This window comes from Lytechinus pictus, chromosome 5 (genome assembly GCF_037042905.1).
Source record: "Lytechinus pictus isolate F3 Inbred chromosome 5, Lp3.0, whole genome shotgun sequence".
Lineage (NCBI taxonomy): Eukaryota > Metazoa > Echinodermata > Echinoidea > Temnopleuroida > Toxopneustidae > Lytechinus > Lytechinus pictus.
Genome location: NC_087249.1, coordinates 17,629,346 through 17,773,524, shown reverse-complemented (window position 1 = coordinate 17,773,524; position 144,179 = coordinate 17,629,346). Strand labels below are relative to the sequence as shown.

At 36.7% G+C, this 144,179-nt stretch overlaps 3 protein-coding genes across 3 annotated transcripts; all 3 read right to left on the bottom strand.

Moving 5' to 3' along the window:
• Positions 1-48,818: 48,818 nt before the first annotated feature.
• Positions 48,819-64,829, bottom strand: LOC129260440 (SHC-transforming protein 3-like). The gene is made up of 3 exons (XM_054898417.2): positions 64,620-64,829; positions 56,172-56,479; positions 48,819-55,092 (listed from the first exon to the last, which is right to left on the bottom strand). The coding sequence occupies exons 1-3, from the start codon at positions 64,813-64,815 to the stop codon at positions 54,958-54,960; spliced, it is 639 nt and encodes a 212-aa protein (XP_054754392.1). The 5' UTR covers positions 64,816-64,829; the 3' UTR covers positions 48,819-54,957.
• Positions 64,830-79,138: 14,309 nt separating this feature from the next.
• On the bottom strand, positions 79,139-86,998 carry LOC135154107 (uncharacterized). Its single transcript, XM_064099352.1, has 5 exons — positions 86,878-86,998; positions 84,910-85,036; positions 84,391-84,538; positions 83,153-83,459; positions 79,139-81,648 (listed from the first exon to the last, which is right to left on the bottom strand). The coding sequence occupies exons 1-5, from the start codon at positions 86,996-86,998 to the stop codon at positions 80,993-80,995; spliced, it is 1,359 nt and encodes a 452-aa protein (XP_063955422.1). The 3' UTR covers positions 79,139-80,992.
• Positions 86,999-95,400: 8,402 nt separating this feature from the next.
• On the bottom strand, positions 95,401-137,452 carry LOC129262335 (SHC-transforming protein 1-like). Its single transcript, XM_064099351.1, has 7 exons — positions 137,312-137,452; positions 130,074-130,400; positions 122,485-122,555; positions 107,141-107,198; positions 100,944-101,063; positions 99,738-99,791; positions 95,401-95,559 (listed from the first exon to the last, which is right to left on the bottom strand). The coding sequence occupies exons 2-7, from the start codon at positions 130,248-130,250 to the stop codon at positions 95,401-95,403; spliced, it is 639 nt and encodes a 212-aa protein (XP_063955421.1). The 5' UTR covers positions 130,251-130,400; positions 137,312-137,452.
• Positions 137,453-144,179: the final 6,727 nt, after the last annotated feature.

Here is a 144,179-nt window from a genome sequence, read left to right as displayed (position 1 = left end):
GCATGTCCGTCCAAGCTTGTGAAATAAAAAAAAAGAAAATGCGGAAGTAATCCCCAGACACACCAACGTTACCGAATCCATACCGATCGATGGTCTGTCATAATAAATAGTATAGTATCTCTTTTTGTAGGTATGTATTCGGTTTCCCTAGTGGGAATGTTGCTTGGGTTTGTACACACCAGCAATTCTCTACATAATCTCTTGTTGATGATGCTGGGAGCTAATTTTTTTTCTGACTAATCTGCAGGCACATACCTTGATTTGATCAATAGGTGTGTCTCCACGCAAAGACTAGAACATACAAAACTTGCTGTTTAGGCTGCACATTCAGACCCTTAACTCGAGTGAAGGGTTTGCCCAGCAGACTACCTTCTGACACGCTCATAACTGTCCAACCTAGTAGGCTCGTTGGTGTCCATTGGACAGGAGCGAGTTTTTGCAATTGCAACGGGGACGGATTCTAGGACATAGTAAATACATTGAAAATGCCCGTCAAATCACGATGGCCAGCTTAGATTTCTTTGTAAAAAATTGGTGAACTGGGTCATTTGTCGAGAGTCCATGACGACGCTCTGTTTTGATTCACCGATTTTCGACAAAGACTACCCTGTCATGAAGGGCTTTTGAAAATAGACTCTAAACGGTTCAGAAAGCGTCTATGCAGTGGCTGCAAAAACTCCTCAATAAGTGCATCTATAGTTTATCGTCAATTTCGTTTTCTTCTTGTTTCGGTAAGGCTTTTCAAACATAAACATCATCCAAATTTTGGCATCTATACCCACCTGTCAGTATGATAAATGTCCATCTCGATATCCGATAATATCAGAAAATCAAAGAAATAATTTCTTCAAAATAAATTGATTGAATCGACACACCGGATGTATCACTAAAGGAGGAACCCAACTTTGGTATCATTCCCTGAGGAAAACATGAAACCTAAACAAATATTATACTCTATATCGTAGAAATACATTCAGTTAGCGTTTCACATGTTCAAGTTATACCTTGATCACGTTTTTACAACCACGCATCAGTTAATAGCATTGAGTTGAAAATATTACACACAATTCTACTTGGTTCACTTGCATGCTCGACTCAAATTAGATTTTAACATTTTAGTGTCTGAAATAAGAGTAATAGTAAATTTTCAAAATCCTTTGGCATAGTAGCCACCCCACCACTTTGTAATTGTTCCTTTTCCAAGGTGGGTTAAAGCGTTTACCAACAAAAGAAAAACAAACACATGACCCAAGATTTACGAGTAAGCACTTACATGTACATGGGCTGATTAACAGAAATTCATTAACATGATTAAGTTGAAAATATTTGTTCACGGCTTGTACTTCGATGTGTCCTTTTTGGCTTGGCACGATGTTCTAATTCAAAACATAGCTTTAAATATTAGAAAATCATCCTGGCCTTAGCAACAACCAGCGATAATGATCGCTTCACTCCTCTCGGACTCGTAGAAGTTCAATACAATGAGTAAAGACATATTCGGATGAAATAAAATCCACTGTTATCATTATTCTCCGGAGTGACCAAACAATACTTCATAATTATCCTGCTCCAAGAAAATCGCAATCGATGCAAGTATCGTAGTTATCATAACAAAGAGGTAAAAGCAATTGTCAAATTGTCGTGGAGATAATTACAGTGATTAATATCAAGTCATGACCAACAAAACGTGTCCTTTATATTGCAACCGCAATTAACATAGTACAATAGCGTGTCGTCGTATAGGAGGCAAATAGCAGCTATTTTGTTTCTGGAGGAGTCACTTTACACTAGTTATATTTTTTGTGTGAATCTTCCACCCCCACCTCATTTCCAAACAAATAAAACAAATACAGAATAAGAATAATCTATGTACGACAAATTGATATTTGCTCATTCTAAAAAAATATTTGTAATGGTTTTGTATTATATTTTCTGTTGGAAATGAATGGGGCTTAAATGCGAACATTAATATGAATTTGAATGGTAGAAAAATTACACTTTTTAAGTAGACGTTCAAGAATTTCGCATTGATTATATGAGTCAGCTGATGAAGTCATACATCCACATATTTTGCAACTTATTATACTAAATATTATTTCCCCCACGTATATCAAAATAGCATTGACTACCGATTTAAGTTGTAAAATCATCATTGCTGAAACTTATTTTTTGTGTACAATTGAGAGATGTTTGCACGCATGTATGAAAATATGAAATAATTATATCATAATGCAATAATAAAGGAAAAGGAAAGGGGAGACATAACTGCATCAGCTCACCTAATTCATGAGGACATGTAACTTTTTTTTCACGAAAATTTGTTAAAATTCAAAATTTGACATCTTCACTATTTCGTCCTCAGATTTTAGTGAAATATATTTTTAATTGCATTAATTTTAATTATTTAGGAAATATCATTTTCAGCAGGGGTGTAGCTATGGGGGAGGGGCACGTGCCCCCCCCCCCCCGGAAAAAAATTGGCGGAGAAAAAAAGATAAAAGAAAACAGGGAGAAAGAAAGAAAAAAAAAGAAGAGGAAAATTAGAGGAAGAAGACGAGTGAATAAGATAAGGCGAGGGGAGACTTGCGACAACAAAAAAACTTTCATGTCACTATAAAAAAAAATTCACTCGCGCTTCCCGCTTGCATTGCCGATGAGATTCATATCTTGCGTAATAGGCTGTATAGAGCTTAAAATATCAATATTTGAAGTCAACATACAAAACACATTCAGCTCGGACATCAAGCTTTCATTATTGTTTTTTTAATTTACAAATTTATTTTTAAGTGCTCTGTAAAATGTCCGTTTTATGGTCTAAATATCAATATTTTCAGCCCTCGCTGCGCGGTCGCATTATATGATTTTCCAAGTTCCTATTGTCTTTGTGTATTCCATGTAAAGTTATCAAAATATTCATTTTCAGATGTGACTTTGATTGGCATCTCCTATTTTCATTACAGTTTATAAAGAAAAAAACGGCCAGCGATTTGCTCGCATTAATTGTTGAAAATGTATTAACTCATGCGTCCTATTCATAATTACAAAGTGCTTAAAATGTCCAGTTTTCAATCCTTAATATCAACAAATTCCACGCTCTCATTAAGCATATTAGGTTAATAAAATAAGAAAATAAGATTTTCATAAATTCCTAATAACTAAATTTGCCCTTTCTCAGAATGGAATATCGACAAGTTTTATCTCGCGCTTATAGGAGTGATAGGAAGTCATTTTCATATGATAACAAAATGTCCTTAGAATGTCCCGGTCCTAGGTCAAAATGATTGAAAAAATATCAGCTCGCGCTTCAAGCTCGCATCATTTATTAAGTGTGATCCACATCCACATTTAGAAATTTTCTGGAAATAGTGCTTAAATCTATTCTTTTGCAGATCGGAATATCGAATGTTTTCAGCTCGCGATTCGAGCTCGCATCGTTGATCTTCATGATTACAAAAAATGTATTCAGAATGCCCAGATTCTAGGGCTAAATCTAAAACACGAGCACGCATGTTTATTGAGATAGACAGCTTATTCTTTATTAAAACGTGTTAAAATTAGCCAGTTTCAGATAAAAATAGGAAGATACCCATTCCAATCCATGATTTAATAACATGAATAGAGTGTCCCGTTTTTAAGGTGTAAATCTGAATTTTCTTCAGCTCGCGCTTTGCGCATCAATTGTTTAGTTACATACCTATCCCTTTCAAGTTTACAAAAAGTGCTTAGAATAAACTTTTTTCAGGTCGGAATGTCAAAAATTTTCAGCTCGTGCTTCGCGCTCGCATTATTTAAATGTCGAAATATGTATAGTTTTCATGGCTTACTGCGAAAAGTTCTTATCAGGCCAGAACGTTTATTAACACTTTCTGCTCGCACTTGGCGTTCGCAGTAATTATGTTGTTACATACGCATCTTGTTCAGGATCACAAACATTGCCCAGAATGTTAAATTTTTAGGACAAACTACATGAAAGTTCCAAAAAAAAATTAGCTTGCGCTTCACGCTCGCACTCGCCTATACCTTATTCGCCAAGTAACGATTGTAAATGAACTCATTCCTATATAATATTTTTTTAACAGATTAGGTTAAACCATTAACACATCAAACCATTTCTACTCATATCATTATTCCTGCAATAAGTAGAAAGTTTAGAGTCTATCATCTAAAATTCGACTTACCCCTAACTCCTCAGAGAGTCACCAATGGATCAGATGAGACGGAGAGAACAAATGTCTGAATCACCTTTTATCTATACCGCTTTTGGAAAATTAAGAGTAATCATAAACCCCTATGGTTTATCAAAGACCGACATCCATGTTCGTATCATCCGTAATTGTCGAAGGAAAGAGAGAGAGAGGGAGCCCAAAAAAATATCACCATCAACTATTTCACAGATCTGGAAAGAATTATCCAACACTTTATCACGAATGTGCCGCTAAGAAGTCCGGTCTCCAAATGAGTGGTAACACCATGGACCTCGGTAAACACTGATGCGCGCTTAGAAGAAGGACGATGAAAAAAAATTGGTGAGAAAACGGAGAGCGGGGCCCTCTTCAATGAGAAGTCTGGCGTGCTAGTGAGATCGGTCCGCGGTGGACGACAAGTCACGCAATACTCCCAGAGCACACATGGGCTGACGAGTATGAAAGGAAACGTATCAAACCAAACAGTGGCCGAGCAAAACTCTGGTTGCCCCCATTTTCCTCATCTGTTTTAACCCCCCTCTGCGATCTCTCTCTCTCTCTTTTCCTCCCCTCTTTCCCCATCTACTCCATTTGAGAGTGTGTGTGTGGGTGTGTGTGTGTATCTCTCTCTGCCTCTTCTGTCCCTTTTCTTTTTCATTTCTCGTTTATTCAATCTTCTCGTTCGACCTCTATTGCCCTCTTTTTTTCTGCCAATGATTGTTAGCTTGAAATATCATACAATATTTGTACGAACAAACAAAACTCATCAGATCCACTCGCCTTCCCTCCCACTCCCCCCCCCCCTCTCTCTCTCTCTCTCTCTCTCTTACTCACTCTCCTTAACTATATAGGCTTACAACTTATACAGAGAATGGGATGGAAAGGGAACAGCTTCGGCAGCTTTATTCCGTCAATGTGCAGAGGTGAAGTGAAAAGCAGTACTTGAAAGAAAAATGAAACAAGTGCATGCATGCTAAACAAAATAGCTACAATTGTCACTTATCGAAATGCAAGACCCACCTCACCCTCCCCACAAGTGGCAAGTGTTTGTGTCTGTTGTTGGGTTGTTTTGTCAATATGTATTGTTCAGTCAAGAATTATCATATAACAGAGTCTTAAATACTTTTTTTTCTTCATTTTCAACAGATTATACCTTTTTTCAAATTCCCCTCCTAAATATTAGGATACCTAGAATAACTTTAGATCCTCCTATTTTGGTAGAAATGAAAGCTTTGTATGTGGGAGGGTGTATGGTTGTGCGTGTGTGCGTTGGGGTGAGCGCGCGAGTGTGTGTTAGGGGGTTAGGGTTATGTGTGTGTGTAACTTCGAGAGAAGGAATCCATTCCTACTCTAAGGGTGTGTAAGGTATAGACATGCGCCTACAGCCATGAAAGCGTGGTTTAAAATAAAAAGCCCCTCTGGTGACTTAAAAACTCTCAAGTCTCTCCGCTAAAAAAAGGCATCTCGGCAAATACAGTCTAAAATTAACTATGAAGTGAGAACAGTTTGAGACATTCTAAAGTTTGCCTTAAATACTTAAACTATCCTGACCTGAAAAAATTAACCCTTTCATTAAAGGGGAAGCTAAACAGGTATCTTAATAAAAGCAGAAAAAATGAAGAAAAATACCGATCTGTTAGAAAATTTATCCTTAAAATAAAAGAAGTTCCTGCAGCAGAGTCTCGAGAACACCTGTAATCTTTCCATATTGCGTAATCTTACAGGAAATTGGTATTTGGTGTATGGAACCTTACAAATTTCCTTTAAGAAAACACCCTTTTCTCATTTTTTAAACAAACCCGTTCTGTTAAATTGCAGAAAAATTCCTGTTTTATGAACTTACAGAATGATTCTGTTATTGCTTTCTGCAAAATCTTCTTTTTTCTGTAAAATCAGGGTTTTTTTTAACAGTGCGGGAGAGATTTTCGAAAATCAAATAAAGAATATGATAGTTTTAAAGAATTGAATTTAAGACGTCAAATGCGAGTAGCCGTTCGACAATGTCATATGAAATCATTTCAATAAATTCACATTTTTCATTTTTTTTTACTGACTGAAAATAATTTCTTATAAAAGCGGTTATGAAAAAAATCAATGATGTGTCCATCAATATAAATGAATGCACAAGACACATCATTCTTAATTTTCAGAGAAAAGGTTTTTTTTTTTCAAATTTATGTCACATGACCAATGAGGGGGCTGCTTTCACGTGACGTAACAAATCCAATACTTTGGAATTCATTACTATTATTCTTTGATCAGATGGATTTTCGCTGACTCCCCGCCAATATCTCCCTTTCATTTTTGTTTGCTTGTATTGAAACCAACTTCACGCAAGTAAAAATTTCACCTTTAAGGTTGTCGAGGGCGAGTATTCGTTCATTGCCAGTTACAATCGCAAGATTTTCTTTCCAGCTAATCAGAGTTAGTAATGATATCACGGATATCTTCAGTGAATAACCACTCTATGATAACCTTCGTGGTAGTCATCACGTGTTCTGTTGAAAAATTGTCAAGAACATGATTTTAGTTTGTGATTTTCTGAATAAGGACCTAGAATATGAAACGACCACGCAGGGGAGGTACTGCGGGCGGCAAGGGTGATCGGCATAATTAATGAAAGAAAGAAGGGGTAAGGCAGGATGATTAAAAAAGAAGGGGGAAATGCTATTAAAAAGTGGCGTACATGCAACTCATGCCACTCATAAGAAGAAAGATTCACTCTTACACTCTAAGAAAAGGTTTACCCAATATTGGGTAAAATGGGAGCATGCACATCGATTGGGTAAAACGCAATGTTGCGTTGAAATAGCCCAATATGGGGTTAAAAAATACCAAGCAAACATGCATGTTCCCTTTCAACCCAATATTGGGTAAGATTTTACTCAGCGATTTTAGAGTGTAAGAAGATTTTACTCAACAGTTTAAAAAATTGTGTACCTACGCCTTACGAGTCATTTGCAACCGTATTAAAAACGCCAGAAGTCGTTGATAAGAGCGCCGTTTGAATGTCCGATCGTTAGGCGTTCTGCGAAGAGAGGTTTTCGTTCGACTTTTGTTTAATCTTTGAAAAGACCATCCACCTAGCTACCGAAGGTTCTACAAATTCTCGATTCATTTGGCATTCTTGAGAACATACGAATTGGACCAGAAATGGTTTTAATTCGTAAGCCTTTCGAATCAGTTCTTAATGATATTTGTAATCAAATAATGATACCCATATTATTCAATATAACCTCTTACCAGAAGAATATTTCCTCAGTCAGTATTTCAAATTTGACTTATAATGTGCCAGTAATCAAAAGGGTTGACTGTATCAAGCGATGTAATAATTACCATCCAATTGTCACTCATGTCTGACTCTTGAAAGAATAACTTGTTTTACCTTTAAAATTATCTTACTTCCCTAGTGATATGATTTGATATATGATCTGGCTATCTTTAACTGTTAGACATTCATGAAATATTTACATCTGCCATCGCTCATAGGAGATTTACCATGTGTCATGTAGCTCGTAACGCATTCGATACCGTAAAGAAACAAAATAACAAGGATTTTTGCTTTCGTCAGTTTAGATTGCCTTGTAAAGAAAAATCCCTTGAGAGTGAGAAATGAGATGACAATATTCTTGATCTTAAGACAAATCGGATCATGCAAAGTCGACTGCAGCCGAGATTATAAGTGATATCCCCTTTTCTGAGATTAACCGATATTCTGACACCTACAAGCTGACGAAGATTGGATTACGAACGCACTGGGATCTAGATATATGACAAGAATATGGGAGACTAGCTGGGAGCTGTTACAGTTTGTATGATTGTTTATTATTCTTTTATTCTGTAAATCCATAATCTCACATTATCACATCACCCAACGCATACGTTGACGTGCCATTAACTATTTGAATTCTAGCAAGACCTCACACAAGTTTCTTCGTAATGTATCAATCAAGCGCAAATAAATGAAACACCCTTCCCAAATGATATTCTGTGGCACATTATATGCCTTATGGCTGGTCATGCAAGATCTTAAGAAGGAGCGCTAAAAGCATTTACCGAAGACAAGTTACTTTCTATTTACAGGCGATATGTTTTCCAAGACCCATTAATTTCGGGGGAGTTATTGAGTGTCAATAATAGCCATCATGATCGTCTATATGCATGTAGGTGTTGCATGGATCATGTTTGGGAAATCGGGTTAGGAGTACAAACTCTCGCCCCACCACAGCGAAGTCCATCCCGTGTCGAATTGCCGTCTGCCCAAAAAGGGTGATCTGTCACGTAGAGGAGACCAAGATGGATTAAGAGAGATCATCTTTAAACGGGGAAACATTGTAGCCGGGTACCTGCTTACCTGGCCATCCCAGAAAACATCATGCGATTCGAGGAAAAGATTGGCAAATGTGAAGAGTGAGAGAGGGACTAGATGAAAGATGTGGGTAAAGGCAGAGTCACACACGACTCCAAACCGGCCGATGGCATGTAATTGGAAATGAACGTAATAACCTCGGATTCAGTGTGACTGCGACATTATGCTACAGCAGTCGCAGCAACGAAACCGACCCCAAACAGACCGATAGTATGTCATCGGAATAGCGTGAAAGCTCTGATTGGTCTGGAGTCGGTAACATTGGTGTGTGTGTGACTGTAACATGTGAAAGAGGGAATGAGGCCATTGATTGGGAGAGTTTATTTCCGATTCGTCTAATGCCAAATCGTCCAATTGCCAACTCGTCTACTATCATTTGGTATACCATCAGTTCGTCCGCTCACCACATGGTCTACTTTCATTTAGTCTAATGTCATTCCGTCTAATAACCAGTTGGTCCATTTACCATTTGGTATACTTGGACTAATACAGTATTAAATTGTGAAAAATAAATGAAAATGAAATGGTTATTAGACGAAACAATCATAGACGAAATAGCGATTAGACGTAGTGATAATTGGACCAAATGGTTGTTAGACGAAATGTAGATGGACGAATGGCATTAGACTAAATGAAAGTAGACCATGTGGTGAGTGGACGAGTTGGTAGTAGACGAATTGGCAGATTACCATTGGGAGGCAGTTATTCGTGATTATATCCTACATAGAGTAAATCCTGTATAGTGATTGGTTCAAGTAGCATCATGTGACCGAATATATTTCAACTATGATGTTGCGTGACGTCAGACCTCGATATATTTTTGGATATACCAATATTCTGACGTCATTATTTCACAAAACTGGATATCTCGGCGCACCGGCTTGTGCGCTCTCTCTCTCCCGGGCGCGCAAGTCCAGCGCGATGCGTCAGCGCAGACACTCGGCTCGGAGAAAAGTAGGTAATTCAACAGGACTTTGCATGCTCAGCGCATAGATTTTGGTTATAAATTATTAAAAGTAGGATATAAAGCAAATATATCAGGCGTTTCATTCGAAAGCATAGTGGGAATTATTAATCCTCGGTTGGACTGGCAAAACTACTATATTTCCCTCGGGGCTTCGCCCCTCGGGAAAAAATAGTAATTGCCAGACCAACCTCGGATAAATAATTCCACTATACTTTATTTATTTATTTATTTATTTTGTTTTATTTACCCAGGGTAACCCCATCAGTGGACTACGCACTGTTTTTCTTGGGGGCCCTGCATACAAGTAACAAATACATACATATATTAACAAGTACAAACAATGAAAAGGTATTAAACAAGGAAGAAAATATATTAAAGAGACAAGCAACCTGCAGGACATACACACGGACATACTGAAATACATGTGTGTATGTAGAACAAAAGTCAACATATATATTGTGTATAAATAAGTATATTCCCTATGATTATATGATTATTGATTAATTTTGTGTTTACTTTTGTATACTTTCTAACTTTGTGTTTACTTGTGTATACTTTCTCAAAGCCCGATATATTTGTTTATTTTACAACGCCTACTTAGCTTAATAGATGATACTCACTTAGATAATTGAAGCGAGGGCTACTACACTGAAAGAAAAATCAAATGATATAAATCCTGCATTACAAGACAGTGTCACCAGTGTTTGTAAAGCAACACACCGAGCATTTGACGTCAGTGCTAAAATTCATGGTGTTAGTTAATCTACATGCAAGTGTTATTTGGTGTTATGTTAAAAGTGCTTAGTGCGTTTAAAACACCCGGGCTTGTGTATTGGAGTGATTCCATGCTAGAAAAATCAGCTATTTTCGCAACATTTTTCAACCTATTGTCCAAACAAACGAAGAACTTCAATTTGTTTTGTGGTAATAATAGAGTACTACTGGGTAGACATAATTATGAAAAAATGACAACCAACAAAAATATGCTGTCCATGGGTGAATTAGAGGTGAAAATCCCGACCTTTCGTTGGAGAACGCGTACGCTTATTTACGACGTTAATTGATTTTGGAAGAGACTTTTGGGCCCGTCGTCATGGTCGTAAAACTCTGTCCTGCAATGCAAATTGGGTGACATGAGATTTTTTTTCGTTTCGCATCTGCAACGGAAACATTCAACATGCGTTTCGTGTGCAAAATTCTGGTTGCTACTATGGTAACAGCGATATATCCGATCTAGGACGACTTTCCAAAGCCACATTTGGTTCCTCCCAGAGCTCGAGAGGCCTCCCGGGGGGCCCACTTCCAGTGAAGAGTGGATACCAGGCGCGACCACGCGTAAAAAGGGAAAGAGTGGGCAAGTACGTTACGTATAGGCCTATGTAACGTTATAAGGGTGTAAAAAACGATGTTTAAAATACTGAAAAGGAGGATATGTTTTCAATACTTGTAGGGTTTTACAAGCTAAATACTTGTTAAGAGATGCATTTTCCGGCATTTTCATAATCTGGAAAAGCCTTGCTTACCTTGTTAAGGGTGCTTTTCGAAACCGCATGGTCGTGCCTGGTATCCACTCATCAATGGAAGTGGCCCCCCCCCCCCGGGAATTCGAATCTAATCCCCCATTTCTGGGGAAAGTAAAACATAATGCCCATTACATTGTGTGCTAGAGGCATATCGTTTGTGCCGGAGTAAACAAAAGAAAAGAAAAAAAATCAGTGTTGAGACGTATACAGCTGTGTACATAATCAACGCATGCGAAATGGTTTCGGCTGGAGAGGTGATTTGACCCAAGGAATCAATTGCCAGAGATCCACCAATAATCCACATTAAATGCAATATCGATTCGATGGACTGTAATGATCTATATCTAAGCCTTAATTCAGTAACTTTTTCCTCACTCAATATGTACTCGATTTGTTTGAAAAACCACTTTCTTATCCATGTCATAATCTATTGTAGGTCCTGCATTTCGAATATCTCCAGCCATCAGTCGTAATGTACTTGCATGTAATGTGCGGGTGTCGCGGGCCCGGGGGGGGGGGCACTCAGTATATAATGCATAGTGGGTATGTGCCGCGGAGGGGACCCCCATTTTCACACTCAAATTTTCGTTCCGAGGCATAGCATTTTTGTCTTATCGAGACAAAAAACAAAGAAAGCCGCTCCAAGGCATAGCACTTTGTTCTTATCGAGAAAAAAAAAAGAAATCCGCTCCAAAGCTTCGCATATTTTTCGATACGCCGTTCCGGTCGCATTGATCTGCTGCAATTTTGGTGAAAGGCGGCCGCCGAGCGCTGTCCCGACCATCGTCTCTGCGCTAGCGCACCCAGCGGAGGCCGTGTATAGCTGCATCATAGATCATGCACGCATGCCCGTTCCATAGGGGTACATACGCACGTACTCGCACGCTGGCGATCCGTTCCAAGGACCCCCGTTTTCACAAAATTGTAGTTCCGAAGCCCGTTCCGAGGACCCTCCTTTTTACAATAAGCCCGCTCCAAGGCCCCCGTTTTTTGTCTCGCCCGCGGCACACCCCTACCACTTTTTTGGTCGAGTGCCCCCCCCCCCCCCCCCCGGGGTCGCGGGAAAGAATTTTGCACACGAAAAGCAGATCTGTAGGGCCTGTAACCCCCCCTGTAACACAAAGCTTACCATTGATTGTAGAGCAGTTTTCTACTATTGACAGACTATAATGTACAATCAATCTTAAAAATCAAGTGTATGGTTGAGCGTTAACTTTTGTGTTATAGGGGACCCTAATATTAGTGTCCGTGATGATTGAGAAAGGTCCCAATTGTTGCGTGTCGTACGGAACCTTTCTGAGTCCCGTACGACACATAACATTTTCGCCCTTAATTCAGCCATAATCAAATATTTTTTGTTGGTAGTCAGTTTTTAACATGACCACCCACTATAACTTTATTATTGACCAAAGATAATTTAATTGCTTATACGACACGTATGGAATCACCCAATGACGGGTGAGGGATAGTTGCCGTGAAGCACCACGAGCTGATAACCTGCATGATATTGACAATTTCGACCCCTGGTGAACATAATTATCACATTCAAAGCTGGCTTCTTTACATATAATGCTTATCTAATACTTAAAACAAATTACTGTAGACGACCAAAATGGATATATCATGTAGAAAAAGCAAACATGTCTTAGATTTGTATCGAAAATACTTTTTCCAGCAAAATATTGTCAACATTTTCGGGGGTGGGGATTGTGTGTGTGTGTGCGTGCGCGCGCGCGTGAGGGTTTGTATTGATATTCAGCCTCAAACGTGTACACTAATCTGAAATAGACTGTATGCGTGTGTATATCCCCGAAGAAGTCCCAAGAAGAATAGACTTCTATTTTTTTATTTTTTATTATTTTTATAAATGATGCCCCCACCCCACAATCATATTTTCCTCATTATAATTGTTACCGAGGGAAAATCTTACAAAAGAGAGTAAGAGTTATCATCGCAATATTTTTTTAAGATATTATTATTACTATTGATATTATTAATATTATTATCATCATTCTTACCTTCAATATTTGCCCGCAGGGAGATCCAATTCTTGGTATATTTATAAATCAAATGTCTCACAGGGTGAAATTCTGGATTATTATATTATTAGCTTTTTATTATATATAAAAGCAGGCCTACCTTTATCCGCAATACTTAGCCTAATTTTTTTTCTTATGATGTAGCCGAAAGGAAATTCAATTTTCGGTAATAGTTTAAAAGCGAACGCGAATTTCTCCAGACACAGACAAAATCATAAGCTGGCCTCATTCGAGAATCATGTTCCACTTGGACCAACATTAGCAAATAAATGTGAAGAATCAGAACTGTTCGAGGGAACTCTTCGGGCACTTACGTACCTACCGGGGAGGGGAAAGGGGGTATTCAAAGGGTACAAAGGGAACACATGTTGAGGGGGACATATTCAAACAGCTTTCATAGAGTAAAAGGCTCACACAGCAGATAGATTCTAATTATTTCCAAGCGAAAGAAACGATTAGATGTTTTGTTTTAATATATAATTTGGAGTTAGATTGCATCGCAATACCCAGCATATAAATTAATATTTTACCCATCCTGTTTCATGCCCCCCCCCCCCTTCCCCATTAACTTACGTCAATCAATGGAACCAATAGACGTTCTCCTCTCCTGAAAAGAAATTGATACATAACTTTTGATACAGTATGTATGATACAATAAGTGAATAAAGGAGCTCAACGGGACGGATATTCAAACTCAATGATACGTCCCTATATATATTCACAGAACGTTCTACAGTATAATGATATTTCGAACGCAAAAATGTTCTATACCTTTCCGTTCTAGACACGTACTCCCTATGTTCATTAAGTCCTATATCCATACTTTGTATATCCATACGTCCCGTATCAATACGTACATCAATAAGTCACACATCAATACGTCGTATATTCATGCGTCCTATAGCAATACGTCTATACGTCCCATATTTAATAATACGACATATATCTATAATTCTACACAATCGTTTCCATATACATACATCCCTTATTCATACGTCATGTATCCTACGTAATATATTTAATAAGTGAATATCTGACTATTCAAACAGGAGATGGTCATATAGGAGCATTCAAGCTCAATGATTCGTCTTTTTATCCACAGAAAGTAAAAATAAAAAGCTTTCGGACGCAAAAACTCCGATACCTATATATCCATAATTACATGATTTATCGATACGTCTCATATCAATAAGTCGTGTATTTATGCATGCTATATCCATTCTTCCTATATCCATACGTCCCATATCAATACGTCGTTTATTTATGCATGCTATATCCCTTCTTCCTATATCCATACGTTCCATATCAATAAGTCGTGTATTTATGCATGCTATATCAATTCTTCCTATATCCATACGTCCCATATCAATAAGTCGTGTATATATGCATGCTATATCCATTCTTCTTATATCCATACGTCCCATATCAATAAGTCGTGTATTTATGCATGCATGCTATATCCATTCTTCCTATATCTATACGTTCCATATCAATACGTCGTGTATTTATGCATGCTTTATCAATTCTTCCTATATCCATACGTCCCATATCAATAAGTCGTGTATTTATGCATGCTATATCCATTCTTCCTATATCCATACGTCCCATATCAATACGTCGTGTATTTATGCATGCTATATTAATACTTCCTATACCCATAAGCCCCATGTCAATACGACGTATATCCATACATCCTACATCCACTGTTCTAATACGTCCCATCTCAGTACGCATATCCATGCGTCCTATTTCCATAAATCCCCCTCCCCCCCCCCCCCGTGTTAAAGCTACGAGAAAGAAGAGGACTTAACTGGATACGAAAGAGATGTCCCCATGCAACACCCCTTCCCCCAATAACGGCACCCTTACGTGGTTTTCCACGTACTTAGCTTGCGGCTATGCAACCAAAAGATGGATAAGCAAATTAACCCATATCTTGATGTTTAATGATCAGATGACATTGTTATTGGACTGCCACAGAAGAGAGAATAATATGTCAGTTTATCCACCGAGCTTTATGGACTATCTTCGGACATGGAGAGGTGTAACAAGATGTTGCATTCATAATAGATGAGAACCGAGGCAGGTTTGTTTGTTATATACCTTTCGATTCTTTTTAGTTGTCTGAGCACATGAATAAGAGATGGGAAAAATAGACTGTGGTTTTCTGGCTGTCATACGCTTTTTTATTCCGGCTGGCTCTTAAAGGCAATGTGTCGCAGCCTTTTTGAACAGCATCAGTTGACAACATCAGTATGACAACTGACAAGCATGTAAAACAGTTCCCAATTCATACGCATTCCTATTTACATGTATTATTTTAACAAATACCCAGTAAGAGACGAAATTCCTCCACATTTGCAAGTATCCCGATACACAAAAATCACTTTTTAAGGGATTTTGTCCTGAGTTAGGAACATAATTAAAGAACAGAAAAAATGTAAAGTTCTTGTACTTCAAATTATGAGTAGTCTATATCATTTTCCCGGGGGGGGGGGGGGCACTTCCATTGCACGAGTGGATACCATGCGTGACCATGGGGTTTCGAAAAGCACCTGAAACAAGTATTTTCCATGTTCTGAAAATGCACCCCTTATAATATGGGCGTGTGAAACCTTACCCTTAACAAGTACTGGAAACAAAACGGTACCCTTGACAATTATTCTGTGAATTGACTCCCTAAACAAGTACAACGATATCTTAATTATTGTGTCACGGACGTGATCACGGACGTCGGTGTCGCCTTAACTTTAATTGGGTTTATTACCACCCCACTCACCTCACTCAAATCGGACCCTAAACACGTAGTGTTAGGGCACAAAGTACATCCTTTATAAATTATTTTAGTCTTATATACCCTCGCAAGTTGGACCGTAATCACGTAGTTTTCCTAGCGAAATATATATACCCTTTTTTCATTATTTTAGTGTTTTTGACAGCCTAATTACGTTACGTACGTAACGTGCCCTATCTTCGAAAAAAATCCCTTTTACGTGTTTTTTTTTTGTCACGCATGGTATCCACTCATCAATGGAAGTGCTCCCATCGCCCGGGTTATTTGACCACTGCATGAGTGCCAATTTTCCCCTTTAATTTACTCTTCCATCATTTGCTTTCCAATCATGTGTGTATGTCATTTGAGCAACTGCATGGATGGCCGATATGTTTCTTTTCTCTCTCCATTAGTTATATGAGCTGTCTAGATTTTAAAATGGGAACTCCAATTTATATACGAACATGTAATATAATATTTCTAATAACCAGACACTCGCTGTCGATTAATACTTTCGCCCGCAGACTGTAATCAGTAATAATAGCCAGGTGTGGCGCCAAGGGAGGGGGCAGGACCGTCTCCCATCCCCACCATATTTTAAAGTATTGCGAAAAGGGGAGAGAAACGGGAGGGTAGAATGAAAAAGACTGTAGAACTAAGAATTTTTGGTCAGTGTCACTTTTTGTTTATTTCAACTGAACGGCCATTCTTCCGAAGGGTCCAGATATCGGCATAGTATTATAGTTATAGTATTATAGTTATTCAACTGAGGAAGAATACGACGTCATACTTAGTTCATCTTATCCCCCTTTTAAAATCCTGTCGTCGCCCCTGATGATAGTTCATTGGCTGCTCTCGAATCCCAACAGAAATCATTCTCTATAAGATTCTTTAAAAACGAGCAAACAACCGATACTAACTTCCTTTTAATCTTATTTAAAGCCATCAAAATATACTGTATACACTAAGCGAATGATCATGCATGTCAAAGTAGCACCGATACCAATCCCTGGTTTCATCCCATACAATGATACAATGATACTTATCAGGGGCTGCGGAACGGTTTTCAAAGTGGGGGGGGGGGCTGACCATGCTAAAAATCACAATCATATGGTCAATTTTACGTTTTTGTACACGGTTTTGGGAAAAAGTGGGGGGGGGGGGCTTCAGCCCCCCCCCCACCCCCCGGTTCCGCGGCCCCTGCTTATCACACCTATAAAACAGTGACCCTTATATTTTCCCGACATAGAAAATAAATGTATCTACCCCAAAATGCCGAAGGGGGCGCCACATGGAGGGGTGTACTTATTTATGTTTTCCTAGGTGTGAGAAAAAAACGAGGGGAAAAGGGGAGAAGATGAAGATGGAAGAGAGAAGAAGAAACAGTGGCGGAACAGGGCGGTCTTGCGTTGGGAAAGGTCGTGTAACTCCATTAATACCTCTAGGACAACCCTCTATTTACCCCCTCCCCTGTGATAGAAATTTCATCATACCTTACTTGACATATATGCTGCAGATGCAGTAGAGATTAAAATATATATAAAAAACATACTTTTCGTATAGAGATAGGAATAAACATAATAATAATAATAATAATAATATTAATATGATTAAGGAGGAGAATGATGATGATGATGATGATGTTAATAATAGTAATATTAATAACAATTATAATAATAATAACGATAGTTTAGATTTGTAAAGCCCAATCAGTGTCCAAAGACGCCCGTTCCTCTAGTTGAGCAGCTGCATTTCTAAATTTATATTAAAAATAAATAAATAACAAGCTACATCTACGATTTAACCCTAAAACCTGAAAATAACACAATGCAAAAGTTACAAACATTCGCTAGCATACACAATTCTTAATCAAGAATTCTTATTCAAAAAGTGAGTGTTTATAAACGGGTCTGTATGTTCAATAGATGCATGTAACTAAACATTAAGTGGCAACGTGTTTCCGTAAGAGTTTACTGGGCAGCAAAAGGAGATGAAGAGGCTCAAAGTCACGGGCGTGGTATTGTCAGCTATACCCTCGGGGGATTGTAGTTAATTCGACGTTACAGATACATAATGATCGGGACTGAGGCGGGGAGCAGGTGGTTTTCCTCTCGGAATTCATTCATTTTACAGTTTTCTTAGAATCAGTAGTAGTTTGTTACTTGCACTGCAACATAAGCTACAGGAGGACATCGTCCGAAATGTCCCACACCTGTGAATATATACTCTTGTAGAAAGAAATAGTCATGAAAAATGTACAATGACAAATGGAGACACGGGGTATTCAGAAGATTTGATTTTTTAAGTTATATGAATAGCAAAAATATACAAAAATAATATTGATATTAATCAATTAATTCATATAATCATCGAATACCATTAATATCAAGATTTGCGGTGTTTTCATATAAGTTTCATGATACTGTAGGGTCTATATAATGCAAGGTTGATATACTGCAGGGGCGAATCATATTATTCATGGATTTGCAAGGTCTAATCCTTGCGGATGTCATATGAATCATGACAGTAAAGTTGATGACCGATGGATGTTATATTGGCAATTAACTTTATGTTTGTTTAACGTGCATTTAACCCGAAAACAACACGTGACGGGAGCAAAGAAATGAATGCAAAAGAAAATAATCCTATAACAGCATCTGCAGCTCTGACTGGCCTTGTTTACAATATTTCAAGCAATTGTTATCCTTTTGACAGTAAAGGGATTGACATTTCTTTGAATAATGAAAGGAAACGTTTAATTTGCCATGTCGTCTCATAACGTCCTACTTTTAGAAAGAGCACTGAATATGAAGCAGTACTCCAAAAGGCCGTGTCTGAAAAGTCAAGTGTCCCAAACGATTTGAAAAATCAATGAAGGAACGACATATGAATGCTCCTTTTTAAAGGCTGAACAGAACGAAAACGCAACTGTGATGAATAGTTCAACTAGTTGAATGACCGACATTAAAAATGCGTCAGCTCTTCGTAAACAAGATCTATTTCAAACTCAATCAGGAAAAGCGTACTTTAGAATCAGAACCAGTTATCTTATTTTCGATTCGTGCTTTGAAAAACACTGAGTCGATAGAAATGCCATGCATGAGTTCTTTAGAACTACTTAAAAGCACTGACTTTGACAAAATTTGATCCACAAGGTCTCGTTTGTTACCTATGCTTCTGATAAGTAGTAAACAAAAAATAAAACTCTGAAAAAACTACACCCGAAAATCATTATTAAGTGCTTTAAATAGTGATAAAGTAGGCGGAAATACCATCCAAATTTTATTCCATAATATGTTTCATCTCCCGAGGATGAAGATAACTTTACATTCACGGATTCGTTATAAAGTGCCTTCACGATTTTCTTTTTCTTCCTAGGAGATTCTCTGTCCATACGAACAATACTAAATAGGCCCACGCGCCAATATCAAAGTTCATAGTGTTTTTGATAAAATCTATGCTAAGTTAACCAATTAAGGCGATCGCACACCATTCTGCGATCCGATTTTGGAATAAAACGTAGTAGAATTTGATGCTAATATTGAGACTTGGAATATCTTACTGTGTAATGTTCGAAATCATCTACGAATACCTATGTGACTATCCTATCATCCTTATCAGAATAAAAGCAAATGTAATATCTAGTCGTAATGACGTCATAGCAGTCGTACGATTGGCTACGATTTGAAACTAATTTGGCCTTTACTCCAAAATAAAGGCTTGCAATCTTTCAAACTGGTTATTTAGTATTCTTTCAATCACTTTTAACCTCAAATAAAATGATATGTTCCATTCACATTTTCAGAAATTGAGCAAAATGCGATTTGTTCCAAAATCGGATCGCGAACAGTCGTAAGATGTGCGGTGGCCTTAACTGGTATGTTTTCAATTCTTCGAATTTATGGCAAAATGTAAATGAATTCCATCCTAATGTAGGTGAACATTTTAAGTACGTTTTCCGGCAAAGCTTCTTTTTCAATCATGTCCATTTTCTTAACAGGTCAATAGGTCAAAAGTGAGAACTCGCTCTCTTAAAAATGAATGATAGGAAAATACACGGTAGAGGTTTCCTTTAAAATCAAAGTGGTATAGAAAGATCAATAGATGAAGAAAGTACGAACTGAAAGGTTAAATGGGCAATTGCAAAGGTTGGAGGAGTGACAACATTTTCCAAATGTTGCGGTTACCACTTTGAATAGTTCAATCCAACACTCAAGTCGTTGAATTCAGCTGTATGTATGGTTTGATACAACATTTGGAAAATGTTGTCTCTCTTCAAACCTTTTAATTGCTCGAATTAGCATTGCCGTTTTAGTGTGTAGTCCAGAGGTCCGTTTCATGAAGAGTTACAACTGTTGTAACTTTGCCGTTATGGCAACTACTAGTACCATGGAAACCTTGATTAAGATTGGCTGTTGAGGCCTGTTGCCATGGTAGTTGCCATAATGTTAAAGTTGCCATAGTATTTATGAAACGGGCCCCGTGTATTCGGACAGATATTTGCAAAAAACACTCCACACTTAAAATGACAATTAAATCAAATTTTATTAGTTACTAGCATGATTTATCGGCTCATTTACACATTTCATATTAAGGATTTTTCCTTGTGTTATAGTCAGTTCAGATATTCTATAGATAGCTGGCAACGTTCTCAAAACTAATGATACATTTAGAAATATGTTCATGTTTAATGAGTCCTTCGCTAACAACCCCCCCCCCCCCTTCCCATACCCGAAACAAAGCCTTAATACACTAAAGTCCACAGAAGTATTAATCCGAGCCGTAAGCAGTGCCAGGATGTTTTAATAGGGGCAATTAAGCCGTCCTAAAATGACGTCGCATTTTTTTCTGTAGTATAACAGGGTAATATAGACCTACAAGACTCATACCGCTTGTAATTTTCCACTATCTTTCCATTCTTATCCCCTCTTCACCGTGTTTTAATTCCCCCCTTTTGTCAATTCATGAAAATCTTGAGGGTGGTGGTCCCAAGCTGCCGCCCCCCCCCCCCCGTGGTGATGCCCCCTGTCTGCACCATGTAAAAGCATACTAGTGTGAAAGCTGTGTTCTAGGGGCGATGTGAGTTTGAACCCGAAATCAGGGGATCGCAGAATAAGTGAACAGACCTCTGAACCTCGACATCTTACAGATCAACAGTAAATGTAGATCACCTGCACAAGGTTCATGAAGTAGAGGATGTGTTCCCCTCCGTCCCCCCCGCCCTCTCTCTCACACACACCCTAACACCTGGACACACACACACTCACGCACCCTTGCACACAACACAAAATATACTTGAAGTGTATGTTTGTCATGTAATCTCTCACATGGGGTTTAAACTATAATGTCCTGGCTCATTTGACACTAACAGATGAAGCGAGATAATACGAGTGGTATCGATTTGAAATCAAGTTGATGCAGGGCACAGTTAGAAGGGGGTCAAAATGATCCAAAGGGATTCGAACCCCAAACCACCTGTAGTTGGCATTTCAGGCACCTATCCATCTATCCTCAGTACCGCTTTACTTACACCACCCGCTTAAAAGCATACGGGGATAGTGTTTTTTCATCAGTTGCTCCAAGTCTTAATCCAAACTCGAAATAGTAACAAGTTTTAGACATTCGAATCTGAATTAAAGACCATTCTTTTACAACAACTTTGTGAATTATGTGAGACAAATTTTAGGAGCCGGCACCTTTGAATTGTTCCCACAAATGAAAGGCGTTTTAAATATATAGTTCTACATAATCTGCTTCATCATCATAATCATCATTATCATCATCAACCTTCGTCTACTCTTTTTTAATTTCCCCTTTGAATTGCGCCTTACATCCATTTAATTTTGATCTCAAATCCACACCGCCCATATTTGATGAACAAAGAAGCTTTCATAGTAATAGCACTTTCGATTAAAAAAGATTCCTAATTAATTATTCTGTCATTAAAAGCAAGTACATCGTTGTACTTATCAGTGATTACGAAAGTTAAAAGCCAATATAAAAATAGCAACCTACTCTTGATCAAAAACCACTGTCAACGATTGTCGGTCTACTCAGCACTACTTTTAGCAATCATGAAATTGAAGGTGAGTGCTGTCATCACATTTATTTAGATAAGGTTGCTATTTGATAAAGAACTACAAATATCTGATCACGAAAATTTTATTACAACTTTCATCTTCTACCATCAATTGTCACCCTGTTCCATGGACGGTGATACAATAAATCAATTAATCAAGCTAAGTTACTTCATCCATTAATGACAACCAATCATACATGTATTTATTTCTAGATTGTTATATTTTTCTTGACTTGAACTACTTTGTACCGCATTTTTTGTACACACCATAGAAAGAGGGAAGAGTTTATTTCTTCTTTTTGTTATTTTTTTTATGCACAAGATCGCTTTAATGATGCCAGTAGAGCAGGGACGGCACCAAGATATTTGAAGGGGGAGGGGGTAAGAATACTTAAAGATGACGTCACAATTTTTTTAATTGATTTGTAATCTGGGGTATTATAGCTACATACCCAGAGCTGTGCTTATGTACCCTTCTTCGTACTTTCTTATTTTTACTTATTTTTTTCTAATCTCCCTCCCCCTTTTCACAACTTTAACAGTCATATTGGAAGCCCAACAAGCCCCCCCCCCCCCCCCTCCTCCTCCTTGGCAGCACCCTTGCTGTAGGAAGTTGTTCTTCGTCACAAAAAGGCTATTTCTAGGGCCACATTCAGACAATTATTTAAAGTAAATCAACAAGATGTCATTTGCGAAGCGTTTTTTTATGTGCCACCTGTCCAAAGCTCATCTGGATGAAAGACATGGGCTTACAAACACATTTGAAGAAAAAAAAGGCTTTACAACCAATTACGATCCAGGAATACAATTAAAAAAAGTGAAGTGCCAAGATAATTATCTTCATATCCAAGAAACACAACAACACCGAAAAGGGGGAATTTCGTCTCAACACCTAAAACCAAAAGTATTTTCTTTACATTCGACAATCATGAAAACAGTTACTGATATTTAAAGGTTTCAGGAAAAATTCACCACTTTTCGATGCACCCAATGGTATGTTATTGTTGTTGTTTTGTACTTGTCTTTTTATTCTGGGCCGAAACAATAACTATGTGTACTTATAATCATTAATACGTCCAACCGAGAAAAAAAAATGAAATTTAAGTCATGAAAAATTTATATTTTTACGTCGGTTGTATCCGAAGGGTTACTTTAGCAACGTCATCATCAACCAAAGACAGTTTTGATCCTTGTCCTTTCAGTTGTTTCAGGGGTCCTGAGTCTGTGCGGAACCTGGTTTTTTTTATTGTGGCCAAAAAGAAATGGTGCGTATTATCGATAATTCCTATTTATTGTCACGTTTGCAGACAAAACCAAGATCAAAAGCACCATGTATACCTACTTTGGCACCTCCCTCGAAATATTTTGTTTTATATCACGCATTGATCTCTTCGCCGTGTTTTGTCCTGATTTCTCTACTCTGTTTGTTGGTTTCATTGATTAGTATGGGTATATTAAGAAGAGGAACAATAAGGAAAATTATACAGAATTGAGTGGAAAAAGATTGTGAGGAAGGAGAAAGTAGAGGAAGAAGGTAAAAAGAAGGAGGAGGGATAAAGGAGACAAAAAGTTGTTAGGCCATGCGTAGGGCCGGAGGAGGGGGGGGGGGGTTGTGAAAAAAAGGAAGGGCTCATTTTTCACGAAAAGGAGTGTGTTGACTTTCCGTGATTGATGGTGTTTACCCTCGCTTATTTCAGGTCTGATTGAAATTCAAATATACCCTCATCTGTATCTGCAAAGTAACCTCATGCAAAATTCATAGGTTTGATTTTCATTCCAGGCACCCACGGCACTATTAAGTCATTTTCTTGGATCTTGGGGTTTACGAACCCACCAACATTAACGCGTTCTGGTTCCACTTGACGTTTCCCCTTTTCTTTCCCCCTTAAGTTCAAGGGTATGCTAAACTAAAGAAGTCCAACCGAGACTACCGCTAAATCCATTTCAATTGTAGCTTCAATATAATAAGTAGGGACTTTCCCCTAGATTTACCTTTTCCAAAACCACATATTTTTCATCAAAGGGCGGGCATACGTCTTAATAGCATGGAACCTGCGAGGTGAAAATATAATTACAGACCCCATGAATAAGGAAATTGAATGCCTCTTAAATAATGTTAATGCAAGCGGAAGTTTCTTAGATAAAAAGAAAGAGGGAAAAAATTTGAAACAGGAGCTGTGTCCAAGATTCATTTTTCTTTCTTCCATGTTTAAAATCTGTACCGTGGCAAGACCATGCAAATTGAAGACCTGCCATTGTATGTTTTGCTTTTGTCTGTTTGTTGTTGTCGTTTTTTTCTTTAGAATAAAGGCGTTCAGTGTTGGCTGGTCCTAGATATCTATAATCAGGGTTCCGTAACTGAAATGAAGGTTTGCAATCAATCATTGATAATAATAATGATACATAGCATTTATAAGGCGCTTACTATATATTGGTGTTTCTAAGCGCACTGCGTTCTGTTTATGGTTTATAAAAGAGAAAAATGTGGCAGGGGAAAATGACGCAGCTAATGCAACTATACTAATAATCAAAAAATTAAAACTGGTGTTCACCTCCAATTGACCGACCCACAACTGTGAATCATCTATTAAACAGATAGATTTTGAGTAGGGTTTTGAACTGATTCACATGCAGACTTAAGTGCAAATGACCAATCGAAGTCGTCGTCGCATGGGCTATCTTTTTAATCACTTATCAGGAACCAATGGCGGTGATTCTTCCATACTTGTAATTTATCGAAAACCTGAACGGGATTTAAGATAACATTTACAAGCTTACAACTGTGCTCTCAAGTAAGACCATATCTTGCCCACTGATTTACCGTCTTTTTTTAATCCCGAATAGAAATGAAAGCTAGGTTGATGTTATCGAGTTTGTTTTGATACCTGTGGGGTGTTTCATAAAGCTGTTCGTAAATTACGAATGACATTGCAAACAACAGTTGCTGGTGATACACTATTGGGTGCTTTAATCGGTATCTCATTCAAATTTTCGCTCGTGAATTTTAGATTTTCGTTTCTAAACGGCACAATATTAGAATGGCTTAGTGGATAAGTCACGGACTTTGAACCACAGGTTCCGAGGTTCGAATTCCTCAGAATTCTTATACCAGGTTGGACGAAATTCCTCCAATGCTCAAAGCGCCCGATAAGAGTAGTCATGCTAAAGCCATACCAATGGCATGCAGTGCCTAGGAACATTGTATTAAGTGCTATACAAATGTTACATATTTGTGCACCCTTAAAGATGTTTGTTCATCACACTATTGTGTAAGTGTATCGTATCACAACGGCCAACCCCAGATATGTTACACTTATTTCTCGAATTTAAAATTCACTAATTCAATTATCTTCGTATTATGATCAATGTTAACATCATTAATGTGTTGTTACTTTTTTTCATTATCATCATCATTAAGGTATTTCACACGATCAAATCGTTATAGATCATTAGCCATGCAATCAGCTATCTACAGAAGATATGAACTTAGTATAACAGACGGACTGGGGATAATTAATATGAAATATCAGCAATGAGCCAATAGGCACAATGCAGCTGGATCTACAGTATTATCTTCCACCCTTAGGAATCCGCATATGCATTGGTTCACAGATGGGTGCTGGGGCCATGCCCCCTGCCAAAAAAAATAATCCCCGACTATAGGGAAAAAAAGGCAAAAAGAAAATGGAAAGGAAAATGGGTAAGATAAAATGTTATTTCCTGAATATAATGTCAACATCTAGCATGAAATTAGATTTAATGTCTTAAACGGTCAAAAGTTCGCTCGCTTGCTTCCCTAGCTCAGATTTTAAATAAAATGTTGTCGCACACGCCATATTGTACCCCTGAGAACGTCTGGTTCTGATGCCACTGGTTGAATGGAGAAGGTATGCAAGCAGGAATGACGGTAAAAAGGTGGATTTTGTCGGCAACTTCGGGTAGTGAGGCATGGACTTATTAAAGTGATATGTGATTTGAACTGTTAAGGAATCTGTAACTCAGTCACGTGGCCAGGAAAGCTGCATGTTGCCATCTAAACTGTCTTGAATGAATAATCACACTATGTGTATTCATTGGCTCGAAGAAAACTTCCAATCCAAGTTTTCAGAAGAAAGAAATTGACCTAAATCTGTTCAACAAATGTTTATAACTTATTGTAATTTCTAATTCGATATTTTACACAGAGGCGTTGGTCCAGGTGGGGGGGGGGGGCAACGTCCCACCAATGAAAATATTGGGGTGGCAAGCATGTCGTTCCCCCCCCCCCCCAATAATTCCGTAAGTGCAAAAAAAGAATAAAATTGTAGTGTTACACAAAAATCAGCAAATAAATCAAGCACAATATAAAAATCAGTTTTCGCATCTATAGTACAGTACCAAATCATGATTTCTCCGCGAGACACAATATTGAATGCAAACGTCTGATATTGGGATTTAATTTCATTCTTAACTGAAGTGCGATTTTACACAATAAAATCGAATTATTCGCACAGGATACACAGGGGATAAAATATTAATTCTATTAGCGCGACGCGAGTGTATCAAAATGGTAAACTAGCCTCGTTCAGACGCAGACTGTTTTGGTCGAGGTAAGATCAGAGGAAGCCCAGTCGGGGTAATGTCAGAGGAGAATTCGGAGTAGTGCCCGTCTAGAAAGAGATTGTGGTAGGTTCCTCCGACCTTCCTCCAACCAAGTTACTCCTGTATTTTTTCCCCAAAAGTATCTCGCTATCAAGTCAGTCGGAGAACCGTGCGGACTCGCTTAGTAGATCCACTCGGAGTATTATGTTCTTACGACCTCGCGAAAAACTTCCCGGGTCTAGATCTCTCTATTAAAATGCAGATTTCGCACGGAACAACCGTAAGGACGACTTACACTGCGCTACTATTACTTTTTTCGGAAGTTACTCTGACATTCCGCGATGGCCCTTGAGAGGTCGTGGTAAACTAGTCGGAGTTTCTCAGTCGTGTGGATACTGGGTCGTGATTGGTTATATCATGTTTGGAATTTTAATCCATGCGTCATAAAATTTCACTTCGATTATAGGAACCCGCGTCTGAGCGAAGCTACTGTAAAAACCGTCTTCTGACGTTAGAAAAGAACGAATCCTCAATCTTATGTCAGCACCGCAAATATAGCGACAGTCGTTTTGTAGATTACAAAGGGTAAATCCTTTCAGTTGAAATGCCTCGCGATGGGTTTTCTGTACTGACCTGCAGTGATTACGGAATAAGATGAGGATTAGATCATGACGTCACCCCAAGAGATCATCGAGGAACGGGGACGACCATTCATCTGGGTTATCAAGATCTAGGTTGTCGATATACGTCCTGCAATTATGAGAATCGATACACAAACTTCAGGGGGATGATCGTCCTGATATTAAGGATAATGCGGACAATTTCTGTCACCTGTTTCTAAATCATTATCAATTTTGAATTTTGTTTATTTCACTTAATTGGATGGATTTTGTTAAATGACAGAAAATGTGTTTCTGTTTTTTTTTCATTAAGATGGCAGATTTCATCGACCTATAGGATAGTAACCCAATATGATGCCGGACGCCAATATCTTTCAGTCAAGGTAGATTGCCCACAGGCATCCAGATAGGGAATTGGGCCATGGACTCCCCCCCCCCCCCCCCACCCTCACATAAGTGAAATGTCTTGGTAAAGCCCCTTTCACAATTGACGTACGACCAGTTAACGACCGCCTGCAGCAGTTTTTTCTTGTTGTTGCACGATCGATCTCTTGGTGTCTTGCGAACACTCGCAGTCGTTGTAGACGATTGCACGAATTTGAGGTGGTCGTGACTGGTCGCATATGAACTTTGAAGATGTTCAAAATCCAAACACGATCAAGTACGATCGATTTACTCGCATCAGGTCATACCATCGGTCGGGCGATCATCGTGTGAGTTTTGTTCAACGTTGTACGACTTGGTGCGAGAGTTGGCACAACTAGCAGTCGCATTTAGTCGACTGGAGGTCGTACAACACTTGCACATGTGCTTGCGACCTACATGTACAGAGACCAATCTTGCGACTAGGTGCGATAATATATAGGCCATAAGACTGTTGCAAGACCGATCGCAACACGGCTTACAACATTGCACTACCGTTGCATTCGCATGTATGCGATTGTTCCTCAGTGTTATAAAATAGGAGTTAAGAATAAATAAACGAGAGGGCAGAAAATATTAGAATAAAGTGTAATACAAACTCCACGAAATTAAAGCTATGGCTGCTATTACATTGCTCTGAGTTCGAATTGGTCTATACCTCACATCAATCACACGAACACTCGCACTGGTTTCATTCAAACGTACGAGCAATCGCATTGTCTCACGTCGACGCTCACGACTATGCAATCAGTCGTGCAACACTTGCATGTGATCGCACGAGCACAATACGAGCATAAGCGACTTACTCGTGCAACGGGGTTTACTGGTTGTTTTTGTTGTACGACAGCTGTTCCATTTGCGAAAGCCTCTGTGCGATCTTATGAGATGACTAGCGATTGATGCCTGTTGCAGTCTGTCGCACGACCAAAAGGTCGCAAATGGTCGTACGTCAATTATGAAAGGGGCTTAAGACAATTTAGAGGGAAATGGTGATCTTAAAAAGTGAACGTTCTTGCTGCTGATACATGTTTCAGTCACACCAGTGTAACTGACACTAGATTGATCAGAACTATTACATTATGTTCAATGACATACCACCGATCGGTTAGGAACCGTTCTGTTAGTGTGACTGTGACCATTCGAAACATTTTACTATTCGACTCCAAAGATTGGAAAGATCATAATAACATCCGTCGGTCTGGGCCCCGATTCAGAAAACCTATAGGATAACATTATTTCCATTATAGTTTAAAGCTACAGAAATTATTTGATTGGGTGATGCTAGTAGTAAACTGGTTGTAAAAATGGTGCATTTGTTTTCATAACAAGACATTATGAAACGGGATTCTGAGTGTCGGTTTTAATAGGTGGTACGACTGTTGCACAAGTTAATGTCATAGAAACAGCTGTTGCATATTTCAGAGTGAGATATGAATAATGATACATTAAAACAGTCAATTAACAAAGCAGAATACGCATTTCTGGTGCAAAGTACGTTATTCTCTGTTATTTCCACATTTTTCATGTTTTCATTTTTATATTTCTTCCTCTCCTTACAAGAAAATTGATCTGGTGATGTTTTCATTTGGTCAACCAATTTACTCCACCGGATTTTATTGTAATCTAGGCCAGAAGCAGGTTGTTTCACGTTCATTAATCATTTATAGCTTCTTATTGTATGAGATCCACCTTGGATAGGATTAGGAGTTGCAGAATTCATCTGTATGTAGGCCTGATTATGTCACCTGAAATGGGTTTGCCCTCAGACTTCTCTACGGTTGTTATGCAAAGTGACGTTTCAGTAATAATTACATGTATCGCACTATAATAATTACTAAAATGATTATAATAATAAAAATGGTGGTAGTGGTGGTGGTGATGATGATGATGATGATGATGATGATGAGGGAGATGATGATGTTGACGTAATAATAATAATAATAATAATAATAACGTTTTATTTACCCAGGGTAGCCACTTCAGTTCGGAAACTGCTCTACCAGCGGGCCCTGCATAACATAATATGTTATTACTACCCTTCTCCAATCTAAATGCTGAGCGTCTAGCAAGAAGGCAGAAGGTCCCATTTTTATAAGTCTTTGGTATGACTCGACCGAGGATCGAACCCACGACCTCCCGTTCATGAGGCGGACGCTCTACCATTGAGCCACCATGCCCGGTAATGATGACGATGATGGTGATGAAGATGTTTATGATAATGATAAAAAGAAAACAACTCTAATAAGATAAACTGAAGAATCATATTGCCTTCCTAAATAGCGTACTCTAAAGTTTGACGTATCATAAACCCGTCGTTTATTTTTAGTTGCAGCTATGCGTAACTTAACAATAACTTCAAGAAACGCCATGTCTAGTGCTTCTTATGCTTTTATGCCTCACGGGATTAGTATATTCATTCGAAGTTACTATATCTGGGTTAGTATTTTCCAATGGGTGGAGGTATAGAATTATTAATTGTCATTGCATGTTATTGACCCCTTTCATGTATTCTTAAATATTATTCTAGTATCATGCTTTAGTATTTTGTAGCCACATTCTGCTAAATATTGATTATTTGCTTTCCTAATTTTATTTTTGTTAGCTGGGCGGGTTGCCCTCTTCAAGATCGTTTTTTCTAATGAAAATTCTAAATGTAGTTGGTATCAAGGGAAAATAGAGATATCCATACCGCGTACTTTATGTATTTAATGCAATATGTTAGCAAGGCCTGATAATTTTTTGTTTAATTTACAAAAGTAATGAAGAAGCTTAAAACAACATTGCGGATATAGTTAATAATAATGTAATTATTTTTTACAAAGAAACATTTAATAATAAAATCAGGCACAAATGATAATTAAATTGGTAGATTAAAACCAGAGTATTATTTTTTATTAAAAAAACCACAAACATAAATTAGCATCGCAAATCGGATACGTGTAACTATGTTTCCTGTATAAGACCTATAGGCAAAGTTTATTTAAAACCAAAGTACATCATAAAGAGTATACGTTTGTCTGAAGAGAATGAAATCTCCTATTGTTATATTAGTCTGTCTCAATGCAACTGTTTCACTGCTTATACAGATAACACATATCAATATGACAGCTAATTATTTTGATATGAAAAAATAATGGATATGTGCTTTTTAAAAAGTACCCTCTTCCTCTTCTTTAATTTTGCAATACTTTTTCCCCTTGAATAGAATCTCTTATCATTATGAGAAATTTGTATAAATTTGTAACAAAAAATCGGGAAACGATAATGTGAAAAGACAGTAGGTATCTTTAGAAAGGCCTATATTATGTAATTGGTATATCAAACACAGTATACTAGTAGAATGATGAATGTTATGTTTACAAACTAGGGCTGAAAACATCTTCGAGCAATTGCGGGAAACATCGAGTGATCCTTGACATGAAACGAAACCCTATATATCCAGAAAGAAGGTAATATGGAACGGCACGGCAAAAGGGAATACATTATATTGAACAATGTTTATATGTATAGCGGTGCATTACGGGAGCCAGGACGGGCGTACCGCCCCCCCCCCCTCCATTTATCCTTACGAAAAAAGTAATAATCTTGTCTAGTCCTTTTCAACAAACAATCATGATTTTTGACTGAATTTTCTGTGACATTTTTTCGATTTTACTTTTTGAACTATGATGAATTTATTCATCTATAGATATTAGAATGGAGGGGGCCTTGTCCGCTTTTTTTTCAAAATAGTGTGCACAAGAAGGGCCAATATCTATCGTCAAAACATTTCATAGCGCATACATATCTTTTGATTATTTTTGTTGGTAGGCCTTAAGGTGTCTTTATAAAGATGCATTTGAAAGCAAATGTTTTGGTCTTGGGAAACAGGCTTGACCCCCCCCCCCTGTAATAATTTTCATGAATTTCAGGTATTTTACATTCTACATAATATATTATTTACTTTTTGTAGAATTATGCTTATTTTCAGCTCCATCGCGTTGCTAGTATAAATACTTTACCATAGATATGGTAGAAATAGTTCGCCGGATCGAAAATTCAGCTCCCTCACAAAATTACAGCCTTAATTCGCAATCCTTTCTAGAACAATCTTAAGTGGATTCTGTTTGAGTTTCATTTTATTTCATTTATTTCCACATTCCAATAATAAAAGTACATACAAGTATATTCATTTTTTTTTCTCAGCATGACATAGTAAGCAAATAACATAAAGAATAACATATGCATACATGCGTAACATTATGCCTGAAAATTTCTCTCTTTTTTCAAGTATTGAAAAATGTGGAAAAAAATAATGTACATATATCGACATTTTGAAATTTGAGAGACCTCAATCTTAAGCTTAGAGCTTGAAATTGACAGAGGCCTCGAAAGCAAAAGGGGAAGAAAACCAGAGAAGTGCAATAATTCACACCCTAAAGTTTGTCTAACATATTTATAACACATTAGACATGTTATATCATTCTCCCCCCCCCCCGCCTCTCTCTCTCTCTCTCATATTCGATTTTAGAGAGACATGACATTCAAAACATGATTTTTTCCTTATTATTTTACCCTTTAGGGCTGACGTCATCTGATAATCGGTCAATACGTCAGGCAACACATTTCCAAACACCAAACGCTGGTAGTTGACTTGGCTAGCACGCCCTGACCTCGGTTATATTGAATTTTTTTCCTGAAACAATGGCACCGCGTTTCCTATTTCAAGTTAATGAAGGGTAAGAACATCTGCAGCCAAACGATGGGGAAGTGAAAAGGAAGCAGTGCAGCCGCTCCTGGTGTGAGTATCGCCCGCGAGAGCTACCCCCATTCTTCATGTTCTTAATAGCTGGGAATTAAGCGGCGATCATAGTTGGTGCCAGGGTTACCCCCCCCCCCCCCCATCATTTGTTATACCGAGGTTTTTTACCTGACTGCTAAGAAAGCACGAATGCCTGTGAGCAAGCAACCAGGGGACCAACGGCTTAAGGTCCTCTCCGAGGGACCTGGTAATGAGTATAAATGTCTTACCAAAGGGCACTAGCGCACCATTTGGGAATTGAACCCGGGACACCGTTGTGTAGTTGTGGGATGATTGGTTTGACGATTTATTTTCTGTTTCAAATGACATACTAGTATTTTATATAAAGTTGCCTCCCCCCCCCCAATTTACCCCCTTTTTTTGTGTTGCACTCTGTTTAGATAAGTTTCTTTCATGTACTATGTATTGTTTATGTCACGGTGCACTCATCACAAGCTGTGCTTTCTGAGTTGCTACCTCCATTGTTTTGTTCAAGTTCATAAAATGTATTGTTGCTTTTATCGTTGGAAATAAATATACCTCATTCATACTTCAATTGCCAATGCCAAGTGGGAGGGGGGAGCTTGGCTTATGACTGGCACGTAGATACCATCTAACGCAACTAACTGGATTCGCGCATTGGTTAGGAAATCAGTGACACCCCGCCACTTTTGACATCCCTGGCTCTCAAAAGGGTGTTCAACATCGTCTCCTTCTTTTCACACATTGCTCGAACAGGTCGGAATCTTCAACCTCGCAGAACTATTTATAGCCGATTGATATTTGCACTGAAGATAGCAGAGTTGATTCTGCAAGGGGTCAGATAAGTTTTTTAACGTTCTTTGAGCATAGCCGCTGAGGTTGAATGCATCGCAACGTGGTTGTTAATTAGAGTTAAAGGGAAACACTACCCAAATTGAAAAACTGTTTCAATTGAAGAAAAAAAAAGACAAACCCGTCGAGTGAGATCAGCAAAAATAAAACGAATAATAAAACAGTTATAAAATTTACAATGTTGTAGCAACTTGCAATCACTTTAGGGACTTACTTGTGCCCCCCCCCCCCAAAAAAAAAAATTAAAAAATAACTGAATAAAAGTAATCATGACTAAGACCCCCAAAAGAGAAAGGGAAAGAAAATGAAAGACAGAAGGGTGAAATATGATATCACTTTCTGTCAAAATCTATCACAAAATTTTATTTTTGTAATGAAAATTCCGAAATGTCGATGATAATTCTGTTCATATTCCGCATACTACGAATGTCGTTATACGATTGGTCAAAAGTTAGTCATGTGATAAAGGGGAATTTGGCCATCAATCATCACCCGCGGTGATGGAACTTTCGTGATTTTAGGCGATGAGGCAAATATGACTTCATCGGAATTAAAGCTAGATGTATATTTACTCACCTTCGCTTCAGAAAGATAGCTACGTCCAGCTTGCCTCGAAAGTGATAATATTGCCCACCACCTCCACCAACCGTGTTTTTTGCTAAATATCATGAGAAAATATAACGGTATACTTTATATTTCATATTCTTATGCCTTACCGGATTTCTTTCAAACTTCTCCCTTCGGCTCTGCCTTTTTTCACCTCATACATAAGGTTGTTTGTATAGGGGGTTGGGGTTGGTGTGCTTTGTTTTTTATTCTTATATTTCGTACGGACTTGGTTTTTTTTTCGTATTACCTATTTCATATTTTACTATCCAACACACATATGTGAGAAGTTAATTATGGCAACTTCCCGCGCACTGTTATGCTTTGATTGCAGGATGAAACTCACTTAAGTCAATTAGATAACTGATGTAATAATGTATAGAGTTACATATACAAAACCCGTGCGTCTCATTTTATGCTCTTATGTCTACTCTTCTTTTGTTTTGCTATTGGTCATGTTGGTGAGAAGTGTCTATACTCAAAAGCCAGTGTTTTAGCGGATGACAATAATTTATATATAACAACCATAGAAAGAAAAATTATATATATATATATATATATATATATATATATATATATATAATTTTTTTTATGTGTGTGTGTTTGTATATATTATTCCTTTTTGAATTTATCTGACCTCGGTGTTTTCCCAATGCACTTATATAAAATCTCGTATTGGAAAGCAGCTGGTTTTAATCGAGAGTGAAATGGTATTTTTTATTAAGTAAAAAATATCGATTCTTGTGATCAGTTGAGGTATCGGACAAAAGAACAGTATAGCGGGATATGACCTACACATAAGGTATATGACATATATATATTTTTTATGGGGTAAATGATTTTTGTTTACACTTATCCACACATGGTTTCCTATACGATTAATGCGAGTCTAATGACACACATACATTAAATGCCAAGATATGTCAGGACTCTTTCTCTTTCAGTCGCATGCCTCTCTTGAGACCAAATTTGCGACACCCGGACATTGGTTTTTAAAATTACGCCCCCCCCCCCCGCCTAACAAATTTCGAATTTTTACTGCAGGCTATATAGGAGAGGGTCGTCTCTTCCACCCCCCCCCCCCTGGTGTTCCTTCTGGGTGTCTGTACATTTCACATTGCTACTCACATTGCTATTACTATGTCGTTTCAGAGTGAGAAATGTATGGTGTAGGTGTGGGGATGGGTGTGTGTAGGTGTAAAAGGAGGGATGTGGGTGTGTGGGTGTGTGTTCGCGTGTGTGGTTCAGATATTTCAATAGAAAATTGTTGTTTGAGAGCAGGAACTTTTTGTTTGCTTGTTAAAAATACTCTACTTAACAAACTTTAGTCACATTCTCGGTCAGTCTGCTTCAACCAATATCCGGCAAACAATTTCCTCCATATTTGCATGCTGAATTCAACTCACTATTTATAGATAAAGATGAAGTCAAAAGTTGACACCCAATGGGATTCAATATCTTTTGACCCTCTGGATATCACATTCAGACATTCAGCGGCAAGGTATATCTTTATCGATGGGCATACTTCATAGGTGCTAACTTGCCAACTCCCTCACCTTAACGAGGACGGTTAGAATAAATCGATTAACACTTAATAGCCGTTAATGGTCCTATTATACAATGGAAATGCATCCTTGAACTGTGTCCCAAGATGATACTGCCACGTGGAAGAGTGAAATGATAGAAAAAGACATCTGAAGGAGTTAGGGGTCGCATAAAAAATATTATAGTGACTTTGCCATTCAATGGTGACTTTCCTGACAATCTTGATTTTAATTGGCTGTTGAGCGGTAACCATGGTAGTTACCATGACCATTGGATGGAAAAGTAACCATAGTTGTATGCCGACGTCTTATGAAATGGGCCCCTGGGGGGGGGGTGTGGATGGTTCGTGCCGTTAGAATATTAGGAGGAGATCCACTATCATCATCACCATCTTAATTTCCACAACTATCCTCATTCTACCTATCGGCAACGATGCCATAATGACGAAAACCATTATCATCATCCATGTCATCGTAGTTATGGTCGTCATCATCATTGTCGTAAATAATATCTACATCATAAGGATGCTAGATATCGACAGCGATGTCCTAATGACGACCACTCGCAGTATCATCGTAGCCGTCGTCGCCATCATCATCGTCCCCAATATCCCTACTTTCGTCATCGTCACTATCCACATCGTCGTTGTGGTCATCATCATCATTTTAAATAATGTCATCATAGGTTTTAAGATAATTATCATCATTATCATCTTAACAATCTTCATCATTATCTATTATCATCCTCACCGTTTCAATTATCATCTTCATCATTACTTTGTCACCGTTAACATCGTTTTTAATTTCCATCGATATCATCGTCAATGTCATCATTACCGTTGCTATCGCGTTAACATTTGTGGAGCATTGTGGCCCAGTGGATTAGTCTTCTGACTTTGAAACAGAGGGTCGTGGGTTCGAATCCCAGCCATGGCGTAATTTCCTTCAGCAAGAAATTTATCCACATTGTGCTGCACTCAACCCAGGTGAGGTGAATGGGTACCTGGCAGGAATTTATTCCTTGAAATGCGTGTGCGTTGTAATCTTAGTAATTACGGCTGCCAAGCTACAGCTGGGGTAATAATATCCAAGTCCTTTATAAGCGCATAGAGACATTATTCATAATGTGATATGCGCTATACAAGAACTGTATATTATTATTATAATTATTATTAACATCCTTGACATTTTCAATTCATGGAATTACCCCCTGACAACCTGCGAGAACACCCGAAAAGAGGAGAAATTGAAGTACTGACCACACTCGATGATTTCGAGCTTACTAGGAAAATAAGTTATCACTTTATTATGTAAAAGAGTCAAAGTCCTGATTTGGGGAAAAGGTCAAACTTGGGTGTGAAAGAATCAATCTCTTTAACGAGCTTAAGGCATTGGTGCATGCAGTGAATGTTGAGTAATGAATATTATCATTCAATTTGGGCTACTCCCAATAACATTAAAGAACAAAAAGGGAAGGGGATGGATGAAAAAGGGGGAATGGGAGATCATGAGAGGAAAGTGAAGGGGCTAAAGAAGAAGGGGGAGAAGGGAAAGAGAGAGAGGGAGAGAGATTGGTGAAGGCAAAAGTTATGAGGTCTTATTTCCGGAAACAGTATTGGTTTAAGGGGGTGTTGCAATAAAATATTTGCAATCAATTGCAAATATTCTGTTGCAATTTTATAATTAACAGATCAATTTTAACTATAGAAAATCAGATTACACTGTTTGTTTCAAGAAGAAGATTAGCAATCAATCAGATGTTCGCAATTAATTTTAAATCTATTTATTGATAGGGATCGAAAATAGACTTGCAAGTTCAGTATAGTTTTCACATGAAAATAGTATTAGTTTTAGCGCTTGTTTCACATCAAAAGTAGATTTGATCCCCATGTCGATTGTGCATTGATAATAGTAATGCATGCAATCTAGTTTTAACAAATGATTCTGCGTTCATTTGCTTCGATTTCCTTAACGGGTTCACTTTGTTTTGGTAAACATTTTTGTTTAATATGATCATCATGAGTGACTGTAAAACTTGAACCATGATAGCGTACAAACATAATTAATTGATAATACATATCCCTGCACATCCATCTCCTGTCTGTTTGGGGCCATTGATTTTCAAGTTGATCAATAATGAGTCAGAGAAAATACACATTTTACCTATTTCAGAATTTCAATAAATTACAGATATTCTGTTTGCGTTCTTTTTTCCTTAAATCAACTTTAATCATTCTAGAAAAAAATCATTTGAATAAGACTGGATGAATGCAGGGCCTACTAAAATTACACTCTTCGTTCAGACCCGTCTTCTTCTCTGTTTTGTGGGAAGAATGATTATTTTTTATTTCTCCCACCTTATACCTTTGTGGGCGTTCACAATAAATTACTTTCGAAAACAAGTTTTAAAAATCAAAGCAAAGTCAACTGAATTTGGGCTAATGAAGGTGTGAGATACAAGATAGACGATTTGAAAATCTTCAAAAAATCCTGCACCCATTCCTCTAGGGTTAACGCCCCTAGCTTCAAAATTAAATCCTGACGCAGTTGCTCGCAGCATCTCATCAGTGGCGTAACGAGCCAACAAATTTGAGGAGCACATAATTGCGTATGTGGCAAAATTCATATTTTAAGTCCCGAGCGAGCGAAGCGACCGGGCAAAATTGTTCACCTTATCTTAATTGTAGGCCTAGACTGATTTGAAAATGGCATCATACCCTACAGGTTTTCTTGCCCTTTTATTTCGTTTTTTCACCTTTTCTTTCTGTTTTTTTTTTCTTGATCGTGGATCCTTTTGGATAGGGGTCGGCGTGGGGCATGCATCAAATCTCTCTATCTGTACGTATCATCCACGCTGTAAGAACCCCAGCCTGCAACTCTGTAAGGCTCTTAACCCTGCACTAACACACTGTAAGCGACCCCTTTCAAGGTATCAGACATCATTTTGGCAGCTGCAGAAAAGAAACAAAAATATGAAAAGAAAAATGATTACGTGCCGAACAGGGCATATTGTATGTCTATTACCATTTACATGGTCTAGATGGAATGACTTACTGATCAGAAATAATCGCATGACGACCGTTGCAACTGTATTTTAATCAAAGCCATGGGATTACTTGCCGTAAGTATCCGATTTCCTCAGGAACCTATATGCAGTACTTAGCAATCAAAGTTGAGAGTTCCCATAATGTATTCATATTCGAATCCGGTGGCAAATTCTCATTGTTTCTTTACCCTCTACTTACATGTTAATCATTTGGAGTGCGCCTAATTTGATTTGCCTGCGGTAAACAGGAAAGCTTTAAGCGACAAATACATTACTAAACTGAAAAAGGGTGATTCGGTTGATTCCAGTCAAGTATAGAGTATTTTGCGTTAGAAAATTCTTTTCTTTGATAATTCCCATATTATCGTGGTTAAGTGTGCATGATGTGTGGTGATTATAAACAATTCCTAAATCACTATAAATTGAAGCATCTCACTGACCAAAGATGCGAGCGTGGCGAATCCTAGCCTCTTGTCGAGGCCCTGGCGGATGCTTCGCGAGCGAAGCGAGCAAGGCGCTCGCCAGGCCTAATTCGCTTCGCTAATTTGGATATCCCTTGCTTCGCTCGGGTAGCAGCCGCCAGGGCCTCGACAACAGGCTAGGCGAATCCCGGATATCGCAGGGGTCAGCTGAAGGTTTCCAAAAGTCGGTAAAAGGTTATAAAAAAATCGTAAATAGTTTTGCTTTGTGAATTTTTTTCGAATCTACTCTCCCTCAATCATTTTGGCTAGCGTTTGCAAAACAATAATTGTTGCATACGGTTGTAAGACAATGTCTCAGAAGTTCTTTTGATTTGCCAATTATGCAAGCGTCACATGACGAAAGCAAAAATTTGATAAACAGACAAATAAAATGAATAAATAAATTTACAAAAATCATAATAAATTAAATGTTAACAAGGGAAATACTCACAATAATAATAAAAACGAATTATTTTCATGTAGGATTCGAAATACTTTCTTTTGTATCTTCTCCTTACTATTCCTTTTTATCTTCTCTTTCGTCGTCTTCATTTCTTCTTCTTCTTTTCCCTATTCTTTTTCTTCTTCTCCTCCTTCTCCTTCTTCTTCTTCAACTTCTTCTTATTCTCTTTTTTTCCCTTCTATTTTTTTTTCATGTTTTGTTCTATTTCCTTTTTGTTCTTCGTATCCTTACTTTTCATCATCTTCTTATTTGTTGTTTTTCTGTATCATCATCCCTACCATCATATATCAATTCCCCCATCTCTTACATTTCATTTCATCGTCTATTTTCATTTCAACTCTTTCCTCTAGATAGCTTATGACGAAAGTACTTGTATCTCCGATTATCAAAACAAATTAATCCCCAAACCACCACGCTCCTTTTGTTCGTAATCTAACATTAATGTTTAATCACGTTTTAAAGCTTTTCGTCGAAAATGACGCATGTATTTTTACAAAAAAATGTCATAAATAGATTTGAAAAGGAAATTGTCATTCCTTTGCCGAGAGCTAGGACATTTCAATTTCTTTATTGATTGAACATATTCACAACATGATTCGTCAACATGATCAGTTTTTTTTATGATTTTTTTTTTTCAACCGTACCCAAGGGAAATCTTCTGACGCGTATTTTTAGTTGTCATGTTTTCCTTCTGCTATCCTCTTTTTAAGAGGTTAGTACTTTATGATTTATCCCATTTCTTCAAAGGCCATATAAGAATACAATGTTCAAACAAAGAAATTAGAAATAATTTTCTTCAAAAAATATGAAAATCCTCTTCCAAGAATGAATTATTGTTGTTAACGTGTTTTATAGCAACATTATGCCTACGACACCTAAAGATTTGATTTTGACGATTTGAAGATTTCGATTTTGAAGACCGCATGGTGCCGCTTAGGAAATGGGAAGCCTTTAGCCTCTTCAATTTCCCTTTAACATAAAGTGGTCAGATCTACCCTCTCAAACGTGTAAAAAACAACATAAATTTATGAAGATTTTAGAGTGGTGTACGCCTGGCGCCGTTAGCGGTGTAAGTACCGGAATGCCCAATCGATGAGTGGAAAAGACCATCGTGAGTGATGATGAGAAGAATTATGACGACATGATCCGAATATAATGAACCAACAAGTTTAGCAGCAAGATGAGCAAAGGAGTGCGTCTGCTATCGCCTTGAATAGGAGGTAAAACAGAGGGTAAATTGCCAATTCGTCTACTGCCAACTCGTCCACTCACCACACGGTCTACTTTCATGTAGTAGTCTAATGCCATCAATATTTCGGCTAACAACAATTTGGTCCATTTACTATTTGGTCCAATCATTCCCTTCGTCTAATCACCATTTCGTCTCACAACCAGTTGGTCTAATATCCTTTTCATTTTAATGGCTATTGGACCAACTGGTTATTAGACGGAGTGGCATTAGACTAAATGAAAGTAGACCATGTGGTGAGTGGACGAACTGATGGTAGACGATTTGGCAATTAGACGAATTGGCATTAGACGAATTGGAAATAAACCAAACAGAGAACAATCACACAGAGTCCTCGGGGCGGGGGCGGGGGGCGTAAATATGTGTGTAAGATTCTAAATCCCGTCTAGAGATTTGATAAAGGACTTGTAACATGGGTAATGTGAACACTCCAGACTCGTCCAACGTTACAATTTTTTTACCCCCCGAAAACAATATATTCGCCACTAGTGAAAGACAAATTGTGTCTCTTATCGTTATTATTCCTTTTTAGATATAATTGATTATTTAGAGTCATAACTGTTCCACCTCCGTCGCAAGGGATCGTTTTTTTTCTTGAATCAATTTTTGACTCACTGTGCAGCTATCATACTCACAGTCTTCGATAATGAAATGGGGATTGCGTTGAGAAGCTTATCTTTGTGTTTTAATGGGGTTTGTTTCTAGTTCCTTGGTTTTTCAAAGTAACTACTGCTGTTTGGAGCTGCTTCATCCTTTCATCTGGCTCCTTGGTGATTCAATGGCTGCACAATCATTTCTGTCTAAATTTTTTAAAGAATGGCATTTGCCTATGTCCTCTCTCCTATAATGAGATCTATTTCAAGTTTAGAGTACTTAATCCCTCACCCTCCTGCTATCGCTGGTACAGACCCTCTTGAATAATAGGAAAGATGTGAAAGACTCACGTTACGTGAGTGGTGTTCAGTAACCCATCCGTTTATTATTATTAAATTTTCTGTTTTTTAAGATCCTTGATTTATTCTCAAAGTGTGATTCCTAGACCCCCTCCTATAAAGATCTATTTTCAGATTAAAGTATTTCGTTGATTACCCACCCCCTGTTCCATCTGAAGGGCACACATCAAAGGTGTTTTAATGAGATCCTTGTTTCCCCTTGATTGAAGTGTGATGACTCCTGACCCCCTCCCTCCCCTCTAATATGAGACCTTGTTTACCCTCAAAGAATTCCTGTTCTCCCACCCCATCCTCGGGCATCCTCCTCCCACTTTCACTGATACCGGCCCGCTTCAGTAATCGAATGAGATGGTCTCATGTTACCTCGGTGGTGTTGAGTAACCCATCCCTGTCAGTGTTTAAACCTTTCACAGAAGATTGCACTATGGGGACGTGGTTGTTACTGGAAATCCCTTATACCCTGCATGTGAATGAGTCTCGTGGATAGAGTTCATTGACTTTCAAATCAACAACTTCGAGAAGAGTTTCATCCTTCCAAGACCCAGTGCCCGATGGACACAAAACGTATGCATACCGGACGAACGGGTGAGCAAACTTTTGGAGATGGCTCCATTCGTTTTCATCCGCTCCAGAAGTTGACAAAATATTTACGAAAATCACACTGGACGAATGCTCTCGATGGATAGAGCGTATGAAACACGTATGCAATGAGTAATACAACGGATGCATAGCGCTTTCCAAGGGATGGCAATATTTTTTTTTACGTTTTACGTATCCGGGACCGGGTCCTGAATCGCCAGCATAGTCTTATCCAGAATAGTCTTAAAATTTAAATATACACGTCCTTGAAATGCCCCCCTTAAATCACTTCTTCTTGTGTCAGAAAAATTTTCATAGAAATATTCAATCACATTTTTTTTTCATTTAACTCTATTCTTATGATATTAATTGTATGCATTAGTGTTAATGCACGCCAATGAGTGCAATAAATAATGAGATAATCATTTTTTTTTAAAAGGAGAATGAAACTCTTGGAGCAAGTTAGCTTTTGTGAAAGCAGAAAAATCAAAGAATAAGATCAACAAAAGTTTGAGTAAAATAGGACTAGCAATAGAAGAGTTATGAACATTTGAATGTCGAGATCACTAATGCTATGGAGATCCTCCTATTGGCAATGCGACCAAGATCTATGATGTCACAGATGAACAACTCTCCCCTTTTGGACACTGAAAATATACCCCAAAACATCTCTTTTTGCTCATTCTAATCATATGACAAACGATTCATCAATGATATAATGTTGTGAAACCTCTGTACTTGTCCTCTCATAAAGAGAACACCTCACCTTGTGATAGACTCTATAAAAGTGAGAATATAAGTGAAATAAGTACTAAAGTAATGAGGGAGTTGTACGTGTGTGACATCACAGATCTTGGTCGCATTGCCAATGGGAGGATCTACATGGCATTAGTGATCTCAATATTCAAATGCTCATAATTTTCTTATTATTCATTCAATCTTCCTCAAACTTTCAACAATATGTTTCTTTGATTTTTCTCTTTGATATGGATTCAGCTGGTTTCAAGGGTTTCATTCTCCTTTAAGTTCATCAAGTTCGAAACGATGAACAATGGTAAGAAACTAAGCGATGTATGTTTCATACCAGTCACATCATCAGAATAAAGTCACAGCTTCGGAGGACTTTACAGAATGTTTGCCCTAATGCATTCCTTAATACTTGCATTAATTTTTCAGAGACATGCCATAAAATTGGCCCATATTCGGCTGAAGTCGGGTTTAACTCTCTGCTAGAATTATGGGAAGCTAAAAATGTCAGTTTTGTTCACTTTGTATGTTTCTTACGTCTGCAGTGATCCTTTCTAAGTCCCTAATGATGGAGGCAACTGCCTTTAAATCCTTTTCAAACAGTTAAGAATGATTTGAGAGTTTAATGAGCTGATACATTGAACCTCTATTGTTAAAGATTTATGTCACCATTGGCTATTCAAAGTTAAATCACAACTTTAAAAGAGAGTTTAAATTAAACCCGACTTCAGAATACGGGCCATTTATCGGAAAAACCCTGACCCCCTCCAAAAAAAAAATAATTTTGGTACAAAAAAAAAAAAATGGCCAATCAAGATAGTTAGGAAACAATGGAAGCTTTTCGGGATGAGTCCACTCCTTAGATTATGAACAAGAAAATAGAATTAGAAGTTTCCATGGTATTATTTCTCTCCCTTTTGACCCCCTGAACACACACGCCACAAACAGGCATCAACACACCCAATTGACGCTTTGGGAGTGCAGTAAAGTAGCCAGACCTAATGATCATCAGACAGCGACTAACACCACCACCACCACCCTCAATCGAGTTCGACCAACAACATAAAAATAATCATCTTTGCAGTTGCCACAACGGTATACATGTAAAACAAAAGCAAAACATAAAATCGAATTGTACAATATCTCCATTTTATCTATTTCATGAACAGAATAATTATTTCCCCTCAGATATTGACTCCAACACCCCAAAAGCAACTTGGGAAGCCTGAAGCCTTCTTCAACATGTTCAATCTGTTCAACTTTGCATGATACATGTAGCTTTTCATCCCTATGTCATTTTCCTTAAGTAAATGGATCGGGAAGTAGTTCGCTTGCGATCAAAGTAAATCTTCGTCATTATTATTAGTTTTCCTTCTCAGGTGATTTTGTCGTTTTTCAAAGTAACTACTGCTGTTTGGAGCTGCTTCATTCTTTCATCTGGTTCCTTGGTGATTCAATAGCTGCACAATCATTTATGTCCTTCAGACGGTGAAATTGGCTTCTTAAAGCAATCGAGGTATATACGACTGTTCTTTTCAGTAACTTTCTAATCAAAGTTCCGAAGCAGAACCTGATACGAATTCAGCTTGCGTGGTAGAGAAGTGGTTTACCAGATATCAATCGATCGATCTCAAGGCCATTCAGGACTCTCATAGAATGATTTGGATTTCCTGAAACAACTGAGGCAGTTTAGACTGTCCTTCTCAGCTGCTTCAAAGTCTACATTCCAATTGGGGTACAGCTTCTTCATCCTCCTATCTAGCTCCTCCAGAGATGGATTAAGTGATTCTCCTGCAATCAAGCGATTGATCTCCTCAAGGGTTTGGTTGCTAGGCCATTCAGGATTCTCATAGAATTATTTGGATTTCCTGAAACAACTGAGGTAGTTTAGACTGTCCTTCTCAGCTGCTTCAAAGTCTACATTCCAATTGGGGTACAGCTTCTTCATCCTCCTATCTAGCTCCTCCAGAGATGGATTAAGTGATTCTCCTGCAATCAAGCGATCGATCTCCTCAAGGGTTTGGTTGCTGGGCCATTCAGGATTCTCATAGAATGATTTGGATTTCCTGAAACAACTGAGGTAGTTTAGACTGTCCTTCTCAGCTGCTTCTAAGTCTACACTCCAATAGGGGTACAGCTTCTTCATTCTTCTATCTAGTTCCTCCAGAGATGGATGAAGAAGTGATTCTCCTGCGATCAAGCGATCAATCTCATCAAGGGTTTGGTTGCTGGGCCATTCAGGATTCTCATAGAATGATTTGGATTTCCTGAAACAACTGAGGTAGTTTAGACTGTCCTTCTCAGCTGCTTCAAAGTCTACATTCCAATTGGGGTACAGCTTCTTCATCCTCCTATCTAGCTCCTCCAGAGATGGATTAAGTGATTCTCCTGCAATCAAGCGATCGATCTCCTCAAGGGTTTGGTTGCTGGGCCATTCAGGATTCTCATAGAATGATTTGGATTTCCTGAAACAACTGAGGTAGTTTAGACTGTCCTTCTCAGTTGTTCCTAAGTCCACACTCCAATTGGGGTACAGCTTCTTCATCCTCCTATCTAGCTCCTCCAGAGATGGATTAAGTGATTCTCCTGCAATCAAGCGATCGATCTCCTCAAGGGTTTGCTTGCTGGGCCATTCAGGATTCTCATAGAATGATTTGGATTTCCTGAAACAACTGAGGTAGTTTAGACTGTCCTTCTCAGCTGCTTCAAAGTCTACATTCCAATTGGGGTACAGCTTCTTCATCCTCCTATCTAGCTCCTCCAGAGATGGATTAAGTGATTCTCCTGCAATCAAGCGATCGATCTCCTCAAGGGTTTGGTTGCTGGGCCATTCCGGATTCTCATAGAATGATTTGGATTTCCTGAAACAACTGAGGTAGTTTAGACTGTCCTTCTCAGCTGCTTCTAAGTCTACACTCCAATAGGGGTACAGCTTCTTCATTCTTCTATCTAGTTCCTCCAGAGATGGATGAAGAAGTGATTCTCCTGCGATCAAGCGATCAATCTCATCAAGGGTTTGGTTGCTGGGCCATTCAGGACTCTCACAGAATGATTTGGATTTCCTGAAACAACTGAGGCAGTTTAGACTGTCCTTCTCAGTTGTTCCTAAGTCCACACTCCATTTAGGGTACAGCTTCTTCATTCTTCTATCTAGTTCCTCCAGAGATGGATTAAGAAGAGATTCTCCTGCGATCAAGCGATCAATCTCATCAAGGGTTGGGTTGCTGGGCCATTCAGGACTCTCACAGAATGATTTGGATTTCCTGAAACAACTGAGGCAGTTTAGACTGTCCTTCTCAGCAGCTTCTAAGTCTACATTCCAAGTGGGGTACAGCTTCTTCCTCGTTCTATCTAGCTCCTCCAGAGATGGATTAAGTGATTCTCCTGCAATCAAGCGATCGATCTCCTCAAGGGTTGGGTTGCTAGGCCATTGAGGACTCTCACATAATGATTCAGATTTCCTGAAACAACTGAGGCAGTTTAGACACTCCTTCTCAGTTGCTTCTAAGTCTAGACTCCAATTGGGGTACAGCTTCTTCATTCTTCTATCTAGTTCCTCCAGAGATGGATGAAGAAGTGATTCTCCTGCGATCAAGCGATCGATCTCCTGAAGGGTTGGGTTGCTAGGCCATTCAAGGCCTTCTGACAGTGATTCTGATTTCATTCCATGGCAGCGCGACTTTCTGAAAAATGCCAAGCAGCTTCCAAACAATGATCGGGATCGCTTGCTCTGTTCCTCATCGTCTTCCCAGTAATCCGGAATAACCATATCCGGGTACAACTTCATCATCCTGAGGTCAAGTTCCACATCTTCCCAAGATGTCTTCACATCTCCTGACTCATTTGGTTGGTATGATTTCCGGAAACACCTGAAGATACCCTTTGCACGTTTCATCATTGAGCGGAGAGTGGCACAAGCCTTTCTCTTTTGGACGCCACCAGAATTGAACTGCTCAATGCTGCGGTCGACGATCTCCTGGAAGTACTCTTCAGGCAGAACCTCTAAATCTGCCACAGAAGTCGAAATCACAGGAACGACTTCTCGTTTTGCTCTCTTCTTTAGAATTAGTTCAATCAAGCTAAACATGACTGGATCTATTCAAAAGCTCATAAATAATGCTGAAAATCAGACAAAGCTTGCTTCGAGAGGACTCGGGACACAAACTGAGATTTGTAAACAAACGCAGTGAAAACCACATGCTGGAATGATGACGTAAACAATGATTGCGCGCAATACTACACGCATGCGCATAGCTTTATCATCAATCATAGGCCTACTGACCAATGGTGACATTGCTCTTTGTATTTATGTATTTTGTGAATATGTTATATACTTATTATTTGTTTGTAATGCAGGAAGGATTCCACACTTCGCCTAATAATATTTGAATGCTAAATAATAATCTTCTTTTTCAATAATATTTTATTGGGGGTTGTAGGTGATTTCACATGTTTTAGATGTATATTCTTTATTATCACCCCCCCCCCCCAAAAAAAAAAAAAAAAAAAAAAAAAGAATGACCATCTGATTGTGTATGTGTGTTTTTTTTTTAACCGTTCACTGGCCCAAGTTTGATATGAACACTTAAAGGCGTCGCGCCTCTCGAGATGGGGGTGGGGGGGGGGAGAGTAAAGGGATCCAAACGCATTTTTATTTTCTATTCATTGTATAATTTTGTTATTATGGTTAGATTCATTGACATTTCTGAGAAAGCGAAATCTGAATTACTGTCAATAATAATGTGCTTGAATGTAATGGCCGTCTCAAACACAATGCTTGTTCGGATGAAATGAAAATGAACGTGTTACTTTCCTGGCAGGGGTGTTTCGACCCCCCCCCCCCCAAAAAAAAAAGAGAGTGTTTCCAAGAGAGACCGACCAATGGAAAATAACATTAAACATTAAAGAACAGATAAATAGCAAGATAATTCTTTGCTGCGTCGTAAGATATTCTATGAAATCAAATTTTTTGCTACATACTCAATATATCACATACAGTTAATCATGATATAAACTGAAACTGATTCAAAGGAACTCTAAACATCATCCGGAATTTAAACCACTCAAACTCGAGAATCACCGGCACTTTTCGATGGAGTGAGTACTCGGGTCATAAAGTACATCCGCCGAGACTGTATATAGGAATCGGGTATGATTCTTATTAGAGCGTAACCAGTCTTTGGCGGGAGAGTCACGTTTAAATGTTGCCCTTGGGGTGTCCGGACGGGATGGGGGTGGGGGGTAGTGACCAGACTCGTGCAAAAAACGCCAACGTAGTAAGCCTATGGACCTACCAGATTATACAAGTGTCTACATGAGGTATCTGCTCGTATTTCTGAGTTTGCTTTTAAAATTTACATTGAAAATCTGCGAGCACGAAATGGAAAAGTACTTAAAATGAAATTATGTATTATAAATCATAGCTTTTTTGTGTCAATAATAATACCTTGCTCACTCTTTACTCTCGGATAAAAGGTCAGTAAACTAAGTGGCTTTGTTAAAAGAAAAAAAATACTCCCATTTATTTCATATTATTTAATCGTTTCCGATGCATATTATTTTCAATGGACTAGTCAAACTATTTTTCCTTGGCGACATGAATGTAGATGCCATCTTCCATGTGCTTGACCTTTAATAGAAAGATATAGTCAACCAAATGCCATGGAAATTGACAGTTTATCCTGTAACTTTCACCAACAGTCTTTATTTGGTTATTGTATTCCCTAGTTGTGGGGAGCAACGGATGGGATGAAGGGGAGGTGGTTTTAATATACATCCTTTGACTCTCTTTCTTAGGATCAACTGTTTTCACTATTATTTCAGTTTATTTTCTTAATCCTTTGTCATGTAATCTTTTTGCCTCCTCTCTCTCTCTCTGTCCCTCTCTATACAATTATTATCTTTTCGTCTCTATGAACTACATGTATGATCATTTTCCATCATTGTCATCACGGATAAACAAACAATAAAACATCTGACCAAAAACATAATGTCCAACTGGTGGTCATATCAAGATTTATTCATCAGACTCAAATACAGGAGTCATTGAGGGGTGAACCTCACAAAAATAAGCAGTAGTGGTAAAAATACAGTGTTTCATACAACAATATATTCTGTAAAATTCTGGTTGCATGTGCTCCCTAACACTGCAATAATACATATTACATACTATTACACACCCACTTTACATGTCTGCTAAAATAGCATCGTAATATATTTTTAATATAACTGGTTTTTTTTTTATCAGTCGCACCAAAAGAACAAGTTCATTGCATAATACACGGTAAGGCCTAAATGTTTAACATTCAGTATCATTATCATTATTTACAAGCTGGAAAACAAGCAATTAGAGTACTATGAATGTTCGTAGATTATTCTCATATTATCATGATTAATACGTTTGAATATATACAAACAAGCACATGACAATAGTAAACTAAATATGCAGTGGAATTTCAAAAATAATTCTGCCAAAACTGTTTATACTGTACAGCATTCATCAACATCAATTTCAGAATCAGGATAAAGAAGGTAAAGCTTCAATAATCATTTCAATCAAAACTTCTTTTCATGAGAATTGTATTGCTTTAATGCTTGATGACAGGTAGACGCAATGATTTAAAAAAGTACACACCATACTTTGCTATCTAGAAGAATCATGGTTCCCGTTGAAGAAGCTCTGAAAGTAAACACAAAGTACAAAACAAATAGTTTTTTATCCAATATATAAACTTTGATTTGAAAAAAATATTAGAATAAACACCTCAGAAGAATGTGTTTTGGATGCAACCAATTACTCATCACAAATTATGATATTAAAAATCATTAAAAAAAATCAAGATATTATTGAGTAAAAAGTTGTAAACTATGTTTTGATATCAATTCATAATCTTAATGAAATTCTGAGTGTACTGATTTTCCTTTAAATCAATCACTGAAATTTATTAATTGATTGAGTATGAAAATGATAAAACCAGATTCAGCCTGAGTGTATATGGTAAACAACTGCCAAATTAAAGGGAACGATCACCCTGACATCATATTTGGTTTAATGAAAGCAGAAAAGTGAAAGAAACAGACAGGTGTAGATTTGATGAAAATGCGTAAAAACAAGATGTAAGATCATACAATATATTTTCAGTCACCTGTGACCATTAAAATTGTGGAGTAAATATGATATGACCTGTGGGGTAGCTGCTCATACATGTCAAAAATTAAAAACTTAAAAAAATCCACAACTGTTATTCTTTGACATGATATCATCAAACCTACATTAATATATTTCTTTCATTTTTTTTTATTACAACCAGCTTGGTATCAAGGTGATCTCAGTCCCTCCTTTAAATTCAAGACATCATAAGAAAAAAAAAATAGGGAATCCACACGGCATTAGCATCGAAGGACAAGGGGAGAGGAGGGATAGAATATGATCCACACATCTGTCGATCCTAAAAAACAATCAATAAAGTTGTGATTATATTATTCTGAAAAAAAAAGAAAAAAAGAATAAACTGAAGGCCATGAAGTTTTCAAAATCTCTACACATCCTCATGGAGACATGTAATCGGATATTGCTGAACAGACCTTCCCCAGAAATGGAAGAGAGAGAAAAAAATAGTGTAAATTTCTGTTTTCTGTAAACATGTATAATATACTACAAACAGGAAAATACAGTTACGGGATACATTGCCAATACAGGTAATACATATGTAGTCAAATAATAATGAAATTTGATAACAAATCAACGCCAATGCACAGCCTGCTGTAATTACCTCATCAACTCAATGAGGTGTAACTTACTTAGGAATGATTGGAAATATTATAAGCAGCATCGATGTAGTAAATGACCTATCCGTCATATTCTTCATCTCGTTTTTTCGTAAATGGGGTCTATACATCATAGACAAATTATGTTATGCATACTCCATGCAGTTAAACAAAAGAATAAATATGAAGGTACTGTAGCACATAGCAGGTCAAGTAATATTGAAGGTGATGAACTATATTTAATTGACTAAAATTAACTCAAGTTATTTTTGTCAATTTATCAGAGGGTTAGGGGTGTTGCTGCCCTCTACGTTCGTTGGGGGCGACCAAAGAAAAAAAATCAAGCAGCAAGTGGTGGTGGAGAGGAGGGGGGTCAGGTTGAGGGAGGAGGATGCACCAAATAAAGTAGAGGTAAGGGGCGAGGGTGATATCTGCGAGTGCGAGGTGAATCCGGCCATGCCCCGTTATCGGGGACTAAACCAGTTTTAAAACCTGGATTACCACTAAGAATACAGATAATTAGAAACAGAGCAAGTATGATTATCAATGTAATAAATGACGGAATATCCACATTATTTCAATGTGTCATGTACTGTACATTACAGAAAAGTTAGGGTATAGACCATGTTACCATAAACAATGTTGTCTTCTTTTATCGAGGAATGTCCAGTAGCAGTTTTTCATCTAGAACCAGCACTGAATCCTATTCAATAAAATGAAAACAAGTAACAAAAGACCAGAGTGTATGGACAGTGGTTGCTTTTGCAGCCACTGTGCATATTCTCCTGCATCAGATGTACATGAAGTGCTGATGTTTCGGGAAACAGCATCAGCATCAGACTCTTAATAATTAAAGGCAAAGCCAAAAGCTGAAGCCTCTGCTTAGGTTATAGGCTAGGCAACCAGGGGCAACTGGGTACCTTGAGGTTCAAAGTATGGAGACTTATACTCAGAGACAAAGTCTGGAGACTTATTCTCAGAGACAAAGTCTGGAGACTTATCCTCAGAGACAAAGTCTGGAGACTTATCCTCGGAGACAAAGTCTGGAGACTTATCCTCAGAGGCAAAGTCTGGAGACTTATCCTCGGGGTCGAAGTCAGGTATTTCCTTCATAATTACTGTTTACTTTGTTTTACGCTCATATTATTTATGGGATGCATGCGTACATCATATAAGGTAAGAGAAGAATCCATAACTCTGCAATATTCTTTGGCCAGTGATTGAGTTTGGAAGATAACCTTATAATACTGTGTAGGTTTATAAACGGGAAGGTATGTGAACTCAGGAAGGACTTTAACATTTAAACCAAACAATAGCAATACCGATGGATTGTTATAGGGACCAAGCAATTGAGTTGAGCATATCATGATACCAAGTTGTGCACCTATTGCGAAGTCAGAGATGCTGGTTGACAACCGTGTACTCAACACCATGCATTCATCACATTTCTCTTTCAACGTGATTAAAAATCTAATCTAAACACTGGATTTCCCAGGATCTCAATTGCAGTTCTAATTTTCCTTATTCTTACCTGGGCCCCGTCTTACAAAGAGTTACGATTGATCCGATCAATCGCTACTATGGACGGCCAGCAACGTCAACATCTATTATACATGTTTGTTCAAAATATTCTCTAGCTGTGATGTATATTCATACATTAATTGTTTTCTTGAAAATTCACTGCGCTCCTCTTTGCATACAAAGGATATTAAGACAATTTTTGTAGAAAGAAAATATGACAGTGATGGATTTCCATAGAATTACGATTGATCGGATCAATCGTAACTCTTTGTGAGATGGGGTCCTGGGCTCCGTAACACAAAGATTAGCGATCAATCGCTAAATGAACTGACCAATCAATATCAATGTTACACGCGCATTAGGTTTAAAATACTGACCAGGGACCTATCAGAGCAGTTTTTCATATCTGCAATTCATCGCTAATCTTTGTGTTACGGAGCCCTGGTCTTAGAATTTATCATGCAGTACGATATACATTTTTACTTTTTTTTCAATTCTAACTTGTTGCGCTTCTTTTCTTGGAAAAGTTGTTGGCCCACAAGGAGAACAGGCTTTTCACATAAATGACAGATGGTAGTCATGTATTATGCAACATACAAGATGTCATTGCACGGTCACAAGGGATTTGCCTGTAAGCAAATTAAGAGTACATGATAATGTGTATATATCTATGAAAAAGATTTTGCAGACAAATGGAACAGCAAAAAATGAATTGATATATAAAAACATTAAAAAGGATATCATGATTAAAAACAGCAACATTCATGATAAAATGACAGGGAAGATGCTGATGATAATGCTGATAATTGATTCTTTGACACATTAAAGGGTCCATTCCAACAAAATAGACCAAATTAATTAAAAGATTTGATTGATAAAATTAAAATTCAAATGACAAACTGTCACTGAATACCATTAAAAAAAATCAATCAAAATTAGATCTCCTGTTACTTGACAATGAAGTCTGAAAAAAATCAACAATCATTTGTAAACATACAATATATCGTGTTTATAACTGATTGTAACAATGTCCTTTAGCAAATAATGTGCATATCATTCCTATTTATAATAAACATTAATTATATCACTTTAATAGCTTGTTAATACTTGACAGAGAAGAAAATAATAAAATTACGATTAACATATATAATATATTAATTTTACAACTGATTGAAACTCTCATGTGTACGTGATTCCAATGCACTGTAAACATTGATTGCATCTCTTTATGTTACCAGGTCCTGGGCAATGTAATAATACAATCAATTGTACCCATGATTGTAACTAGAACAATGTACATACAACTACAATTCTAGATCAATATCTCATGATACCACAGAGTTCTTGAATTTGTAGCTAGAAAGGGAAGAAAATAAACTAAAGATCTGTTTATTCTGCACCTGGTCCTTTTTCATAAAGGCTTGTTATAATGACAAATGCACAATTTCTGTAACAAATTTACTGCCAGCCAATGAAATTGAATGATTTCAGTCGCTTTAAACTTTGATTGCAAATTTGTGATCCCAACAAGTTCTATGAAAAATGCCCCTGATCTGACTAAAGTTAATGAAACCAAATCTTAGTCACATGATGAATCATATGAGCAGTCACATGATATCAACTTTACAATTGGTGCATGTATGTGAAACAGACATGTTAACATATGTACTTTATTTTGCAGCAAATATCAATCGTAATGCATGAGGAGTCACAGTTAAGCATCTACAGTAATTGAGGTGTTGTTACAGGGTAGGGGGGGCGAGCACTGGTTAATAAAAGTCCTCATCATTGAATTTTACCATTTGAAAGCATTTTTAAAGCATAATATGAATAACAACTAAACGGATAAGTAAAAAGTAATAAAATGTTTGATGGTATGGAACGTTTGATGCCATTGTACATGTACGCTTACGTTAATACCAATTACAACTATGATGATTACCTTAATGTATATGAGATGTCATATTCAAAAGTGCCTCGGATAGATCTTTTATTGTGTGTACTGAATGTTACAGGTAGAAGTTTTCAATGTTCCCCATAAACATAATTACCTCGTTATAGGATTCTAACATCTGTATATATAATGTGCATTTATACTTCCAATATACCTCAAAAAGACATTTCAATGTACATTCTCCATGCTACAATTTTTTTTTTCTGAGTGTGTATATTCCATCTGCTCACAAGTAGATGTTCAAGAAGGATAAAGCAAATATCGTATATATCCTGGTCGAATGCGATTCAAGGCCGCTATCAACAGAAGTAAATTAGAAATTTCATTATGCAGTGATTACGTGTACGTCATCCAAACCCTCAAGAATCGCATCATCAAAGGTCCTTCCACTGAAAAATTTGCACTGTGCCAATCAGAAGGAAGGATTTTACTTGTTAACCACAAATAATCAGTGCAAATCACTGACTACTTGTTTGATAAAATGCCCCTCCAATGGCCCGTAACACAAAGCTTCGCAATGACCGCACATCAATTTTGCTGTATGATTGCATTGACTACAAGGTACATGTACAATCAATCGTGAACATCAAGCAAACGATTCATCACTAAACTTTGTATCACAAGACCCAGGCATACGTCATTTTGCCTTTGAAATTTAGAGCAAGGGTACCATCATTTCCTGATGTAAAGCTCTACTTACCTTGCAAGGCATTGATGGAGAGTTACAAAGACGTTTAAAAAAACGCTTACCGGTAATGAGCTGCGAGTGACTACATACATGTCCTTCACTCACTGATTGCATAATGCTATTTCATAACAGTTCGCATGGAAATATGGATCTGGGGAGTGGCAATGGGGGTGGGGGAGGATGGGGGGGGGGAGGGGGGGGTTGAGCCTATGTCTTGAATTTCCGGACGACCGGGCTCTTGAGATGGACAGCGCTACCGGCAGAGATGATCGGCAGTCGGTTGTTCCGGTGATAGTTGATGAGATGGCTTACGCTGTCAAATTCCTTGTCTTTCGTTCTCACCTACAAATGGAGGACATGAAAATAAACATGATTTTAATTACTGTGATAACAGGACGAAAAGTACATATTTATGGATAATGGAAAAAAAAAGTACAAATAGTAGATAGAAAAAGATATACAGGGGGTTCGGAAAATTATCATCTATCACCATAGTATCATTCTACAGAGTTGGTTTATTTGTTTGATTTACTGAATTTATTCCGGCCTTTGATGAATTTTCTGCTACTTACTGGTTCAAAAGGATAAGGATACGGAATTCAATTATAAACAAAGAATACATGTGTACATGAAGTTGCTTTATATTTGTGAACAGATTCGGACTGAAATATACATTTAAAGCACATTATAAGTTAGCACTATGTGAACCTATGGTAATTGAACAACATGCCACTCTGCTTGTCTTTATCTTTTAATTTGTACATGTATGAATATCTTTTTGTGGTTAAATGAATAATATTAATAATGATGATGATAATGATTATGAAGATGAGGATGAAAATAATAAAAGTAAAAAAATTACAATAACAACAACATATCAAATACAAATAGCACCTATTACACAACTCCCAAGAATGTTCTGTAATCTGATCGGTCCAAATCGGATCACATGATATTCAGCGAGTTGCACTATGGCACCCAAAATGCACTATCCTGCACTCTGACGTCATACAAAATGAACTATCCTGCACTCTGACGTCAGAGTGCATGATAGTGCGAGGTCTGGAATCATCTCGTAGTATCTAGAAATTAGATCAAATATAGCATTCGGGGAAATTCAGTAACATGTGGGAGGGGGTCGTATAAAACAATGCACGCATCCTTGTGCATAGAGGACCTAAATAAAGAACTCTGTGCTCAACTTGCCAAATGGATATATATACCGCACTCCATATCCATTGGCTCTTCTTGCACATTGTTCATTATTTGGCCCTGCATGCACGCGCCTACGTGCATTATTTGTACAGTGTACAATGTACTCCGGTCATTCACTTCATTATAAGCTTTCATCCATACAGATTCTGAAAAACATTTGACCAAAGCATTAGTCAAATTTAAGCAAACACGGAGGCATGGCTTACCTTGCCCTGTGGGTCGACTAGAAGCAGGTGTTTCGGTGTGCCGTTCTGCATCCCGCTCAAGACGTACTGGTCCTTGGCTGTCGTGCTTTCCCTGACCAAGAAATCTCCATCGTTACTGAGCAGTGCCTCCCCCTCCTTCCTGCTCATTGGCCCATGGAACCATTCTTCATTGTAGAGGGGATTTGTCGGTGGGGCTGGGGCTGAAGCGGAAGCTGCGTTGCTAACCGTGTCTTGAAGATGCAGGCCTGAGGCACCGACAACTGCAGAAGGGTTGGAGGGTTGTTTGGCAGCTTCTGGATTGAATGGTTCTATGAGCAAATAGAGAGAATTAAAAAGTTGGTTTTTATGTGTAAATCTCTTTACTTCAATCAGTTTCCAGTAAAACCATCATGTAAGCTCATTTTTTGGTTTTGAATGAAATACATAATTTTTAATGATATATAAGCAAGACATATTTTAAACACTGTATATATTTCTCAAATTGGCCACTACACTCCGAATAGCTGACAGAGGTAACTCCACAATAAATGTTTCACATCAATAATAAAAGAACAAAATTAACAGATTTTATTGTCCATTTTCCACCTAAAATAAATCTATATCACATGTATAACAAATTATCTACAAGCAGATAGATAAGGAATCATCTCTTAAACTTGATACCAGTTTAAATACTACCTGCGTGCTGACATGCAAGCCAAAAGCATTGAGAGTGGCAAAGATGAATACTCAAATATAGTATCATTACCTCGCCCCCTTAACAAAAATCATGGCACGCAAATGTAATAATTTTAGAAAGGAGCATCTATATTTAGGTGAAAATGATGGACAATGACTTCATTAAACACTGCTACATTACATGTAGTCTGCCTGACACTGAGCCAACAATTCAAATTGGGGACCGTCACATTCTCTCCATTCTTGTTCTATCCCTTTCTCGTATTCAATTTTTCTCTCTTGCTCTCTATTGGTTTCTCCATGGAGATTCTGTCACATGAAGCAGTTCATGCTTATTAACAGGTAAACAATCTTCTAAATCGTTTTATGAAAAACCTGATGTTTAAGTCCAGAAATAGATTAGCAAAGTTGGACAAGGGAACCGAAGAATCTGTTTCTTAACTATTTCTTTACTACCTCCCGACCATTTCTTTCTTTGTTTTTTTTTCAGCCCTCAAAAACAAGTGGGTGGGGTTACAAAGAGCCCGACGTAACTGGTCATTTCTGGAGAAAGCATATTAGCCTTCATGGAAGTCTCAATTAAAATCAAATGAGACCATCTCTTCACTCCTGTCTTCAGGCTCCTTCATTCTACGATTCGTTCTGGCACTTGCCGTCCCAAATTGGCATGCTATATTCACATCTAATTCAGATCTTGAATGGTGAAGGACGAGCACTTCTTCCCCTTAAGACCTGCCTCTCTTTCTCCTTTAAAGGAACACGCTAACGTTGATTTGACTTTTTTAAAATCCTGCGCATTAAGGTCCCATTCTATCTGTGATAATTCGTGCACAGTAGTTTTCGCAGTGGTTTTATTTTTGTGAATTTTACAAAAAAAATCTCCTTCAATTCAATTCATGACCATTTACTCAAATTGAAACATCACAAAAGTTACAAAATTTAGAACTCCAAAACTTGAAACAGTCCGCAACCACAAAAAATCTGTACACAAAATATAATGGTGCATTAAGTATGTTGTAAAAATGAAACTGAAAAAATTGCACCTAAAATTTATTTTAATATCTAGTGCTTAAAAAGTGAGGGGGATCAACATTCTGATTTTATACTACATGCACAGAGAAATTCAAGATATCTTAAAAATGAAGACATGAATTTGATTGTAGTTTCTTCATTCGTGTTTTTTTTTCATGTGAACAATATCAAATACAAAGCAAAGTTCAGTATTTTTAAAACATTAAAGATCTTTAATTATTAACAAAATCATGTCTTTAAGTTCTTTCTGCAGCGTAAGGAGCACTGAAGGGAGTTCAACCACTCCATTATTCCACAGACAGCCCAGACAGCGGCCAATTGAGATAATTGATTCAATTTATTGGCAAATTGTCACAATCGCTAGATTTATATTAGACTCCTAAACAGTGCTGTAAATTACCTATCAAACACTATCCCGAAACAGTCAACAGAACAATTGGCACTTTAATTCTACACGCAGTACATTCATAAGGCTAAAAAAAAAAAAATAGAACATATTTCCTGAAACTATTTTTTATACCCTACCAAAACCACAACACATATTAGATTATGGTGGTTTTTTCACAAAAAAACAACATAACAGTGCACCCTTAAGAACACAAAAGAGCCCAAAAGATTACTCTTACTCAGAGATTATCTTTTACAGAATAAAAATAGAAACTACATTAATAACATAAAACTTGATAAAAAGGGGTAACCATATGGGCTCTGTTGGGAAAAAAATAGCGTAGGTAGTAATTGTCAGTATCATTAAACAAAGCAGAATATACAAAAAGTAACAAAACTACATCTTATGTTTTTGCTGTTCAGAATAAATAGGGAGCTAAAGAGCCAATATCAAAACCTACATCTAATCTTGAAAGAAGAGACGGAGTACGACGATTCTGTTCAATAGCGAATGATTTCTGAAGATTGCATGATTCCCACTTTACATTACTTTGTCATATCATCTTAAAGTCAACACATAATTTCTTGATGTTTACGTTTCTAGTTTGTTATAATTATACCCTATAGATTTCCATAACCCACTTTGCAATGTGCTGAAAAGATACCCCTTTTAATTCATTTTCATGAAACGGTATGCTCTCCATGAATGTATTTTTGTAACAATTGCAAGACTAGCAAATTTGCATACTGAAAATTGAAAACCTTGCAATGTATTTACAATGTACTCATCATGGTGAAAAAAATTTCCTCTCATAAGTGTTGCTAACAATTTGACACCATATTTCATCCTACAAATTTTATCTCAATGTACAAAAGGAATAAAAACAAGATTCAGCATCTTCATTTGTTTCCTTCTCCTTCTCTTCTTTCATCAATCTTTTATTGAGTTTGTTTTATTCTTCAAGATCCCCAAGATGGACATTCAAACTAATCTTATCCCTGCTTCCAAGCCCGATACAGGACAAAAGATCCTTCTTGTTGTAGATATTACCTTTGAGGATTTTGCCCCCGGGAGGCTGCATCACTCATTAGCATTCAAATCAAGTGTTTGCCAGCTTTGCGAGCAGGGGACTGCCTTTGGAAAACATTTTGTGCGATACTTCCCCGATGAGCGATGCTTTAACCAAATTGATTGCCTTCCCCAGGTAAAGGCGAGAAACGGCCCTTGAAAAAATTTCTAAAGAGCTCCGGGCCCGTGGGAGAAATCAGCATACATTTCAATAATTGTGGTTGAAAATTAATCATTTTATCTCGAGAATGAAGAAAAAGTCGGTGAGCAGCTTTGACGTAACAGTCCATAGTCCATACGGGGCAGTGTATCAACACACATTTTAAGTGACCACAGGCTACCTGTCTATTATGCAACGAGGTGCTTAACCTCTTGAATGCCAAGTCTCTCACCATCAAAGGCTTACGACACAAACCAACAATACAGTTTGTATGGTTTATAGGTTACAAAAATACAAACACAACATACTGATGATTACAGAGGTTTTAAGTCAAAGCCACCAACATACATGCACTTGTAGTTCTCTATTCATAACAAAGTTCCCACCCTGTCCATGAAAACTGTAAACCCAGTTTATTATAGTCGGGTAGATTCTCTCTCAAGATCCTTTTCTTTAATACACTGAAGTAATGTATGATCTTCTAGATGGGATTCAATTTGTTTGTTAGGTCCGAATTCTGATATATATATCGATTGTCTCCTTGTGCAAGAGATTCATGCAGTATTTGGCTGGCCATTGTATTAGATTAACATAATTATTAGAAACATCTTTTGTGCTTCTTTTATTTCCAAGGAGTATTATGATTTTCCGGAGATTTCGCTTTTAAATTAGAAATAAATCCATTGTACAAACCTGGGCTCCGTAACACAAAGGATTGTGATGAATTGCAAATATGTAAGAACCGCACTGATTGGTTCCTGGACAGAATTTTTAACCAAATGCACGTGTAACATTGATATTGATTGGTCAGTTCATTTAGAAATTGATCGCTAATCTTTGTGTTACGGAGCCCTGGTTAATCCTTACAGAAAACAAACACATTAAATTTATGTTACATTTATTGTACTGTATAAGGAAATAACATGTAAAACCAAAAGATTTCAGAATAATGCTCTACCACTCATTAGGTGTATATTATGTACCAGTCAAAATGAGTTTGTAATTAATACGACAGCTGTGCATGTGCTATTTATCTTTCTAGCCCTTTTATCTCTATTTTTCAACTGCACATATATGTAAATCAAATTCAGATTTTTTTATATTCATTAAGAATCTTAATCAATTTAATTCTACTTAAACCATATTTCACTGGCATTGTGTAAACATCTACAATTCGTCAGTGACTCCCAATCATGATTTTTGCAATAAACCTGCATTGAATTGATTTTTTTTATCCTGCCAACATTATCACAAGATGTGAATTCATGAAAAGAATACCACCAGTGTGATTCGAATCTATAGGTATCAAACAAAACTTGCAGAAAGAAAAGTTTGCAAAATAACACCCTAAATTCAACACCGACCAGTGTAAAATGACCGAGTCCCGTTTCATAAAGACTTGTTATAATAAGAAATGCAACATTTCTATAACAAACTTACTATCAGCTAATCAGATTGCAGGATTTCAAATTTGTTATTATGACAAGATTTATGACACAGTCCCCTGGTGCAGTGCTCTGTAAACCACTGGTGGTGTAGTGCTAACACCACTGATTTTGCAGTGTTTGGTTAAGAATGTGATAGGGTATTTGATTAAGAATTTTCTGAAGATTAGAACGATGCATTTCAGTATTAAAGAGACAGGTTGAGGTTAACGAGGATTTGCAGATCTTCCATCAGAGCAATTGCCCTCAGATCAAATGACATGGTATCAAAATCCTTCGCTTTTGTGACCTTAAATATATACATGCCGTTTCATCTCAGTATTAGGGATAAGGTTTGAGATTAGGTTTTCCATTGTAGGTTAAGCTTTCGTGCAGATTGTCCATCAAAACAATAGTTGTCGAAGAAAATGAGGTGGTATCGAAATCCTTCTCTTTGTGGCCATAATGCATACATGCTGTTCATAGCATGTTTGTTCAACTTTCACTTCCTAAGGCACACCCTACAGCTCATGCATTGGCCATCTGAAATCTGGAGTATCATTTATAATTCAAATGACTCTCCTGCTCGTCGCGACAAACAATAAGGCCTTTGGTTCAGTTCCAAGATATAGCATGGCTTAGGGGGGTATCTCTTGCTGTGTCGGTTCCGTGCCCATGAATATTAATGAGTGAAGTCTCCATTTCTAGGACTAGAATATCCACAAGGGGTGACAGATATTGAGTTCATAGGCAAACTCATCCCCTGTGAGTGCAAGTGATCCAACAAGTGGTCATCTTACGGGATAATAGAAAAGTCATGAAGCCTTTCATTTAAAGAAACGGCAAAATTCTTAAAATTGATGCATACATGTATATCTGTACAACTGTGAACTTTTTTTTTTTCTTGTAATAAATGATTAAAATCTGTACTTACATGTGTATACATGGACTAATGCAGCAAGAACTAATATATCAAATATAAAATTAGTTTTCTCATTTTCTATTTTTATTTCTATTTTATATTATGAGAATTAACTTTGCATAGTTATTTACTTTTTTAATTATCATTACATTTGTTATTTCAATATCATCATTATCATTAGGAGAGGGAGTGGGTATTTTCTTTCATAATTAGGGGGAAAATAATACTGTTGAAAAAATTACCCATCATGCATAGTGTTGTATTTGCTCGCATTTCTTTTGCAAAATTTGTATATTAGTGAAGATCAAATCTATAAGCATTTTAATAAATCCAAAATTTTGTTTTTATTTCATTGATATCCTTCTCACCAAAGAAGAGGAAACAGTTTCCCTCAAGTCACGTACAGTTCAAATCCAACACATGCCAAAGATCTCATTGCACAAATCTAATTCTAAGCAATTCAATACTCAAGTGATATATTCAATCTTATTTCAATATAGCTGTGCAATCAAAATTTTCATCAGCTTGTAAATGTCATTTAAAGGTCAAGTCCACCCCAGAAAAAAGTTGATTTAAATAAATAGAGAAAAATCAAACATGAATAACGCTGAAAACTTCATCAAAATCGGATGTAAAATAAGAAAGTTATAACATTTTAAAGTTTCGCTTATTTTTCACAAAACAGTTCTATGCTCAACTAGTGATATGCAAATGAGAGAGTTGATGATGTCACTCACTCACTGTTTCTTTTGTTTTTTATTGTCTGAATTATACAATATTTCAATTTTTACGAATTTGACAATTAGGACCCCCTTGCTTGAACCACAAAATTTAAAAAAAAATTGAATTCCACATGTTCAGGGAGGAATGAAACTTTGTTTCACATGACAATGACGAGAAAATCAAAATATTTCATATTTCATATAATAAAATACAAAAGAAACAGTGAGTGGGTGATGTCATCGGTCCCCTCATTTGCATACCGAACAGGATGTGCATACAACTCTTTTGAGAAATGAGGCGAAACTTTAAAATGTCATAACTTTATTTTACATCCGATTTTGATGAAATTTTCAGTGTTATACTTGTTTGATTTTTCTCTTTCTAATAAAATCAGTTTTTTGTTGGGGTGGACTTGTCCTTTAAAGAAAAGAGTGAGATTTTATTTCACATACATGTACATTAGGATATAAACTTGATGGATTATCGATGTTAAGTGGTAGACTGACAAAACTTCTTGCAAATTGGCACCATACATCTTTTTTTTTAATTGTATTTGATTAAATGTACACATGAAATCATACCATTAAACAATGTATCATGGTGTTGCCAAAGGAGAAACAGGCACTTACAGAGTAAATTAAAATGTGCATGACAAACGGTATGTAAAGAACACAAGTCATTGATGCACAACATGAGAGATATAAAAACAGAAACGGTTTCCAGAAATCCTCCTCTACATGTAGTATTGAGCATTAAATCAAGAAAAAAACCCAAGGAAATGATACATGAAAATAATCATTGAAGTTACTAGTATTAGAGGATAGCCAAAGGGAATGAAACTTTAAAATCGAGTCCACTTGTGCAATAAAGAAACCTTTGCAGAATTAAAGAAGTTTTACAACTTTCCAAATTCCATAGTTTTAAAAGTATTTTGTTATGAGCAAATACATGCAGCAAGCAGCTTGGAAATTGTTCCCTACAGAGAGTCTTATCTTCATACACTCATATACTGGACCAGTCGTTCATAGAGATGCTCATAACTTACAGAAAACAATCATCAACCACCCACTTGGAACCCCCCCCCCCCCAGAAAAAAGAGCTATTTTCTCAGACCGTTTTCATGAGAATGTCCACAAAACTATCCTTTACAATGTACTGTTGTTTGTAAGTGTACATATAACAATACTCAAAATAGCTAAAAATGTTCATAGATCTGTTTAGTGTGATGACATTAAACAGATATTGCCTACCTACAGTTTGAATATAACATTTCCTCTGCCCGACGGAGTTATATTTTTCCCAAGGGATTATATTTTGCCCGAAGCGCGCAGCGCTAAGGGGAAAATATTCTCCCGAGGGAAAAATATAGCTTCCGAGGGGAGTTGAAATGTTATGTATTGAAAAGATAGACCAGGCAATATCTGTTATATTATATAGTCTATGTGGATTCGCCATCAGAGATGGCATTCATCATCTGGCTCTCTGATTAACCCGAAATTCTTGCTGCAGCTCTGATCCATCTACGTCATAATAGATTTTTTTTTTAAAATACATCCAAGCGCTTTATGATGCAATCGACGCGTTAACACTAGCACGTACATCAATAAACTACCTGGTTACGCGACTTGTAAGCAACGAGTGATGTCACCTTAATGAAAATAATGCCGCAATTTACCTAGAATATAACAAATGCGATCCTCGCCGCTATGGTCACGTGATGGCGTATTGACCTATCACTGATTCAAATCTACATAACCTACATGTATGTCAAATAAGTAAATATTATATTTTCACAATCAAAAAGCAAAAACCTTGGACTCCGAGGATCGTAAATCAAGGACCAGCTCTAAACAAGATCGCTTCCTGTTGACCCCTAATTTCATTTTCGTTTTCGATGTTTACCAATGCATATCTTATAATGTGTCTTTCATTTACGTCCCTTAACATTCATTTTGATTGTTTCATTATAAATCAGATTAGTCAATAGATTTTGAATCTTTAAAATCTTACCAAAAAAAGGGTAAAAACATCCCCCAAAGACTCTGATACTTACCCATATCAAATGGATCGATTGAATGCTGATCACCATTGTTTGCCGCCCTCTGGAGTTGATGACCAACCTCCAGGTTGAGGGGATGGTTTGGCAATGAAGCATTGTACGCAGCCTCTGCCATTTTACGCTCGCTAAACTTTGGACTCTGAGGGTTGTCGTAGTTGGCGGACACTGGTCTCTGCTCGTCGTACATCATGGATCCAACTGAATCATCAAAAGAACGAGATAAGAATGAAATAACTGGTTTATTAGAAGAAAAAAATGATTTCCCCGATTTAATTGACAAAAATAGATTATAAGGGAATGGTGATTTACTTAACTGGGATATATAATTTGAAACTTATTATTTGTAACATAAGGAATGATGTTTATAGAATTGATCCTTTTTTATTATCATCTTGTCACAACTGTATCAAATATAGAACGCTGTAGAGGTCTATGCACTTAAATTTTGCTTGTTTGTGTACAAAAGGTCCATGCGGGATGCAGCATGTGTTCCCTTAGAACATGGACCTACAAACAGTTGATGTTTTAAATAATTTAATCAAAGCTGTGGAGCTTAAATACTACATGCGACCAGATATTGAAATGCACCTTTAAATCAAGCTTTTAACAATTTTTACAAGAAACAGCCCACTGTTCAACAAAAGGACAAAAATGAGTTAAAAATAGGGAAAGCTTATCATATGAAAGCATTATAAAGCATTCCCCCAAAAGGTAGTATTATATGAAACCAAAAAAAATAATAATAAAAATTAAAAAAATTAAAAATAAAAATAATTCAAAGCAGTTCAGCACATGTATTGTGGTCTGCTAAAGGGAAGTGGGCAGTTCTTCATGGATTGTGCTCACTTGTTATGAATTATTATAAATGCATAGTTGCACATGCACTCATACAATCATTTTGTGCACGTTTTCAATCAACTAAGAACTAAAATAAACTATTATACATCACCTCTCGGTACATGCATGTCTTCATTAAACATATGTACTTAAAGAATGCCATGCACTGGGATGCATGATGCATTTCATTAATGGTGATGAGTAATGATAATGAGTTTAATCTATATTAGAATTACATTATCAGGTGCATTGATCTATTTTGTCACTTCTTACTCTGCCTTTTTAACTTTAGGGTATAAGAAGATGTGGGTTAATCCTTATTTTTTACAAAACATTTATCAAATGTACAGTATTTCACGTACAATCATTATACACTGAAATTTAAATCAAAAGAGCCAACAATAAACAATCAGAAATAAAATTGGGATGAAAATTACACCTAATAGCAAACTGGGGGAGGGGGGTTAATTTTCAAACTGTGTATTTAACAGGGGCCAAGGACCATTTTGAAATAAAATAAATATGCCATTGAATTTAAGAATTATATCATCACTAGAGACTTTCAAATGTAAGCTGAAATCTTATCTTTTCTATTAAACAGTATATGTTCTTGGCACTTTGACTTGACACTTATCCAAACTCTGTTATTCTTTCTTTTTGTGCACCTCGGAATAGAATTAATTTCTAGATAGATATAAGTTATAACTGCCTATTATTATTATTAAGGGATGGGGAACTGACAATGCAAAAAATCACACTCACACAGTAATTTTTTATGTTTTTTGTACACATTTTTTTATGCATTGTTCCCCTCTCCTTCCGTGGTCCATGTTATTATTAGTTCATATACAATGCATACAATTAAGAATTAATTTGCTTTTGAAAATAAACATGGGCAAGAAAGTTGCTTAACAAAATGCACTCTTTGAATAATGAAAACCAAGAGCCGTGCAAAAATCATAATCAATTATTAAAGTGAATGGAAAATGATATAGTGTTGAATGAATGACAAAATAAAATTATTGAATGAATTATATGCATACAGTGTATATGTGAGAGAAAATAGTGTTGTTCACATTGAAACAAAAGTAAAATAGAATGGATTTATAAATACAGCAAAAACATAAGGCAAATTGAATTCTTATTTTTCCTCTAAACAATAACGTTATTGACAATCAACGTGCCGAATCATAGTTCATGTGAAAAGTGAACGCTTTCAAACAAATATCTTCTCTTTTTTTTCTGTTTTTCTGTTTTATGGTACAGGTAACTCCCGTAGGAACTCAGCAGGACAGCATTTTGCTGGTAAACACCAAGCTGGTATATAACCAATTACCTAGGAAACATTTCATGTACATGTACATTAAAACTTGAAAAGTGCACCCTTTACAAAAACTGACATATCATCATTGCATCAAACATGTTAACATATCCCTAAAACTAGAATTCTTTTGCAATATGAAACTTTCGCCAGATACTCATATAGACAGCCGACCTCCATTTTAAATTTCTTTATCATAAAAATCAAAATCAATATTCTGATCGGAGACGGGAAGATACGATGGTTTGGATGAAAGATGACAATGTAAAGTCCAACAGCCTCCTGAAAATGTCTTCTAAGAAGTATAGAACCATTGTAATGAATATTTGATATCATAATGTAATAATGTATCCTCCATGGATGTATCTGAGGAAGAAGAGTTTTTATTACTCTGACAAAGAATTCATAACCATACACAGCAGGGGGCAGACATTTTGAGAACCTACATTGTTTTTACTGAAACTTGTCACAAAAATTCACCAAAGTGTGCACGAAATCCTTCAATTTCACTTTTATAACATACAAAAGCGCCTCTATGACAAGCTCAGTCCCTTTGTGTCCTTGCTTTTTATTTTCTTAGAAATTTTTTACACGACCTGCCCCCACCCCCCCCCCCCCCCCCGGGAAAAATCTGCATACGGCCTTGCCAAAGTTACTCCATGGCAGTAAATAACTTTTTTTTGCTATATATTACATTATATTGCAACATTTGCCATTATGACATCAATCTGCTTCTCAGAAAAAAGTGAAATTAGCCTGAATTTAACTTTAGAACTTCTGGTTATTGAATTGAATACACTTTAAAAAACTTCTTCTAAGCCAAGCAAAAAAAAAAAATAGGACAGGTTCTTTCTTCTATATTCAAGGCTTGTATTTGAATAGAAGACCAAGTTTAAGCCTGTCTTGTATACACCTCCCACCCAAGTTACTGCACTTGCACCTTGCCTGTTCAATCTTCAAAGGGATACAGGAAATATGAGATCAATAAAAACATGGAAGCAAATAGGATGGAAGAGATACTGTCTTCTACTAGTTCTGACAGTGAAAGCAAACTGGGTTTTTAGGTGCAGATCTAGCATCATCTTACCTGCAATAGTAGTGGGTATTTATGATAGAGTTCTATTGTAACTAATAAACTCTATAGATTTTAGGTTACATACGGTAGATTTTGGGTTACAGAGCTCCAGAAAGTACATTCCCACTGCATGAATAGTTAAGAGTTTTTCCCTGGGCTATGCAAGGAGTCTTGGATATTATTAAGTGGTTGCTCGCAAAATGGAAGATAATCTGTTATCCCGATTCTTTCAGGGCTGTCACAGATTTGTTCATTTCATAAACAGAATTTTAAGAAGCACGGACCTAGTTTTCAAAATCTCTACAGGTAAACATGATGAATAGCCTTATGTATCTTAATAAAAAAAAAACATGTATCAACAGCATCAGGGGCTTTTATTTGGGGTGGGGGTATTACAAGATAAGACTAAACCAATCTTTCTGATTGCCCCCCCCCCCCAAGAATGGATATCACAATCAAATAAAAGATATTTTGAAAACATAAGATAAAGGCGTTATCATGTATGAATTTTACAACAAAAGTGAATATATAGATATAAATAAACAAATAAATCCATATCAAGTGAATAAGCTTTAATAGCAAGGAGTAAAGATATACAAACTTGTATTTGTAAATAAGTAATTAATAAACACCAACAACTTTAATTAATTAACACCAACAACTTCAATCAATAAAAATACTCAACGTAAAAATGTCATTTACGATACTAGGCTAACTATTACTGTTATCATTGACTACCAGCATGTCCTAAATAGCTTAAAGGGGAATCCAGCCTTGGCCATAAAATGTTGTGTTGGGAAGGAGAAAAATAAATTAAACAGAATGGTGAAAGTTTGAAAGAAATCGGACGAACAATAAGAAAGTTACAGCTGCTTTAAAATTGAGATCACTAATACTATGTAGATTTCAAATTGGCAACTGGGTAAGTAAATTATGACAAAGGGCAAGGACAACTTTCCCATAGGCCATGTACTTTATTATCAGGGATTTGTGGTTTTCTCCTAAGTACCCATTCCCCTGGGGCAGTAATCTAAATATAACCCAGGTACATGTAGTATATTGTTTTATGTCCTCATGAAAGAAAAGTATTATTTGAAATAAAACTTTTGGGAAAAATGACATTTTAGCCATGATATGTATTGGAGTACATGGAAGAGTAGTCCTTGCCTTACATCACTATGACATCCCATATGCGGCCAATATGAAGTCTCCATGGGTATAGTGATTACCAATATTTACAACTTTTAAAAATTTATAACTTTCTTGTTATTCAAACTTTCAACCTATCAACTTGTCTGATTTGTCTTTTCCTTACAAAAACAAGTTTGAGTTGGGTTGGATTCCCCTTTAATACAAAGACACAATTATTTCCCCCTGGAGAATCATTGCAAATATAAATGGGAATTTTTCTTTGCCATCCCCCCCCCCCCCAAATCTGCATCGTTCGGATGACAATACCCTTAATCAGTATCAAAAACAAACTACCACTTACTATTGATAGACAATCTGCAGTGTCTTTGCCGATATAAGCGGCAATTTTCTTCACTGCCCCCTTCTGCCGCCTGATTCTACATTCCTTACACACATATTGATGATGGGAGAGAAAGTGGTGATTAATGTCACTTGGAGCCACTTAAGCTGCAGGCCCCAGACTACCCCCAAACTTTTTCTAATGGATGCCATCTTTAATTCATGAAGCTAACTTCAACATCAACCCACGCAGAAAGGAAAAACAGGACTTTGTAAAGTCAGTTGAGGTAACGTTTGATTCGCCCACCCCAAAACCAACTACATGTATAAGTTGCCAGGTAAATGTTCTCTCACTTCTCTGCAAGTAGTTAAAAAAGCAAAAAGTAAAAAATCAAAAGCAATACTCAAAAACTAAAATTTAGAAAACAAGTTTATATCAGGAAAAGTAATCTTCTTCATATTGTTCAAATTTATGTTGTAAAATTAGTTTTTTTTTTAAAGGATACAGGGTGGTGTTTTAAAACCATTTTATCCACACTGCTTGAAAGTTTCACAGAGATTATACAGTGTGAACACCTCATGCTAGAATGAACCCCAAACTTCAACCTCTATTTCCTCCTTTATATTCCATGAATATTTCATCCTACATGTATATGAATATTTTATCCTGTAGATATTCTATTTTCTAACTATGTTTGCCATTTAAACATAACTCTAGATCAATTTGACATACATGTACAGGATATTTTTTAATTCATATATTTGGTCACTGAATTAAACAAACTTAATACAGGATTCAAACTATGCCAATAAGTTATCAAACGTAGTATTGCTGTTTACATTAAAACATAAAGGGACCAGAGCTTCCAGAAAAAAATATACAATAAAAAAAAAAAAAAACAGTATGGACAGAGCCTACAATATGAATGAGTTCTCTGAGAATAAATGTAGATTATACCAAGGAGATATCCTTGGTTATACAAGGTTTATTAAGATTCTTATGTTTCTTGATTATTCAGAAAGCAACATGCATTACATGTAGCTTCTTTCTAAGTAAAATTACCATGCTAATTAATAAAATCTTTTAAGCCTTAATTGACATATGGTAAATAGGCCTATAGCATGGAAACAGGACTGGAGGAATACAATTCCAGTAAGAAAACGTATATCTACTAGATTTTAAAAAATCAATCAATTATTATTCTTGATTATTTCTTTAATAACCAAATTTTGAATTTGTCCTTTATCACAATTTCAAGATGAATTTCTAAATTTAGCTTTGATTTAGAGCAGAGGCTACATGTATCTAATTTCTACTCATTTCACATTTATGTTAAATGCAAATCCCTCACCAGTGTAAAAGATCTCCTAACCACTTAAGACTTAAGCCTGGCGCACACTGAAAGGTTCATTGCGATCCGAATTTCAAAGAAATGTAATAACATATGATAGCAACATTCCAACCGATAAAATCTTAGCGATCATAGTTCAGAATAGTGGTAGGACTACTGAAATCAAAATTCAGTCTCGTTCGAGTCTCCCTGTAGGAATGAAAGCACATTCAAATCCAAATCTTGACGTCATCATCCGCTGCGACTTGAAGCCGATTTGAACTTTACCACAGGGCTTGACGCAAAGCAAAATTATGATTTAATTATTCTTAACATTAAGCTGAACTTCAAATGAAATCATTTACTTCTTGGAAATTCCAAATTTAATGCAAAATGTGAGTTATAAAAATATGCATCGTATCAGATCACGTAGAGTGTGCGGTACTATTTTCAAGCCCACTTCAAGTCCAGCTATTGTATATGTGATTGGTTTACACTCATTTTGTCTACTCTCTGTTCAATATCATCCCACTTATCCTTGCTAATCTACACATGTACATGTACATGTACATGTAGTTAAAGGAAACCAAAACCCAAGAAAAGAAGCAATCTTATTGGACAGAGTAAAATGAGAGGAACAATTTAAAACAAGTTTCATCATAATCGGTTATGAAATAAGCAAGTTATGGACGTTTTCAAAAGTCTTGTTGTACTTGCTATGGGGATCCTCAAATTGGCAAATGTTGCTTCAAAATGGCTGATTCTGTGGACAACCCGCCATTTGTTTTGTACACAAATTTTCAGACTTTCCCCTTTATTTGACATATTTCACATTATCTCCTCCCGACCTTGAGCATATGTGGTGTGAATTATATTTTCCCATGGCATACATGTATGTTGTGCTCAGAAGGAGGCAAGATGCAATTTGAAAGATGAGGAAAATCTGAAAATTTGTGTACAAAACAAATGTAGAGTTGTCCACAAAATCAGCCATCTTGAAGCACGTTTGCCAATTTGAGGATCCCCATAGAAAGTACAACAAGAGTTTTCAAACTTCCATAACTTGCTTATTTTATAACCGATTTGATAAAACAAGTTTTAGATTGCTCACCTTATTTTATTATTTCTGATAAGATTGCTTCTCTTCTTTGGTTTTGGTTTCCTTTAAAGGACAAGTCCACCCCAACAAAAAGATGATTTGAATAGAAAGAGAAAAATTCATAAAAATCAGATCTGAAATAAGAAAGTTATGACATTTTAAAGTTTTGCTAAATTTCACCAAACAGTTATATGCACATCCTGGTCAGTATGCAAATGAGGGGACCGATGACATCACCCATTCACTATTTCTTTTGTATTTTAGTAAATGAAATATGAAATATTTGAATTTTCTACTCAATATCATGTGAGAAAAGTTTCATTCCTCCCTTAACATGTGGGATTTGATTGTTTTAACATTTTGTGGTTCAAACAAGATGGTCATAATTGTCATATCAGTAAAAAATGAAATATTGTATAATTCAAACAATAAAAAACAAAAGAAATAGTGAGTGAGTGACATCATCAACTCTCATTTACATATCACTGAGGTGAGCATAGAACTGTTTGGGGAAAAATAAGTGACACTTTAAAATTTCATAACTTTCTTATTTTCCATCCGATTGTGATGAAGTTTTCAGCATTATTCTTGTTTGATTTTTCTCTATTTATTCTAATCAACATTTTTCTGGGGTGGACTTGACCTTTAAAGGACAAGTCCACCCCAACAAAAAGTTGATTTGAATAAAAAGAGAAAAATCAAACAAGCATAACACTGAAAATTTCATCATAAAATAAGAAAGTTATGACATTTCAAAGTTTTGCTTGATTTCACAAAAAAATTATATGCACATCCTGGTCGGTATGCAAATGAGGGGAGGGGACTGATGACATCACTCACTATTTCTTTTGTATTTTCTATATGAAATATTCTAATTTTCTCCTCATTGTCATGTGAAACAAAGTTTTACTCCTCCTTGAACATGTGGTATTACCATTGTTTTAACATTTTATGGTTCAGTTAAGTTGGTCCTTGATGTCAAATAGGTAAAAATTGAAATATTGTATAATTCAAACAATAAAAAACAAAAGAAATAGTGAGTGATGGACATCATCGGCTCTCTCATTTGCATACCACTGAGTTGTACACATAACTGTTTTGTGAAAAATAAGTGAAATTTTAAAATGCCATTACTTTCTTATTTCACATCCAATTTTGATCAAATTTTCAGCATTATGCTTAACAGAGCTTGATTTTTCTCTATTTATTCAAATCAACATTTTTCTGGGGTGGACTTGACCTTTAAGCTACTAACCATTTTGTCGGCGGTCATCCAAACCGTCGTATCACACTACGATGGTGCAAACCCATTTCAAAGTTTTCACACTTAGTTCCCCAGCCTTACAACATATTCACTGCTAGAAAAATACATGTACATGGTTGGAAAGACCAAGACAATTACTTGATATTGGTATCCTTATTTTTACACAAAACCAATGATCAGAGAAAATATCGCAAAAGAGCTACATGCTTGTAATTTCGGTTTGAGTGGTTTCGATTTCTCCTTTACAAAAACGCCATAGGTAATACAACAACCCTGACCGCAATTTCTATGCGCGTGGTCAGTCAAAACGTTGTATCGCTTTTCACGTGCAAAGTCAATGCAGTGCAGATGGCTATTACAGCTGACCAAGCGCATTGAAATCATGGTCAGTCAAAACATTGTATAGCTCTGCTACAGTACACTTTCCAAATGTGATTTGCGCATTTTATAAAAAATTTGAACAGCATTGCCAGAAAATGAATTAATTGCCTAGAAATTTAATTACGAATAGGATAGGACTTGTACTTTCATTTTCTGCAAAAATCTCAAAATCAATTTTTTTTTTTAACCAAAATTGACTGATACATGTATGATGGTTTGGATGAACGCCGACGATTTGTCTGATTGCCATTCAGCCCATTCATCATTTTGACTCATTTTCAGTTACGCTATATCCATTTTGTGTAATATCCACTTGATCTAACACCATTGAGCCTATATGGTAAGAAGAACTGTTAATGAATCAAAATTTCATTTCACAAAGTGAAAAATAATCAGTAAGATGAAGTGGAAATGAATTAGACTTACTCATATCAAGATAAATGTATTGTTTGTTGGGTACCCCAAAACTGGCTGTGAACTTGTTTCCTTGATCAAAAAGTTAATATAAAAGTCTAATTTGTCTTAAGCTAGCCTCAGATTTCATTTTACCAAAATTTCAATTTCTCTAAAGAGGCAAAAAGTTCTTTTTACATGTATTTGCTGTTTCTCACCAATTCTATTTGTCTCTTCTTTTCTTTTTTTTACTAACAAGGTTTTCTAACAATTCCCTCTTTCCTAACCGACGTGGGAGTGATTAATCAATTGATTTGGTGATTGATGAAGAAAGGGAAATGGTTAAGTGTAAAGTGGACCGATCTTCTTACAGGTATACAAACTTTGCTCCAGGGATGAATGCAAATGAATTCCAAATGGAAGAAAAAAATCCATCATTTCCCCACTTTTTTATTTCCACTTTGATTAGGAAGCCTTCCTTGAAGGTCTTTCTGTAGCAGTAGCACAGGGACTTCTACTCAATAATCAACTATCAATCGTACTCAAACACTAAAAGCACGAAGAGAATTACATTCCTCTACATCTGTTCTTTTATTACTTCCAAGGAAAGTGAAAAAGAAGTAAAGTTTAGAGCTTCACTTTGATAAAATAAAATAAATGCTACATGTACTGATGTACAGTAAGAAAGTATTCCATTTCAACTAAAACAGAACCAAATTTTGTCAGCTTCTACAATGAAAGAAAAAATATTGATTGAAAGAAAAAAGAACTTGATAAAATTATACAAGTTTAAAAGTATTTTTCCCTTTTCTTTTCTTCTTTTACACAAGTCATAATCCTTCTCCATCACTCAACTCTGTCTCTTTCGTTTCTTACTCTTCCGTCTTTCCTTTTCATCCCCCTCCTCTTTGTTTTTTTCTAACCCTTTCTTTTGCTTATTCTTTGATCTTCCTATCTTACCCTGCCTCTCCATATTCTACTTAACTTCTGTCCATGTCATATTGAATTTCTATTGGACTAAAAAACAAATACTTTAACATGCGATCTTTCCCAACTTACAAGTGCTGGTTATCTTGGGGAGAAAAGCTTTTTATGCCCCAACTCCACCATCGAAACAGGAAACTTAAAAGATTGCTTCACTACATTTTATCTCTTAAACTCTTCCCTTGATCCAAATTTCAAGTTCAAGTCTTCCTCTCTAAACCTCTTTTGTCAAAGTTTCTGCAAATGCTCCATCTTCTCCCACTCCCCCCCCCCCCCCATCCATGATTGATAGAGAAAAAGAATGTTGTCTCAATCTTAACTGTCCTATCAAAGCATGTTCACACTGCTGTTCAAGTAAACACATCTGTGTTTTTAATGCCACTGAATAGTGGATAAAAATACACTTTCTCTACATTGCAATCTTTTCTTAATTCATCCGTTCAAAGCTCAATTTGGACAGAAGCCGATAGCAATTTGCATAGACTCTTTTGCTGATTATAAGGGCCATTTTTAACATTCGGAGGGCAAATCGTCTTTTAACTTCTTTGTAGCTAATCTCTAGCACTAAGACTCGTATATGTAAACAGGAAAGACCAGATGGTGGTGTTTAAATAACAACGTGGACAAAAAATATCCTATTTCATCTTAGTTGATGGCAAGAAAAGAAGAAATATGGATAAAAAGGAGATATCAAATTTCATCTTGGGATGAATTGCACAATTGATTGTGTGGTTGTTTAAAATTGCTTTGTTTGAAATCATCACTGCTTCAAAATCACAACTCCCAAGAGAGGACAGGTTGAAAGACAGTCTCTGGAAATACAACAATTAAACTTTTAACTTCAAACCGCAATGAATTTCCTGCCGCTATGGGACTCTGACAAAGTTCACATTTGCTTCAACTTGCTAAAAGATACTGGAAATATATAAGGTTTCAATACAAGCAATATTTAAGTGCCTAATCTTGGAAAAGGATTTATTCAAAGAAGCAAAATAACAATCCTACAATCCTAACAATTCTAAGGAGGTTTCCTTTGAAATTTACTCATATCATTTTATTTCTGCTGTAAGTTTCTCAAACATCATAGTTTGCTAGATGATCTCAAACTTTGAAGTGTATGTATCGGTACCTACTATTTCATTTTTCTTTGAAAGATATCTTCTTTTTCAAATGAAACTGAGTAAATTGCAAATTTTGGAATACTTACTGTGTAAGAGCTTCATGACCGCACGTTTGTAACAATGGGAAAGAAACAACAATCCTAAGAAATATTTCTACATCAATTTCTTTAATTCTTCTAACAAGCCCTCAAGGAGACCTATCCTTAGAGAAAAGAAACTCAATCCATATCAGCCTGTAGTAGGAGCATTCTCAATTGAACTTGAAGAGTGACCTCAAGTTACAGAGCATAAGCATAACCTACATGTACAAGGCTCTAAATCATGTAGAGCCTTGTAGGTTATGGACTTGCACCTTCATACATTTCTCAACTACTTCAGAAAAAGATCAGAAAAAGTGTTGAGTTGTTTGAAATCTTGGAGTGATGGAGGACTGCCCCTTTACGAGTATGCCATTTTGATTGCTTAAGTTGGCACAACTGCACGCCAAGTGTACATGTATATCTGAAGTGGCCATCAAGTCACCTTCAACAACATGGGCAATGACGCTAGTTCAAAGGACATTCTAATAACATGTTTGGATTATAAAGGCCATGAAATGTTGAACCGCTCTTAAAGAAAATGTTCAAGTGCCTTCGGAGACGCAACGCCTACGAACAACGGACCAAAAACAGCAACCATGAGGGACATGCTTTTCCCCCTTAACATATTCTTTGGAGACATTCCTCTATATAGAAAGTGTTTTCATTGATGTCTTTGGACAGAGGGTTCAACCTTAATGAATATGCTCAAGTGCCCGCCGGAAGCCTCCAGGTAAAATGGTCAATGTTTTCGTTATTAGGGGGGATTCTCAACCCGCCCTTTATGCTTCGTAAAGACATCCCTGATATACAGTACCGAAAATTTTAGCTCAGCAGGATATGGTGTAAAACACCCACGACCCATATTTTGTTGGGAATCGGTCCATGGGGGCGCTTGATATGACCTAATGAATACATAATTAGCCCCATTGAAGTCGATGAATTATTTGCCTTGTTCATATCATTTAGAAACTGGGGCAGTATTTGTGAGGTCATTTCATCTTTAAAAATGAAATTGGTATTCTGACTCTATAAATAAAGGATGTGTTTGCTGGGAGAGGGGTTTATTATAAATATCATGAATATAATGTCAATTATGAAATCCATTATATTTATATTCAATATAAGTGTGTCATGACAATCACGGTACAGTATTATTTTCTTCATTTCACATGAGTTCATGAATTGGCACTGAATCAGTACATCTAATTTCAAAACTTCACACACAATCCCTCCACAAAAAATATGCACGTGTACATGAAAGTGGGGATCATTTTCAAGAATTGCCAAGCGCAGTTTTTTTATTTTTAGTCATTTCTATGTATTTCAGAAATCAGAATAACAAGGATTGTTCAGAAAAGAATCTTTCAAATGTATCTAGAGTGGTCTATTTTCAGCCCCTGAACCTAAATTAATAGTAGTAAAAAATAAAAAAAAATGTTCTATAATGGCTCCTGAACTTCAATACATGTACCATCTTCATGAAAAGGTATCCCTGACGGTATTGATTTTTAAAGGAGAATTAAACCTTTGGAACAAGATAGCTTGTGTGAAAACAGAAAATTGAAGAAACAGATCAACGAAAGTTTGAGAAAAATCTGACAAATAATGAGAAAGTTATGAGCATTTGGATATTGCGATCACTAATGCTATGGAGATCCTCCCATTGGCAATGCGACAAAGATGTGTGATGTCACTTGTGAACAACTCTCCCCATTACTTTAGTATATGTATTCAGTTAAACTGCCTCTTTTATCAAATCTATCTGTAGATCATGTGTTCTTTCTATAGAAGAGCATGTAATACAGATTTATAAAGAATACGTCATGGATGAAGAGTTTGTATCATAAGAAAAAGCAAAAAGGAGACATTTTGGGGGTATTTTGTAGTCGATCAAAGGGAAAGTCGTTCACATGTGACATCACACATCCTTGTCGCATTGCCAGTGGGAGGATCTCTATAGCATTAGTGATTGCAATATTCAAATGCTCATAACGTTCTCATTATCTGTCCGATATTTCTCAAACTTTCTTTGTTCTTATTCTTTGAGTCTACTTGTTCCAAAGGTTTCATTTCCTTTTAACAACAAAATTTGATATGCCTCATGCACACTTCAAATACTACACTGTTTTCTTGAAAAAAACATTTCAGAATGGCAAGCCCAACTAAGAGACAGACTTGTTTGCAGTAAGTGATACTATCATGCAAATCAGCTTGGTCTATTTTTGGCCCCTGAACTTGGTTGAGCTCAAGTATTTGTCATTTCAAGTGGCACAGGGGCTCTTAAAATCGATGGTTGTTGAAGGCAAAAATCTTGCAAAATAAAAATGAGATTCATGTCTGCTTGGGAGATTGAGACAAACTGAACAAAAAACATCCCCATGAAAGGAGATGTTATTATTCAGGTATGGAATGTTTACATGCTACTTAATAGGGGTGCACACAATAGATTCTCTTAAGAGCCGCAAACATGAATCAAAAAGTTCAAATCGCAAACAAAAAACAAAGATTTCGTCCACCACAAATTCTCCTTCTTTTCACAGGACATCATAATCTGCAGTTTGAACCAAGAAGTATAACTCAACTTTCGTTTTTAAAATGCATGACCAAACCATAACACTCATCCGTAGAATGATGATTAAGATTTCTGCTGTGTTTTGACTAATTTTCAACGACTATGGATCTGCAGATTGGTTTTACCTTTTCAGCAATTCATATTTGCATACATTGATAGGCAATTATCTCTATGACCAACAAAAATGCAACTGTGAATTGAACACCCATGGAATGAACTAAACATCTTTGAAAATCACTTATAACTGGGAATGTAAGTGATTCAAGAAACATCCCCCCTCCCAAAATACAAAAGCCTAGTCGAAATATGGATAGCTTAACTGGAATTAGGTAAATGGGCTATATGTAGATGGCAATCAGGCCAAATGGTTAGAATACAAGCTTGTTGTGGACATACCAGGATTAGACCATGTGGGATTAGACCAAATGGGAAGTAGACGGAGTGGGTGAAGACCAAGTCGCTATTAACTCTATTAAATAAAGTGTCATCACTTGCATCAGCATTTTTATTACAAAAACCCAATTTTTACATCAATTCAGATAATAACATTTTCCCCCTTCTCTGTTTCCTTTTCTCTTTTTTCTTGGTTGCATAAAATTAGGGGGGCAAGTGCCCCTAAGCTCCCCCCCCCCCCATCTGTATGCCACTGAATACAATTACTTTCTTTGTGACATTTGATATCAGCCCCCCCCCCCCCATCAAATCATCATCATATACATGTACATGCATGTGAACACAGTTGGAAGTCGATGTGTCAAACAGTCACAAGTCATAGTGAGAATACGCCTTGAATAGTGAGTATAGGCCATTCTAATATCATGCAATCATCTCTTTGAACACTTGATTTTTTTTCCCCAAAAACTCTGATCACATTAATTTTCACTCGCATTTTCATACACGCTTCACGTTTCCAATTTCGGCATCAAGTTGAAAATAAATCCTACTAATGTCTCCAAGGCCATCACAAGAACATAAGTGGAACAGAGAGATGGATGGACGCCTGAAGGCATGACGCCCTGGGCAGCTAAGTTTGGCAGATGGAGGGATGAAAAGCCATAATGGGTTGATGAGATTAACATACAAATTGCTATAAATTACAGATACAGATACTGATACAAATTTCTGAGAAATAAAGCATTTATAGTGCTGCAAAGTGCTGTAAATTGATGTTCTTACATGATAAATTCATATCTTTGATGCCTGATCTGTACTACTTGGAAAAGTCATGATCTATACTGGGACGTTGTTTACTTGAGGGAGCTTTGCATTATGCAATTGATGATAGGCGCATTGATGAAAAAAAGGATCAATTACACATAGATCCATGCAAAATTGAAAATATTAATCAAGGACATTGATGTTCTGCCTTGCCTGTATTGTGTAAGATCCATCTCACATTAAAAAGGTTTTCCCATAAATTAAGACATTACTCTAAAATCTGGTAAATTGCGAAACGCAGGCAGACAGTCAATGCTTTACACATGGTGGTCACAGACATGCCAGGCAAGCACTATACAAAAGAATATATATATCATGCTGTGATTAATCAAAACCAAGGAAGCAACATGCTAGGATTATTTTCCAATGGTTTAAGGTAGACTTGTCTAAGAACTCGGCATGTTAGGGGAGAACTACAGAGGGCAGTATTTCTGATTCTAAATCCATCCAAGACAAACAGTAAGCCTAACTACAACCAAAACAGATGCTATTTGTTGGTCAGCGACTGATCCCTACAGATTATTCATGACAGTCTGCTCTGGAATAGACTGTCTGCAAGAGAACAGAAGGGGGCAGTATTTCTTATTACATATCTATATGAAACAAATTCAATACTAGTCTTGTAGTAGGCCTAACTGTGACCAAAACGGCCACTATCCATTTCTGAAGTCTAATCTCATTCACAATAGTGTTTATGGTAGCTTCCTCTGGAATAGATTGCTACAGGAGAGCAGAATAGGGCGTTTTTCCTGATATTAAGTTCTAGCTACATGTACTGGCTGAAATAGTTTGGTATGCTCCATAGTCTTCAAATTTGGAAACATCACATGCATACATATACATGTACATACACATTCATGATTTGAAAGTGATGGGTTGACATTCTTGAATTCAAACATGCAGTTTGGTCGTTACTAGGTATTGGGATAAAAGACTTTCATGCCATGCTTTGTATGAACAGAAATAAAAATCACAGAAAACAAAGAGTGAACTAAAATCAAAAGGTGGAGACAAAAACAGGAAATAAGCAAAGAGAAAGAAAATAATGTTTTCAACTATATTTTAAAATGTAGGTTTAAACCATATACCCTTATAACAACACATATAATATGTGGTAAAGAAAATGTAAAAACCTAAAAATATGTTAGTGCAGTTAATACATTTTCTAATTGAATGAGAAAAATCATAATGCTGAAGTTTTTTTCCATTGGTTTTTCAATTTCATAAATTTTTATTATGAATACAGCACAAACAAGACTTTATATGAATTAGATATATCCCGAACAGTTCCCTGCCAGCTCTGAAACAAAAGAAAATCAAAACAAAATGATCAAAAGTGATGAAGAAATAATAAAAGTTAATAATGAAGAATCTGCGGATGAAAGTAGAAAAAGGTATTGTGGTGAGAGAGAAAGCTAAAGAGACGCGTGCATTACGTGCATCATCAACCTCCTCTTCTTCCTTTTCCTCCTCCCCATCATTCCGGTTGCCATGCTCATCATCGCCATCATCATCAGCAAGATCGTCATGGAAACAAACAACATTGGCATATTCCGCCTCATCATCACCACCTTTGTGGAGCATCACCGACTTGCTCTGCTTCCAGATGTTGAGCATCCGGAGGTTGTCGTAACCGGAATCGACCAGTTTCTTCCAGTCGGGACTGGCTATAACGTTCTGGTAGTGGTTCCTCTCTGCCGGCGTGAGCTGCTTGGCCAGCGGGAGGAGGCTGGCCTCGACGTCCTCCTTGGTCGGTGGGTTGTTGTAGAGGGACGGGGTTCTCCGCTTGGCCTTGCGGGATGGTTTCTTGACGTTGTTGTTGTGGATGGGACTATGTTGCGGACTAAGATGGGGTGAGGAGGAGCTGGTATGTCTTGCTAGTGTAGACAGTGGTAGGAATGAAGCAAGGAGAAAAGCACAGTACAAACATAAAAGAGTAAGGCATACATGTACATGTACAAAGACAAACATTACAGAATATCATTCAACAAACCATTAGAGAAGCGGATATTCCCTTCTGAGTGAAATTACCATAAACCCTTCTTAGGAATACCACATTAGGCATGCACACCTATTAAAGATGTACATGTAAAGCTAGTTTATGAATGCTACAAACTAATGAAGGGCATACAGCGGTAGGACACAAGGTACAAGTTGTAGGTTATATTTGATACAGGATTAAAGACAAGGACCAATGTAGCCACAATTCTACAGTATGAAAGCTTGACCACCAACATTAAGGAAATGTGAAGGAGGAAGATAATTCAATTTGAAAGAATCCATTTCAAGGTATCAAACAAAAGATGAAATTCTTGAAATATGTTGAAATATATATATTTCTTTTATCATAAAATATAAATTAAAGACAGTTTAATACAAAAGGCCTTGAATATTGGATCTGTGATCAAAATTACTGAAAAGGTATATTGCTGAAATGGTTAAATGTGATTCTCAACTGTAGTGATTTAAGATTTCTTTGTAGATTTTATTTTGTATATCAATATTTGTATTTTGTATATTTTGTAGTTGTTTATATGTATAAGATATTAGTATCCAAAGGAACTGTTGCTGGGCAAGCACCATGAGCGTCTCTGGACGGTTTGTGTGTGCGCTCAATAAGATATCACTATTATTATTATTAAACTAAATATGACTGGCATCTTGTCAGGATATATATACATATTTGGCATTGAAAGAATTTGCAAGTACAGTTATGTTCAATTCCAAATCAAACCTCAGTTCCAAAATGAAGCTTCTACATGTAAAATGTCCTTTAATTTAGGAGAAATATGCAGTTATTTTGTCTTCACAATTTGTGTTCCATTGCAACTAAACTCAGCTCAATGCCCCACTATGCTTGATTATGGGACTTCCACAAGATTTGCAACACACTAATAGTCTTTTCTATCTCTTACATGTATATTACAAATTGACTGCAGCAGATGAATTATCAGATCAGTGTGCCTATCTACACCTGCCTAATCATGAAAATATTATGAGAATATTTTTAACACTCAAGAATATTCAACATTTGTGCTTCTTAAACAGAAATTTACATGTATACAATGCTTCTAACAGGAAATCACAAGGCAATGAATCTTTTGGAAAGAGGAGATAGGGCAGAGGAAAGAATGAAAAAAGGAATTGTAAATATCAATGAAAATATTGAATCTAAACAAATGTCAACAATTAAACCAGGGAGGGGTACAGAAAATACAAACTAAATAGGTCCCACTAAAAACACTAAGTGATCATATACAGATATGCAGGACATTTACATGGGCAAATAACATAGAAATGAGACAAGGATCTACCGCTATTACAATAGGATGTAAATGAATGAGATACGGAAAGTTTGAGAACCAAACACCATGTGCTTACATGATCTTTGAAGTGGGTTGTCCAGTGCTGTTGGTACGTTGTTCCTCGTGGGCGAGGGCGTCCCTGCGGTCGCCCCGTAGATGGGGGGCTCGTTGTCTATATCGATTAACCTCCCCGTCATGGGCTGGTGGCCTGGGCCGGGGCCCTGGGGACCTCTGGGGTTACTCGATGTCGGGCTGCTGTTTGAAGGGTGGTGGTTGCTGTCAAGATATGATGGGGGATTGGCAGTGTAGCCGGGAGGGGGAGCGGCAGGGGAAGAGCCCCCTGATGCCTGCTGCCCAATAAGTTCTTGGTAAGGCTGTTGTCTCTGTATTGGACAAATAAATCAGAAAGAAAATAAATACTTTTAACCAGTTTAAATTTCAATAATTATATGTAAATGTGAGACAATTTAAAGATTTCGAAAGGAAATTGATGTCAGACTGGTGCTAAAAGCGCACTGTTACTACACCAAGTAGATGGCAATGAAGCCCTCTCCGCATACATGTAAGACTGAAAGGGAGACAATCAAAACCACAGAAATATGAATCAACATGGAGGCAAGAAAGATTTCTTTCTGCAAGTAATGAGTTAATTGATGTATAAAGGGGCAGCACAACATTTGGTTGGCACTCCCAGGCACTCCCAGGCACCCCGCCCCTACATGTATATATAAGATCAGATGAAAGTCCTGGGAATAAACTCATGACCTCTAACATCACAATCCAAAAGATACAAGTCAAATGTGAATCCACATCTGAGTCAGTCATTAACTTCACCATACCATCACACAACACCCAGATGTTTGTGAATATGATGGTGAAATTCAACCAAGAGGTGGCGCTATTCAGTGACCAGAAATGGGAAATTATTGAGCTACATTCTCACATTTACTTTTTTCTTTCTTTTTTTTACCCAAACACAGACAAAATAATTTTGGGGATTGAAAAAGCTGCTGCAAAATCCTGCATAAATGTACCTAAGAGGGAAATGCAAAATGATAGAGACATGACTAAAGCAACTTTAAATCCATCATTCCCCCTATTGCATGATGTATAATTCTTGTTTCCTGATATAAACCAAGCAAACCAAACCAATAAACCACATAAACCAACAGGGGAGTATTTCACGAAGAGTCTTGACAGTGATTTTCACGTGCTCTCAGCCAATCAGATGCTAGGATTTCCAGTAGCTTATAAAATTTCCAGGTGAAATCACTGCCTTGATGAAACACTCCCCTGGATTACAGTGATACTTACTGTTGGGCTGGTTGGCATGTATTGGCCTGAGGGTGGCGGAGGAACGACTCTGTCTGGCAGCGTCACGTTGAGTTTACTGATGTCGTTGTAATAATCGGGATCATCGCCCCAAGCCGACTCTTCCTCTTGAAATAAAGGCTCCTCCATTCTGCAAGGAAATGAAGAGAGACAATGGTTCATGAGGAATGAAAATATTTCTCTTATAATCGTCTTTTATGATAACAAGTGGGGATCAACACGCATGGGTCATCATAAAATCAGACCTTTAATAATTGAAAACTGCTACCTTTCATTACTTTTCAACAAAGTCATTTTTATTCTGGTGCAATTTTTGGGGGTTGAACCATTATTTTTCATATTTTGACTGGACTATAACAATACCAACGATCATTCAGATTTTCTAAGTTGGAATGTTCATATCAAATGCTATTTCTCTGAAAATCGGATCTCAACAGAATAGATCATGAATTATGCATCAGGCTTTACAGTGCATTCTACTGAGGCTTGAATTTTAAATACCTGTCAGGGGTACTGAAGACTTGTGGTGGATTGCGAAGGTAGTCCTTGAACCTGATTTCAAACGCTTGACCAACCGTCGTAATGACATCTTGGGCTAAACCTGCAAGACACTCCAGTACATGACACGCTAGAAGAGAAACAAAAACACAAAATAGAGAAACATTTTAAAAGGATACTTCACAACACTAAGACCATTCTCTATAATTTACAGCACAATATATAGGGCGAGTCCGGAAAAAAGGTAACTAAAAAATCACGATTTTAATGAAAGTCCTTGTCATGAACACAAATTAAAAGTTATGTAATGAAAGCATCATCTTCTCTCAAATTCATGTAATCTGATGCCATATGGATGATAAGGAGGTATTCTTTGTTGTACCATGTACATGTAAAATTAGATAAGTGTCAAAGTTAGGCATGAATGCAATGAAAAATCCAGATGTCAACAAAGCTACATGTATAATGATACAAGAGTTCCAATCAACATGGTAAAAATTCATTGCGAAATGCTTACTTTTCAAAAGATGACATGACCATTGTTTGATATATTAAGCACTTTAGGCATGAATTCTCATGATTTAATTGAAAAGTGAAGGATTATGCATCATTCATTGCAGACATGCCTTACATTGATACAAACCTAAATTTTATACACTAAAAACAATATTCCAATGATGTCATGGCCTGTAGAAAAAAAAAACAACAGACAAGTCACGTTGTTCTTTTTTTCAGAGAGAGCGGGGGAGAGAGGCCATGGAATTAATGTCTTTTCTGCTCTCACTAGACTCTGTCACTAAACACCGTAAAAAAAACACCGTTTAAATACTTTAATAGCAACACTGTTTAAGCTGTTTTAAGCCTGTCCCTCTAACAACCATTGCTTAAACTTTTAAACACTTACTTAAACTTTTTTTAACAACTTGTACAAAAATTGAAATAAAATAGTTGCTAGAATAACAGGCTTAAATAGAGGTGCTTCAATATTTAAGCAGCATTTCTACAGTGTACTATCTTTGTTGTGTGTCCCACCCAAAACAGATGTCACCATCACGGCAGAAGGCTTTACAGGTAGATGAAATTGTTTGATAGAGGTCATGGGGAGGATTAAGATACTCATCATGGATGATCTATAAATAGAGAAATGATTCATTATATGATTCTAGACAGATACTCTTCTAATGAGTACATCATGTTTAATAGCCGTCGGATGTCAGGGGCAACCCCAACGTGGTGAGAAACATCATCACCAGGGTTCACACGCAAGATGTACATGAATACATGTATCCTTCTGTAAGATACAATGTCTTGATTCCTATTGTGCGCACTCCACCCGGATGTGGTGAATGGGTATCCATCAGGTTTCCTTGAATGAACCTGGTACTGGCAACAGCAGCCCCAGCTAAAGCAGATGATAATATACAGTGCATCCTTCAATAGGCACTTTATAAAATGCTAAATTTCATCATTACTATGAAGGAACGAGAAATTAAACTGGATGGGCATTAATTTCAAACAGAAACCTAGGACAAAAGCAACACTGTAGCCTATGGAAGTTCAAGTCACAAGAAGGCCTATGAAAAGCAATGATAGTGTGAATAGCAACAGGTCCTCCCGAAACGTACTATGCATCACAGACAAGATCAGCTTTGACCCAAGAGTTAAAAAACTATATATGCCATCTGAACATAGCCAGAATGATAATGCCACACTGCTGCGTCCCACCAGGATCAGGCGTTCTTTCACTTTCAAAGTCTTTCACTGCTTCCCACACAAGTTGACCCATTTCTTTTCTGCCGCTATATCATACCACATTGTATTTAATAAAGATTAAAATGGTAGAAAAGGAAAAAAATTGCACAAGATTAAAAATAAATCTGAATACCATGTCATAAAGCCTTTGTTTTCAATAGATTTAATTGTTGTAATAATATGCAAATAGGGGATAACATTTGAAGATTAGAAGAATACACATGTAAGTCAAATTCTTGTCTCCTATTCTCTCATTTGTTGTTTGAAGACCGTAAACCACATCAGCGATTATTCTCTCATTATCTGCCACTCCTCTTCCTCCTTTTTTCTTGACAACCATCTCTTTTAACTCTCCTTGGTCATTTTCTTTTTCTATCTCTATCACTTTTAATAGAACTGTCATCTTCCTCCTCTTACACCTCATTTTCTTCTATTATTTCTTCTTAATAATCTTTTCTTTTGATTCTTCTTCACTATCGCCTCCCATCCTCCTTTATTATTTTCCCCAACTATCTTCTTCCTTGTTATTTCATTCTTCATTATTATCTTCATTTTATCTCCTCTTCATTTTCTTCATCCTCTCTTTTTATTCCTCCACAAAAGTTCCAACATTCCCTCTCATTCTCCCCTAGCCCCTCCATCCTTTATTCACTCATCCTCTTTTTCCTTCTCTCTTCTTCCTTCAGCACCTTCCTCTTTTCACTTTCTCCTTCTCTTCCCTCCCTCTCATAATCAACAGATATTTCAATGGAGTCTCGTCAAAATATGTTTCTTCACAAGAGGAGGGACTGTCAATTATCCTCATTCTAAACTTGTTCAGTTTCATTACACACATTTCACTATAGCTTATTTTCCAGGCCAGGTATGCAATAATAAGCCTAATTTGCATTAAAGAGTACATATTGACCAATTTTAGACATGTGATTCTCTTCTTGAAATTCAAATAACCTCTGGCCAAGTTACTTTTTGGAAATCTTTTTTTTTCCAATCTTTTTTTTATAATCACTCGCTTGTGAAAGAGGAATCATCTTGAGTTTACAATGATGTACATGTACTGTATGCCATTTGTCTATTCTTTTTTGTGATTGAATTACAATTAATCAATGATTATTCTCAGTTTCGATTCAGACACCGTTGTACAGAAAATATTTGCTCTCAAAAGAGCCAGGTAATTCAAAAGTCAAGGAGTTCTTGAGAAATCAACAGCAAAACAAAACCGACCTTAAGCACTTTCAAACCAAGAGTTTTGAGAACTATCAAGTACATTCTCATTTTCCCAGGGTAGCTTGGAAAAAAGGTGTGACATTGTGAAACCAACCCATAAAGATCTCTCATACCACAACTAATGTTTATTACAATGTTCTATTTACAAATTATTAGATGAACCTGAGGTCAATGTCTCGGCCCGTTCATTAACAAACCAGTACACACAGGGGCTTAACCACAGAAACCTCACTGTTTCATGGTTTTGATCATTTTTTTTTACCAGGAAAATGTCACAGTGTGACTTCAAACAGTATGAACAATTTCCTAAAAAATTTCCCTTTTCAAAGTGAAGAAGTTAACTGAAAACAGGAAAAAGGAAGCAACATTTGCGGTTTTACAGCAAACTACAAAAATATAAAGATATAGGCCTAATCACGTCGTAATGGCACCCCCCCCCCCCAACAATTTTCAAGAAAAAGCTACATCTATGCAGGTTATTTAATTCATATTTTCTGTTTTTAATCAATCGACATAAACATTCATCAAAACAACTGACTCCCAATCAAATATTGTTTGTAACAAACGAGAAAATACTATGGCAACAATTGATTCCAAGTATTAAAGTATAATAAAATGAAAGAAAGCAGTCATTTCTCATACTACAAGCCTATATACTCATCACAAAACAGTAAAAGAAGTTAAAGAGACAGTTTGGAATTCGAGGAATCCATTCCAGTGATATTGCCACACTAATGAATCAGCCCTCGGGGAACAATATTAATAAACTGGATGAGTGTTTCAAAACCCAGATATGACATTAATTACTTTAGAGTGCTACACCATGTACATAATTACCTGATTTGTCACAGCTTGGCCCTGTTGCATAAAATATTCAATCGATTGTACAAACATTTATAATTTCAAATTGAATCTCTGATAAACCTAGACAATCAATTATAAATATCAATTGTAAGTATATTGTAAATATGTTACGAGGCCCTATTTAATCAAGTAAAAGGCAGCAGCTGGCGGTTTCAGTTTCAACTGCCCGAAAGTGATTAATCTCCTGATGATTTTGAGGCTAATTAATGTTATTAACAATTGCGGGGCAATATTAGGCTCTCTTTTATACATTGTAGTATTGTACAATATCTGACCTAGTAAAATAAAAATGAATTAGGCTACATGCATACATACAATTAATACCCACATTTCATGTGGAATGTTTCATTTTATTTAATTTGCCTATCAATCCTTTCCTTATTTCCTTCAATGATATTTACTTCAGGCATTTTCTATTATTTACAGGGGCTATTTGCACAACTTTTAATTCTGCAACAATGGATAAGCTTTAACATTGCAATGAATAGGGATTTTCCAGGGCTCCCTTTTTCAGTTTCATGGGTCCCGGAACACAAATGTTAGCGATTAATTGTACGCTTGATTTTTACAATTGATTGTACATTGTAGTCAATGCAATCAATTGTAGAAAAATGTTCTACGTTCATTGTTAAGCTTTGTGTTACGAGCCTCTTTTGAGCTTCTTCGGGGCTCAATGTCCCCCAGCCCCCATGCATATTTTCCCCTGATTTATTCATTGAGTTTCGTCTCTGGCTCTGTGTCTCTGAATGTTCATTCTTGAACGTAAAATCTTCATTTAATGAAACCCTTTGAAAAGCAAGGATTAATGTACAGCATGTTTACAAAAAATCAGCGAATCCCCCTCACAACTATCCAAAATCTGGACATTTTGTTTGACGACTCAAGGTGGCACCAGGGTATTCTATTTTACGTGGGGGGGGGGTCGAAGGGGGGGGGGGGGGGCGGCGGGAATAAAACATTTTTTTTTCCAATGAAATGACAGAGGGATATACATGTAGAGTTCAGTCATAGTCCTAGACCTTTCTATAGAATATTCTTCTGTCTTCTTTCTGCCCTCTTCTGCTTATTTTTCCTTCTTTTATTACTTGAGATGGGAGGGCAGTCACCCCTGCCCTGATGTAGTGCCACCCTATAATCAATACAACACTTTTCCCAATAATCATTACATTGCCTACAGCTACATACAAGTACATGTTGGCTCTGTGAATTTCTTCGTATTCTATTCCATTACCGACTCTTCTTCTTTCTCTCTGCAATGAGTGATATTACACCGCCTCAAGACAGGAAGTATTAGCTTACAGGTGACAATGGTAAAGGTTACTTTCACACCTGGTCAGCCATGAAAAACAACTGGATTTTCTGATCAAGTCTTCTAGCTATTGAACAAAATTGCACATGGGTTGATGGGTCCCCCCCCCCCCCCTGAAATAACAAAAAATGTAGTTCAATATATGTATGTTCATCAAAATACAACAGGTAATTTTCAGGGAAAAAATAGAAGCAGCGAAAGCATTATCCATAAAGAAAATACTTACATGTATGAAAAAACTATTTTGTTCTTAACGAACCCTAAACCTTGCTCAAGTCTTTTGAAAGCATTTTGACAATTTAATAGTGTTTGTAAATAATGATTCACCAAAAGAGAGAATGAATGAGTACACTGTAGGAACATCTACTTCTTCATCTACACAATTATGAAAACTTACAAGAGAATCCATTCTACTTTGATTTTGCTGAACAAGTCTCTTGCTGGCTCATTCATTGCAACAATTTATGTGGACAGGTAGATGTGAATGGTATCTGGTATTTTAAGGCATCACCAGTTTTTTTTAATTCATAGTATTTTATTGATTTGGCAGGTGTGAATATGACTAATGGTAGAGGGAAGAGGTAGGGGGGTCACCTGGCTGAAGCCTGTGAATCATCTTCTGAGGAATCCTTCTGGGAGATTCTCCTGTCATATCGCCACCATGTTCAGACAAATACAAGAGCTATATCACTCGGCCTCTAGTAATAGGGTCAGCTGGGTACAACTGTTATTTTAGTTGTATTTAACTATTTTCTGACGTAATTTACTAGAACAGAGGTAATTCTGACTAGAATATATTGTTAGAAATATGACTAGACATACCAGTTGCACCCAGCTGACCACTGGACTAGTCAATTTGACTGATTTGTTTTAAGAGTGGTCACAGCAGTGTATAATGAGGTAAATGTACATGTAATAACAGAGATGGTGGTTCTTTTTTTCCTTCTTCTGTTGATATACTGTATGTATTCCATTTTCTTTATTGGGCATTAATGATTCTAACTCCATGTCTGAACAGGCCCGGAAAACAGTCTCCACGTCAGTGAAGTACATGTACAATTGCTGGGGTCTGGTAAGCACATGTCAGGCAACACCCTCCCCCCCCCCCCCTCTCTCTCTCTCTTTCTCTCTCTCTCTGACTTATCACAGTAGTATTTTAAAGGTATTCATCACAATTAAAATGAAAAAAAAGCAAAAGCAAAAACAAGATACTAATAAAAAGTATTATCAACAAATGTGCAGGGGAAGTTCTTATGAACCAAACACCTGCACACAATCATACATGTAGGCAATAAAAATAAAACAATGATTTACAGCAAGAGGAGGGGGTATACAAGACATACTGCTTACAAAACCTACTAGCACTAGCAGGAGTACATGTATATCCTCATTAGGGTTCTATAATTTATGCCACAATTCACATCATAGAAAACACCCTAGTCTAATGGTCTATAAACCTACACCAACTCCCCCCCCCCCCCCCACAGTATTCCATGAAATGAGATATCACTTCTTGTGAAAAGTCTATGTTTTCAATTAATTAGGTAATACATTATCAAAAAATTGTGTGTAGAAGCACTTTCATGCCATAAAAGTGAGACCTTGCACAAGCTTTCCTCCAAGGAAATCTCATCTCAGATATTGCTATAAAATCAGAAATCTTGAATCTCTGACTGGTAGCATGAATATTAATGTGATATACATGAATACACACGTATGGTCCCATTCAGTGGGCGACCAGTAATTAAAGAGGGTTTTCACACAAACTTTAAAAGCTTTGTGGTTTGGCAGCAAATAGAAGTTAAATTAGATTTAATTTAAATGATTAAATTAGATTTATTGGCTCTCTTTGGCTTTGCAAATGATTTTGTGATTTAAACACAGCCATACTCGAATATAGGGCAAGTGGACCCAAAACGAAGAATGTATTTGTATTTCAAAAAATTAACAAATAGTGATGGGAACACATCATAGGTTCCATCATTTGCATCCTGACCAGGGCCCCGTGGCATAAAAGTTATACCATAATGGTAACTTTGCCATCCAATAGACTACCATGGAATCGTTGATTTTGATTGGCTGCTGAGTATTGTTGCAATGGTAGTTACCATTGGAAGGCAAAGTTACCATAATATTAAGCTGTTATATACACAACAAAAAAAAGTAAGTCCCCCCTTAAACAAACATCAATAATTTCCAAACCAATGCGAGTTTTTAATATATTTTTACATGAGCGTGTATGTAATTTTATAAGCTACCCTCTGAGTAAATGTTATGGACGTATTTTACGTCATGCTTCAGTGAGCACCATCAGAAGGCAAAAATGTCACTTTTCAAAAGTCACAAGCCAAATATCATGACTTTGATTCCATTTTATTGGAACTTATTCCATATTCTTATCATGAAAAATAGTCAGAAGGCTTGTAAAAGGTACTTTCTAAAAGACGATAAAAGTTTTTTGGCTAAATTTCACGGTTGAATAAATACAAGTCCAAATTTGCTATAATTGGATATTTTACACGTTTCTATCAATAAAAATGATAGAATATGATGACAGTTATTTTTGGGAAGAGTTTCTTCATCAGTATTCACCGTTTCATGGTTCAAAGAACATTTATTGAAAACAAAAAATATGATTTTCCAATATCGTAGGCAAGTATTGTTTCATTTTGGTAACTGAAAATTATCTTTTCTCAACTTTTTCGTTGTGTTCATGACCAATTAACATGCTTCAATGATTCAAAGGCGTTTAATTAAACATTCACGCTTGAATGAACATGTGGAATGTGAATAGCTCTTTTTTACGTTATTGGAAAAAATGAAATTTGTAACTTTGGATATCTGTCACAAACCTCCTTGCATAGTTCATTTGATTGGATTTTTGTAAAAATCCCGATGTTTAATGCATCAGTGAGCACACAATACTCGAAAATTATGCAAATGAGAAGAAAGTTCAAGGCCCTGGCCCCACTCCGTGCCGCATCGAATGGTTATTTTGGTGTTCGCACCTTTTGGATAGTGTTACTCTGAAGCCATGTGCGAAGTTTCATGAAATAACTGTTGGCAGAAGTAACAAAAACCGTCCATGAAACAAACCCTCATTTCATATTTGTTAAAATTTTGACTTCCTCTCTCATAGACTTATGTACATTATGGGTGCATACTGTATGTTTACAAATAAGTAACCCCTTTAATATTCAATGTGGTGGAACTTTTTTTCAAGGCTATCTTTAGCAATGTCGTTTGGCAGTAATGTTTATCAACCTATGGGCAAAATTCTGTGCAAAAATGAAATCGATTTGTTTATTTATGGATGAGTGAGCACGAATCAAAGTGGGAAAATTTGTATTTTCAATGTCACAGACGCATTTTAAAGGGTAATATAGTGATTATTGGGGGCAAATTCGGTTTCCAATGTGACTTTAATTGCTGTTGTTTTTATCATACATCATTTCTATCACCACACACTTTCCGAATTTTAAACATTTTCATGGTTGAGCGAGCATATTCGAAAACTTAGGAATGAATACTGTTTATACTGCATAAATGTATTCTTGTCCTAACAATTTCTCAGGATCAGTTGAATGTATGGACAAATCAGTGGTGGGTTCAGAATTTTATAATGGGGGAGGGGCCTATAATTGGGGGAGCCACCAACATTTTCAAATCTTAACATGATCTAACAAGTTGTAGATGATACTACCATAAACCCCTATGATGATACGTCACAGTTCAGGGGCCGCGGAACGGTTTTCAAAGTGGGGGAGGGGGGAGACTGAGCCAAAGGTGAGGGGGGGGGGCTGATCATGCAAAAAAAAAATCAAATAGTATGGTCATTTTTACATTTTTGTACACGTTTTTGGAAAAAAGTTGGGGCTGAAGCCCACCCCCCGCTTCCGCAGCCCCTGCAATACATTGTGCTCACTCAACCATGAACATGCGATATCAAAATCTGGTCTGAAGTGGTTAAATGATGGATAGTAAAACAGCATAACGCCATAAAATTCACCTAAAAACAACTTTTGCCCAACTTTGTATTTGAACAAACTGAAAAACGACTCTTGTGACTTTTAAAAATGGTCATTTTTAATTAAATCTTTAATTACTCATGCATGACTCAACCGATTGATCTCATTTTTCCCCAGGAGTTGCTTAATGAGTGCAGAAAACCACCTATGAAATATTATATCTCAAACTAATTCGGTTCAAAAGTTACAGCAATTTGATTTAGGGGGGACTTACTTTTTTTGTTGTGTATACAACGGGGCCTACATGTAGGATATTAAAACTGTTCAGTGAAATCAAGCGAAAATTTCTTATTCCGCATCTGAATTAAATAAAATTTCAGCATTACATACAGGTATGGAGTTCGAATTTCTCTTTTCATTCTGGTCAACTTTCCATTGGGTTGGACTTTCTCTTAAACTTGCAGGAATAAAGTGTAATTCAGGTTGCATATCATTTCCAAAACACTCATCTGAAAAGTTGATATCTCTTCTTTGGCCATGATTAACAGACATAGCTAGCATATGCTCTTAAGGTGCTTCAATATGTAATCTGGTTCTGTTTACATTTTCTCTTATTAGACAGATAGATGTAATCTGATATACTGTAGACTATTAAATTCAAGACAAGAAACTTACAAGGTGACAATCTCTTACATACAGCCTTCTGACTGCATTTACACACTTCAGGACTTGAAAACCTGATTAATTTTCATTCCCACTATGTCTTTTTTAATAACTCAGGGGCAGTGCCAGAATGTTATGATGGGGTGGGGGGGGGGGGCAGATTGCAAAATGACCCAATCTTATATGTACTGTACATTGTAGGTGACTGTTTAATTTTTCTTGATTGAATTATATGGGTACAAGGTATAAGAGAGAAATAAGGTGTAGATATATTCATATTCTTATTCCTATACCTTTTCTTTCTTCCTTCCTTTCTCTCCCTCTTTTTTCCTATCTTTGTCTCCTCTTTTTTTATTACCCCTAAATCATAGAAGGTGGTCACCCCCCACCCTCATATACGGAGTCACTCTTGCCTTTGGAAGAGGTACATGTACGTATAAACACACAAAAACCCTAATCAGTGGAAAATGTGTTCTACATGTAAATTATTTCGTAGGTCTGTGCCATGATGTACACTATAACTCTAAATGTACATGCCCCTATTTCAAACAAGAATTAGCAGATACATGAAGGCCTATATATCCAATGTCTGTATCGTCACTATCTACATGTACATGTACATGTAGGATCTATACGGATATTGACCTGTACATATACACGTCACTTTTCACTCAGGATGTCAAAGAACCGTACGTTGAATACTTTGAATGCAAATTAGCAACTTTCATCATAACTCCAGTCTGTATACAAAACAAAAAGCAGCGCATTGCAAGGAATTGCCCTATAGCTTATGATAGTCTGAATATGTTCATTATATTTACCTCTTCCATTGACTGGGTCCTTTGCAACGTAAGCCACATAGTTCTGAGTTTCCTGTATTATGAAAAGACAAATGGAACAAGATTTTCATTGTGATATAAATCAAAATGAAAATACATTCACAATTTAAATAACATAATTGTACATGTCCATGTGGGTATATACTTGCATCATTCATCACTTACAAAACATATTGCAGAAAAATTGAGACATTATGTACAATGCATGAAGTCAACCGCAACGAAAAACTGACTTGAACATGATGAACTGCCATTGATGTATAAAACCTACATGTACATGTATTGTGATCTAATGGAAAATTTATGTCATCAATTTAAATCAGTAAAAAATCAAATATTGTAATATTAATTAAAGTGACATCATTGGCTCTATCATATGCACACCACTGTGTTGTATACATGTTCTCTGAAAATATAAGTAAAATTTCACTTTATTTCATTTTTTGTTGTCTGATTTCGATTAATTTTTTAGCGTAATTTTACTGAAAGTTTGGTGTTCTGCTTGCTTGATTTTACTCTTTTTATTCCAATCATGTACATCATTTTCAACCTTCAAAGTGATGAGCATTGATTGACTTATCAGTTATCATACTTTTCAGATTAAAATGATAAATATTTACATTTCACGGGAGAGGAAAATGTAATACAGGTGATGCATCTTCAATTATGGAAGCATGAGAAGATACTCTTTCATACTGTTTTCATAACACTTCACATCATCAAAGTCTTAATTGGAAATTCAATGTCAGGACAAACTGGGAATAAATTTCCAGGGTGTTCGCTAAAAAGGGAAACTCTGTGTATTAAACCCCTAAATTAAAGAGAAGCACAATCATATAGTCTAGTTTGTTCAATTACTATTATTTCCAATCTAAATTATCAGAAAATTCAAGCACCTGTTTATGGCTGTGTTTATTTTTTATCAAATACATAAAATATTACACATAGTACAAGTATGAAATTAGCTGATAGTGGATATTGATAGTTCAGAATTTACAATATGCTTGTAATACTGCCCGGCTGATTTCTCTTTATAGCTGATTACAAACGAATGACAATCCTCACAGGCTTTATTTAGACCACTTTATCCCAAAGCCTTAAAAGTCTAACACCCTCCTTAATTCCATCTCTTTACCGCCCAATAGTGTCAAGATCTCAAGTAATAACTTTAAAATGGGGGATGATCTCTTTAATGACAAGCAGGAAATCTCTATATTGATGAACCTGGAACAACTGCTACTGGGTGGAACTCTGGAGAGGGACCTTTTTGTTGGAAGCTGCTATTAAGCATGTAACCACATGACGACTACAGATTTTCCCCAAAATTGATGCGTAACGTGAGTCTTCCAAGCATATTTAAGAATGGGCCCGTTTGAATCATTGCAATTTTGTAAAATCTAATCTATTATTGACAGAATATATGGTTTATATTAGTGCAGGAGGGAGTTACTGGTATTGTCAGACCCAAAACTTCTACAATTTTCATACCCCTTTCAGTGATTTGTTCAGTTCTAGGGCCTGTTTCATAAAGGACTTGCAACTGTTGTAACTTTGCCATTATGGCAACTACCATGGAAACAGGGCTCAGCAGCCAATCAGGTTGCCATGGTAGTTGCCATAATGGCAAAGTTACTACAGTTGTAAATCTTTATGAAACGGGCCCCTGGTCAGCGCCATTGTCCGCATCAGGTACGTGCTAGACTAGTCTGCACTAAGAAGGATAAGTTGCTTTGAGTAATTCACACCCTTCCCCCAATCCTATCAGAAATTTTTGCACCATCAAATGTCCTTTGAAGCTCCTTGATTTTATACAAGCACCATAGGGAGTGCCATATTGTATACTAAGTCATACTGAACAGTGAACTAATATACAGGCTGCATATAAAAACATATAAATTTCCATAATCCTTTTTATAATGAATATTTTTGAAGGGGGGGGGGTGAATCAGTGACAATAAGAATAACACAACAAAGTACATATTTTTAGCATTTGATTGGACCCTCGCTTCTACATGTAGGACCACGCATCACTGAATACCAATATTTAATGGTTCATTTACAATGTACAGATACTGTACAATGTACATGTAGAATTAGCCAATTATCTTTTAAATGTGTGCTCATAATCTAAAGATTGCTTTTAAATAGATAGATAGAAAAATACATACTTTAACAGTTGGCAAGTATGCCTCTCAAATATTGTGATCAGAGTAGCCAATTTAAGGACAAATCGAAAGTCGTTTTCTATATTGTTAATAGACCCTCCTACGAGCACATTTCCTTGTTTGTTTAAAATAAAACCATATCATAAACCAAAATTAAACAGGAAGGAATAAAAGACTACCCTAGAGAACAAACATTTACAGAGTGTATTAAATAATATTTCCTAGTTTCTATTCAATATCAAAGTTCTTAAATAATTACATTTGTCAACGTTATATTACTTAGTATGTGTGCACTCAGTCATTGATATGTGATTCAAACTCTTTAATTAAAAAAGAAAATAAAACAGAATCCTTTAAAAGCTTGGTATCGCTTTTCTATTTTATAACACAGACTGTACACGTGTACTTACAATCAACTTTTTGAATTAAGACTTATTAGCTGTCCCTTTGGACAGGAAGATAACAATGTGATCCTATAACAGGATGTCCTGTTCCTGGGTTACTTTCCACAGGATAATTTATCATAATTATCATTAAAAGCCTGTCTTGAATTTTTGGTGAGGATCAAATAATGTAAATTATGCTGGACAGCATGTTTGATGAAACTTATTTTTACAAAAGTGTATGGAGACTGCAATGTTGGCTTCAATTAATTACTTTTGAGAATTTTTACTTCAAATATTTTAATATTTGCTTCCTTATCATGCGAAATAAAGTTTGATTCATCATTCCTCCCTGAACATGTGTGACTGCCAAGGTTGCATTCTCATTCAACATAGAGGTTCCTTGCTGTCACATCTGCAAAGTTGATGTTTTTACTTTTTATTTTAGCCCAAACTTTTGGGACCACAGAACCCTGTTTCAGTGGAGAAATTCCACTTTATCCATAATCTGGTCTTACTTTGACTATTTTGGTGATTATTTGACTTTGGAATTTCACCTTTTAATATAGACATCCAAAGAAATCCTGAGTTTGTGACATCGTCAACTGAGCCAACTCTCATCCATGCTTTGCTTTTAACTGTTGCGTGAAAATTTTGAAATGTCTTATTAAACTTTCTTATTTTACATATCAGAATAAATTTTCTAAATTATGTTTGTTATATTTTAGTCTTTTCAAATTCAAACCAACTTTTTGGTTGGGATGGGCTTTCCTTTTATCCGGATGAGGGCTCATCGGACTGGAACCTTGAGCAAACTCTGGCTGATGAAGAACTACCTAAATTCTTAACACCTTCATGTCCCTCCTATAAACACGTGTGTTAAATTCCTCTGTGATTGAGTGATAGATTTGGGTCATATCCAAGACATAGCCAAGGGTTTATAAATATTGTTTACTGGCTACATGACTTGGGTAATTGCTCATTTAAAGGGAAATATACAGAATTTGAAGAAGTAACATCAATACACTGTACATGAGGACTATTATCATCATAATATTGACCATTATCATCATTATCATCATCATCATCATTACCATCATTTGAATCATCATCATCACCATCATCATCATCAACAACATCATCACCATCATCATCATCATCATTATCATCATCATTATCATCATCCCCATCACCATTACCATCATCATCATCATCACTATCATCATCACCATCATCATCACCATCACCATCATCATCATCAACATCATTTTCATCATCATTAGCGCTAAAGACTATGATGTTGTATGCATGCGCTATGTGTGGAATATTATTACTGTCATTATGATTACTACATAATCAAAAGTATAATCATGATCGTAGGTCACTTTTTTGATAGAATTGATTAAAAAGTATGAAAATCACCTAGAATATCCCTTTCCTCCATCAAAGTGGGGTTTTCCTTGTCCGAAATCCTGAAAATATGATGCTACATGTAGGTATGAATTTATGCTCACAAAATATAGGATTTTGTGAAATGGAAGAAAAGAATTGAATTGAATTCATAATCTAAATGTAGTCTGGTATTACATGTGAGTGGCATTGAAAAAATCAACATCATTAAATACAACCATCTTTTTTATAAAATCAGAGATCACTATACTTACAGCATCGCCACCTGATGCAAATGAGATACCTTGCATCTGATGATTGGCTATTGGCTGAAAGTCAAAAAGAGGAAGGGAAAAACAGGCAAACAAAACATTTACGAGAGCATGTACATTCACAGATAACAGCACTTACAGTGTATCCCCTGTACATTTTATATACATGTACATGATTTACCTGAGCATATCCCATTTCATAAAGAGAAGTTTTATACCACCAGTCAATCAAATTGAAAGACTTCAGTTAGCTTTAGACTTTTATTGAAAATTTGTCATCATAGTACGTTTTTCGAAACAAGCTTTTATACAATTTGTTCTGCATAGTCCTGGGCCAATAAAAATGCAACATTTAATTTTTCTGCAAATAAGCCTGCAGTGGGTATTACAAAAATACTTAAGTCCTAAATGTTTGAACAGTGCCAGCTTATCTATCACCCACCATGTTTACCCTAAAACCAGTGTCAAATGCCTCATGTATGAACCAGGCATCATCATCAACTTGGACAAGAAAAGTGAACGATGTTCAGTAATTGAGACGACTGTCATCCATCTATCTCGAGACTCAATTTACATTCATAAACACAGCTGTAGATATCATTATCTTCTTGCCAATGGATCTCCAATATGCAACTGATTCCTCATTACATCAATGGTACATGTCTTGCAAGTGAATTTGACTCTTGCAGTCCGTGTGCATTCATACAAAATATGGTAACTGAGGATTCATGTGATGGGGTATACAAAACAGGGAGAGGGTATGCACGTGAGCTATCTCCAAAACATAGGGTGGTTAAAAAATGAACTGTGCTGAATTTATTCAGAGTTACATGTATAACAAGCAAGCAAAGATATTCTTGATTAACATAATTATGTACAATTTAATCCCAAGAATATGGCAAGCAAATGAAAAAAAAAATGGGAGGGCACTTCCATAATAGAAAACATGGGTGGGGGAACAAAATATAAAAGCCCGGAGCAAATGTCGCAGGAGCAAATTTTGTGTCACCAAGTAGAGAAATTATTAATTAGTTCGTAACACATTCACAGAGAGAATACAAAAGTGGCATTTTGAACTAGTGTAATCACTACAAAGCAATCATCCTTTGATTCCTCACCCCCCCCCCCCCCATAAAAAAAGATGAAGAAAATGCAGTCTATGTGGGGGAAAAAATTACAGCAAAATCAAATAATACTTTATGGTTTTACCTTTCCTGTCTCTTTTATTCTGATGTTAATGCTGGCTGTGGATATTGTGAGATTTACATTAGCACCTCCGAAAAGAATGTTGGGGTTCTCTCCTACAATCTTACAGATTGTCTTGCTTGCCTGAAAAGAGAATAAAGATGGGAGTTTGGAAGAAAATTATTAATCAATTCAAAGAAACTGATCTGACATAGGAATATTTGATAACAGAATAATATGCAATTAACAGTGTATCAATTTGTCATGACGGGGCTAGACATTAGATTTTGATAACAAATTTGTATCAATTATCATTATTGTTTGTTTGCTTTTATTTCTGCATTCAAATAATATCAATGTGACATAATTATATGCAACATACAAAATAATCCATGAAATAAACAAACTGTAGTGTACATCACCATCATGCCATCAAGGTTTACAAAATTCAGTTGCATCCAAGTTATTTGAAATTGATTAGTAATACAGAACTCATGTACATAAATGTACTCAATAATCTTTGCAGAAAAAATGTCCTTCAATGGTCCTGACTGGGGGGGGGGGGGGCAACTGCCATTTCAAGGGTGGGCTTGGGCACAATGCTTGTTTCATTTCGACAGCAATAAAGTGTTATACTGGTAATTATAGTTCTGAGCACACAAAAAAAAACAGAAATCAAAAGGTTTCTACTCTTCACAAATCGGTTGTAATTTAACTGGAGCTACTGTATAATTAAAAGAAGCAAAATGAGGAAGTGAGGTACTAAAAATACAAATTGTCATTTCTGTGGAAATTGATACCACTATAAAGTATTGTAGACATAAGGACACAATGTAAAGATGTCAAATGTTTGTGCGATTGACTATAAAGTCTGGCTTACGGGTAGGCATACAAATGTAAGCCAACAAATAAATCAAATATTATATTCCTCTCTGGAAAAAATAATTCACTCATTAGAGGGAGTGAATAGAATTTAGTAGTTGTTGTTATACACTGTACAGTGCGTCCCACAAAAAACGAAACCTAGATTAAGCGATGATTTATCATAACTTAATCACAAAAACAATAGACAAATGACCTACCATTGTAAAACTTAGAATCTCCTCTTTCAAGTTTCATCTGAAATTACTTAGATTATTTCTTATTCACGCATGAGTGAGCAAAAACAATTTGAAGAGGGGATACCAAAGTCATTTGGTGGGCTGTATATGGGTTTCAAAAAAGAAAACCACATTTTTTAAACGTTCAATATCTGCTCTTTAATTTGATACCTCAATTACAGAAAATGGTCAAGAAATAACAAAGTTCTGGTTATTTGAAATAAGGCTTGAATTTCAACAATTTCATAAAATCAAGAGGTTCTACAGGCTAGCGTTCAAACTCACTTGATACTCCGTTTTGTTGACGATCAACCATGCATTAAGTCTTTTGTTAACCATGCTGATAGCTTCTGTGGGAAACCGGTTGAAAACATGTTTATTTAATGAAAATTATAGAAATACAAGCATTGTTTCGAGGGAACATAACTTTTTTACTTCTTGACCATTTTTTGTGATTAAGGTATCAAATAAAAGAGCAGATATTGAACTTTTTAGGCATGTGATTTTCTTTTTGAAATTCAGATACCCCCGCCAAATGAATTTTTGGTATCCTTTTTTCAAATTGTTTTTGCTCACTCATGCGTGAATGGGGAATAATCTAAGTAATATCAGATGAAAGAGGAGATTCTAAGCTTCACATTGGTAGGTCATTGTCTATTGTATTTGTGATTAAGTTATGATAAATCGTCGCTTAATCTCGGTTTCGTTTTTTCTGGGACGCACTGTATACACTGTAGCAACAAGTGAAATTTTGAGTGAAATATTTGTCCATGTAGGCCCTACATGTTCACTCTAAAGTCAATCCAAATAGAGTGATCTTTGATGTACACTATAAAGGAGGGTGAAAAGAAAGTTTCATCAAATTGGTGAATAATAACTAAAGAGGCTTTAATAGGAGGAAATTATAATTTGTAAACAAATTTACTCCTATGATTTTCATTACCGGTACAGATCGAGAATGCATAGGAGTAATGCCGAAAATTTGTTTACATGTACATGTATTGATGAATGTTGTTCAAATGAGTTAGCCAATGGTACATGTACACACTCACTTTTATCCATAAATTTCTATTATCCTTTTTTTTTTTACTTTTGACTGTGAACTAGCCATGGAATTTTGATGAGTTTGCTTGTTAAAATAAGCAGAACTTTTAATATGCTACATGTAGGCCCTATAACTTTTTTAAATACTTTACATCTGATTCTGATGAAATTATTATTACTTTGCTTGTTTTATTTTTCCTTTTTTACAACTTGTCATTGGAGTGGACTTGGCCTTTAAATAACACTCTGAATAGTGAGTTAGTGGTCAACATCATAAGCAAAAACTAATACAGAGGTATATTCTATTATTTCAAGGATCTTATATAAATCGGCTGTGAATAGTGACCAGCCGAAAACTGCATGTGGAGCTTTAAAGCTTGCGGATTTGAATTGAAAGCTAAAAGAAATAAATCTGAATCCTTAGGATTCAAAATACATCCAATTTTACCATACATGTAATTCACAGCAGATCTGGATTCATTTTACAGTTAAAATTATAGAGTGTACTTGGTAATTTCGAGCTATGAGGAGGTCGGAGTTAGAAAGTTTTGAGCAGGGAATAGCCTGGGACACCACACAGGGCAAACAAAGTGTACACAGAGCTCTCCTTCAGCCCTGAGGAGGATATATTCTGGTTGTTTGCCATGGAAACAGCAGAGACTGTTTGATAGTGACCTTCATATTGTCATTCAAGCAATACATGAGTGAACATTTACATCAGTAAGTTTGTCAGCTCATAATGGAGACAAAGCAGTTTGGGAGAATTAATCACTGCACGAGAACACCTACATGTACATGTACACTTTTATGCCATTTTCATTTTTTAGGGTAGTGCATCATAGGCCAGAACACAAAGAAGCAAATAATGTGAAAATACATGTACCAATATTTAATACGCTTAAACTTTGCAAGTTCAAACTTTCTACACATCAAATTTTGCAAATTCATGCCCAAAACTACGTTCTACTTTATTTGAACCCTATCACTTCTGGCAGATGCTATATAGCAAGAGATTGTATTATAGCATGCGGTAGAATTCAACCTGCTATTGATTTCTAGTTTCATTCATTAGCCCCCATGAGGCCGTCATGATACACTCAGTCGCTTTAAAAATGGCCGCAGATGGAAACCAACTTGAGCTTTCACTTTACCAAGCTGAGAAGGACGGCACCCTCAAATTACCCCTCAATATTATTTCTTCTTGGTGAGGCTACATCCAGGGGGGGGGGGGGGTATGGCAGTCAAATGTATTGCTGTACACATGCGTGACCAATTTATTTCCAAACACCCCCTAAACGAGTTTTTTTTTCTGTGTGCAAAATAACCCCCTAAACAAGTTTTTCGGGGGCTTTATGTACACATTTTGGCCCCTGAACAAGTTGTCGCCAGAATATGACCCTGGGGAAAAAGCTTGGTGAAAAAAAATACCCTAAATACGTTTGGCTAGTCTTTAAAAAAAACTTTTGAAAAAAAAAAATACCCAAAAAACGTTTGACCCCACGATTGACCATTGACTAGTCTTTCAAAACCATCCTTTTTCTTGAAAATCTGTTTTTTTATAGCCTTAACGAGTTCACACGCTGCCTGAGTCCAAAGCTGAAAAAACACCCCTTTAAACATGTTTTTTGGGTCGTGCATGTGTACAGCAATATATTTGACTGGCACCCTCGGGGGCTACATGTACATGATGCAGGCTTTTACAAGACACAAAAATTTATTGTATCAGGGTCGGCAACAGTTGCCCCTCAGAAAATACCTGTGCAGTTGGATGGAATAATTTTTAACATACATGTATACATGTATCATGTTATTCAATTTTCCTGGTTCATTATTTTCTTTTAATGAAATACTATAGATGATCATGATACATATGTACATAATGCCTAGCCCTGGGATAATGAATTATTTGAAGCCTCATTTGATCAGCGTTTCTCGGGGGGGGGGGGCCACTTCTATTGAGTGGATACCATGCGCGACCATGGGGTCTCGAAAAGCACCCTAAACAATTATCTTCCATATTCTGAAAATGCACCCCTTATTAAACAAGTATTGTTATGTGAAACCCTACCCTTACAAGTATTGGAAATGTACGTAACGTGCCCTATCTTGAAAAAGACATCCTTTTTATGTGTTTTTTGGGTCGCGCATGGTATCAACTCGTCAATGTAAGTGGCCCCCCCCCCCCCCCCCCCAGGCAGCGTTTATAACTTAGAGATTAAATTGTAAATATCTGTCTTTTATTCATACTGCTATCCTCATACATGTACCCGTTTTCCTGTTCGCACAGGCCAAATTTTCGGCCTTAACCCTGAAAAAAAAGCCCCCAAATTCATTGCTATATAATGGGGACCTTATCATTTTTATGGTTCTGCATCAAAAGTTTTTTGGAAAATGTGTTTACTTTGTCCTCAAATATAAATGTCTTAAAGCTCAACTATTGCTTTAAAATCTTTATCCTTCATCAGCCCATAGACCTTCTACTCTGACTAGGTCCTTGATCAGCCAAACTTTTCTCAAGCACCTTTAAACATTAAGTGGCATCAAAGAGTAAAAAAAGTTACTACCAAGAAAGCAAAACCAACATGGAGTGACAGGTATGAAAGGAATTCAATGCTAGTCTGCCAGCCTAGCAGGAAGCATCACACACTCTACTATTGGAGATAACTCATTGATTGTCACTGTAAACGGCACAGTAAACTTTCATGTAGAGTGAAAGCATAATTAATGGGCTAATCCAGGCTGAAAATCTTAACACCTTCAAAAATACAAAAGCAAAGTACATTGTAACATTCAACAATTCAAATACTGAAAATTTCCCCAAAATCTTAACTTCACACCTGATTTACACTAAAGGACAAGTTCACCCCAATAAAAAGTTGATTTGAATAAAAAGAGAAAAATGCAACAAGCATACATGTAACACTGAAAATTTCATCAAAATCGGAAGTAAAATAAGAAAGTTATAACATTTTAAAGTTTTGCTTAATTCCACAATATAGTTTATGCACATCCTGGTCAGTATGCAAATGAGGAGACAGATGATGTCATCTCTTCATTATTTCTTTTGTATGTTATTATATGAAATATTCTAATTTTCTCCTCATTGTCATTTGAAACAACAATTAATTCCTCCCTGAACTTGTGGAATTTGCATTGTTTAATACTATATTGTTCAGTCAAGTTGGTCCTTATTGTCAAATAGGTAAAAAAAAAAAGAAATATTGTATAATTCAAACAATAAAAAATAAATAAATAGTGAGTGAATGACATCATCGACTTTCTCATTTGCATGTCACTGAATTGTGCATATCACTTTTTTGCGAAAAAAGGGAATACTTAAAATGTCATAACTTTCTTGTTTTACATCCGATTTTGATGATATTTTGAGCGTTATGCTAGTTTGATTTTTCTCCATTTATACAAATCAAAATTTTTCTCGGGTGGAGTTGACCTTTGAAAAATCATAATAATTTAATATTTCCCAAAATATGTGTCTGATTTGTCCCAGGTAATGCTGTTTCAGCAGTGATTGTCTTACATAATATTAAATAGAATAGTTAATCCTATGTTTACACTCTTGGAGTTCTTATAAAATTTGAATTAATATAATTTCTTATAAAATTACAAAGAATACAAAGTGGGGAAGATAACATAATCAGCTTGCAATCTACAACAGGTGCTGTAAAATGGTAAAATATTTTTGCAAAGGCTTTTGAAAACATGTTTTTGATGGTGGATATAACTTCTACATGTAAATGAGAAAAGTTGATTGACAGTTTAAACACAGCCCGGTGAAACACAATGTAATTACGCGAGTTTCATTTTCTATTTTGGAACAATTGGAAACGTAATTATATACCCATCAATACAATAAAATGCTTCGATAGACAGAAACACTTCAGTTTATGACCATTTAATGACCATTGTGGTTTAACAGGTGATTCTGGTTTCAATCAATTGGTGCTCTGATTACAATTTCAAAGAAAATATGATGAATTATTTTATTGTGTTAGAATGATTTGTTCTTGCAACAACAACAAAATGTGTATGTATTTTTTTCCTAGATAAGGGCCCTACCTTTTTCTTCCTTGTGTATTTGAAGCCTGCAGCATCACACACTCTGAAGATGGCTTCTCTGTAAAAGAAAAAAAAAAACAATCCAATATTCATGCACATACAATGAAAAAAAAAAAAAAAAACATACATAGTTCGGAAACAGGGAGGGCCATCGACGCGCATACTTTTTTTTAGCTCCTTGGTATCACATACTATACAGGGACAATTTTATTGTCTCCAATATCATACAATGTAGGTCAAGTCCACCCCAGAAAAATGTTGATATGAATCAATAGATAAAAATCAATCAAGAAAAACGCTGTAAATTTCATAAAAATCAGATGTAAATTATGACACTTTAAAGTTTCGCTCATTTTTCACAAAACAGTTTCATGCACATGTGCACAACTCACTAATAAATAAATGGGAGAGTCGATGTCCCTTACTATTTCTTTTTTTTTTATTGTTTGTATATACATTAGAATATTACAATTTTTACATATTTTACAATAAGGACCAGCTTGACTGAATGATAAAATGTTATTAAAGCAATTGTTATTCCACATGTTCAGGGAGGAAGAAAATTTTGTTTCACAGGAGAAATAGGGGAAAATTATAACATTCATATAATAAAATACAAAAGAAATACATGTAGTCAGTGATGTCATCAGTATCATCATTTGCATACCAACTATGATGTGCATATATTCGTTTTGTGAAATTAGAAGAAACTTAAAAATGTCATAAATTTCCCATTTACATCCCATTTTGATGAAAATTTCAGAGTTGGCTTGTTGGATATTTTTTCTTTTTATTTAAATCAACTTTTTATTTGGGTGGACTTATCCTTTATTAAAGTTCATGTACATATTTGCAACACAACTCTTATAACAGGGACTGTTTTCATAATTTGGGGCAAACAGCCTGCATATCTATGTCTACATTACCAAAACATGATTGGTACAGTATGCCCCCTCCGCTTCCTTTTCGAAACTGTCCCCAGCGCAGCCCCCAGGTCAGTGTATATTATTTTATCAACATATCTTAAATCTTAATAGTGAATTAAATCAATGAACCTTGCTATCAAATGCTTTTTAATACAGTGTGCTGTTTTCTTTTGTACTGTCTGTAAGAAAAACAAAATTACTTCACAATTTGTTTTGCGACACTTTCCACAATATGTGTGTATCCACGAGTCTTTTCACTTACTGGCTGCATGTACTGTACATGGACACAGCGCATTCATTAAAATTAAATTGATTTAGGACTAATCTTATTTCCTTTCACTTCCCCAGTTCTCTCCGACTACAAATTAAAGTGCATAAACATGGGCAGTAAAGCCAAGTAATTAAATAGCAAAGACCAGAATTGGATAGCATACAAGATGCATGCATACAGGTCTGTAGCCTGTACTTTGCAATATACATGTAGGCATCTCTGTGCACATTCTTTTTGCTTGCACGTGTCTACATGTAGGCACACCTGCACAGGTACATGCTTACCCTAACCCCCTTGCAGTTGGGAGGGTAATGAAATAGAATGGAATCAATTTTATAAAAATGAATGACATAGAATATCAATTGACATTTACAAACAGGTATAATAAACACGATGAAATCAAGGCCATGACCAAGCTTGGATGCCCTCTACCTCAATGCCCATTACATTGGTCTGGCATATTTTGGCGGGTTTTTTTTGTCCTCTTGTTTTTTGTTTTGTTTTTATTGTTGTTGTTTTCTTTTTCATTTGTAAAGTATGTACATACATGTATGTGCCCTACATGTATATAGTTTTGATTTAAAAAAGTATTTAATGCCTGAAAATGAAGTACATGCAATTTCAAATAAAAGTAGAATAAAATAAACCGACTGAAAATAATTAAGAAAAGATATGAAATTGAAATCAATATATACACTGTACATGTATATATATATATCAGGCGCGCAGGCGGGGGGGTTACAGGGGTTCACCCCCCCCCCTCAGATTTTTTGAAAACCTTTTTTTGTCAATTTTTTTGTTATGAAAAGACCTAATTTTTTTAATTTTGGGGGTGAAAACCTTTTTTTTTTTCGCTTGTCAAATCTTCATTCAACTCGACCCCCCCCCCCCTTCAAAAATCCTGTTTATGCTACTGGTATATACTAACCAAAATAAAAATTGAAAAAATATTCAAAGTGATTTTCTTTTTCTTTGTCAATCAATTCTTTATCAAAATTTGAATTTTGAAAGTTTCTTTTAATATTTTTTTTCTTTTTTTTTCTCTTCTGAGGTACTTTATTTCATACCAGGAATCTTTAAAGTTTTCGTTTCATGTTTTTTTCTAATTAAGGATCTTGACAGTGAATCTTCAGTGGTTGCATTTGTACAGTACAATTAAAAAAAGTAAGATAACATCCATTTCAGTGATTTCCTGCAAAAAGTGAAAACATATATAATTTTTGTCTAGAACCACACTCTATAAACGCTGCAACTGACAATACATGTACAAGGATTTTTGCTTTCACTATTAATTATTAACGCTTGTCTTCCTCAATATTCTGTCCTTTTCATGAATTTGCTGGAGAGAGTTCATTCCTAGTATAAAGCCTAATAAGTCAAGTGCTCTGGCTCATAGGATACCTGAAGTTACATCCGGCATTATGTACTTCACTGGCATGTGAAATATAGAGACCTATACAAGGATCGAACGAGCCGATTATAAACTAGCTGACAGCTTGCCTGTCAAGTGGAAGAATCGGATTGCTAGAGATATACAAGTATATAATGCGAAATACATGTAGGAGTCTTACAAAGCAAATGAAAATGTCTACTCTAAAGAGTGTGATATTCTATACTTTTAGGGACTTTTAATAATAAAAATATTAAAAATGTGGAAGATAACCAACTCAGCAGCAGCAAGGAGTTGGTAACAGTGGCTTTAATAATAGTGTCACGTATTTTGGTTGATGTTCCGATATTCTCTTATTATGTTTATGTATATAATTCCATTCTTATGCTTTAATTAGTGTTTATTATATCAAATTGTATTCGACTCATTTATGCAATGAATGTCTTGCTAAGATAAATTGTGAATGTCACTTTCAACTTGCCCAGTAACCTGCACACAGCCAAGCCCTCTCTTATACTGTAAATTGCTCATGGTCAAACTCTTCTGGTCTGTCCACTCTGTATTCTCTTTGGCTTTCCTTCGTCCTCCAGAAATTGCTAACAATGCATCTCCCTTCTTTGCGACCTTGCATCTACTTTCAGAAGTTTTACTCTCCTCACTTTCTCTTTCTAGTGACTTTCAACCCTCCTCACTTTCTCTTTCCAGTGACTTTCAACCCTCCTCACTTTCTCTTTCCAGTGACTTTCAACCCTCCTCACTTCTCCTTCCAGTAACTTTCATCCCTCCTCTCTTTTCCCTTTCCAGTGACTCTCAAACCTGTGTAGTTCTCTTTAACCTTGCGACTACTTTCAGAAACTTGTTCTTGTTTATTACCTTGGCTACACATTTATGTTCTGTAACTCCCTCCGCGTTCTCTCTCCTCACTTCGACTTTGCCCTGCCCTTCAGACTTCTCTCCCTCAACTCCTAATGTCCAAACTACTAGTTTAACCTTGTGGTCAGTGTATTGGTCGTTATGTGCTTATTCTATTACTTGACTTTATCCCTCTCTCTCTCTCTCTCTCTCTCTCTCCCCTCCCTGAATCTGGGTTTTTGCTGTGTGCTGGGGATGACCTTCATGCTATGTCCAGAAATTGTATATAAGCGAGCAGCATCTCAGTTTAGGGCTTAGTTTTTATTTCGAGAGTCTTTTCCGAGCATAGTCTTACGTGTATTCCAGTTTAGTCGTCTGAGCCTAAGTTCAGTTCAGAATTATCACAAGTTAAGTTCTTATAATTGTTTTAGCATTGCTCGACGTTATCTCAGTTATCATATTCCATGTATCGCTGGAGTTTGTTTAATTGTCATCATCACATACTCTGTTGCACCTTCATTAAGTTTTGAACAGTAATAAACTACTGAACTTTAATTTCCTGTGTAATGACTGTTATTCGCTTCGACTGTATTATTTAAGCTCTGGCCATCCTCGACATTTATTTTAGACTCTTATAGCGAGACTCGTAGGACAAACCGGGTCGTCGTTACACTGGTGTCAGAAGTGGGATCTCATACTTCAACACGTGCCTGTTTTAATAGCTAATATGTCACCTAGGAAGCGCAAGTCAGATCTGGAGCGGGAGATCCGTGAATTAAAGGCGGAATTAGCGAGTACTAGAAAAATAATGGAGGAGAATGACAGTGTTAGTGGAGACGAACTAATTGATGATCACATCAAACAGCCCTACTCTCCCACTAGAGACTTTCACACCGGGGTTAAAGTGCAATTACCACCACAGGAGCCATATGATGGGATCAACCGTCCATGGGAGAGCTTCATCTCCTCATTTAAGAACTTGGCGACAACTTGTTGTTGGGATGCCGCTGAACAGCGTTTACGTCTGCTAGCATGCCTGCGTGGAGATGCGGCTGACTTTGTCTTCCAGCAACTTTCTCCAGCCATATTATCAGACTTTGCACAGCTGGAAAATGCTCTGGAAAATAGATTTGCTGCCAGAAAAACGCCTTCCACTTTTGTATCCCAGCTAGAGTTACGTCGGCTTGGACAAAAGGAATCAATCGCCGACTATGCTGCGGATATTCGGCGGCTGACAACATTTGGATATGCAACAGCGGACTCGTCAACAAAAGAAATGATAGGAACTCGCCACTTCTTGCGGGGGCTCGGTGATAATTCGATGGCCATGGCCATTGGCATGCAAGAACCAGCGACTCTCCAGGAAGCTAGAGAAATAGCTGAGCGATTTCACAATCTAAGGGAGGAATCCGGAAGAGGAAATCGTCCAGTTAGAGCCATTTCTACAAGAGATGATGGAAATGACAAATTTCTCGAGTTGAGGGGTCGAATCCTGTCAATTGATGAGAGGATCGACAAACTCACAAAATTGTTCGAGCAGCCTCGACTGGAACCAGACAACCAAATCAGGCAGCAGAGGGCACAACAGCAACCACGTGATCGACCACCACTGCGTTGCTATAACTGCCAAAAGCTCGGTCATCTTGCCCGCAACTGCCGTTTTCCGCCGCGACATGGACCAGCTGTTCCCCAATATTTGCAGCCACCACCCCCACAGTGGCAACAAACTTTTCAGCCTCCACCACCTCAGCCATGGCAGCTGCAGCAACCCGCACATTTTCAGCCGCCACAACTTCCTCGACAGCAGGGAGTAGAAGCTCCAATTGATATTTCGGGAAACTAGGGAGGGCCGACCCCATCGACCAGGTCACGGCCCAAAATGTTGAACCAGGTCCCAGGATAATACGCATTGACAAAACAAACGGACTGACAGCGTATATTTCAGGCAGTGTGAATGGGGCCTCGTGTAAACTTTTGGTCGACTCTGGAGCGGCGGTGACTGTTATGTCCACCAAGCTCTATGGAGAAATGCCAATAGCAACTCGCCCGGAATTAGTTACTTTATCCAGTCAAGTTCAACTTCAGTCAGCTGATGATGGAATTTTAAATGTTCATGGAACTATTGAAGCAACTGTGAATGTTGGAGGTAAGGATTTCTCTTGGACTTCATACATAGCAGACATAAGTGATGAATGCTTGATTGGATTTGATTTTATGCATCATTATAATTGTATTCTAGAAGCTCGACGCGGACTTCATATTGACAATCTATTAATCCCTATCGAAATTCAAGACTGCAATCAAGTAGGTGCAGTATATGTTAAATATGATATTGTTGTACCACCCAATTCGGAGTTCATAGTACCAGGAAAGGTAAATAATTTTGACTCTGACTCTGGAATCTGTGCTATAATTGAGAAAACTGCTCATACATGTAACAAAGATGATCTTAATGTCGCATCTGTTCTAATTGATGTTACTCGGAATGATATAGACATACCAGTAAGAGTTGCTAATACATCAAATGAACCAATTGATCTTCGAGCTGGTATGCGAATAGCTTCTATCGAATTGATCGACAATGTATATATGTGTGATACCAATGCTATGAACAGTTCGAAACCCAGTATTTGTAAAGTGAAAGCTGGTTTGAATGAGGACGTTCAATCGAACAGCTGGTCAGATGACTTGCAATCGTTATATCAGAAATCATGTGAAGGACTAGACCAGGATACACAGAATGAACTTTCTAAATTATTGGATAAACATTCATCTACATTTGCATCTTCTTCGACTGATGTTGGGCGAACCTCTATTGTCCAGCATAACATTGACACTGGGGACGCAGTCCCAATCAAACAACGTCCCCGTCGGCCACCTCGAGCTTTCATTGACGAGGAAGAGAAAATAATCAAGACACAGCTTGAAATGGGCATCATTCGAGAATCAACGAGTGCGTGGTCGAGCCCGCTTGTGTATGTTCGCAAGCGTGATGGTACGACGCGTCCCTGTGTTGACTATCGAAAATTGAATGACGTCACAAGAAAGGATGCATATCCATTACCTCGCATTGAAGACTGTCTAGATTGCTTAGGAGGTGCACAAATCTTCTCTACATTGGACTTACAGTCAGGTTACTGGCAAATAGACATTAAAGAAGAAGATAGGCACAAAACTGCATTTAGTACACGGACTGGACACTATGAATATGTCACAATGCCATTTGGGTTATGCAATGCACCCAGCACTTTTGAGCGTGCAATGGAATTAATCATGAAAGGTCTGCAGTGGCGAACATTGATCTTATATCTTGATGACATCATTGTAATGAGCTCAACTATTGAGGAGCACATCAACCGTCTCGACGAGGTACTTGGACGCCTGGGAGAAGCCCGCCTTAAGCTAAAACCAAGTAAATGTCACCTTTTCCAGACACAGGTATCATATCTAGGACATATAGTCAGTGCATCGGGGATTAGGCCTGACCCTGAGAAGGTTGCCAAGGTTCGCGACTGGCCGACGCCGACGTCGATAGGTGATGTCCGTTCATTTCTTGGTTTGTGTTCATATTATCGCCGATTCATTCGCGGCTTCTCATCGATAGCATCCCCTATGAATAAACTACTGGAAAAGTCCTCAAAATTTGTGTGGGATGATAACTGCCAATCATCATTTGACCAATTAAAAGATGCACTGCTGAGTGACAACGTCATGGCCTACCCCGACGACCATGGCATGTTCATTCTTGATGCAGATGCATCTTCGTCAGGAATCGGCGCAGTCCTATCTCAACTCCAGTGGGATGACGTCACTCAGAAGGAAGTTGAGAGACCGGTCGCCTTTGCTAGCCGGACATTAACAAGAACCCAACGCCGATATTGCACGACAAGACGTGAATTGCTGGCAATCGTCTCGTTTGTTCGGCATTTTCGACACTACCTACTGGGGAAGAAATTCTTAATTCGAACTGATCATTCTTCCCTCAGATGGATCATGTCATTTAGAGAACCCACAGATCAACTTGCCCGATGGATCGAGATCCTTAGCCAATTCGACTTCGACATCGAGCATCGCGTTGGCAGGAATCATGGCAATGCTGATGCGATGTCCAGAATTCCATGCGATCCTGAATCGTGTGACTGTTATGACAAGAATTCTATCATCGAACAATTACCATGTGGCGGGTGTACAACATGTGTCAAGCGGCACAAGGCCTGGTCGAAATTCTTCGACGAGGATGACGATGTCGTTCCTATTAGTGCCATGAAAGTACAGAGGACATGCGTGAAACCAATTAAAGACATTAGCACCCAAACACCGTCATCGAAACCAGAAGAGATACCCAGTCGTTCGAATCGACTGTATGATATCGTCGTCATGATGCTGGTCGTAGTCGAGCTCGTTGCAAGGATATTTTGTAGACTTCCGAAGATGATTTTAGAGTTTATCGTGTATGTTGCTGTTTTAGAGTTTAGGGGATTACGCTACATGAGAGATGTATTTAGTAGTATGTGGAGAGGGAATTGGCCATCCCCAATTAGAGTTTCAGTAGTAAGGAATATGAAATCGAGAAGGAAGTCGAGAAATAAACATTCTTCGGTAAATGTCAGAACAAATGATAGCCTGCCCTGCGCCTCGGAAACAGGTGCCTTAGCTGGAGAGAACTCTGGGCAGCAGGATATTATCCGTAATGATTTTGACCGAGAGACGTTAATGACAATGCAACGAGATGATCCCGACGTCGGTATCGTCTACAATTGGATTTCAGAATCTCAAGAAAGACCAAATCGAGCATTAGTTCATGATAAGAGCCCAATTGTAAGGAACCTATGGCTCTCATGGGCACAGCTTGAATTAACTGACGGTGTCTTATACAAACGGCATATGACTAATAATAAACTAACAACAACCAAACAAGTCGTCGTCCCATTCGCACTCCGCGATCGCATCTTAGAATCAAACCATAAGTCTGTTCTATCGGGGCATCTCGGAGTGAAGAAAACATTCAGTAGGATTCAGCAAAAATTTTACTGGATGGGGATGAGGGACTCTGTAAAACTGTACATTGGAAATTGTGTGAAATGTGGTGCCCGAAAGCGTCCGACTTCCAAACCGAAGGCCCCTCTGGGCGAATATAACTCTGGATTTCCTATGGATCGCATCGCTCTCGATATCATGGGACCATTTCCTGTCAGTAACCAAGGCAACCGTTATGTTTTGGTAGTGGGAGATACCTTTACTAAATGGATCGAGGCCTATGGAATCCCTGATCAAACTGCCCGTACTGTCGCCAACATCGTTGTCAATGAATTCATTGCTAGATGGGGCATACCTTTGGAAATACATTCGGACCAAGGAAAGACTTTTGAATCTCATCTTTTCCAACATGTTTGTAAATTGCTGGAAATAACCAAAACAAGGACGACTCCATACCATCCATCATCTAATGGAATGATTGAAAGATTCAATCAAACACTTGTCAATATGATATCTGCTTTTGTCGATAAGAAACAAGAGGAATGGGACATGAACTTATCGCTCTTAACGGCCGCCTACCGTAGCACCGTTCATGAGACAACTGGATTTTCGCCAAATTTTCTTATGTTGGGGCGTGAGGTTAGAACCCCAATTGAAATTTCCCTCGGTGTGGACCAGCCCGACATCAATAACTATGACTATGACGAGTTTGCCTCCAATATCGTTTCTACTATGAAGGATGCATACAATATAGCTCGTGAGCATCTGTCCTCACAAACCCAGAGACAGAAGAAGGACTATGATTCTAGGCTATCAGTGAACACCTACAAGCCAGGGGACTTAGTCTACTATCTAGACACCACAAAACAGAAAGGACTTTCCCCTAAGTGAAGTCTGCTTTTTGGATTGGACCATGTATTGTAACCAGAAAACTGAGTGATTTGGTGTTCGAAATCAAATCTCAACAGAAGGGTAAACTTAAAATCCTTCACCATGATCGTCTCAAACCCTTTCGAAGCACCGACATCCCAAAATGGGTAAAAGAACACGCGGATAAGGTTAGGAATAATATAACTCTTTCAAACACTGCTTCTACTGGCACACAGACTAGAGTAAAAGACACTTTTATCCCTCGTCGATCGAATAGAAGACGAGCAGTTATTGACAAGTTTGGACACTAGAACATGAAAATGTGTACCATAGGTTATGTAGATTTGGAAGTGTCATTGTATAAAGTTTTCTGTTCTTTTTCTGTCTCTCTCCCTCTCTCTTATTCTCTCCCCGATCTACAGTTGCTTCCTTTTTCACAATCTACTCCACTCACGACTTTCATCCTCTTTTCTTGTTCTTTCATTACTCACCCCTGCTTCATTCTTCTTCAATGTGTAAAGTTGTAATTCACAAATAATGGTTCTGAATGAATTGACACCTGGATGTTATTTTAATTTTTGTGTTACTTTGTAATCGTGCTAATGAATTTCTATTCTGCTATCAGTCTAGTTTTGCAAATTTTGTTTATGTTGATCACATCAATATGTTTATCTGTTCGCTATTCATGCGATTGGAATATTGGAGACCATCATTTTTGGTTTTTGAATCACAACCACAGGTCGCATACCTTGATAATTTGTATATTCCTTCCAATTATGTCAGTTGTGTGTGTCAATTTGGTTTGTGTTTTTTTTGCCACTGTGTAAAATTTGGTATTTTTTTTTCTACTTCATTATGCTATTATTATGTTACTGATAGGTCTGCAAAAGCAATTGTTGTTGGACAAATTCTGCTTTTCTTTACTCTCTCCTCTCTCTCTCACTCTCCAGTATCCATTCTTTGGTTTTCTTTCTCACATCATTTCATCAATTCTCTTGCTAATATTCATGCCTTTGTCTACCTTTTCCTTTTCACCCTATTCTGTAATCTTCGCACTATACTCCCCTTTGAATATGGAATGTTGTATTGCTTGTAAATAGTAGGAAGAAAACAAAAGGAAAGAGAATACTAGGCTTAGAAAATACTATAGGGTTCTTGTATCAGGAGCATTTTTGCACATTTCAGTTATACATTTTCTGATGATTACTTTGCATATTTTCCAGTTTTATATTTGAGGTTTCATGTGTACTTTCCATTATTTTGTTCATAACTTTGTATTGCTTGTGTAGTAATTTCGTTCTTATATATTGCTCAATTTAACTAAAGGCATATTGCCTGCTCAATGTCATATATTTTTGTATTTCTATGTCATAATCCAGTTTTTAGTTGTAATGATTTTTTTTAAATGGCTTTTTGTGTACTTTTGAGATTATTTGATGATTTCCTATCACAGTTGTGCTTATGGATGTTTTCTGCTTTATTTTTTTTCTGATTAGAAGGAAATTAGGTGGTTTCAAACCGCCTCGATCACAAGAATCCCCGTTAAATTACGAGAACTTTTTTAGGCTGAAAAATACCCATTAATTATTCCTGCATTCACACCGCCCTGAAACATACCCTTCGGGATAAGTTCCTGAAGTTACGAGCATGCGCAGTATGGTCTGATAAGCAGCAAGGCGCGAGATTCAAAATCACTAGCCCAGCAGCAACCCATGCACGGCGCCGCACCCAACGACACGCTGGGCTAAAAGTTCCCGTAATTTGCTTTCAGACCGCCAAAATACCTGCGACCTTGAAAAAATCCCTGCGAAAGTTCTCGTAATTTCGCCAAGTACCTACTATTTATCGGGTATTTTCTTTCGGGGATATTACGCGTAGTTTGCTTTCAGACCGCCAAAATACCTGGTATTTTCTGATCGGGGTAAATTTCCCGATCAGAGAATACCTGGAACTGGCGAACTTCGAGGCGGTCTGAAACCACCTATTGAGTAGTGCCACACATGTCATATTATTCCCATACTTTTAGTGGCTAGTTTCATGTGGGGAACAGTTTTTTGTTGGTCATTTTATGCGTTTAGCCTTCATTGGAGATCACTGCGTGCTCTCCTGAGACCCTTTCCTAGTTTTCTCCCTTTCTCTCTTCACTATTTCTTTTCCTTTCTCTAACACTCAAGCAACTTTCCAATTTCTCATCTCCAATCCTGTTCTTGGGTCTGGTTCTCTTTTTTTAAAGCAATTTCTTTGTCACTTGCTACATTTTTGTCAATACTACATAATTGTCAGAGTTGCTACTCCGCCTGTTTGTATATGTATAGTTGTTTTTATAATGTTAGAATGTTCAGTTACTTCTATGTATGATCTATGTATGCCCACAATATCTTTTTATTCTTGCTGTTTCCTTCCTCCTTTCCCTTTTCTCCATCTTAATTCGTCCTTCTCTCTCTATCTCTCTTTTGCTCTTTCCTTTCTCTATTATGTTCCCATTTCATCGCTGGGGACAGCGATATCTTCCGTGGGGGGAGAATAGTGTCACGTATTTTGGTTGATGTTCCGATATTCTCTTATTATGTTTATGTATATAATTCCATTCTTATGCTTTAATTAGTGTTTATTATATCAAATTGTATTCGACTCATTTATGCAATGAATGTCTTGCTAAGATAAATTGTGAATGTCACTTTCAACTTGCCCAGTAACCTGCACACAGCCAAGCCCTCTCTTATACTGTAAATTGCTCATGGTCAAACTCTTCTGGTCTGTCCACTCTGTATTCTCTTTGGCTTTCCTTCGTCCTCCAGAAATTGCTAACAATGCATCTCCCTTCTTTGCGACCTTGCATCTACTTTCAGAAGTTTTACTCTCCTCACTTTCTCTTTCTAGTGACTTTCAACCCTCCTCACTTTCTCTTTCCAGTGACTTTCAACCCTCCTCACTTTCTCTTTCCAGTGACTTTCAACCCTCCTCACTTCTCCTTCCAGTAACTTTCATCCCTCCTCTCTTTTCCCTTTCCAGTGACTCTCAAACCTGTGTAGTTCTCTTTAACCTTGCGACTACTTTCAGAAACTTGTTCTTGTTTATTACCTTGGCTACACATTTATGTTCTGTAACTCCCTCCGCGTTCTCTCTCCTCACTTCGACTTTGCCCTGCCCTTCAGACTTCTCTCCCTCAACTCCTAATGTCCAAACTACTAGTTTAACCTTGTGGTCAGTGTATTGGTCGTTATGTGCTTATTCTATTACTTGACTTTATCCCTCTCTCTCTCTCTCTCTCTCTCTCTCCCCTCCCTGAATCTGGGTTTTTGCTGTGTGCTGGGGATGACCTTCATGCTATGTCCAGAAATTGTATATAAGCGAGCAGCATCTCAGTTTAGGGCTTAGTTTTTATTTCGAGAGTCTTTTCCGAGCATAGTCTTACGTGTATTCCAGTTTAGTCGTCTGAGCCTAAGTTCAGTTCAGAATTATCACAAGTTAAGTTCTTATAATTGTTTTAGCATTGCTCGACGTTATCTCAGTTATCATATTCCATGTATCGCTGGAGTTTGTTTAATTGTCATCATCACATACTCTGTTGCACCTTCATTAAGTTTTGAACAGTAATAAACTACTGAACTTTAATTTCCTGTGTAATGACTGTTATTCGCTTCGACTGTATTATTTAAGCTCTGGCCATCCTCGACATTTATTTTAGACTCTTATAGCGAGACTCGTAGGACAAACCGGGTCGTCGTTACAATAGTTATAGAATACAAAATATAAGGAAAGCAATTTGTGAAGATGTCTTTTGCATGCAGAATTCAAAATATTTTTTGTCATTACTTTCATAAGGCACTCTACAATCTGCACTGAAAGATTGTAAACATAATTTCAGACAGGAAAGTGAGGAGGTACGCGTAAATGTACGACATGCTAATGTTAGCTAATCCTCTTTCCGATTTCATTGATTATGGTTTAAAATTATTTTTTGTTTTATATTTATCCAAAAAAAAAGATATACAAGGTATTAATCATTTGAATTGCTAAGAAATTAATGTGTTCAAATTTTGAAGATCCATCTACTGAAAATACAAGTTCCTGCTCAACAATGAAAAGCAATTCTGAATCTATTGAGAAAATGACTTGTCCCTAATTAACTGTAATATATTTGAACTTTCTGTTGCAAGAAAAACAAAATTGCAGTTTATTGTAAATTTGTGATTGGTTTTGAGAACCTATTAAACTGTACATGTAAAACTGATATTGATTTCTTATTAATTGTCTTGCAGTACCCCTTTTATAACAATAAATCTGTGTACAACTGTGCATCAATATATTCAACTAATTAAAATTATTTATCTTGATATCTTCATTCTCATTTCTTCAATTTTTAATAATCGGCAGTGAGGATGCGTGATGCATCCACACAATTTTTCGCTTGCTGAAACAAACCAGTATAAAATGTAAATTTGCAATTGATTACAAGATTTAAGCTTGATTTTAGGATCAAGTATCTCCCACCACCTATTATAATATAAAGAAAGAGTTGTCTTCATTGTGTATGTGTACCACTGGTAAGACAGAAACTCTGCTGTAGCTTTTCATTCAAATTTTCTTTCTTTTTTTTCTTTTAATCAGCTGTGGGAACGCATCCCAAACATTTTGCTTGCTGTGTTTTATAGCACAGAGACTCCATGCTGTCTAGCTTTCCATGAAGGCAGGTGTGATTTTCATGCTCTAATGTAATCACCGGATGGGATCCATCTTGACCTTGCCTGAAACGCACGTACTGCTAATATCATCCTCCAGGGGGAGCATTTCATGAAACAGAAAGTCAATGATTTTCACTGAAAACCGTTACAAGCTATTGAAATCCGTGCATCTGATTGGCTCAGACCAAATTTGTCATTGATAATCGCTATTTGCATCATGAAACACTGCCCCTCATGTGGAGAATTATTGAACTTCAAGAGGTTTGTCAAAATGCATGAATATTAAATATGAATTTTGACAAGACTTAAAGGTGAAAAGAATGAGGTTCTGGCTTTTCTGAACCTGTGCAGGTGCAATGTGTATGAGGGATATTTAAAAATTGAGATGAAAGATTAAAAAGAAGAAAACCATGTCCTGACTTGAAATGCAAAATAAATAAAAAATGCACTGTTCTGACTTGTAGTTTCATTGTCCTTCCTTTTTTATTTTGATATTGCTGGCTTAGGCCCTACAGTACAATTTGAAAAAGTTAACAATTTTATCTGGATTCTGGCACGTAAACTTGTTTTCTTTGACAACATACATTTACAGTATATGTTTACAACTTCGATTTAAAACGATTGAGATCAAGCACAAAATTTGGCAATGAGAGCGAGAATGCAGAACTTGATATTTGGATTTTGGTTATCTTGCACTTGCTGTGTACATGTACAGTACATCATGTTTACAAAGTATTCAGTATTAATCCTGTCCAAGTTCACTTTTTTTATGGGTAAAATGTATCAAGCAGTTTAAATATGAAATTTACAAAATGCATATATATCTGTTTTTACATGGAATGACAATCCTTCCCCATTTCTTGTTATGTTCATTGTGATTATGCTTCAATGAAATAAATCAACAAAAACAGTTTATGAGCATTTCCTTTCAGTAGCTGTTGCTGCACCAGCCAGAGTTTGCTCAATCTCGAGATTTTAGCCCAATCGGCCCTCTTCGCGATTAATCTCAAGATTCAAGAAACCCGTCTCCACCATCGCAAAAAGAGCGATTCCTGCTCGAGCAAGGCATCGATGCATTATTGTCTGACGCCGTGAATAAATAATCCTGAGTGCGTCTGCACCTGTGAATTAGCGGGATAATTCGTAAAATAGCGCGCTATTTTGCAAATAATCCCAAGTTGACTTGGGATTGCAATCTCGAGATTAATCCTACGAACTAGTGCGATAATTGCGTCTTCATTACAAATAATCTCGAGATTGTTCAGATCGGGATAATTTTGCCGGATCAGAAAAAGCGCGCTAATTTGAAAACGAGGGCTGGTGCAGACGGCCCTAATGTCAACTTGTGCCTTGAAGAGAAATGAAGAACTTACTTTGTAACTTGGCCTCTCATCTCAAAGGGTAGTGTCCTCATCGACTGCTTCACTTCAACACAGCCGACATACTGAAAGAGAATGACGCAAACATTTTACGAGGATTAGTAACAAATATGTATATCAATTAGACAGATCTATTTAAGATTAAAAATCCTCTATGCTAAAACAGAAATATTATCAAATTGAGAAATATCCCTCCCCCAGAAAAAAAAAATTAAATGAGTAAATAAACAATGAGCATCTACATGCAGATTCAATATAAAAATAGGTTCTTAAAATTACCCTACATGTACTTGATTGACTATTGATTCATGCAGCTCTAATAAGAGGTTTTTGTGAATATGGAATTGTTTCTCTCTCTCTCTCTCTCTTGGTTATTATTTTTTTATTTTTTTTGTGGGAATTTTTTTTCTTATTATCTTTTATCATTCCTATTACAGTGATCAATAAAACTTCAAAGAAAAAAATCAATAAGAAAGAGAGATGAATACATAAAGTATTTTTTAAAGGACTTTCTCATTGAACAGTATGCATGACATTTAAAACTATAACACACTAGTACACACTCTCAAGACTCAAGCCTCAATACATTGTACATTGCACTTGCAGTACACCCAAATGTACATGTACATGAGTTCATTCATAATTTTGTAAAACTTGGAATTTCATTCATAAATAATTTGTAAAATGGCAAGCCTTGTTAAACCAATTCAACAAGGCAAATCAAAATGCAGCAACTTGATGAATCACAAACTCCATTCATTTGGGCATACCGCTCATTCATGTAACATGAGCCCAACCGAGGAGGCGAGGAGGCCGAGGTGGGCTTTCCCGGAATACATGAACAATTTTTCGAAACCGACCTTTATATTAGTTGCATCATGGACCTAAGTACATGGTTGAAGTATGTATATCTATGCTCTGCATCTAAAAAGCAAATGAATATCTGGAAAAATTTTAAGGGATCAATTTTCCCAATCTGAGATATATCCATTACCAAGACAGGTCCATTAAGGAATCATCTTTTGATTAAAGGACTAATGGCATAGGAGATGGCAAGCAAGCATGTAGTTGCATCTAACTGAACATTGTCTGTACGAGACTTGAATAAATTGGTAAATGTGGTTTCTTGAATAAGGCTGATCTACATGAAGAAAAATAAGCCGGAAATGGAAGAAAACCTTGATATAGAATTATATAAAGTTGACATAGCAGACTCTTCAAGTCGACCTACATGTACATGTATATCACAAGTAGGTGTATACATGTACAGGCAAAGAGTACTTTTTCATTTTGGGGGGCTAATTTTTACAACCTACTGCCTATAAAATCTGCAACATTTTATTTAATGGGGATTTTCCAGGGCTCTTTCTATTTTTCCAGGGCTATTTTTGAGCAGTTTAGGCGTAAAATCACCCAGAGCCCTTTAACTTTTTTACCTGATCTTTAATCCTCAAAAAATTGATTGGACCAAGCAATATGAAAAACGTGTGTTTATACATGTACATGTAGATATCTCCTCCAGTAAAATTTAACTTACTATAACTGTGCAAATTAATGGTAAATATTTTTCAAATATCAAATTCTAATCCCTATTAACTGCATATATGTCACAATTCAGAACTGGAAGTCTTATTCATACAATTCTGTGAGGAGTAATGAAGAGCAAACCGACAAAGTGGGTAAACACTAAATTGTAAAATGACCTTTGTCCTGCACAATATGGTGCACCAATGATAGGGCTCATGACCTTCAAAATTTTTACCAATTCAAAGTACACCGTCCCCTGAACACACAAAACAAGTCAAAAAACGGACTATAGATCTCGGATCTCCCACTTTATATCAAACCAATTGTACGTAGACCTAAATATTTTGCTCTCCAAAGGAGTTTTGTTTTGATTTTTAAGGGGTGCCATGCCAGGGTTCAACTACAAGTCTGTGGTCTGACACAACAGGAGGAGCTTTTGTTTTTCTTTCTGAGGGGAGTTTCAGAGGTCAGGGATGTGGTAGAAGAAGTAATCTGTCAGGACCTTTATACATGTACCAGCATGTTATCTGCCACTCGCCAACTAACTGGCAAGTTCAATACTTTGATACTCCATGTACATGTAATGCCTAAAAACACTTACGGTTTGTACAGATCCTCAATTCCTGGGGCCTGTTTCATAAAACTTGTTATAATAACAAATTTGCAAATAACAGTTAAAAGCTACTGAAATCCTCCAATCTGATTGGCTGATAGAAAATTTGTCATAGAAACTGTTCCTTTGTGACACGGGACCCAGATCAATGTACAGTACAGTGTACATGTACATATGTATTAATTATGCAAACATGATGTCCAATCCTTCTTGAACAATGATTAATAGGCAATACATGTATATGTTTCTACACAAGTGAAGATTACTTTTAAAAAGTATATAGGCCTATAGCTACATGTACTGTACATGTAGGCCAACATGAACTTCATTTTAAACAAATATTGATTTTAGAATGCAGAAAAAAAACATGTATGTAAGCTAGTAATTTGCAATACATGGGATTGGAGACATGCAGGCCGACTGTAGGCTATTAGAAATGTTGTAAATTGTCTTTATAAAAAAGAAACTCATTATTCCTCTCTATTGCAAAAGATAAATATCAAATGGTTAAAGTCTTCGACAGGTCTCTCTTTTTAATGCACAAATTCTTCCTTTCTTTTCACTTGAAAAGTCAAGGGGCATCACCTCCCTCTACTAGGGCTGCTCCTGACTGTAGATCACACATTGTGGAAACTGTGCCAAAATGTCTGTTTGTACATTTAATTGTACGTACATGTACAGTGCAGGGGCCGCGGAAGCGGGGGGGCTGGTTTTTTCCAAAACCATGTACAAAAACGTAAAAATGACCATACGATTGTGATTTTTTGCATGGTCAGCCCCCCCACTTTTGGCTCAGCCCCCCCACTTTGAAAACCATTCCGCGGCCCCTGCAGTGTACAGTACATGTACTATAGTACATTTTATATGATACCTAGATAGATCCTCGTCATTTGATTGGTTGTTTGATAACGATCATTCAGTCCATTTTACAATGACGTCATCAATCGTGCAATTTTGGATCCATACGATTTTGTCCATTGCACGCTCTTACCGCGGCAGGCACTACAAGAAAGGTGTTTGCAGCGCGCATGTTGTACATGTACGTACACGACAATCAACTGAACGAGCATATTTTGCATCGAAATTAATAAATTTCATATTAAAAATAATATATTTTTTTTAGGTGTCATATAAACCAAATAATGAATGTTCTTTTCATTCGTGCAATGGACAAAATACTTCATTCGGTAAAGATGAAATTAATTATCCATTCAACGAGGCTACGCCTCGTTGAATGGATCGTCTCTTTTCTCACCTCATGAAGTACATACGTGTATTCTGTCTATTGCACTCATAAACATTCATTATTTGTATACTGTACATGATCATGGGGGCTACGTTGTTCTTGTTTGGTCCATGCTCTAGACAAGAGCCACTGCAATTACGGTTTTCAATTCAACACCTCCGCAATTGTGAGCCCCACGTGCTACTTCCTTCCTGCCAAGCACACTTGAAAGGTGGTTTCACCGATGAGAGCAAAATGACACCTTCAAATTATACAAATCTTTTAACATCACAGATAGCCTCCGGGAATCTTCCCATGCCAACCAAATGAGATTTCCATGGTTAGTCTGGCATACCCGACTTGTTTAAATGGGAACGTGTGTACCGTATTGCATGGATGTCATCCTCAGTACATGTACACTACACAAAACATGTACATCCTTATTTTCACCATTTCATATTGACCAAGACCGATTCAAAGAGATTGTTTTATTTGACAGAATAAAATTCAAACAAGCACAAAATCTAAACACAGAACATTCATATAGGTTCAGAGTTCACATGTAGGTACATGTACAAGTACGTACAGTGTACACTTGTTCACTATCAAATTACAGAGTACTCCCCCCCCCCCCCCACCCGAATAAGTTCATGTAGTAATTAAACGGTTATTTTTTATGTTCGGATGGATATAAAAACAACATACAGGTACATTGTCACGATTCGAAGTGAGTGGGACATGTACATGTATAGAGGTTCAAAAAGGAACCTGCATAGCTGTACATGTAGGGCCAATGAATTTGGATTTTGGGAGATATTGCAAATTATTAAATCAAAACATGTACAGTATCACTGCAATAATTTCTTTGGTCGGTATTCTGAGGTCAATTTAACTTAAATTTTAAAAACTCTGTGTTAAAATTATGGGAAGCAAAAAATAACAGAAGTGGACACTGCATACCGCTCTTTCATCATGTTTAATGGCAATGAAAACTAATTCAGTCATTATTCCCAGATGGTTATTAATCAGAATATGATTTATAGTAAAACAGATAGCTCATAAAACGAACCTGTACTGTTATTTTTGTTAGAGGGAATTGTGTCACAATTTCCTATGAACAGTCAAAACCACAAATTTAGAATTGAAAGGGGAAGTAAACCCTGGCGAAAAGTTTACAGGTAAAAAAAAGGGAAAATACATTGATCAAAAGATTGAAAAAGATATAAGAATTTTATAATATCATACTGCAAGCAGCTTCTCAATATCAATTATGAAGTTTAACAATATCAGGTTCTTTTCTAAAAAATTTTGAAAATGTTTATTAATCAATTGTACCTTTTTATACATCAACAGACAATTCATATCACACCAGCTCCTGAATGAAAAACATTTTTAGCCATCATGAATCATTAAAACATTGAAATTTATGCATTTATACATGACGTGGGCATCTGCTCATACACGACATCTCAGGACATCACGAATAAAAAACTTTACATAAATAAAATAAAATAAAATATAATAAAATTCTTAATCTTTAATGGATTTTCCTGAAACCTTCACCAATATCTTAAATATTATATTATACAGTGCGTCCCAGAAAAAAAAACGAGATTAAGCGATGATTTATCATAACTTAATCACAAATAAAATAGACAAATGACCTACCAATGTAAAGCTTAGAATCTCCTCTTTCATCTGATATTACTTAGATTATTCCTCATTCACGCATGAGTGAGCAAAAACAATTTGAACAAAAGATACCAAAAACTCATTTGGCGGGGGGGTATCTGAATTTCAAAAAGAAAATCACATGCCTAAAAAGTTCAATATCTGCTCTTTTATTTGATACCTTAATCACAAAAAATGGTCAAGAAGTAAAAAAGTTATGTTACCTCGAAACAATGCTTGTATTTCTATAATTTTCATTAAATAAACATGTTTTCACCGGTTTCCCACAGAAGCTATCAGCATGGTTAACAATAGACTTAATGCATGGCTGATCGTCAACAAAACGGAGTGTCAAGTGAGTTTGAACACTTGCCTGTAGAACCTCTTAATTTTATGAAATTATTGAAATTCAAGCCTTATTTCAAATAACCAGAACTTTGTTATTTCTTGACCATTTTCTGTAATTGAGGTATCAAATTAAAGAGCGGATATTGAACTTTTTGACAATGTGGTTTTCTTTTTGAAACCCAGATACAGCCCGCCAAATGACTTTTTGGTATCCCCTCTTCAAATTGTTTTTGCTCACTCATGCGTGAATGAGAAATAATCTAAGTAATTTCAGATGAAAGGGGAGATTCTAAGCTTTACAATGGTAGGTCACTTGTCTATTGTATTTGTGATTAAGTTATGATAAATCATCGCTTAATCTTGGTTTCGTTTTTTCTGGGGACGCACTGTATATACCGGTAATATCATTTCTGGCATTTTTACAGGCTATTGCCAAGGTGAACTTCCTTAAGCAGGGAAAAAATGCTACTTCTAAAATTAAAACATTCTGTAGTGGCCACACAGATTGTTGTTGACACTACTAACATGTAAATGCCTGGGCCGGAGGGGGCCCCGTCTTTAATACAAGAGAGAGGCTCTACGATTGATCCGATCAACCTCAAGTATATATAGAAATATATCAGTGTCATGATTTTTTTTCTTTAGGAAATTTTTACAATGTCCTTTGAAAACAAAGATACTATTACTAAATTGTCAAGAAAACAGTGAATGTATAAATATACATATCTAGAAAACATTTTGAGAAAACATGCATTTTAGATGTACATGTTGGTGTTGCTGGCTTTCCATATTTGTGGTTGATTGGATCAATCATAACTCTTTGTATAAAAAGACAGGACCCTGATGTTATTTCATCTTGGAACAACATCTGGCATCACAATAATGATGTGACTGGGCCTAGTACTTTGAGTGCTCTGTTAATAGGTTACTTGTAGTTTTGTGCGGCAGGCACAAGATATTGGGGAAAAGCTTTCAACTACAAAACTGCTACACACAAAAAATTTTGCATTGCAGTCATGAAAATATGCAGAGTAAATTGCGATGCAATACCAGGCTAATTATCTCCTGGCAATCCCTCCTATATATCGACATTTAACTTGTTCACCCAGTATCAAGATGTGAGAGACTATGTAGTACGCTTTTAATAGCAATAGAGTCTTGGAACTCTTGTTGGAATGCTCTCCAGGGAGTGGAGAAAGTGCATACATTGAGTGCAGGCATGTCAGGATCCGACGACCGGGGTAAAAATATATCTGTATAGCGCTTTACAGACGTTGTACCGATATATTAAGCGCTATATAAAAGCGGATTATTATTATTAGTACTACTAATACAGTAGATTTATATCATATATGCAATTTGAGCACTCGCATTATAATCTTAAAAATGAATAATTCCATATGTAGATTGTTTTGTATCTACAAAATGCATGTGCATGTAGGTTTTTTGTGCCTTTTATTTAAATTTGACATTAAGCCTACATGTACCGCATTACTCGACTGTATGATACCTATCAAGGATTCATTTGAGGTTTATTTTACAGATTTGGTGTTGACTTTTTTTTCAATCTGAAGAAATACAAACATAACTACAAGCCTAAATCATGATTCTTCCAGGGTAAAAGGAAACCTCTTTTAATTGTTGTTTTCTGAACTCTGCAACAGGGTTTTCCAGATTCATGTAGCATAGTGATATAAGACACCGTTCTCACTACCTTCCTAAAACTAGTTTAGTGGAAATTAGTTTAACGTGTAGTGAGAACGGTCGAAGCGATCTTCCAAACAGGTTCAGAAAACCACCTCGCGATGTAGTTTTCAAGATCGCTTTGCCTCGTTAAACTGGTTTTAGCGCAAGTGAGGACACAACCGTTCTTCGGCAAGTGATCTTCGCACATTTTGAGTGCGCTACTCCACAGGACAGATGTAGAATGCCTACACTGCGGTTTCAAATTTCGCGCAAAACGTGTCACCCCACTGAGAGCGTTTCCATAGCAACAAGATCGCTTTACATGAAGTGATTTTGAAAACCACTTTCGTGCGATCAAGTGGGAATGCTAGCAAAGTGATCTTCCAAACTGTTTTCCTGAATCAGTCTCCAGTAAACTAGTTTTAGAAAGCGTAATGAGAACGGCCTCTATTAAAGACCAAATAGATTTCACCTGCAAATGTCAACTGTCATCCAAATATTATTGCTACTCACCCTAACACCATAGCACACTCCTCCATGTTCTTTGAGTTCCTCTTCAATGTGTAACCAACCCCTTGTTGGTTTGTTGATAAATGTTCCTGTTCTCGTCCACAGTTCTTCATTTGACCTTTGACCTACCATATTAGGTCCTCCTTTGTTCTTCTTAAAATGACTCATAACCCCAGCCATGGTTTGCAACTCCAAATGTTTCACAATCGAAACTCTGGTCGCCTTGTTCCTTCAGTCGCGCACTGCTATACTTGTCCTAAGCCTTGGAAATCTGTGGTAAAATTACCTAGCACAATATTTCCTCAGTGTTAGATTCTCCTAGCTTGGAATCTGTGGAGAAAAAAAGAAAACAGGAAGGATGAAATCCAATCTCACTTATACTTGAATGAGGAAATTGTTTTCTACTTTTTTGACAAACAATATGCTCATTATTTAAAGTGGAAATAAAATTCTGGATATATATTAAATGTCTACACACATACACATTCTTTTTCAAATGTCATGTTTCTATTTAATACAGATCCATGAGATGGGTGGGTTTGTTGTTCCCCCCCCCCCTGCCATATTTCAATTGTCAAAGAAAAGGGGAAGTGGAGAAAAAAAATAGAAATAGGAAAGTGAGAATTTTCTGAAAATTGATTGATACTAGGCTGAGGGCCCGGGGGGGCCACTTACATTGACGAGTGGATACCATGCGCGACCAAAAAAACACGTAAAAAGGATGTCCTTTTCACGATAGGGCACGTTACGTACGTAACGTGATAAGGGTGTCAAAAACACAAAAATAATGAAAAAAGGGTGTCTATTTCGCTAGGAAAATTACGTGTTTAGGGTCGAATTTGCGGGAATGATAAAACAAAATTAAAATGTTTTATAAAGGATGTCCATTTTACCCCAACACTTCGTGTTTAGAGTCCGATTTGCGCGAGGTGTAGAAGGTGGGGTCGTACTAAACCAAATAAGGTAAAGCTGACGACCGAAGGACCCGTAACAATAAAACATTCCTGTACTTGTTAAGGGGTTCATTTCAGGGAATATTTGCCAAGAGTATCGTTTTGTTTCCAATACTTGTTAAGGGTAGGGTTTCACACGCCAATACTTGTTAAGGGGTGCATTTTTAGAATATGGAAATTACGTGTTTAGGCTGCTTTTCGAGACCCTATGGTCGCGCATGGTATCCACTCGTGAATGGAAGTGGCCCCCCCGGGGCTGAGGGGGCATTCAGTAGAGCAGTAGGGCTGACTCCAATCCTTCGACTTTCATTTATTAAAGATATCCAAGGAGCAGAATTTTTTTCTATTTTATCAATGGTGAAGAAAAACCTTCCCCAAACTGGAAAGTTACTGAAAATTCATACATGTACATCCCAGAAAAAAATTAAGTTGGAAAGTAGTAGTAGAATTTGGAAGTACATGTAATTTGATGAAGTTGAAAACTACCAAGAAAATCAAAGGTGTACTCTTCTTTCAATGACTCTGACAGATTGGTTTCTGGAAATTTCAGTTGATGTTGATCAATGTTTGAATGTGGGATCAGTGTGAGACTTGATCACATTCTTGCAAAGCCAACAAAAATGTAATTCTTACATAATAATGCATTTCATGTCAACAAATCATAATTCAAGAATAAGTTACTTTAGTCGTTAGTTTCAGAGACGGAGTCAAGAAAGGAGTGAATAGTTGTACTGAGAGTCTAGCCTATTCCTTAGACCTTATTTTCTTGATAGTTTCCAAGTAGAGTCTACTAATTTTCAAGTACAATAGAAGGACATTTCATGGAAAGATGTGATATGTTATTTTTCAACAATTTTCAGAGGTTTTTCAACTGCCTGTTTATGAATAGAATAAAAACAAAAGAGCTGTTTTACAAAGTAGATTAATGAATTAAATAAGGTGTTCTAAATTTAGATCATGGACTATTCTAATTTGTCTTGCATAGATATGCTTCAGGTACATGCACTATTGAAATAACGATGCCAGACGCTTTGGGGACTTTGGAGAGTAAAGTCGCCATCAGCAAGGGATCAGCTAAGTTGTGTCCGCAGTGCCAGTGGGAATGACGGGACGGGCCGGGCCGCGAAATTATTTTTCCCACCGAGTTCTGGACCAACATATGAATATTCATGACTTGCGTCTTCGGATTGAGAGTACGCATGCGCGTGGACTAGTAGTACTACACTAATCAGTGTTGTAGTGCCTTGATGCTCGGCCTTGGCCTTAAGGACGTTCCACAGTTATGTTTGTGCGCATTATGATCTGCGCATATTTTACACTCTGCGCGCTGACGTCACAATGGATGAACAGGCGATTGATTAGCTGTGGTTATGAGCTGATTTTTCTCATCATCTGCATGCTAACTTCATATCCGATGCATTATTTTATCAAGCTAAAAAAATGGAATTATTCCGTGGACCATTTTTAAAAATATGTCTACAATTTTGACATACTTTACTCTGCAATGCTGCCAAGAATCACGAATATGACACCGAGTTTGAATAAATGGTAGAGTGGTTTTGTTTTTTGTCTTCACATAGATTAAAAGCATTTGGCACATTTTTGGTGTTTTAGAAAGCACATTTTCTCTAATTAAAATACTGATAGTTTGAAAACAAGCACATGAACCCCCATTTTTTAATGTATGCACCTCTTATGTATACCTTCCCCTACAACTTTGCACATTTTGGTGAAAATGACATGGATTTTGAATAGTGTGCAGCATTTTTTGTACTTTTGTAGTTTGTTATTGAAATGTCACATTTTTGAGATTAGGTTTTTGTTATCTCTTACGCCATTTTTAAGAACTGACAGTGCTGTTAGACTTAAAATTGCAAACAAATGGCACTATAAATAGTTTCTCCATTCTAACAATACAATGATTAACTCTCTTGCAAAATTTGATGACTTTTTCATGTATCTTGACTGAGTAAAATAAATTTAAACTCATTGTAGTGATATTGCGAGGTCTAAAACTGCCAAATTCTTTTGAATGCGCAATTCTTAAGAACATCCATTTAGGTGAACTTTGAAGCTCTATAGCCAAAAATCAAGCACATGGACCTATGTTAATTTTTGCATATTTCGAATATTCAGGTTCTAAAGTATCTATGTGCAAAGTTTGGTGAAAATGACATGGATTTCACTTCAACTGTGGAACGTCCTTAAGGCGCCTTAATGCCTTGCTACTTTTTCAAAGCCTTGGCCTCGAGAGGGCCTTGGCCTTGAGGATTTTGAGCCTTGAATTTCTTTTTTTTTAAAGGCATTTTCAAGGCATTTTCAAGGCATTTTGTATTTTGTACTTTCATTTGTTTTAATAAGTAATTATAAATGTTTCAATTGCTTTTTTTAATATATATTTAATAACACTAATGGTCAATACTACCAATCACCAGTAACAGTAGCAGCAGCAGTAGAAAGTGTACTAGCAGTGTCATCAATTGTAATTGTCACCATTATCAAGAAATTCAAACAAAGAATACATCAGTTATGAAAAATAGCATTATGTATTGGTAATGTGTTGTAATCATATGATGATAATGACAGTAAATAATAATGGTCATGATCAAGATAATAGTGCTTTGATGACAAGAATAATTTTTACATCTGACTGCAATTTTGACAACAATTTTCATTCTTTAAACATAGCTAACTCTAAAGAACGATAACAAGGTTGATTTCTATTCCATTAGGATTTTCCTTGTATTATTTTCTTTGGCCAACAAGAATGTTTTAAGTCTTAATGATATTCTGAAAAGATTTGGTAAACTTGAACACAGTCTCCAATTGTGTCATATCCAAATGGGTTATGTCAATGGCATGATGAGCCAGAAACTTTGAGGGGCCAAGCACGGCATATATAGAGCAAAATTTTTGTCAAAAAAGAAGAAGAAAGCGATTGAAGCGAGCGAGTGAACAAAATTTGTCCCCCTCTTTCTATAAGAAAAGCTAATTTTGCAATAGATTGTTCAAAAAATAATATCACATTTACTCCATCTTTTCCTTTCCCTTTCCCCCTTGTCTAAGTTTATTCTTGGTGGTGGGACTTCTTCTTCTCTCTATCTCTCTTCTAAATTTTATATTTGTTTTGGGTCAGATTGACAAAACAAAGGGGAAAAAATGTTTACTTCTTTTTAATCATATATCGTTCAACATTGAATCTCATTTCTCTACAGTTTCAAGGAAATAAACAACGTATTTGTTTTTGTGTCAATATGGTTTCAAGAAATAATAATTAACAAAAAATAATTTAATAATTAATAATTATTAATATTATCAATAAGTATTAATAATTAATGATTAATTAACTGTTTAATAAAAGTGGTTGTAAGCAGAAAAAAATATGAAAACTGACAAGAGTCCTAAAAATGACTAATTTTCAGTTTAAGCATTTGAAAATTTTAGCTTGCGCTTTGTGCTCTCTTGCCCCCCCCCCCAAAAAAAAAAAATCAAATGAAATATGCCCTTTTAAAAAAAGAAATACCTTCTTTAATAATAAAACATAATACATTTTAAGGTTCGAAAATCGCAGATTTTGAATCGTGCTTGCATCAATTATTGTTTAGTACAGTACTGCTAATGGTTACAAAAATGTATAGAATGTTGCTTTATGGTTGAAATATCACAACTATTTGGCTCGCTTCCTGCACTCGCATCAATTATTGTACTCGTTCTCTTCCCGTTCACAAAAAAATGCTTAGAATGTCCAGTTTTCAGGTTGGAATATCACAAATTTTTGAGCTCGCGATTTGCGCTCGCATTATTTTTTATTGGTGAGTTATGTATCTTATTTAAAATGCAGTAATTAACTGCTTAATTAACTGCTTCCTTTACTGGTCAGTATATAAAAAGAATTAGCGAGCGCAAAGTTATTTTTTAGTTAGATACACATCTTTTTCATGATTACAAAACCAGCTCAGAATAAAATAATTTCCATGTCTTATTACACGACATGTCAAAAAGTTTGAGCTGGTGATTCGCGCTGGCAACATCGCGCAAGGAAATTTCAACAATGATTAACCCCATAATTGACCATAAATCAAGTTTTACAACATCAGAATTGATTTTTTTTTCAAAACCGCTCGCTCGCTATGCTTTCTCGCTGAGAAGTAAAACCTAAAGCAAAATATCTATCTTATAATTAAAAATCATTTTAGAAGGCCTTTGCTCAACTTAAATTCTATAAAACACACAATTACTTCACGCAGTTCATAATCTCATTTTGAAAATACATGTATCTGTTTGCACAAAAAAACTCATTTTGATAAATGGGTGCCTTTTTGGCGTTGACCCCCCCCCATGATAATTTTCTGCTGCCCCTGTCCCAGGGAGTGCATGGAGAAAAACATACGTTGAGAATGCCAGGATCAGATGACCGTGGTAATAATAATTATTGCAATGTAAATCGCCTATAGAAAAATTATGGATTATGTGTACACAGGTAACTATATCATTATTTTAGTATGTCTCTATCATGAAATTATTTTTGTTTTAAATGTACAAAGGTTAATTTTTCTCGCTCAGTCCCCTCGCTCACATACATTTTACCATGTGTGATGTCTGCCGCCTAAGTATTGTTAGTTCATTGTTCTGTATATTGTAAGTTTGAAATGCCTTGGCCTTGAGGTTTTCAGGCCTCGGCCTTGGGTTTCCATGCCTTGGCCTTGGCCTTTGGTATTGAAGCCTTGGCCTTGGGTATTAAAGCCTTGGCCTTGGCCTTGGAGGTTTGAGCCTTGACTACAACACTGAATAGCCGACTAATGCCATGGTTAACTTCGAACTGGTTAATTCCGAACTTCACGTTTAATTAGGTTTAGACAAATATTAGCTTATTTGCCATGGTTTAATATGTCTAGTCCGTGTACAAAACCCAGTCCTAGATCTAAATTTTTTTTTTATCTTAGTTCTAGTCTATAGTCTCTATATCTAGACTCTGATCTACGCTGTATCAGCATGGAACCACTAGTGTACCAAGGAGGGGGGGGGGGGAGACTGTCCCTCTGACGAGTCACAACTGATTCAGGGGACGTGCTCCCTTTGAGAAGCCAAATTAATAATTTGGAATGTAAAAATGCAATGAAAAAGACGTATGTCCCCTTTTTTTAACGTGAAGATCTTTTCTTTTTTTTTCAGCTAAGAAATCTATAATTTGGGGTGAATACCCTTTTTTTTTTTTTGGGGGGGGGGCTTGTCACATTTTTTCGCGGACGAAATATCCTCTAAAAAATTTGCCCCCCTTTTGGAAAATCCTAGGTACACCAGTGCGTGCATGGAACGTATTCTAACGTCAGGCACAAATTAACGTCAGTGATCTTGATCCCGTCTTCACCCAAAATTAAGGATTTCGTAGCTGAAAAAAATTTGAAAAGAAAAAAAAAAGATCTTCACGTTCAAAAAAGGGGACATACGTCTTTTTTCGTTGCATTTTGACATTACAAATTATTAATTTGGCTTCTCAAGGGGGGGGGGGCACGTCCCCTGGATCAGTTGTGACTCGTCAGGGGGGCAGTCTGCCCCCCCCCCCCTTTGGTACACTAGTGGTTCCATGCTGATAGCGCGTAGATCAGAGTCTAGATCTAGACTAGAACTAAGATATTTATTTTAGATCTTGGACTGGCTCTGTAAACGGACTAGACTTATTAAACCATGGTAAATAAGCTAATATTGGTCCAAACCTAATCAAACGTAAAGTTCGGAATTAACAAGTTCGAAGTTAACCATGGCATTAGTCGGCTATTAGTATTAGGCATTAGACAGGTCCAGATTTGAGGTAAAGTTAATGCGCTAGCCTAAGCTAGCCCTACCCTAGCACATGTCTTGCCATTAATGGCAGCTAGTTTGATAAGTGTTTAAGAATTGGATGTATATATAGATCTAAGCCTATAAGGCCTATGTAACTATGTAAGGGTACCGGTAATTTGACGATGCTAATTCATTCTGAGCAACGTGAATGCTTACGATCGGCACTGGTCGAGGCAAAGTCCACGCGCATGCGTACTCTCAATCCGAAGACGCAAGTCATGAATATTCATATGTCGGTCCAGAACTTGGTGGGAAAAATAATTTCGCGGCCGGGCCGAGACGACAACCTGCTACGCCTACGGACACGGCCCGGTTGACTTCTTTGCCTTCTCACGACGAGAGTTACACTCATCACACACAACTCACATCACAAGTCTGCATATACTCTGTTCTTTCAATCCAATCTTTATCACATTTTAACAGATGAGATATTAATATTTGTCTTACCTTAATTGTATAGTGCTCCTAGTGACGAAGTCTGGGAATATCATTTTGACAATAAGTGATATTTTACCCGGATTTTAGTCGTAGATCTTGCTTCCTTCCTTCTTCAGACTGCTCACAACATGTAAATAATGTTTTTGTTATATAGCGCCAGCTTGCGCTCATGACAACATAAGTCAGAAGGATTGATTATTATCATAGAGATGGGGATGTATTACTATAGTTTATCTCTCAGATTATTAGTCTTCTTCTTCTTCCTCCTCCTCCCTCCTCCCCCCTCCCTCCTCCTTCTCCTCCTCCTCCTCCTCGGCCCCGCTCCCCTCCCCTCCTCCTCCTAATTCTCCTCCTCCTCCCGCTCCTCCTCCTTCGATCCTCTCCTCATCCGGCCCCTCTCCTCCTCCTCTTCTTCTTAATTCCTCTTCTTCTTCTTCGTCTTCTTCCTCTTCTTTTTATATCCTTTTTTCCTTTTTTTCTCTTAATTTCCCTGCGAAATTTAACAGGCTGCCCCCCCCCCTCTTCCAGCCTGATTTGGAACATTCACTGGAGGGCCGAGGATCTCCTCCTCCTAGCTTCTTATTTTAATTCCTCTTCTTCTTTCTCGTCTTCTTCCTCTTCTTTTTTATATCCTTTTTTTTTTCTTAATTTCCCTGCGAAATTCACCAGGCTGCCCCCCCCCTTCCAGCCTGATTTGGAATATCCAATCGGAGGGCCGAGGATCTCCACCTCCCCTCCAGGCTCTTCCGAGTCCTCAGGCTCCACCCTCCTCCCTCCTCCTCTTTCTCCCCCTCCTCCTCCTCCTCCCTCCTCCTCATCCAGCTCCTCTTTTTTTCCTCTCCTCATCCTTCCCTTTCCTCTTCCTCTTGTAGGATGGTTATTTTGTCATTTTGCTATTTTGTCTATTTCCTTTATTCTTCAGCTGTTGTACATTTCTGTTCTGTCTAGACTTATGTTCATTTGCATTTCTTTTCAGCCTAAGGTTATTTGAGTTTAATGATATTCAGTTGTCATTCATTCATTCTTCTCTGAATGCCTTTCCTCCAATTCTCTTTTGTCATCTTCATTCCTTCTCTATTATCTCTTCAGGTGTTCCACTCATTCCATCCCTCACCTGACTCCTTAGTTTCTACTTCCATTATTACATAATCACCAGACATCTTTGTCATCTCATCTCATTCCTTATTGGTTTATCTTATGAATTGGGTTCTTACATTTTAGTTCGATCCTTCCATTTTCTTTAGTTTGATTGGTTGCTATTTCTAATTTAAATATTTATGTAAATTATAGAATGATTTGATTTTAGCTGAGGCAAAGCAGCCCAGATATTAAACAGTGCACTACCAGACTTCTTCGGTTTAAGTTCTCTTCGTTTTGCGTCTGTTTCACTTATTCCCCCTTCAGCATGATTGATGAGTTTGTTGATTTAGAACTTCATTTATTTTCTACCTCCAAACATATAATTTTCTCAACCTTACAACTGGTGGCAGCGTCGGTTCGACACCTTCACGCTATTCTTCAACTTTCCTTGGTTCCACGATTCAGTTTTGTCTGCATGCTCATCCTTTATCATCTGCTTTAGGAATAAACTTTTACGAACCTCGTCTGTCTTTTGGTCTACCCGGTGCTATCCAACAGCCATTCGTCTTTCTGCTCAACTTACCTGGTGAGTGACGACTCCTGTTTAGTCCTGAGTAAATAAACCTGCAGTACCTGGTCGAAGTGAAACCGCAATCATCTCTGAACTATATCCCGAATACCTATATTTGTCTGCTACTGCCTCTTTATTCAGCCTGAAGACTCTCTTCACATCTTTAAGAGACTCTTCTCCTTTCCACCTGAACATTTATTTTGCCACCATAACAATTTGCTGTGATTTCAGATCACTATGTCACGCAACTATTCTTCGGACACTAATGCCATGCTATCACGTCTAGATAGTTTGGAACGAGCCCTTCAACATCTTCAAGGCAATGTTACCCAACTTCAGGCATTGTTGTCCACATCTGCCCGATCATCTCCAACTCATGTTGCCGCCACGATGTGCAATAAGACAACACAGACAGAGCCGTCTCGCGTGTCTGCGCCAATGGACCTTGATAATCTCAACCACAAAGTAAGTGAATGTCAGAATGAGGACAGAAATATTTCAATGCTGAAATACTTCCTAGAACATGACATTAAACCCAATACCAAGGAGATTGCTGATTTTGAGCCCCAAATGCGTCGACTTCTCTGGCAATACCAACGTTTCTTCCTGAAGGACGGCAAACTTTTCCGCAAACGAATGGCCTCTGATCGCATAACTGAACACCACCAATTCGTCGTTCCAGCAAACATGATTCCTGATGTCCTGAATACTTTCCATCCTCTGGATAATCACACGACATTAGAATGCTCAATTTCCACCATCTCTGAGCACTTCTTCTGGCCTAGCATGAAGCGAGACACTACTCAATTCGCAAGAACATGCAGCGCTTGTCAACTAGCACAAAGTCACGAATCATCAGCCAAACTGGACCAGATGCCAGCATCAGCCATCCGCACCGCAGTTTGCGCCATAACCGAACTAACGAAAGATTTCATCAGACGCACAGATCCACCTAGAATTTTTAGACGGAAACGACATCGCAAGAATCGGCACAACAACAACTTTCGCAAACCACCAGCAGATCTCCAACCACCACGTTCACCTCCGAGAGATTACCAGCCGCAATCACCAGAGAACCCCTGGAAAGATCTCTCTCACATGCGCTCTTATTTCGCTCATCCAGACCATGACACATCCTCATCGCCAAGAGACTACCACCATTCGCGATCAACTCGTACAAGGGACCATCGCCACTATCATTCGCCACCAAGATACCGAGATTACTCACCTTCAAGAGAACTGTATCCCGAGAACCATACCATCAACTCACCAGATAGATGGAGAGACTCTTATATCAACTCACCAGATAGATGGAGAGACTCTTATATCAACCCACCAGATAGATTCAGAGACTCATCTTCCAGGTATACTTACCAACATTCCTCTCATGAACATTTCCCAGTTTGAACAATTACTCTTGAAATGAGAAACCCTTTAGTGAACTCGGTGCTCATATGTCATTTGCAAACTCTTCAAAATTTCAAGTCTTAATGATCATTGGTATGATTTTCTGATTCTATATATATATATATATATATAAAGTGCAATTTTACAAGAAAACATTTTGCTTAAGAACCTTTTTTCAGAAGGTGCCAAGCATTTCATGTGCATTTACGTCTATTTTACTATGAAAGCAAATATATCTCGAGATGTTATATATTGTTTATGTTCTCAAAATGCTTCAATAAAACCTTTTACAAGGGCATCATTTAAAAAAAAAAAAAAAAAAATTGAACTTCAACTGAAAATTTCAATTTTCTCATACAGTACATAAATAGTCATATAAAAAGATTTGAATTTGTCTCCCCCCCCCCCCAAAAAAAAAAGGGACATAAAAAATTGTGTTTTATTGTCAAAATTACTCTCATATATTTTCACCTTCATTATAGCTCTTAAATCAAGTTTACTGAAGCATTCACTTTTGAAAAGTTTAGAAAACGTTTTGTGCTTATATCTCAAAGTTACGAAATTTCCTTTTTATGTCATCGATATGTTGATTGCATGAATAATGTTTGTGTTATAGAATATCTGTTCGTTTAACTCAAATTGAAAATGAATTCTTTTAATTGAATACATTTATACCAAAAAAAAACCAAAACCAAAATGTACTTATCAATTCAAAGTGTATGTTTTACATCGGCTATAGACCTATAAAAAAAAATCAAACTTTATTGATGAACAAATATTCATGAACACAAGTTCCTGAATTTTGCCTGTTGATATTATTTTCATTGTACCTGGAAAGTCTAATAACTGCTTTTGAACAGAATGGTAATATTTATTCTTACATCTTATCAATATACCATACTTTTTATTGCTAAGGAAATATGTAATTTTTGTAATTTTTAGTCTTGCAACTACTAGGTTTGAAAGAAAACATGGATTTTAATGTTTATGCAGATATCTATATTTAAAATTCTTAATTAGTTTTCCTACTCCCTGTTTTGATGTCTTAAAGTAAAATTGGAAAAGTTAACTTAAATACATATTCGGCAGACCCACTCTGTTGAATTATTATTCTGCAGCAATTTTAGATTATTTGATCAACTTCAATATCTCAATATCTTAAAATTTCATTAGTATTTTATCTTGTACTTTTTAATATTTACTATTCATTTGAGCTGTCACATTGATTTCATTTGTCTTGTAGTGCTCTCATATGAGTTATTGTTATTCCATTTTGTTAGTCCAGGAGATATCATTTTCCAGTTGAAAAAAATAAAAAAAATCTTAGATAATTTGAAGGAAAAAAAAATATATATTCGATGATTAGTACAAATTTTATCTTTTCTGAAAACAAGTTTAATTCTTTTTTTTTCTTAATTGATATAGTAATTCATTTCATGTCATGCAAGTATAAGATATACATTGAAATTATTTGCATGTTCATTTATTTTTTTACTGAAGCACAGTCTTTTTTTTAAATGAAATTACACATATGATGCCAAAAATGAAAAGTTTAAAATTCTAGTAAGATTTTTTCTTCTCCAAATTAATCCTTAATTCTGTCCTGGTCATCACATTTAGATATCAATTATATCATTGCGTGATTTTTGTTTCAATATTATGTAAATAATGTTAGATGTTAATATTGTTCATATCTGGTTTTGCAAAAACTGTTTATTTTAGTTCTTTGATTTAAAAATTGAGGACAATTTTTTTGGAAGGAGAAAGTTTATGTAGGATGGTTATTTTGTCATTTTGCTATTTTGTCTATTTCCTTTATTCTTCAGCTGTTGTACATTTCTGTTCTGTCTAGACTTATGTTCATTTGCATTTCTTTTCAGCCTAAGGTTATTTGAGTTTAATGATATTCAGTTGTCATTCATTCATTCTTCTCTGAATGCCTTTCCTCCAATTCTCTTTTGTCATCTTCATTCCTTCTCTATTATCTCTTCAGGTGTTCCACTCATTCCATCCCTCACCTGACTCCTTAGTTTCTACTTCCATCATTACATAATCACCAGACATCTTTGTCATCTCATCTCATTCCTTATTGGTTTATCTTATGAATTGGGTTCTTACATTTTCTTTAGTTTGATTGGTTGCTATTTCTAATTTAAATATTTATGTAAATTATAGAATGATTTGATTTTAGCTGAGGCAAAGCAGCCCAGATATTAAACAGTGCACTACCAGACTTCTTCGGTTTAAGTTCTCTTCGTTTTGCGTCTGTTTCACTTATTCCCCCTTCAGCATGATTGATTGAGTTTGTTGATTTAGAACTTCATTTATTTTCTACCTCCAAACATATAATTTTCTCAACCTTACACTCTTCTTCATTTTTATAATTATCTCCTTTTTTTTAATGGCTTCGGAACTCCACCAGCCCCCCCCCCCCTGCCTGATTTGGAATATCCATTGGAGGGCCGATCGAGGATCAGGCAATTAGGGCAGTAGCGTACCGTGGGTCACGTACGTAGGGCATTTTTTTTTTGTTTGGGGTGGGGGGACACGAACAAAAATTCAATTCAATTCTTTTATTTCCTCTTTCAATCTTTTTAGTATTGCAATTATGGTTCAATATACATATTTAAATCAATTTTTATAATACAATAATACCATGAAATCGAAAGGGAAGGAGACCAACTAAAAGGCAGAGCTTGTAGGGTGAAGGCCCCCTTTTATAAGTACATTTTATGAATAAAAAATAAGAAAAAATAAAGGGAAAATATATATATAATGAATAAAAAATAAACAAATAAAAATGAAAATAGAAATAAATAAATATTAATAAAAATAAATGATTCAGTATACACTGTATACAGAAATCATAAAAACGATTTAACATTTATACAAAGAGAAATTAATATACACATTTACATATTAAGTTCTGAATGACATTACTTAGGGAAAAAACGATAATCTAATATGAATTCAGATGTTTTTTTAAGTTTTCCTTTTAAATTTTGTATTGAACTACATTATATAATATCCTTTGAAAAAGAATACGACAATTTTGGACCAGTAAAAACAAATGTCTTCAGTGCAAACGATGTTCTATTCAGAGGTAAATGAAAGGAACTCGCCTGGCGAGTGGAGTGCTTATGAATTTGTATCATTTTTTACAAACATATCATTAAAATGTATATATATATATGGTAATTGTTTATTGATAAACTTGTACATTAACTGTCCGAGTTGAAAAGAATATAAATCTTTAACCTTCAAGACTTTATTTCTCAAAAACATAATATTTGTATGTACCCTCTTTCTACATGACTAATAATATACGAATCACTCTTTATTGTAATATAAAAAGTCTATTAATTTGAGATTTCGCCGCGTTACCCATACATGCAACAAATCCGTAATTCAAGTAAGGTAAAATTAACGTTGAATATAATGAAAACAAAATATAACGGAGTAAGAAGTGACTTAATTTTCTAATTACACCAATGTTGCGAGCAATGATGTTACAAATATTTATATGTGCTTTCCAAGAAGGTTTTTCATCAATGATCAGTCCCAAAAATTAAGTAGATCGCACTCTTTGAATGACAGTATCATTTAAAGGGGACTGAAACCTTTGGAACAAGATACTTGTTTGAAAACAGAAAAATCAAAGAAACAGATCAACGAAAGTTTGAGAAAAATCGGACAAATAATGAGAAAGTTATGAGCATTTGAATATTGCAATCGCTAATGCTATGGAGATCCTCCCATTGGCAATGCGACAAAGATGTGTGATGTCACATGTGAACAACTTTCCCTTTGATGGACTCT

Excerpts from the sequence above, each read along its gene's own strand:
- LOC135154107 (XM_064099352.1), bottom strand. The coding sequence starts at position 86,998 with ATGGTTGTCAAGAAAAAAGGAGGAAGAGGAGTGGCAGATAATGAGAGA. Across the intron at positions 84,539-84,909 it reads GTCTTCAGTACCCCTGACAG|AATGGAGGAGCCTTTATTTC; the intron begins GTATTTAAAATT and ends ATTTCCTTGCAG. Across the intron at positions 83,460-84,390 it reads ACATGCCAACCAGCCCAACA|AGACAACAGCCTTACCAAGA; the intron begins GTAAGTATCACT and ends TGTCCAATACAG.
- LOC129260440 (XM_054898417.2), bottom strand. The coding sequence starts at position 64,815 with ATGATGTACGACGAGCAGAGACCAGTGTCCGCCAACTACGACAACCCT. Across the intron at positions 56,480-64,619 it reads AATCGATCCATTTGATATGG|AACCATTCAATCCAGAAGCT; the intron begins GTAAGTATCAGA and ends ATTTGCTCATAG. Across the intron at positions 55,093-56,171 it reads TAGTCGACCCACAGGGCAAG|GTGAGAACGAAAGACAAGGA; the intron begins GTAAGCCATGCC and ends CTCCATTTGTAG.
- LOC129262335 (XM_064099351.1), bottom strand. The coding sequence starts at position 130,250 with ATGGCTGGGGTTATGAGTCATTTTAAGAAGAACAAAGGAGGACCTAAT. Across the intron at positions 107,199-122,484 it reads ATGAGAGGCCAAGTTACAAA|AGAAGCCATCTTCAGAGTGT; the intron begins GTAAGTTCTTCA and ends TTTCTTTTACAG. Across the intron at positions 99,792-100,943 it reads GAATAAAAGAGACAGGAAAG|CCAATAGCCAATCATCAGAT; the intron begins GTAAAACCATAA and ends TTTGACTTTCAG.